The 144,179-nt window shown below is 36.2% G+C and overlaps 1 pseudogene; it reads left to right on the plus strand.

Annotated features, from left to right (window-relative positions):
- The first annotated feature begins 20,981 nt into the window (after positions 1-20,981).
- LOC127538548 (RWD domain-containing protein 4-like) lies at positions 20,982-100,564 on the plus strand (annotated as a pseudogene).
- Positions 100,565-144,179: the final 43,615 nt, after the last annotated feature.

A 144,179-nucleotide genomic window follows, 5' to 3' on the forward strand; every position in this document is an offset into this window, starting at 1 on the left:
TAGGGTTTACAGATTACGACCTTGCCTTAAACTCAAATCACTCTGACTCTCACTGTTGACTAACAATAGGTCCCAGGTTTATGTGTATATGTATGTGTGTTTGTATGTATGTATGTGTGTGTGTGTGTGTGTGTGTGTATATATATATATACTGCTGCGGCCATTGGGGTTAAGTGACTTGCCCAGGGTCACACAGCTAGGAAATATTTTTCAAGTAGATAAAAGAGGCTATTTTTTGTTTATCTCTTACCTAGGCTTAATTATTGAATGAGTATTTCCTATCCAGGACCATCTCTATATCTGACCACTGTACCCATATGGTTCTGGAGGAGAAAGTGAACAAAATAAATACAAGGCCATGGCAGGGATGACTACTAGCTAGGAAATCAGAAAGGCTTCGTGTAGAAAATGATACCTGATTTAGCAAGAGTAGATGTTGAAAACTGTGCATATTTTGAAAATAAAAAACTATTGTTAATTTTTTTAAAAGAAAAGAAAATGGTACCTGGCTGAGTTTTGAAGGAAAGTAGGAATTCTAAAAGGCAGAGGAGAAGAAGTGAATAATGGGCATCAAGTTCAGTAGGGTATGGACACAGGAGTGAGAATGTCACAGAGAAAATGACATACAACAGGAGTTAGGTATTATTCTTAGTTTTTAACCATCTCTACCAGATAAATTGTTAAATATGACCCATTGGGTCCCTTTGTCTCTCATTCTCCCACGCTTAGCCTTGTCTTCTCCACGTCACCCAGACTTTCTTATCTTCCCTACAGTGGCACAAACACTGATGATTAATAGCTATTGATGGATTGACCCAGCAAAGGTCAGTGAACCTGTCCTGAAAACCCACCTGGTCTAATCTTCTGTGACCATCCTAACTTCAAAATGTTATGTATAGTCCCAGAGAAACCTGATTTACATCACTAAGTCAAAAGTCATCAAGCAAGATGACGGAGCTGTCATGTGAAAGACAAATTAGATTAGTTCATCTGGCCCCAGATGACAGAAGCAGGAGCAATGCCTAGAAATGGCAAAGAAGTAAATGTAGGTTTTTATATCAGAGGAGAAATGTTACCGAAAAGAGAGTTTTCCAAAAGTAGAATGAGTGACCTGGATAAGGGGTGAATATCCCCTCATTATAGATCTTCAAGTAGAGGCTGAATAATTAATTATCAAGTATGTTACAGTGGGGATTTCTATCAGGTAAGGATTGAACTAGATTGTAGCGGATGCCCCTTTCAATTCTAAATTCTGTAATTCTGCTAAAAGAACATATCGACAGTGGGAAAAGCAATCAATTGTATATTGGAGAACAGACTTCCAAGAAAGAGAAAACTTGGCCCCCGTCTTAGGAAAAGGGAGAGGGAATAATATGCCAGGGATTGTTTTAAACACTTTGTATGTGTCATCTCATTTGGTCTTCTAGAGGGAATCTTCTCCTTGAAGGAGTCTCTAGCCTAATTGTTTCTGCCAAAAATGGCATATGAGAAAAGCCAGACTAAATCTCTAGCTAGTCAAAGATGACCCCTTTTTAGATTTTAATAGATCATTTTGCATCTTGAAAAGAATATACAACATATATTTCTAAAAATAGCACTTTTAATTTTATTTTAAATTTAATTTAATTTATTTTAAATTTTTAAAATTTTCAATTGATTTAATTTTAAATTTATTTGATTTATTTTAAATTTATCTGAAAATTAAATTTACTTTTAAAAGGTTTAAATACCTTCTGCTTAAAATAACTCTCTGAAGCAGGTAGGACACACATTGTTGTCTCCATTTTATAGATGAGAAAGTAGCAAAACTATGAACATCAGCAAGGTTAAACAGAACTTGAATCCTTGGTTGGGAGATGATCACCTGAGGTTAGTAGTCTAGGCTGAGTAGAACAAGGTTAGCTGTAGAATCAGGGGGACTTCTTCGTCTCATTTTAGATACTAAATGTTTTCCAGGTTGCATTAAGTTCTGGGAGCAGTTGGCAATGTATGAAACAAGAGAAAAAAAAGAATTAAGTTATTTTGTACTGGATCTTTCCTTATCTATTTAACCCTGTTAAGCTTTAGCAAGGTGATTTGGGGTACTTCCTTTAATTGTAATCTTCTTCATTTTTTAGCTATCATCAGAAATAGGGTGGCATTCAGGAACTCAGCCATAGACGGACCTTTTGGGGTAGTCCTTTGTGCTTACCAAACTCCAATTCCAACACTGCTCCATGAACAATCAATTAATTATCTATTTAGATTTGGGAGTTTCCAAGATTCCTGGAAAGCAGAATTCCTGGAATGCTCCTAACCCATTGGAGAACAATAAAAAGACATCCATCTACCAACACCTCCCTTTCACTTCAGAACTCTCTGTGGGGTTTTAACTTTTTTGTCTCACGAATCCCTTTGGCATCTGATAATACTTTTCTCAGAATAATGTTGGTTGCCTAATTAGAAGAAATGCTAAATTTCTTCTAATTTTCTATAAGAGAAAAATAAAGATAAAAGTTTTTTTTTCATCCAAGTTCACATTTTGTGTTGTTCAATTGTTCAATCATGTCTGATTCTTTGTGACCCCATGGACCATAGGACACCAGGCCCTTCTGTCCTCTACTATTTCCCAAAGTCTATCTATACTCATGTTCATTTCTTCTGTGACACTATTCATCTCAAACTCTGCCATCTCCTTTTCTTTTTGCCTTCCATCATCATCAGGATCTTTTCCAATGAGCTCCATATTTTCATTATGTGGCCAAAGCTTCTTAGGAATTCTATAGGCAACAGTGAGGAGATGCACAGATAGAAAACAGAACATTGTTTATGGAGTGTAGATAGCAGAACAGTGAGACAGGAATGTGTTTAAGCTTGATCTTCAGTATTTGACCTTCTGATGAATAGCCTGAATCAATTTTTTAAAGTGTTGATTAATTTGATCTCCTTGCTGTCCAAGAGAACTGAAACTCTTCTCTAGCACCACAATTCAAAAGCATTGATTTTGCACCATTTAGTTTTCCTTATAGTTATATTGTATCTAGAAGGTCCTTCTCACCTTTGCCTTTTGCCTGTATCCTAGCTATACAATGCTGCTGAAAAAAAAACATAGCTTTGATTATATGGAACTTTATTGACAAGGTGATATCTCTGCAACTCCACATACCTCTTATTAAGAATCCCTTCCCTAGAGACAGCTAAGGGCACAGTGGCTGGAGACCTGGCTTTGGAATCAGGAGGACCTGAATTCAAATATGACCTCAAACATTTACTAGCTGTGTGATACTGATAAAATCACTTAATCCTAATTACTTCCAAAAAAGAGAATCCCTTCTCTATGACCACCTAATAAAACTCTAATTTCTCTGAATGCAATATGTTTAAAAGTCTGTCATTGAAACAAATAGTTTTTCAAATATCTGGTGCTAATAGAGGCAAGGATAATTAACAACCACCTGTTTAAACCATACTTTCAATGTCTCTTTGTCCAACAGACATTCTTTTATTTTTTTTAAATCTAACTTGAAAATATGTAGTCTAAGCGACCAATTCAAATTTTTCTCCCCTGTATCTTTTATTTTCTAAATGATATACAGGAATTAATAGGAAAATGATCAAAATAGCAAATAACAGAGGAAGAAAGAAGAAAAACCAGATGGCTAGAATTTGTTGCTCAGTTATTTCAGTCACATCTTACTCTTCATGACCCCATTTGGCAAAGATACTGAAATACTTTGTCATCGAAAGAGCTGATTATGCAAATTTTCATCACTTAATATCACAGACTCTCAGATTTTAATGCCTTTAGAGTAAAATAGAAAAATTCTATTTGGCATGTGAAACTCTGTGTGATATTGCTCCGATCTTCTCTTCCAGTCTCATGTCATATTATTCCCCCAATGCATAAGTTATTCCTGTCTCACTCTCCTGCTATCTGTTCTCCTAAACAACATTCTGCTTTCTATCTGTGTATCTAGAAGGTCCACCCTTCTCACCTCTGCTTGCAGAATTCCTGGCTCCTGCAAAACTCTGCTCAAGCAACACCTCCCATCTGAGGGCTTCCCTGACTTCTTCATTGGTACTGTTCTCTCCCTTTCAAAGTTATTTTCTAAAACTGTCTCTACTTTGTATTTACTAACTCATAACTCTTTTGTGTCATTCTAATAGAATGAGGGCAGGAGTAGTTTCATTTTCAGATTTCCATCCTCAGGGCTCAATACCTGACTCAAATAGTGGCCATTTCATTCTGTGTAAATTGAATTGAATTCAGATATCCCAGAGACTAGAAATGTCAGGGTAACCTTGGAATCAACTCATTTAGAAAACGTTTCCTTAAACAAAGGAACAGGAGCCAGGCTCTCTAAATTCTCTGTCCAACTCAAAAATCTTTTGACAACGACTTTGGCTAAACCACTATCCCTTCTTCTTCCTCTCAGAAGAGCTGGTATTAGACTTTTCAATATTCATCTTGTGAGCATTCAACAAACACACATTAATCATTGGATAGTCAATGAGTATTTGTAAACTCCTCTCTGCAAAGGAAGACTGTTTTCAGAACAATAAGGCAGGTAGGATTTCAGAAAATACAACGTTGCCAGTGAGGGCAATGGAAGACAGTGTGAGGAGGGCTTATTCTTTGAAGCCCCAGAAAGCAAGGAAAGTGAATGGGAATTACAAGCTCTGGCTTGAGATCTATGAGATCTATGTCTAGCCAGCAACAGAACTCCTCATCCCTCCCCAGTCAGAGATTCTGAGCCCCTGTGTCAGAACCCAACTTCGAATGCAAGTTATATCCTGCATTAAGAGATACCATCTACATTTTCCAGTGTGTTAATAACTTGACCTCTCTAAGAGGTCCTGCTATGTGTACTGAAGCTGTCTGTTAACTCCCTCGTAGACTGCTGGGCTTGGTATTTAATCTTCAGCAGGAATTTAAGAAGGTCAACGTCCCCTTCTGTGAGGAATGCCATACAAGTAATAAAACAAGACAAGCAAGTTCACCCCTCAAGGAGATGGGAGCTGAAGTGCGCTGTTGACAAGAGACCTTTAGACTATAGCTTTTGAGGGGTAGGGGTAGAGGGGGATGGGAATGGAAGGGTGTTAGTTTAAGGAGAGAGATTCATAAGTCAAGGGGAAAAAGAAAAACATGATATGTAGAGTTATAAGCTACTGGACCATTTGGTTTCTATTAGTTGTACAAGCAAAGGAGTTTTTTATGGGCACCCTGGGCATGAGAGGCAATAAAAATGTAGTGGAGCAAATATGTGCAGGACATTAAAGCTAGAACTTATCAGTGTGTGGATAAAATAAATCCAAATATTTGCATGTCCTAGGCCCTCCAAAGCCCGAAGGTTCCCACGCTTAGAGGGAGCATATCACACCGTGCTGCCTCTCTCGTTTCAAAGTAAAAAGCACCACAAACCAAACACTGGCCTTGCCATTCCATGTCATCTTTTGATTTGGTCCCAGATGCTTCTGTAATTGTTTATTCAGCCTCGTCATCCCTGATAGTGTCAGAGCAGCAAAGAGACCGATCATGTTTTTATTTCGAATCCAGGCCAAAGGCTGTGAAGGTGACAGTTGGCTTGATGGAGCTATGCCTTACCCCAGATCTCAGACTATAAAGAAATCCTCTTTTTTTTCCATTCTCAAAAGTCAAAATTCAAGAGGAATTTCTAAAGCAGTCGATAGTCAATGAATATTTATCGAACACCTACTATGTGCTAGGCACTATGCTAGAATAGTCAATAAAGCATATATTGAATATCTCCTCTGTCCTGGGCATCGTGCTAAAATTGAGCTTAGACATCTATTGAACACCTACTATGTGCTATGCACTGTGTGAAGCTCTGGGAATACACATACAGAAAAAAAGGAAAAAGAAATACAATTTTCCCCCCCTTCCCCCAAGGAGCTTACAATCTATTTGAGGAAATCAAGATATAATGGGGATCTAAAAGGAGAGTGGGAAAAAGGCAGAAGGTATCCAGTGTAGGGATTGTTAGGAAAGTCAGAAAAGTTTCAGAATAATACAGGTGAGAAATAAGATGTTCTAAGCTGAGCCTCCACCTTAAATGGAGATTTTGGAACTCATGGAGCAGCTTCCAACCAGAGAGACAGAGGGTAGTGACTCATTATCACCCCTTGGAGTATCAAGATTGGTGGGGAACTTGCAGCCTTCTTACTTAGGAAAACTCATATGGACTGATGCAGAAAGAAGAGAGCAGAACAATATATACTACGTATAGACAAATTGCATTCAGATACATCAGAATTTTGATTAATATAATGACCAGTCTTAGATATAGAAAGCTGATGCTGACACAAAATTCCCTTCTCTCAGTAGGTAATGCATGACAGGTGTAGAATGCTACATAAATTGTCAGTAAGTATCTGGGTATGCTTGTTACTTTAACTTTGTTACAAAAAAGAAGTGTGTGTGTGTGTGTGTGTGTGTGTGTGTGTGTGTGTGCAGGCTTTCATGCCCTTCTAAAATAGGGAGGATATTAAGAAGTAACAATGATTTTTAAAAGATATTAAGAAATAAAAATGATTTTAAAAAGATATCAATAAAACATTTTAATTGATTTTCCTCCCCAGTGAATAAATAAGCATTAATTAAGTATCTATTTTTGCTAAGCATTGTACTAAACACCAAGGATAGGAAAAAAAAAAAAAAAAGGCAGACAGCCCCTGCGATCCAGGAACTTACAATTTAATGGAGGAGACAACATGAAACAAAAGCTATAAAATCTTGTTTTTTTTGTTTTTGTTTTTGTTTTTTTTTTTTTTTAAGGGGGAAAAAAATCAACAGAGAGAAAACTAGAATTAAGAGGAACTGAGAAAGAATGACCAGGGTCCTGTGGATAGAGGAGATTTTACCAAGTGCCCTGACCTCAGAGGAGACTGTCCACCTTATTTATTTTGAATGAAGTCCAACTCCGAAGTCAAATACATTTCTCTAGCTACCTAAATAGGATCAAAGGTTTTGAGCTGGAAGGGACCTTTAAAACCATTTAGTGCAACCCTGCTCATTTTACAGATGATGAAACAGGAGCCCAAAGATTTGGAATCAATTACCACTGGTCACAGAGTTAATCTGAGTTCAGTGGCTGAACTCAGAACTTCCTGTTTCCAAGTCCAGCATGCTCTATTGTGGCACTAAATGCAATAAGAATGTTGAAACCATATACATAGATCTAAGAACCTTGTCTTATTCACTTTTACCTACATAACACCTTAGGGATGTCCCAAAGCTACAACAGAGAAACCCCCATTAATGTCTCCCAACAGTCTGTCTCATAACAACAGTTCATATTCACTTCTCCCATTCTATCTAGTCTCTTAAAATCTCATTTGGGTTTTATACTAACGCCATCTGGTTGTTTGTGCTAGCCCATGCTCCTTTGGGCAGGGGCCATCTTGCTGCCATCAGTTCTTCTAGGCAATCAACATTTCCTGAAAGCCCACTGAGGATGGGGGCCCTCACTGTACTAAGAGCTGGCATGAAAAACCAATGGCATGACTCCCGCTCCGGAGGAGATCACCAACATAACAGACCATGGCTCCTCTCTCCTGGATGGCGCCTCAGACATGTAGTACATATGGTCTGGCTCTTTTTTATTACAAATAAAAAAGGTAGGGGAAAGGATGGAGTGCTCCCGGATTTATATTCATTCTCTATCTATATGTTGCCACATAGAAGCATGGGGGAAAAATGAGAGTTTGCAATTTCCTCCTTTGGCTCATGCACTCGCTATTTTCTTCTACAGGATACAGCCAGCTGCTGAAAGATTTTCATGACAGGCAAGGCGCTTCCAAGGAATAGTTCCCATCCAATTTCCCAGCAAGCCGACATTTCAAAGACTGTGAGCATGCACATGTCTCCTTTCTCTCCTTTTCTATCTTTCTCTTTTAATCTCTTTCTTTCTGAATTATGTCATATGGGTTTTGTGCCAAAACCCCCAAATATTTCAACTGTCCTGTGTTTAACAAGAATTGAATCCTAATGTGAAAAATAATCTAACCAACAGGTAAAGGAATCCCATGCTTCTCCACAGTTTAGCAAAATAGCCAAAAACCAGGAAATTAAACCCAATTCATTTTTTTTCTTATCTAGAAACCAGGAAGGAAAGAAGGCATTCCCTTCGTGTTTTCTTAACCCTTTTAAATGAATTTTGTTATCCTATTTCTGGAAGGAGAGGCCATACTGTGAGTAACATGGGATCCAAATGAAGGAGGGCCCTAACTATACAGCTTGTTGAAGGCTTACTCATGAAGTACGTGTGAAAAAGTCAACTTTGTTTTTAGGGGCTCAGCCAACTACAGATCTGGCTAACTGAATTCTGGCAGACTAGCTGAGATAAGAGCCAACTGGGTGCACAGTGGATAGAGCACTTGACCTGGAGTCAGGAATAACGAAGTTCATATTCAATCTAGAACACTTACTGAGCTATGCAACCGTGAACAAGTTACTTCTTCCTGTTTGCCTTAGTTTTCTCATCTGTAAAATAAACTAAAGAAGGAAATGGCAAACCACTTCCACGTCTTTACCGAGAAAACTCCAAATGGGGTCATGAAGAGTTGGACACAATCGAAAAACAACTAAACAACAAGAAAGCCGAAACTAGAGAAAGGGGGTGATACAAAACAATAAGAAACTTTCAGGCATCTGAACATGAACATTTTCATATATTGATAACTGACACTTGAGAGGTTTGACGGCTTGGGGACGGAGAAAGAGATATCCATCTAAGTAATGGGACTAGTTTAGGTATACAATAATAGATGGTAATATTAGAAACTGATCAGAATGAATTTGGATCAGATGATTTCTAATGTCCTTTCTAGGAGAGGAGAAGGGAGGGGAGGAAAGAGGAAGAGATAAGCAAAAAAAGAAACAGCATTAGCTTCTATTAACCTCTAATCTATCAAAGAGAAAATGACATTTCTTTTTTTTTTCTTGTTTTGTATTTAAGTTCAAAATGAATTAAATACTTACAAAAAAGAAAAAGAAAAGAACATTTCTCTAAGTTAGCTAGCTTTTCTTAAATTAAATGGCAAGTCTGACTTCAGAGCTGCAGGGATCCATCCTCCTGTTTCCATAGTATCCAGCATCATCACACTAAACCTCCAGACAGGATTGTTGTAATGTCCAATCTCAAATATCATACACCTAGGGCAGTATATATAATACCCTGCCTTAATAAAAACTCTCTAACATTTCATCCCCATGATACTTGTCTCAAGTGGAGAGAGGCTGCCCTTACTATTTTTTTTTCAGATATGGAAAATGAAACAAGGCAGCACCACAGATAAATGAAAAAACTGAGACCTGATGTAATTTGGCCATAGTCATACACCTGATAGAAAACAGAGCTGGGACTAGATCCCGGGTGAGAGACTGGTGTTCTCTTTCATTATAGTTGCTTCCCCAGTGATAATCCCAACAACAAAGAAAGAAATCCCAACAATCAACCCTTCCATGAAAAACTGCATCAATCTCCCTCTGCCAAATGTAAAAGACATTCTTCATTTTGGCAAATTTCCCTGGCAAAAGTCCCTATAGATGAACAACTCTGATCAAGAGAGAATAACTACCATGATCCCAGCACCCCAAGTCTGAAAGCTTCACCAGGCTTCCCCCACAGAATGTCCCTTCACAACACCTTGCTCCTATTCCTTAAAAGGAAGACATATATATATAAATGGAGCTGTTTGGATTCATTAACAAGGATGAGAGGATTAGGAGGCCCAAGGAATGGAAGTGATCCTTTTAAAACTTTGACCTTTCACCTCTGAGGTTGGCACTTAATTGCTGCTCAGACAAATGTGACTAAACTCATTCTAATCTGACAACTGATGTGGGTCAGAAGTTAACTGTGTTCAGATTAAAAAAAAAAAAAAAGACAAATTTCTCAAGAGCTTCAAGGACATGGCAGAGGTAAATTACCACAATAGAGAATTTTGGAAGTATAAGCCAGACTGCACACACTCAGCATATAAGCCATGAAAATAAATATAACAAGATCCATATATGAACAGACACACAGAAATACATCAGTATTCCAGCACGTAGCACAGCACCTGGCATAGAGTGGGTGCTTAATAATCATTCATTGATCAAGATACTGAATAAAAATGACACTGAAGAGTGCAATATGAATTTAGTGTATCCACTAGGAGCATAGGATTTATCTAAAGGAACCAACAGAGCCATTTCTCTAAACCCCTTCATTTTTACAGATGAAGAAACTGAGGCCTCCAAAAGTCATGATAGTATCTATACAGTGCTTTAAGGTTTGTAAAATGTTTTAGATAAGTTTTTGATTCTCACAAAGTCATTTTGAGGCTGGTACTATTATTTTTATTTTATATATGTTGTTTTTATTTTATAGATGAGGTTAAATGATCACACAGCTAGTAAGTTTCTGAAGAAGGATTGGCTCTTCATATGGCACCTAATTGCTTCAAGATGAAATACTTTGAAAGAAGAAAAAAAGATAAAATGCTTTGCCAAATGTCATAGAGCCAGTAAGTAGCAGAATCAGTAAAAGAAAAGAAAAACAAAGAGAAGAGAACAAAGGAACAAAGAGAGAAAGAGAGAAGAAAGAGAGAAAGAAAGAAAAGAGAGAGGGAAAAAGAAAGAAAGAAAGAAAGATGGAGAAAGGAAGAGAGAGAAAAAGAGAGAGAGAGAGAGAAAAGAAGGAAGGAAGGAAGGAAGGGAAAGAGGGAGAGAGGGCTAAAGAAGAGATGAGTACGTGCTGTGTTTCATGCTGTGAAGCAGCTTTTAGTAATTTTGACAAAGTAATATGAATTATAGACCTCCAGAGAGAACTTAAATTTCTCCCACCCAATGGTAGTGCACTCAACCAACTGATCTCTTTCCCCAGCAAGTTCTTATCAGCAGACTGCTCTTTATTTATAAAGCTCTTAAATTTATGGAGTCCTTTTCTAAAGAGTCATCTATTTTTCTCTTCCTTATTTTTACCACACCCACCAAGCTGAGACCTTCCTCTGTTTTTTTTTTTACAGGAATAACAAAACCTAGACAACTTGCTGCTCAGACAAAAACCAAATGGCCAAGCATGATTTTTTCCTAGTCTTTTATCATTTTCATTTGGGTCACATTTCTTCAGAGATCCATTGATGGTACTAAGAGTTTGCTTTGTACAACAAGAAGAAATAATTTCCTTTATAAATTTTATTTGATATTTTAATGTTAATTATTTGATAATTAACTCAAACAGTCCCATGACAATAGCTAGAGAGCAGGTCTCAGAGTCAAGAAGACCTGGATACTGCAGTGGCCTCTGGCATCCACTGGAACATGACCCTAAATAAATCATTTTATCTCTTAAAGTTCCTTGGCACCTCTCTTACACTGCAAATTGCAAAACAATTACATGGAGTAGATCATTATCTCCCCATACTAATGAAATCATAGATTAATATTCAAAAATAAGGCATTGACATTGTAGAGAAATAAAAAATAAATCATGAACCTTTGTTATTACATTTTTTCTACTTTAGAATCTTAAAGATAGCTTCAAACATGTTTAGGCCTGCCAAAATTTTTTATTAATTACTAATTTCACTAACTTTTGAAATAGTCCTAGTGTTGTAAGAAAAAAATTCATAGTAATTGCCTTTTTAATTGTTCCATTATATATACACAGTAGCCCTTTCCCTCACCTATTCTAATATTATTTCTTCCCTTAATCCCATCTTTTCTAATCTCTTTTGGTAATTTGTTCTCTCATACTTTTCTCATTTTTCTAACTTTCATTTTTTACCGACTCCTTTCCTACTTTCCTTACTATTTACTGACTCCTTTCCTACTTTCCATGAATATTACTAGATCTTCATCCTTCAAAAGCCTTCTTTGCCATCCCCTTAAGCCATCATCCTGTGACAAAACTCCTTGGGAAAGTGCTTAGGTTTATTGCCTTCATTTTCTCATCTTTATCACACCCCCAATCCCTGCTGCTCCAAATTATTTTCAGCCCTTTATAGACTATTTCCCTACCCAATCACTCAATTGAAATTACTTTCTTCAAGATTGACTCCTTTAATATTATTGTTTTGTAAGAAATGACCAACAGGATGATTTCAGAAAGGCCTGGAGAGACTTACATGAATTGATGCTCATAAAATGAGCAGGACCAGGAAATCATTATATACTTCAACAACAATACTATATGATGATCAATTCTGATGGACATGGCCCTCTTCAACAACCAAATCAGCTCCAATAGAGCTGTAATAGATTAAACCAGTTACACCCAGTGAAAGAACTCTGGGAGATGACTATAAACCACTACATAGAATTCCCAATCCCTGTATTTTTGTCTGCCTGCATTTTTGATTTCCTTCACAGGCTAATTGCACACTATTTCAAAGTCTGATTCTTTTTGTAAAGCAAACTAACTGTTTAGACATGTATACTAATATTGTATTTAATTTATACTTTAACATATTTAATATGTATTGGTCAACCTGCCATCTTGGGGAAGGGGTGGGGGGAAGGAGGGGAGAAATTGGAACAAAAGATTTGGCAATTGTCAATGCTGTAAAATTACCCATGCATATAACTTGTAAATAAAAAGCTATAATGATTTAAAAAAATATTGACTCCTTTGCAGCATTGGTCACTAATGAATGGCCTCTTCTCTGGCATACTATCTGCTCTGAGGTTTTTATGATTCTGATCTATACTGGTTCTCTTCTTATATGGCTGGTTACACCTTCTTCTTAAACTTACCTAATTATCATCTATGTCCTGCCTTTACTTTGTATTTGCTTGAGTACAAGTCAGGACTCTATCCTAGGCCTTCTCTCAGGGACATCATCAACTCCCATGAGTTCAATTATCACCTTTAATCAGGTAACTCCCAAATTTATACATTCAAATTTCATCTTTCTCATGAGTTCCATATCTACATTTCCAAATACCTGCTAGGTATCTCTATCTCAGGGTGCTATAGACACCTCAAACTCAATGTATCTAAAATAGAACCCATTATCTTTATCCAAAATAACACCCTTTGTTTTAACTTCCCTATTTCAGCCAAAGGCACTACCATCCCTCCAATCACAGTTTTTTCTCTTTCTATCCCTCCTCTTTATATCTAATCAGTTGCCAAGTTTTATGGATTCTGCCTCTACAACATCTCTAATATTCAAACTCTTCTCTCCACTCACAAATCACCAGCCTAGATTAGGTCTTCATCACTTTTCCTGTGGACCATTACAATAGCCTTCAAAATGGTCTATTTGCATACAATTTCTCCCCATCTCACCCATCCTTCACATAGCTGACAAACTGATATTCCTAGAGCACAGTTCTATGTTCCTCTTCTGTACAAAAAGCTTCAATTATTCCCATTGCTTCTAGGATAAAATTCAAATCTTCTCTTTGAAATTAAAGTAATTTATAGCCTCATTCTGACCAAAGGCACATTATTCACTCCATTATAGTCCAGCCAAAGTTGCCTAGTTGCTATTGCTTATAGAGGAAACTATATATATAATATATATATATGTATATATATAACACACATATATATATTTGGTTATGTTTTATGTAAGATTTATAGGAATAAATTGAATTCTCCATTGTTAGTTTTATTGTTTATTTCTTTCTTATAATTTATTTGGTTTTTCCTTAGACTGCTTATAAGTTATATGATTGGGTATATATGTACTGAGTATTGCAATCAATTCATCTATGTTTCAGCAAAATGTAGTTCCTTCTTTATCTGTTTTAATTAAGTCAAATTTTGTTGTTTCCTTTCTGAAATCACAATTGCTATCCCTTATTTTTTGTGCCCATCTAAGACATAATAGATTTTGCTTCCAACTCCTTATTTTAACTCTGTATGAATCTTTGTTTCAAATGTATTTCTTATAAAGCAACATATTATTGGATTTTTGCTTCCTAAACCATTTTACCACGTCTTTTGTTTTATGGGTGAATTCATCCCATTTACTTTCAGAGTTATTTTTATTATATTTGTATGCCCACCATTTGGCATAGTACCTACCACATAAGTGGTAGTGCTTATCTAGCCTTATCTAACACAGGTCACTTTTCTGTAATTTATAGATCTAGAGAATTGAATACTATCCATACTTCCTCCTAAGTATAAGTAATAATCATGAAATCTATGGATTGATTTTTTATTTCCTTCCATTCTATTTTTTTTATATATATTTCTTTTCTATGCTCCTCTGTTTCTATTTATTTCAATTTATTGCTTTTTTTCTTTCCCCTTTTAACCTTTTCATTATTATGCCATTTCTAAATTTAAGTTTTGGTTTATGTATGCCTAATCTCTACCAGAGCTTACCCTTCTATCTACTTCCTGTTCTTATTTGCATCATTGTTAAGTTGAATGTTTTTCTACACCAAACCCTGTGTTTGTGTATTTTCTGTCCCCCTTTGACCAATTTAGAGAAAAGTGAAATTCAGGTGACACCTGTTCATCCCCTTTCATTCCCCTCATATTTTCTCTCATTTTCCCTTTATGCATCTTCTTTCTCTCTTTTGTTTTTTCTTATAATATCCTTAAAATATAACAAAATATTTATATATCTTTGTCTCTATGATTCCTCACTATATCAAGATTCTAAAAGAACCCTTTTAACATCTATGCTCTCCATTAAAATGGCCACTTTCTTCCCCCAGGATTTCTCTTAGCTGAGATCTGAAGTCTTTCACTTTCTTCACTAAGGGGATCTGGATTATATTTATTGTTTGTCTAAGGGATGAGTTGTTTAATAATAAAATCATTTAATGGTCTCTTGGAGTGTAATCATATTCTTAGTCCATAAATCCTTTAATAATCTTTCTAAGACAATTCTCTGAAACATCATCATGACTTTCCTAGAAGCAGGCTTCCTGGATTTTCCACATGAAGAAGTTATATCAGGTGATTAAACTGATAGAGTCTGTGCATGTGCCAGGCCCTGCTTACATATAATTAAGAATTAGGTGACTATAGAAATCACATTCCCTCTGAGTCTCAGTTTCCTCATCTGTGATATGAGGATGAGAATTCTTACACTTCATATAACTTATAGGATTGTTGTGAGGAAAGTTTAAAGCTTTACCTTTATAAATAAATTGCTGACATGTTCAATTTTTAAATTTAGTTAAGTATTTGGCCCATACTCTGGTTCTCATTAAACTAAGTATATTCTGCTTTGACCTGGAACAAACAATTCTTATGATTAACACTGTTTTCATCACTTTTAAACAACCCTAAGTGGGAAACAAAAACACTCAATAATAAGAGCATCAATGAACAACTTTATCAACAATTAAAATTCACATGAGGGTTTGGAATGAGGAATAGATGGGGTAAGAAGTAGAATAATTCTTGAAAAACATCAAAGTAATGAAAGTGGATGATATAACAAATAATTCATAGATTTCATGATTATTACTTACACTTAGGAGGAAGTGTGGATAGTATTCAATTCTCTAGATCTATAAATTACAGAAAAGTGACCTGTGTTAGATAAGGCTAGATAAGCACTACCATTTATGTGGCAGGTACTGTGCCAAATGGTGGGCATACAAATATAAGTAGAAAAAGAATGACAGTCCCTGCCCTCAAGAAGAAAACACATCAAAGGAACATATCAAAAAGGGAGATGGGGAAAGGAAAGCATTCATAAAGAGATAGGATGTTGAACTCTTGAAAACCAGAAGTATAACTTGGAGGAGACTGAAGTTTGGCCATTCCTTTCTCCAGAATGCAGGTTTTGAAAGGAATTCAAGAAAGGGATAATGGTGCTGGCATGGTGGGTGAATGTTTCATGACAAGAAGGTCCTTGTTACTAAGGGAAGTTCTAGCATAAATCTGTAGCAAAAATATGGTATTAAAGTCCTAAAAGCTGAAAATATAACTAGGAAAAGAAAGAAGGCTGGCTAGCCTTCTCTCCAAAATGGAGGCCCCAAGAAGAACTCATTGATTAGAGAAGAGATCCTGCATAGGCAATGGCTATTCCTGTATCAGGACAGGAAATTTCCGCACTGGGAGTTCCTCACACTAATAAAATTATCTCTCTCTCTGTGTGTGTATGTATGTGTGTGTGTGTGTGTGTGTGTGCCAAAAGCATTTTAAAAATTAGAATTAGAAAAGCCAGTCACTAATTAATGCTTCTAGGGAGTGTTTCTTTCAGCTTGCTGTTATTGTATGTTTGTTTGTTTTCAGAAGAAACCTTTATTCAGTACAGTGAGCCAAATGTTAAACATAGCCTAGAATAACATATCACCATTTTTCTCAACAGAAGGCTCCGGTGTCTAAACATGGAATTATGTCCAATAACAGGAAATAAAAAGAAGAAAAAATTTTATTCAAAAGTTCAATCTCTACACAAATGGAAAATAAAAAGCTGGTTTTGCATTTTAATGTTCAAAGCTTTCCTTTTTCAATCCCTTCATTCTTTGAAACTCCATTCACTACGAAAGTCCAGGCACATGAAAAGTTTTTCTCTCCTACACATCTATGATATTTTGGAGATAAGCTATATCTGATAAAACCAAAATTAATTAATGAGAACCTTAATTTGATAGCATTACCTTCAAAGGAGACTAGGTTTTGAAAAAATAATTGCTTTCATATTTGCACCCCATTCTGATATCTCAAGGGATATCCAACTTTGAGACATAAAGGGCCAAAGTTAATACTGACATTTTAGCATTCTGTGGTGGATTGCATGCTGCCATCAAAGTGGAGGACAAAACTATGAGGCAGAATTCTGAACACTACATATGTAGACTTTTCCTCTACCACTTAGTGACAACCACAGAAGATATTTGAGCTATGACTAGTTCCCCTCTGGACAGCCTGAACTTTTCCAAGGGAAATACATTCTGAGCCTGGATCTTTGATGACATCACAAATAACATGACAAATCCCTGGAAGGTCCTTCTAAGAACTCTTGTGCCCTGAAACAATTGTCCAGGAGTCTGCCATAATAAAAAGAACCCATCATATTAGGGATGGACAATGTGACTCTATCCTTGTTGAAGAACCTTGAGATAATAACACATGTTATTATTATGTTAAATATCTTAGATATCATAGGATATTGAACACAGCAAGCAATCTTAGCTAGGATCTAGTCCAACTCTCTTATTTTACAAATGAAGAAATAAAATCCCAAAGATGTAAAGGGATTGACCCAAGACCATATCAAAAATCGTATATACAGAGGAAAAATTTGAACCCAATTTTTTTTTCTTGTAAAACTCAGTGTTATAGCCACAATACCATAGAAGCTGTTGACCTGGGTATTTGTGATAGGGGAAGAGAGGACCTTAATCCCTATCTTCCACTTATTCAAAAGCATCACTCAACTGGCAATTAGCACATGCTACCTTGTCATGGAGCTTGTTAAATATCTGATCCAAAACCAAGTGTATCATAAGCACCTTGAAGACAATGAGCCCATTATATAGTTCCTTCCATTCCAATCACCTACCACAGGACCATTGTGGCATAGTTAGTTGAAGGTTTTTATTAGAACTATAAGACAATGATTGTGTTGGTGTTGGTTATTATGTTTATTCTGAATGTTTATCACAGGAGTGGGAACTGAACATGATAAGAATGAGGAGGGATAAGGTAGACACTACATTTGGAGGACTTGGCTGTTCTGGGTATACATCATCAACAAATATATAATTTTCTTTTGGGCACCCAGCAGAAATGGGATGATGGCTCCTTGTTGGCTATCTGGATGATTTTATCCTTTCATATTTTAGTATGCAAGTAAAAGCATTGATAACCAAGGTTTTTTCTTTCTCTGTCCTTTTAATTCACCTGCAAAACAGGGAGAAGGGGAAGGGGAAACATTAGAATCCAAATGTTAGATCTGAGGAGCAATCACTATCTTAAATGATCCATCAGAGATAGTTGGAAACAGTGAACTTTCAGTATATATACCACTTGGAATGAATGAACTTGGGGCAGTTAGATGATGTAGTGGATAGAGCACTAGCCTTTGAATCAAGCAGAGCTGAGCTCAAATCGGCCTCAGATAATTGGCACTTACTAGGTGTATGATTCTGGGCAAGTCACTTAATTCCAATTGCTTTGCACAAAAATAAATAAATAAAAATGAGTGAACTTGACTCTGTCTACTTAGGATAGAATAAAAGTACAAATCTATATATTCTGGGTATAGATCACTAATGGACATATAATTTTCTTATGAGATCCCAGTGGAAAGTAGAGAATAAATGGAATGATGGCTCCTTATTGACTCCCAAATAACTGGAATCCATCCTTGGGGAAGAGGAATCAAACCTGCTATACAAATTTTGGAAGGACACCTAAACAGCCTTTTAGTCTCAGAGCAGAAGCTTAAGTTCCAACTAATTTTTTGGGGGAAAACAAAGAATCATGCTCCAGGTGGCTCTTCCCTAATGAAGGACTGTGCATCTTTACCTCCTTCCTGGCCATACTGACTGGATCTATTGTTCTTAACAACTTTAGAGATATACCTGGAAGTAAAAATGTGACAGTGGGGGAGAAGGGAGAAGAAAGGTTGTAGGAAAGTAGTCCTGCCATAAGGTTTAATTCTTGGAAGGGATTCAAAGAAATCATCTAATTCAACCCTTTACCTTCATCATCTTATCGATGATAAGAATTAACATCTAGTCCCAACCACCTCCCCTACTCTACACATGAGGAAAGCAAATCTCAAAGAAGAAAACTGTTTTGCTACAAAGTCACCTGACTATTTAGTGATAGCAAAAATTATTACATATCTTTTAACCTCTCATAAAAATCCCAAAGTTACTGAACAGTTGAATGTTTTGTCCTGGGGATGCTATTTTTCACAGACATAGTTGACTCAAGGATATAAATAAACATTGTTTGGACTTTGTGTAGGACTGAGACAAAGGAGCCCATCATCTCTTTCTCCAGAAAAACCAAACTAGTTGCCATAACCCAAACATCCCTGTACTTTACTACCTCAGTACCTTTGCTCATGCTGTTCCTTGCACAAGTAATGTCTTTCCTTTCCTGTACAAATCTTACTCACTTTTCAAGACCTTTTCAAATGCTATTTTCCCTTAAGAAGCCTACTCTGATCCCCTTAGCCCAAATCTGCTATTAACCCCCATCCTAATGGACACAGGTAAAGCCACCCAGAAAGCCAGATTTCCAGAATTACCCCACAAAGAACCCTTCCCTTGTACTCTTATTTATCCATCCAGGAGTCCTCAAACTTTTTAAATAGGGGGCCAGTTCACTGTCCCTCAGACTGTTGGAGGACCAGACTATAGTAAAAACAGAAACTTTGTTTTGTGGGCCTTTAAATAAAGAAACTTCATAGCCCTGGGTGAGGGGGATAAACATCCTCAGCTGCTGCATCTGGCCCGCGGGGGCCAGAGTTTGAGGACCCCTGGCAGAAGCAGAACTGGAAAGCAGTTGCAGAATGGCCCACCTGGGCCCATCTTCAAAATGGAAGTCTGGAGAATAACTCACCTGTAGGAAAGGGGAATCTGATGCAAGAGTTTCTGTGAAAGTAAAAGTCTTGATTCTTTTACTTTCCCCAAATCCATCCTACATGTACACACCGCTCCCCCATCATATTTCGCCCTTTCACAAGGATTTCTTAATTGATTTCTTCATCTGGGTTTGGGGTCTATGACTGTGAAGTTTATAAGGAGTAGGCTGCCAAGGCCAATTGAACTTCCCTCCCCAACAATGTTCTATTTCCCATCCGACCAAAATTGGCCTGGAACGGATTTACAGAAGATTTGTTGGTGAAATGGATTCTTGTACTCAAAGTTAACCTAGGTCAGGTTTCCCAGGAGGTGCTTTTACCTGGGTTTATTCCGCACTCGATGGAGGTAAATGGCTTCCAACTTCCTCTTATTTGCTAGCTTGAAAGACCTTTCTGATCAGCGGCTCCCAATTAGGCTCCAACACAGCTTGAAAGAGGGCTGCCTTGTAACTCTGGCTTCCTGCTGCCTGACCAACCTGACAGCTCCTGACAGTTTGAACTTTGTCTTTCCTAATTTTGTCTTTCCATTTGGGAACCGCATGGGAGAATGATATTCCTTACTCAAACAACCTCATTACAGAGGGCTCTTTTTGCTATAACAACTACAAAGCCGGAAACCGGAGCCTGGGATACGGTCACCAGCCAGCATTGCCTAATGGGAGATGCTTCCCAGGCCCCCAATGCAGGCTGGCCAAGAGCCTGGAAGTCCAGGAGCTTGTCCCGCCATTGCAGGCTGGAGCCTCTTCCCCAGGCAGCCCCAGCCTTCTTCTCGGTGCCCTCCCCTAGCTGAAAAGTGGCCGGCTCTGGAAGCCTGACATAAATCGGACTCTCCAAGGGGCTGCTCCTTCCTTCCTGTGCGCAGCCGGAGGCTTGACATAAGTGCTGAGAAAATTTCCGAACACGCTCCTGGGCTCTTGGCGCTTTGTCCCTCTAGGGTGCGAGTGCCTCCGGGCACAATGTAGGTGGGCCTGACCACAAAAGGAAGCTCAAGTTCAGTGTCCTTCTATGAAAACAACAAAAGGAAGAAGCAAGGAAGAGACCAGTTCCAAGTGGTCCAGATGTGTGTAATCAAATCAACAGAGAGGGGATGGATAGAAGGAAGGGGGAGAGGAAGGAGGAAGGCGCTGGCGATTTTCCCTTTGTCTCCATGGTCAGTGGTTCATCTCCTTGCTGGATGCTCTGAAACTTGCCTCCTCTTCCTCAGTCCAGTTTCTCCAGAGACCGCTCCCAAAGGCCAAAGGGTGTTTTGCTTGAAAAATCAATCATATTTTCCTCAAGGCTTTTCCACGAGTCTGAACAACCTAACCTCAGATTCACCTTCAGGAATGAGAACTTGGCTCCCATACAAGTTGAAGAGCAAGCTCTCTAGAGAAGCCTCTGGAGGGCTCTGTGTAGGCTCATTTATGATGCTTTTAAACAACCATCCCTCTTCTTCAAGGTGCCTTGAGGGGCCACCCACACCCTTGGCCATGAATCTTTTGCATATGTGTCCTAAACCTCCCAACAACAAAGCCGCCCACTGGTTAGATGCGGATTGTGAGGCTTTGGAAGATCTAGAGAAAAAAAAAATTAGGGAAAGTTTAGGCTCAAACTCAAAGTTTGATGCTCGTATAGCATATAACATGTAAAAGGATGCCCAATTTCCAGGGTAGGTCTTTAAGAATTGACCACCCTTGGTTGAAGGTATTCCAAGGGTTCCTATCCACTCACAACACAATAAACAACTCCCCATTAATGTGTTCATCATTAATAATCAACCAGAAAATATAAGTAATTCAATGCAAAAGCATTTAATAAAATGGAATAGTAAAAAAAAAAATTAACAATAAGATATTTGCTCCATAAAACCAGGGCATACTACCCGACAAATAGATACACTATCTCTGGGAAGAGGGGGGTTGTGAAGGGAACATGCATGGAGATAGATAAGTAGAAAAATGGATGGTCAGGGCCTATGCAGGGAGGAACATACAGAGGAAACATTTGACCAAGCTTGGCACAAATGTGGAGGAATAGTTCATGCCTCTGACACTGAAGCTATAGAAGTCTTTCAATAATGGCATACAGCTCTGGCTGAGCTGATAATCTGCTGGTTTCCATTGTTCCCACTGACTCCATCAGCCACTTTTCCACTGGTCATGTCTTCCATCCAAGCATGAGCCCATTGGGCACATGGCAATGGAGCCTCTGAGTCCAGCTGAAATTCTTAGGTACAATGCCTGAGAAAAGTGATCTCTTTTTAGTTCAAATACTAGAGGCTTTAGTTAGAAGATCAATGACAATTCTTGGGGAGTGGGAATTGGGGCAGATTTTTTTTTGGCTTTTCTTTTCCTTCCACAAATCCATTTTTCAATAAAAGATTTTTGGTTCCAGATTTAAGCTCTTTCAAACATAGAACAAATTCCTTTCAGTTAAATAAGGTTTAATCTTTTCTTTGGACTAAACTTTCTTTAACATCTGAAGTCTGCATGCATCTTCAATCTCCAAGAACTACCAAAAAGTATTGAGAGTTGAGGTTCCCTAGTTTTCCAACATTCTTTGTAGCTCCTTGAGTAGGAAGGAGTATTGCAGCATAAAAACAAAATTAAAACCTGGTGTCAGAATTATTGTTTCTCCTACTATTCATATTCCTGACCTTTCATATACAGATTGAGCTGACCAAGCCCTAAAAGTTGCAATAACACCTTTACTCTTAGAAAGTAAGTTCCTTCCAAGGTTTTGCAAGAGTCAATGGTGCAGTGAATAAAGCATCAGCCCTGAAGTTAGGAAGACCTGAGTTCAAATCTGTCCTCAGACACTTAACATTTCCTGGCTGTGTGACCCTGGGCAAGTCACTTAACCCCAATTGCCTCGGGGGGGGGGGAGTCTCTGGTGAAAAATTATTCTTGCATATGTTTTGAAAATAAAAGTTTCAATATAAAAGTAAGTTCCTTGAAGATAGGAAATTGTTTTTCCATAGTTTCAGTCCTGTCCTAGTCTTTGTGATACCAGTTGGAGGTTTCTAAGCAAAGATTCTGGAGTGGTTTGCTATTTCTTTGTCCAGCTCATTTTACAGATAAGGAGACTGAGGCAAACAAATCAAATGACTTGACCAGTGTCACATAGTTACTGAATTTATGAAGATGAGTCTTCCTGATTACAAAGCCAATCCACTGTGTCTTCTAGCTGCCTTGGAGATAGGAAAGCATCTTATTATTCTTTTGAAATTTAGCACATACTTTTGTCTTGAAGTTTTCTCTAATCATTTTGGATTTCAGGCCAATCTTGATTTTGTAAATAGAAGATAATAGAGCAAAAGGAGAAAGAATAAATGGGAGAAGACAAAATTAGCAATAGTAATTGTAAAAAAAATTTTTTCGAAGCAAATTTCTCTGAACATTTCCCTGAAATTACTGTTCTCTGGAAAATGATGAGCAGGATGCTTTCAGGGAAAAAAAAACCCAAACCTGGAAAGTCTTTCATGAACAAAGTGAAATATACTGTATACAAAGGAATAGCAATGTTCTGGGATGACCAGCTGTAAATTACTTTGTTATTCTCAGTAGTACAATCATCCACACCTATTCTGAAGGAAAATCCTATTCATATCCAGAAAGGGAAATGATTGAGTCTGAATATAAATTGAAGCATTCTCTATTACTCTTTCTATCTCTCTATTTTTAACTTAATTTTTCTTGAGGGTTTTTATTTTCATTAGAATGGGAAATCTTTGTTTTCTTTCACAACTTGACTTTTATGGAAATGTTTTACATAACTTCACATGTGGTTTCTTAATTGTGGGTGGGAATAAGGGAGATAACCTAGAACTCAAATTTCTTAAAAAATAAATGCAAAGAAATTTATTTTGAATGTAACTGAGAAAAATATTAAATAAATAAAATAAATTAATATATAAAAACGTAAAATTTAAAAAGCAACTAGAAGATAGATGGATGGGTAGATAGACTAATGGACAAATAAATAATTCAATGAACAAAAATAAAGTGTATTTTAAATAATATTTGCAAAAGGAGTAACTTTGTTCAGACAAAATATCCAATTTTGGAATCCAGAGAACAGTCCCTGGTCCCTAAGTTACAAAGTGAAAAACAGAAATCAGACCAGTTTAGACAAGTACTCCAATCTTCAATCATCAACCATGTTTCCAAATCTGGGGTCCAGCACTAATAGTATCTGGACAGAAACTTAGTTCCTAATTATTGTTTTTTCTTTAAAATGTTGAATTAGTCAGGGAGTCACCTCACTCCCAAATGCCAGAAATGAAGACCTTAGTGAATACAAATCACTTATGTTTTTGTTCCTCTTGTAGAGAAGAAATTTAAGATTTGCTCAGTTATATTTCAGGTGAGTATATGTATGCATATGTATATGTATACTCATATGAATATAGTATGTAAATAATTTATGGATATTTATTCTTATGCTTAGGAATAAACTTCTTTCCAAAAAAAAAAAAATAGGTCTTCATGCTGGGAATTGTGATACACCTAATACAAGATTCATTAAATGAACTTTTAGTTCAAAGAATTGAAATATTAGCATTTATGTCAAGCTATAGATTCATTTCAGTTCCCTAGATGATCTTAAAGATGCAGAAGTTAGGGGTTTGAACTTATTCTGAGAGAAATCATAAACCTCCAACCCATAACTGAATTAGGAATCTTATCATCTCTATTGTATAGCAACTAATTCCAGCAAGAGGAAATCCTCATATACTGTAACATATTTAACATATATAGGACTGCTTGCCATCTAGGGAAGGGAGTGGAGGGAGGGAGAAGAAAAATCAGAACAGAAGCGAGTGCAAGGGATAATGTTGTAAAAAAAAATTACCCTGGCATGAATTCTTTCAATAAAAAGTTATTATAAAATAAAATTAAAAAAAAAAAGAGAAATCGTCAGTACCCTTCCCCAAAATACAGTGCCAGGCAGTGTGGAAAAGCATTCCTATCAATTTTATGTATGGACTACACAAACAACTGAAAATAATATGATCAAAAGACAAGTTTCCTCAGATTAAAAATGAATTCCCAAAGCAGGAGATTTCTGATGTGAGAATGGGTACAGACAGAATTCTGTCTTCAATGATAAAATCCATCTACAACCTCCATTTTGAGAACTAATGTCTCGCTTGAGTAGACAAAAGGTTTTGCATCTCATACTATGTTGTATTCTGCCTCCAAGTTAGAAGTCATTGTGAGAGCTGAGAACCATAAATTAGGAATATGGAGGCAAGAACTGCACAGGGAGCCCTCTAAGAAGGAAAAAAATAGTTCAGGATTGACTTTACAAAAGTCAAAAACCAATCACAAGAAACCCTGAACTCCTGAAAGCTGACTCTGAAATCCAAATTTCTCAGATTTAATGTGGTTGCTTAAGTATAATACATTTTGCATATTGCAGCTTAAATCTCCAAGGATATAATATTCTCTTTTTACAGACAATACACAAGTTACCGATTCAATAACAAAATCATGTAAGACAGAAGAGAAATATAAATAGCAAGAGAGCTCTACATAAAATCTTTGGAGTTGATTTCTCTCACCTTCAGCCATAGCCTTCTAACTTCCTAAACAGGATTTCAGCTTCCTAGATTTCTCTTTTATATAGTTATGAGTATTTCCTCCTCAGTAGATCATGGCCCATAAATATCTCCAAACAAAGTGGCAGAGAGGCAAAATTTGGTATGATTGACATCAAACTTCCAAACAGTTAATGATCCCAAAGTGGAATAGACCATTTAAGCAAATTCTATCCTTCCTCCATCAGTGGTCTTCAGAAAAAAAATCTGGGTAACTATTGGTGGTAATCTGTGGTTGAGGGAGATGATCACACGATTACAGGTTGTCAAGAAGAATTTAAATGGGGTCATGAAGAGTCACACAGCACTCAGTGTTGAAATGACATAACAAACAATAGATGATACTAGGTGATTTCTGAGGACCCTTCCCACCTAAATATTCCTGAGATGCTGGGGCACTTGCTTGTTTATCATTCCCAAAGTTTCCAGATAAGAGTTCATCAATCCATATAGATATTACACCATGGCAATAAAATCTTGAGCTAATTTTTAAACCAGTGAATCTGCATAGTAATCATATTTTGCCAAGTGCTTTTATTTATATTATTACATTTAACCTTCAGCTAATCTTGTAAGGTAGGTATCAATAACAGACTTCTTCAATGAAGAAATTAATATAATAAAAATGGTAAAAAATACATATTTGTTGATTTGACTCAATTATTTGACATTAATCTAGATTAATGATTTCCCCAAAGCATAGATCTGATCATGTCACATACTCCATCTACCCCTCAAACACCAGTGCCTTCCTATTTCTTTTAGTATCAAACATAAAATCCTCTTTTTGATGTTCAAAACCCTTCATTATCTACCCTTCTTCTACCTTTCCATTCTTCTTACACATTACTCCCCATCATGTACTCTTTAATCGAATGACACCGGCCTCCTGGCTGTTCCACAAACAATATATTCCATCTTCCAACCTGGCTAACTAAATGCCTTCCTTCTCTTAATTAAAAAAAAAGTTTTCCATATATAGCTTGTTTGCACATATTTATTTGCTTCATCTCACTTTACTTGTTTGCTTTTGCCTTTATTCATTTATACATATGTTTGCCTCTTTCCCCTTATTTATTTTCTTCCTCCTACTCTTACTTGTTTGTTCATATTTGTTTGCTTCTCCCTCCCCTTATTTGTTGACATATATTTGTTTGCTTTTCCTCCCTTTACTTGTTTGCTTCCTCCTTTATTCATTTGGGCATATTTGCTTTCCTTCCTTTATTTTCCCCCTCACCTTATTTGTTTGCAATATTTATTTGCCTTTCCTCCCTTAACTTGTTTGTTTCCCCCTTCTTCATTTGTACATATTTGTTTGCTTTTCCCTCCCCTTAGTTATTTGCTTCCTTCATCCTTATTTGTTTGTACATATTTGTTTTCTTTTCCCCTTCTTATTTGATGGTGAGCTTCCTGAGGGAAAGAAGTCTTTCTCTTCCTTGGATCCCTACTACTTAGTACAATTTCTGGCTCAAAATAGGGGCTTAATAAATATTTATTGACTCTGACTAAATTGACAGGTTTAAAACATGAGGCCCTCTCTTATCCCACCATCGGCCAAGGGGTCTTTAATCTTCTTATTCTTGAAACTAACTTGTGTATTTGTGTCTGTCTTATATTGTCTAAGTAGAAATTAAGTTCCCTAAATAGGAACTATGTTTACTAGCATGTGATGTAGCAACCAGAATGCAATTTGTCTAAAATGAATAGTTGTTATATTATTTGCAGAGTAAATTATTGGCAGACCCTGTGCTAGGAATCAGGTCTCCTGATTGCCAATTCATTACATTTCCACTATGCCATACAAAATATTTTACAGTTGAATATTCTATGAGAGAACATAACAAGAGTTAAAACTTATTTCATAAGAACACTTCCTAAAATAGCTACTTTGGGGATTGGCAAAACTGACCCAGATTAGGGTTTCTTCCAGATCTCTAGATCTTTTTCTTTCATGTTCTGGCCTTTGGAATTTTTAAAAAATATTTCCTCCCCACTCCTCCCCCCTGCTTCTTTATTTTAAACCAGCAAGTAAGCTTTCCAAGGGAAATTCAATTAATTTTTTTTTTCCTAAAAGGAGGCCTGAATGAAGTATATGATATAGAGTATCTTTTATTAAGTAATTCTTACCAACACAATTTGGATTTCTAGGAGAAATGAGATTTTGAATTTAGTCAAGGGACAAGAAGTCAAAATGTAGATGCTATTCCAATGATCTCCAGTTTGGTTCCTATATTCCTATATTACAAATGAATTTCCTATTTTTAGCCACAAGTTTTCATAGATTTATAGATTGTTAGAGCTGGAAGAGATCCTAGAACTTTAATCCAATTTCCTCATTTTACAGATGAGGAAACTGAGTCCTGGAGACATGTGAATTGCTTACATAAGGCAAACAGCTACTATTCTTCAAAACTGAAACTCAAGTCCCAACTTTTGGCTTCTTAACAAAGTATTCTTTTCACTGAAATCTGCAATGGAATAAAGGCCACAAAAGGGTCCCAAGAGAGAAGCCCATCAAGGTCATCCTTGTAAATTAGTTCAATCATCTTTCAGTCAATGACCATTATCACCAATTATACAAATTCAATGAAAATATGGTAAACACCAACTCTCCTCCAAATACTGTTCTAAGTTTTGGGTATATAAAGACAAAATCTGCCCTCTAGATACGTATATTCTACTATGGGGACAATAATAAAGATAAATCCAAAGTAGGGAGTGAAATTAATTAAATCAATCATTCAATAAACATTTATTAAGCCCTTACTATATTTCAGGTAATAAACAGTCTCTGCTCTCAAGGATGTTTCAGGGTCACAGACCAAAAATGAAGATAATAAATAACTAGATGTATTCATCAGTATGTTCATTGGGCAGGGAAGAGATAGATCCAAACCAGGTAGATCCTCTTAATTTGCACGTCTGTTCAGAGAACATTTTTATACCACTTCTCTTTTGGAAGCCAACCAAACATTAGCAAAAAAATGTAGGGGGAAGGGAAGCATTCTTCTCCAATTCTCTCCTCCAGGGCCTCTCATCAGGATTGTTTCTCATGGCAACATTTACATCACCATTCTGTTATCAGAAATTCAGAAGGTTAGAAGTCACTTTAAGTGTGGAAGGAAGGGAATAAAATGGATCAATTCCAGAAGATAATACTTGGCTTTGTGCCTTGAATGGAATAAGATTCAGGAGGAAAGCTTGGGTGGTAGACAGGTTTAAAACATGAGTCCAGTTTTTCCTGGGAATATAAACTATTCTCATTGAGTAAATGAACACATTCAGATAACAAAGACAGCAGTCAATGCTTTATATAGTATTTGTTACTGATCTGTGGTCTAGTGTCCTCAGAGAATGTGTTTATTTCCCAGACTATTAGATTTATACCAAAGGATAATATGAATTTCTGGGGCATCTGTCTAAAGGAAATGAAAGGATAGGAAATTGAAGCACTTTCTAACAGAACATTTCATAGAATCACAGAAACAGAGTTGGAAGAGACTCCAAAGATCATATAGTGTAACTCATATCTAGAAGAGAAATACCTTCTACAGCATCTCTCCTCCCCTTTGACGCAGAGCTTCCATATCAAAACTCTCAGTAAATGGAAAAACTCACTATTTATGCCACAACCCAGTGCACTTCTAGACAACTCAGATTTTAACATTATCTTTCTGTTGAGCGGATATTTGTTTCTGTAATTTGCATCCAGGGAGCCTAGTTTTGCCTTCAGAAGCCAAATAATAGTAGCCCCTCTTCCTTGGGTTAAGCTCTCAGATATTCAAATATTTCAGATATTCAGCTATAATATACTCAGCTACCCTCCTGAAGTTTTCTTCTTCTTAGACTAAACATATCCAGTTTCCTTAATTAATCTTTATATGTTATATCTTTAACTGTCCTTATTCTGGTCTCTTTGGCTCCAGGTGCCCATGCCCTTCATTAAGTGTGGTTCCAGAGGCAATGAGACATCATCTGGAACTTGTAGTTGAGCTGCCATTTCATGACAAACCAGCATCTTTCATGCTGCTAAGGATTGATCTATCCCATAACTCCATATTTATCATTTGTACCCTCTGGCAGCTAGATGGTTCAGTGGATAGAGTGCCAGACCTGGAATCAAGAATATTTATCTTCATGAATTCTAATCTGGCCCCAGATTCTTTCTAGCTGTGACTCTGGGCAAGTCACTTAACTTTTTTTTTGCCTCAGTTTCCTTATCTGTAAATGACCTGGAGAAGTAAAATGGCCAACCACTCCAGTATCTTTGCCCAGAAAACCACAAATGTGGTCACAAATTGGACAGATAGAATTGAAGTGACTAGTTAGACTAGCCAAAACCTGATCCTCTCTTCACACATCCTAAGGCTGCCTACCATGAAAACCAGCTGGGGCTCTTGCCTAGCAGAGATTGCATCTGGGCTTGGCCAGGTGAGACTGGAGAGTCCATCACTTATTTGAGTTTCAGTTCCCTCATTTGAAAATATGGGAATAATTATACTGTCTTACTGTAGAAAATGAGAAAAACCTGTCAGAACTAATTTGTTAATTTCTCATGCTTACAATGTACGTTTAAATCATTCTCAAAGACTTTCCAAAGATGAGAAACCATACACAAAGATTAGTAGCATCTTTTTGATTATTTTTTTCCCTTAGGAGGAATTGGGGCCAGGGGAATGCAAAGGTAATAACAGTACCATCTATAATGTCTCCTATTCTTTTGGAAGCTTCTTCAATTTGAGATTCTATACTAGATCTTACTTTTTAATTATTTCCTCCTGCTTCTCCCCCTGTCCTTTGAACACTCCTTCTCCATCTTCTTTGTTTAATCATCCATATTACATCCTCTAAATGTGGGTGTTCCCCAAAACTGTCCTGGGCTCTCTTCTCACTCCTTATTCTTTCTAGATGACTTCATCAGTTCCTTGAATAAATTACCATCTCTATGAGGAGGATTTACAGATTATGTATCTCTGTCCTGAGCTTTATTCTTATGCATACAACTGCCCATTGGAGATTTTAAGCTATGTCCTAGAGATATTTCAAACTGAGTGAATTGGGGCAGCTAGATGGCACAATGAACAGAACAGCAGCACAAGTCCTGGAGTCAGAGGACTGAGTTCAAATTTAGCCTCAGAAACTTAACATTTATTGAATGTATGTCACTAAGCAAGTCACTCAACCCCTCCCAATTTCCTCTCAAAATCCCCAAATTGAATAAATCCAAAACAATTTATCTTTTGTCCCAAATTCACCCTTTCCCCAAACTTCCCTATTTCTGTTGAAAGCACCATCCTCATCCCAGTTTCTCTGAAGACACAAATTCAAATCCAGCTTCAGACATATCAGGGGACTAGTCATTTAATTTTTACCTGCCTCAGTTTCTTCACCTGTAAAATGGAGACAATAACAATGAGTACCTTCCACAGTTGAAGGTTGTGAAGAAGAAATGATGTAATATTTGTAAAGCATTTTGCAAACTTAAAAGTGCCATATAAATACTATCATCATCATGATCATCATCATTGTCCACTCTGTATCGTGTATATCCCTATTTATTTACATATAGTCTCCACATTAGAGTGTAAGGTCTTTGTATATAAATGCTATTTTTTGCCTTTCTTTGTATCCTAGTGTTTAGCACAGAACCTGGCATACAATAGGCATTTCATAAATGCTTTACTGATTGATTGGATGATGGTTGACATCTTTACCAGTAGAGGGAGCAACTACAAATCTAATAAAGGACCAACGAAAAAAAATCTGTCTCCCTTCTTGCACAGGGATGTCATAAGAATCAAATGACATAAGGGATGAGCTAAGAACTTGGTGGCTGTAGAATGTCATGCAGATATATTGGTGCCATCTTAAATTTCTAGCATCGTAGGGGTAGAATTGGTGGGAAACGCAGAAATCATTTAGTTCAACAAACTCATGTTATAGATGATGAAATCATCAAGATCAAGTGACTAATGCAAGGTCAGACCAATTGCCAAATCATGAAGATTTCCTAGCTAGAAATCCAGCATCAGCATCCATTCCGTCATCCACTAGTGTGCCATCTGAGCTAGAATTTCTTCCTCAGCCTTCCCCATTTCTTTCTTTTTGGACTTTGCTTCTCTATTCATTCAATTCTTCCCAGCTAAAAACTAGACTTCATTTTTCTCTGCTTTAATAAATATACAAAATTATTTCTGCCAGTGTCCAAAAACATCAATCCCAGAATTTTATTTTTTAATGATCTGCTTTAAGCAAAATATATGTATACCCTTTCCTTTATTTCTCCTATGATACCTCATAAACTCAAACATTTACTCATCTATTAATTTATTGACCAAGATTAAATACATCTCTTTAATTTAGAGTATATTTTAAAATGGATTATAAATTTTCTTTAATCACTTCAAATATGAATCCAGGTATAATCTCCTTGTTGTTCAGTTCTTTAGTCATATTCAACTCTTAATGAACCAGAGCATTCCAGGTCCTTATGTCCTCCACTTTTAGCATGTCAATAATACTCATGGGGTTTTCTTGGCAAAGGTACTGGACTTTTCCTTCTTCTCTATTGGCTTACTTTTGTCAGAACTCTCCACTATGACCTGTTTTGGGTAACTTTGAATGGCATAACTTAGAGTTTCATTGAGCTACATAAGGCACCCCCCCCCAACCATGTCAAGGTGGGATCCAGGAAGGACCAGGTATAATTAAGGAAAGGGAAACTGTATTCTCAAACCACCCTTGGCAAGCCTAAATCAGAGATGTCCAGAGGCTGTAAATCTGGTAACTCAAATGTTTGGAAATATCAGGAATCTCAGGTTTTCAAATGCTTACTTACTTTTCAGAATCTAAGGGTTTAGCCAGAGAGCCCACATTATGGACATTTTCTTCTTCCAAGGTACAAGTGCATAAAGAGTTAACTTTCGATCTAAAAGGGGGGTAGATTCAAGTTCTACCTTTGGCACATACTGGCTATGTGATCCTGAACAAGCTCCTTAATCTCTCGCTGTCCCTAGGCAATTTTATAACTCTAAGCTGAATAGTTAATGAGTCTTTGTACTGGTTCTTCCCTATCCCAATAAAATCACACATTTTTAGAACTTCATCTTCACCAAAACGGTCCTTATATAATGTGTTAAAGATCACTGAGTCTGGAGTCTCTCTCAGATAGCTGTATGATCTTGGGCAAGTCACTTAAATAAAATCTATTTGCCTTAGTTTTTTCCCCTGTAAAATGGGTATGATGCCTACTTTCCAGGATTTCTGTGAAAGTCAAGTGAGATAGCCTAGCACAATGCCTGGGACATAGTAGGCACTTAATAAATACTTATTCTCTTCCCTTCTTTCCTCTACCCCTTATTATTCAGATGGTCTTGCTTGATATATAAGGAATCTGAGATTAAGTGATTTATCCAATATAGTTAGATAGTAGCAGAGCAAGAACTAGAATTCATCTCTTGACTCTTGGGTCTGAGTTTTATTATTATTATTATATTATACTGCCTCCCTGTGGAGGATCCAACAAAGAAAATCAATCAACCTTCTCAGTCTGGGGAGGGGGAAGCTCAAATCCAATTCCTTTTTTTTTTTTTTTTTTTTTTTTTAAATTTCTGCGCTCAGCTCCACAGGTTGCTCAATAGCCTTCTTTCTGTGCATTTTAGAGACCAGGATTTTCTGCAGAGCTCTATCTCTAAATGCATTGAATGTCAAACTTGCAACAGATCAAAAAAAAATGCCAAGCCATGTAAGATAATTTGGCCCAATGAGATTAAAAATGATTCCAGGGCAGCAGCCAACATATGTATGTTATTTAAAAACATCAAAATTCCCAGCTGGAATCTTATAATGCTATGATCTCTCAAAGCCTCAGACAGGCCCGTGATCCTACTGGGAGATGAATGAAAAGAGTCCTTGTTGCCAACAGGCTGAAAAATGCAACATCTGATATGGAGATGACGGATCAATCGACCTTCAACCCAAGTTCAGTCCATTCATGGCCAGGTCCCGTGAGAAGCCCCCTTTTGTGGAAGGAACACCTGCCGAAGGAAGCCTTCCTCCCATGCTGGGAGTGGGTGGGGGAGGACACAAAGGCTTTGGAAAGAATTAACTTTACATGCTATCTCATCACAAGCTTTAGCTTTTTTTGAAAAACTCATAACAAATGCACACAACTCACTAGAGCTTCCTGTGAGTGCCAGACAGTTAATATTAATCACCCTGGAGGCCAATATGATGCCCAGATGGAATAATAGTTTTTCTCAGTACTTGGAAAGAAGGGAAGCTTGGAGGAAAACATAACATTCACTTTAGCGAGAGCAAACACACAGACTGGAAAAAATCAGACCGAACAGCTTTTCAACATCCATATTATACTTACTTTGGCCAAGCCATACAGAATCTATATCATCTTTTTCCTATAAGCTTTCATATTCACAACTCAAGCTGTATTAATATTACTTCCTTGTTCAACTGAGAACCAGTGTGCTTAGAATAGCCACTAATATTATCCCTTTTTAAATTATCCTTGGTTCGTTTATTGTGAAGTAATGATTTATAGTAGAGAAGAGTCCAGAGCAGGGCTTCTTAACATAATTGGTTTCCTTCATAATCCCCTAGATTTTTTTCTTGCATTAGAGAACATTATTCTAAGTAGGGATCCACAGACATCACCGGACTGCCAAAGAGTTCATGTCATAAAACATGTTAAAAACTCCTAGTCTGTTGAGATGGAAAATGCCATCTGCATCCAGAGAGAAAACTATGGAGGTTGAATATGGATTAAAGCATAGTATTTTCACTTTTTTCTGGTTGTTTGATTTTTTTTCTCGTGATTTTTTCCCCTTTTGATCTGATTTTTTTTTTAACATGACAAATACTGAAATATGTTTAGAAGGATTATACATGTTTAACCAATGTGAGATTGCTTACGCTTCTGGGGAGGAAGAAAAAAATTATACTCAAAATCTTACAAAAATGAATATTGAAAACTATCTTTACATGTATTTAGAAATATAAAATACTATTGAGGAAAAAAAAAGATGTCCTGGTCTAGAAAGACTTGAGTTCATATCTTCACTTTGATACTTAATAATAAAATCCATGAGCAAAATATTTATCCTCTGGGTTACAGTTTCCTAATCTAATAAAATTTAAAAAATCTATTAAAAAATCTGGGGATAATATCAGTAATATTTACTGCAAGATCAAGTTGTTTAATCTATATAAAACTCCTTGCCAATTTTAAAGGTTCATATAAATAACAGATACTGTATTTGCTGCCTGTCTGTTTTTTCTGCCCTTCTCCCAACTTGAATCTTAATAGATGAAAACATTCACATGGGACAATGGATAGAATTCAGGATGTAGAGTCAGGATGAATTTATATCCTATCCCAGACACTTGCTGTGTGATCCTGAGCAAGTCACTTAACCCTTTTTTTCTCAGTTTTCTCATATGTAAAATGAGCTGGAGAAGGAAATAGCAATTCACTCCAATAACTTTGCCCCCCCCCAAAAAAAAAAACAACCAAATGCAATTATAGACACAAATGAAATTACTAAACAACAAATAAAATGCATTTATTATATATTTGAATTATATCTTGTAAAACTAACTATGGCCATCTGTATTGCAACTTGTTAAAATATTTTGGTTCCTTATAAAACTAAATTGTGGGGTGAAATTTTCTAACAAAATAAAAAAGGATATAAAGTTTCATTTACCTTAGAATTCTAGAGACAAAAAGAAACTTCAGTTTATCTAATTCAATGTCCTCAATTTTACTTCTTAAGGAAAGACTAACAGAATAATTTGATGTAAGTCTAGGATTAGACTTAGAATCTCAGGATTTTCCTACCACTCTCAGAAGTCAAAAAGGCCTAAGTTCAAATATGCACTCCAACACAACTTGTGTGACCCTGAATCAAGTTCCTTAACTGTAATGAGCCTCAGTGTCCCTCAGGTGAAAAGAAATAACTATATCTATAGAACCTACCTCATAAGGTTGTTATAAAGATCAAATAAGATCATGTAGGCAAACTATCCTTCAAACATTAAAAACTATTAAAGAAAGGCACTTTAGGCTAGTGAATAGAGATATGGTCTTATGTTAGGAAAACCTGCCTGTGATAACCCTACCCAGCACAGTTGTTTCTCTGTGTTGGTGGAGGAGTGCCCTCCCTGGAAGATCCCAGTATCAGTGAAATTACAATGGCAAACCAATGCTTTTCTCCATCATCTCCAGTGTCAAACATTGTACTATAATTTGGCTCAGGATTCTAAAGGGATGACCAAAAGTCAAAAGAACTGCTAACATCCTCTTAATGCTCCAAGAGTCAGGAGAAGCCATATTATAGAAAATGAAACTTTAGAAGAGGAAAATGACAGCTGCTCCTGTGCAGTAAAAGTCCATGAAAAAAATTTTCCAGTCTTACCTCTAGCAAACAAGAGATGACTGTGGATAAAACAGAAATCTGTGGAAACTCAAATCATAATAGATGGTAAAGAAAGTCCTTCATCTAAGGAACCTATCTGATAACTATGAAGTAATCAAGGAAGAAGTAGAAGGAGGTGGTGTGTGATGACCCATCATGAGTCACAGCTGAGCTGATAATATCTGCTGTGGTTCAGTCCTTTCAGGTGTGTCTTGAAGTATTCATCATCTCATTTGGAGTTATCTTGGCAAAAGAACGGAGTGGTCTGTCTTTTCCTTCTCCAGCTCATTTTATAAATAAGAAAACTTAAGCAAACAGAGTTAGGTGATTTGCCCAGGATCACACAGCTAGTAAGGGTCTAAAGCTAGATTTGAACCCAGGAAGATATACAAACCTGATCCCAAACCCAGCACTCTATCCACTGTACCATCTACCTATCCTAACTATACATATAATTTGACTAGAAATAATACAACTAGCCCTATACACCAAAGAGATCAATGGAAAAGGACCCATCTTCACAAAAATAGTCAAAACAGCCTTTTGTTGTAGAAAAGTATTGAAAAAAAGTGGGCACCCATCAATGGGGAATAGTTAGATAAATGATATGGAAATATAATGGAATATTATCGAGCCATAAGAATGCCAAGAAAAGGGAATCTAGGTAGCACAGTGGAGAGGGCTTGATCAGAAGGATATGAGTTCAAATCTAACCTCTTACTAGCTTACATTTATTAGCTATGTGACTCTAGGCAAGTCACTTAATTCCAATTGCTTCACAAAAATAAAGAGGAAGGAAGGAAGGAAGGAAGGAAGGAAGGAAGGAAGGAAGGAAGGAAGGAAGGAAGAAGGAAGGAAGGAAGGAAGGAAGGAAGGAAGGAAGGAAGGAAGGAAGGAAGGAAGGAAGGAAGGAAGGAAGGAAGGGACAAGAGGAGCAATAAAAGAGATGTCAGGGAAGACATGAAATGATGCAGAATGAAATGAATAGAATTAAGAGAACAACAAGATTCAATTATGACAATATTATAAAGAAAAAAATAGCTTTAGAAGATTCAGAAACTTGAAGAATTGCCATGCCATGGCAAACCACAATTTCAAAGAACTGATAATGACAATGTTATCTACCTACAGACTGAGAATAAATGGTCTCAAGGTGCAGGAGGAAACATATTTTCATGCTCAGCTGGACAATGCAGGAATTTGTTGGGCTTGACTCTGTATAATTATTAAAATGATTTTTTTTCCTTTTTTTCAATAGGTTGAGAGAGTAAGTAGCCAATAGAAGAGCACCAGCAATAATGTTGCCAAAATATAAAAGACAGAAAAGAGAACTACTGAAAATATTTTTAAATAATTAGATCAGAAAGAAACACTGACAAATGGGACAGCTTTGAGTTACATAGTGAATTTATTCTATACTTCACTTAAAAGGAAAATCAAACCATACACAATAGAAATTCTCAGTTTCAGATATAATCCTCTGTGTCTTTTATATTTTTACATGGATATGTTGATTTTATTTGATTTTTGTTAAACTAAGAACATTTTTAAAATAAAATTTTTAAATGAACCATCCCATTTTTTGCCAAAAAAAAAAAAAGGGAAATTATCTGCAACTTTTCAGAAAATCCTCTACTAGGAAAAATGAAGAGTTTCTTTATATTTCTATGCATTATTCTCCATGTCCTCCAAAGCCTGACTATCCAACCAAAGTACATAAGAAATAGTATTTAGCTGGTGATGTAGCACAAGCCCATTTCTTGTAGTGGTCTCCATCAGGAAAAGAAATTATATCTTGACAAGAGTTGGCTTTCAAAGATGTATTAAAAGCCACTGACAGTAAAAAAAAAAACCAATCAAAATTGTTGATCTACAACACTTTTTTTAATTTAGCGGAAATGATAACCTACTCTCTCACAGTGAAATTAATTAGGCAGAGAAGTGCTGTGAAAAATGGGGTTGGAGAGCCAAGGGTTCCCAGGAGGGGCTTTTGGGAGGAGTGGGCAGAACATGTAGTCTCCTCTTGGTTTCCTCCGATGAACGTCTTTTATTCTGAACATCTTTACTTCAGAGCTGGCTTTAAGCAAAACTGGGGAACAGGTTGAATTTTTAGTATGGGGAGAAACCACTGACCACCTCTGGCCCCTCATTTTTTTGGTCTGCTGGAACTGGCTCAAATTGGCTCCAGAGAGCCAGTCGATTGTTAAATTTTCAGTGAGAGCATTTAGACCTTGGAAATCAGCAAACACTACAAATCAGGGCTTGAATTATTGTTTTGTTGACTGTCTAGACTTAAGAAAGTGATAGGGGAAATATTAATAATGTAGATTAAAAGTTAGTTTCATACATGTTCACACACTTCTTTAAGAGAGCAGTAATTAAACACTACCTGCACACCAGTCTGTAAAGGGATATAAGTGCTTGGAATCTTAATCATCCCATAATTTATCTTTCCTATGGGCAGCTAATATGCCATAATGCCATAATACACAGAACATGAATCTGGAGTAAGGTCTATATATCTTCCTGAGTTCAAATCTGGCTTTAGACACTTACTAGCTGTGTGATACTGGGCAAGTCACCTAATCCTATTTGCCTCAATTACCTTATCTGTAAAATGAGATGGAGAAGAAGATGGCAAATCACTCCAATTTCTTTGCCAAGAAACATGAAGAGTCAGATATGACTAAACAACAACACTCTTACCTATTAGAAAAAAAGGATGTGAAAAACTCATTGGAACTAAACTGTTATGATCCTAATGACTTTCCTCAATTCTTTTGTTTTTGCTTTAGAGGTTTCCTGTATTTCAGTGTAAAGTAGTGGTTAAAAAACCAGGGAGACCTGGGTTCAAGGCCCAAATTTAACATACACATATTTTGTGATCTAGGGTAAGCCATTTTTACTTTTTTTTAGTATTGTAGACAATTCTCTAAGACTAAGTTTCTTTTTTTAACTAGTTTTTTTTTTATTTTCAAAACATATGCATAGATAATTTTCAACATTCACCACTGCAAAACCTTGTGTTCCAATTTTTTTTTCTCTCTTTCTCCTACCCTCTCCCCTAAATGACAAGCAATCTAATATATGGTAAACATGTGCAATTCTTCTGTATATATTTCCACAATTATCATGCTGCATAAGAAAAATCAGATCAAAAAGGGAAAAAATGAGAAATAAAACAATGCAAGCAAACAACAATAGAAAAAGTGAAAACACTATATTGTGATCATGATCCTCTCTCTGAATGCAAATGGCTCTCTTCATCACAAGACCATTGGAACTAGCCTGAATCACTTTGCTATTGAAAAGAGCCACTTCCATCAGAATTTGATCACTGTATAATCTTGCTGTTGCTTATGTGTTGCCATTCACTTAGTATCGGTTCATGTAAGTCTCTCCAGGCCTCTCTGAAATCATTTTGGTAATCATTTTTGTTCTTATAGACATTCTTCTTATAGAAGAATAATATTCCATTACATTCATATATCTTATTATTATTATCTGAATTATTATATTAACTTATATTAATATTATATTATATTAACTTATCTGAAAATTGTCTGTTCCTATCCTTTGACCTTTTATCAATTGGAGAAGGGCTTGAATTCTTATAAATTTGGATCAATTCTCTGTATATTTTAGAAATGAAGCCTTTATCAGAACCCTTGAATATGACATTTTCCCCAGTTTATTGCTTCCCTTCTAATCTTTTTTACATTGGTTTTATCTTTACAAAAACTTTTTTAACTTGATATAATCAAAATTATCTATTTTATGTTCATTAATGATTTCCAGTTCTTCTTTGGTCACAAATACCTTCTTCCTCCACAGGTCTGAGAGGTAAACTATCCTATGTTCTTCTAATTTGCTTATAATATCACTTATATCTAATCATGAATCCATTTCGACCTTATCTTGGTACACGGTGTTAAGTGTGGGTCAATACCTAGTTTCTTCCATACTAGTTTCCAATTTTCCCAGCAGTTTTTATCAAATAGTGAATTCTTATCCCAAAAGCTGGGGTCTTTGGGTTTGTCAAACACTAGATTACTATAGTCATTGACTATTTTCTAAGACCAAGTTTCAAAGAATAAACCTATTGACACTGGTGAAAGGAAGTTCTCCACATGATAGGTACTTATATTAATGGCATTTCAAGTCTCATCTTCCTCCTTTACCTATAACTTTCTTCACTTTGAAAAGAAAGCTTAAAGAGAAATTGATCAGGTGCATATTGTGAGAAGAGGAGGAAGGAGATATTTTGTAGGAAAGAGTCATTTGCAAAAGTTATCAAACCCTACCTCATGACTGACCACCCATGCAGAAGCCTGGACAAGCTCAAAGGACATCTAAGCTTTAAACTCATTGAGGGTATGCTCTGAATGTAGACAGACTGGTCTAGTTTCATGAAGTTCTCCATCTAAGAGATACCAAACTGTGTTATCAAGGTTGAAGTTAAGGGAGCCATTTTCTCCTCTGTGTCAACTCAGGAGCCACCAAGGAAGAGAAGGGTACCATTTTTTTTAGTGGACCCTCCTTTAAGTAGTCTTCATGACAATGAGGAACTAATAGGGACAAGAATGAAAAAGTTCATCTTTCCCCCTTGCTCATCCTACTGGGAGTGGGTTCCCCAGGGTCAAATGAGGATGAAGTTTCTGCTGACTTATTTTTGATGGGCAGCTTTGAAGTCTCAGTACAGGATGGGGGTAGGAGAGGAAAATCCTAAACCATCATGACTAACTAAGCTGATTACTCTCACCGAGGGAACCATCAGACACAAGACAAACTAAAAAGTTTATGTTCATATTTAACACCTATTACATGTCCAAGCCATGCCAGGCACTCAGGAAGAAAGCCAACTGGCTAAGCAGTCATACAGAACAAACCAGTTGCTTTTAATTGCCAGCAATAAATAGGTATTTTGTCCTCCTTCTCCATCCCAAATAAAAAAAAAATTAAATAAGATTTTCTTCTTTATAGCAGGATGTAGGAGTTCAGGTGGTAGGAGTGGGGGAAGAGTATTTTTTTGGACCATTTTCTCAGAAATAATCTGGGTTTCATCCTGAAGACATAGCCATTCATAATCTCATACACTGTCTTAAAAACATGGTTTCTATTTTCATCTAAAAAGCTTTCAGAAAGTAAGGATTGTGCCTAATTCTCCAAAAATAGATCTAGGTCATTCATTCCCTCAGTGCCAGAACGAAAATACTTCCAGGTTTACATTAAGTGGATTGAAATGGACAGCCTAAGTCAAAGTCTCTATTTCTCTCTTTTTTTGAGTCTATTCTACTGGATTTTATGAGTATGTCTACCTAGGATCTTTAAACCAAAGGGAGTTGCTAGGAACACTGGGATGGAAGTTACAGAATCAGATTTTGGCACAGGGCAAGGAGAAGCTTCTAAATAATTAGAACTATTCCAAAGTGAAGTAGACTGTCTCAAGAGAAAATAGCCTTCCTTTGCTGGGCTTCAGGTAGAATTAGAAGTTTTCTGAGCCTCTTTCTGACTTGGAGACTGAGTTTGTGACTGTTGCTTTTGGTGGGGTGGGGATAGAGAGACATTCTCAGGAAAAGAACGATGATTTGAATGAGGACCCATCTGTAAATTGGACAGAGCTGTCCCAATCTTTGAGTTGGAAACCAGATTCATCATCATTCAGCCAGCTCCTGTCGTAGTTCATACTGGCTTAGGATTTGGACATGAGATTTAATTCAAGCATTTATTGTCTACATGTCTGCCCTCAAGAAAAAGGGGGAAGAATATGTGCATAAGTAAATGCAAAAATATATTAAATTGATATGAAGTAATTTTATAGATTGACGGGGAAACACCAATAATTTGGGAAGTCAAGAAAGGTCTCTCTTAGGAAGAAGCTCCTGAGTCAAGACTGGAGGGTAACTGAGAGTTCCAAGAGGTGAAGGGGAGTATTTCTGATATGGGGCACACAGCTTGTGCACACAGGTGGTGGACAGAATGTTGGATACAGGGAACAGGAAGTATTTAAGGCTTTTAGAAACATTCACCAATCACCCCATTAAATAGATGAGAAAACTGAAGATCAAGGAGACCAAGGGACTTAGCGAAATTCACAAAGCTAGTAAGTGACAATTTACTGGATCCAAATCCATTCAGGGAGAAAATATAGGAACCTGGGTCAGAGGCAAAAATAGGCCAAATAAACTTGAATGTCATAATGTGTCTGAAACCTTTTGTTTTGAATGAGGAAAAAAAATCAGGATCAGCTGAGGATGAAATTAACCGTTCCAAGTATCATCATAACCATGAAATCAATGACCTCAATTCTCCCACACACACACACACACACACACACACACACACACACACACACACACACTTTCCAGCAATTCAGAGACATTCACATAAGCTCTGTCTAAACATTTAAAATCTATAGAAATGGCTTTGAGGATTAGAAGCAGATTGACCCATCTGCAAGCAGACAAGGAAGATTTTTGGAGTGTGACTGCAGGAATATTCATCATGTTTCTCCCCATCTTCCATTCCTCTCTTCCTCCCTTATTTTCCTTTTTTGGCCCCCAAAAATCAATCTGAAATTAAGAGACATAGTAGAAGACATAAGATAGGTCTGAAAAGGATATTATGCTCCGGGGAAATGGAGAATTCTCTAACTAGATAAGTGGAAGCAGCCTTTCTCTAGAGCTGGACACTTTAGAGTACTATCTTGGGATGCTAATTAAACATTTCTGGAAAATCTAATAGGCCCGAATAAAGGGCCAAATGAACAGACACCATAGGAAATCATGGTGCCAACTAGAAAATCAGCTCCACAGACATCAGGTACTTTGTTGACTATGGGTGAAAAGTGATGATTGAAGTGATCTTGCATATGGACATGGAATTAACTCGATATTTGGTTTTTTCTTCCCTCTTCCCTCTGCAGGGTCAAGGGTTTACAGACACAGAACAGAGAAATGGAAACTCATACCTCATCAAACGAATAAGTGAAATCAAGCAGAGCGGTTTGGCAGGGCTAATTGGCCCGCTTAGTCAAAGTTTTCACCAAATACAACTACAGAGGAATGAACATCTTGTGCTCCAGCCAAGGGCTACAGCAGCACCAGCAGAGCCTTAAGACTCATCCCAGCCAATCATGGCCCCTGCAAGGACGTTGGGCCCAAAGGTAGCTCATCAACTAGAAATGGTTAGGAGCTCAAGAGTGTAACCCTTTCAGCACTGGAGATTCAGGAAGGACTTGGCCCCTAAAGACTTTTTTAGCACTGAAAATCCCTACAGCTGACCTCTTCTTTGGTTAACAAGATGAGGGAGGTTACATAGTATAAGATAAGTGTGTCCACATGGACTGCCTAATTCCATGACTGTGGCTCGTGGGTGGTATGGCGAGATGTTCTCTGAGACCTGGCTTGACTCTGGTTAGGACCAAAGCCAAGGGCAGTTTTGTATTTTAGCCGTGGTAGTTCTGGTGGGTGGAGAGCATGCAAGTCCCTGGAGTGTCACAAAATTAGGTTCTCTTTTCTCAAGAACTATATTAGGATAGAATTGTATTTATCTCCCTACCTCCAAATATTTATGGTCTAGGAATATATGTCTGAACTCAAAAGAAAATTTACTTTCTTGTTCATTCTTAAAAGAGTGGAAGATGGGGACTAGTCCCTTATCTTATGTTTGCTCCTTCCTCTATATATATATATATATATATAATGTAAAAGACCATTACAAATAGTGAATAACAAGTAAATCCGTTTATCCAAACAAAAACCAACAAATGGAAATTAAAGGTGGTCCGCAAATATATAGAATATACACGAAAATACGTGTGTGAATAAACTCTTTAGTTAGGAGAAAGATTACAGCTCGGCTTAAACCAAGATTCTGGGCCTGATCTCACCCAAGGTGCTCCATTCTAGCATTCTCTAAGAAGGCAAGCTAGATATGGACATGATGAAGATCCAGCTTCTCCTACATGGCTTCAGTATCTCTCTCCAAATATCTCTACCACTGAATCTCTGGAACCACATATCTCTCTCTGACTAGAGTCTTAGAATTCTCTGAGACCAACCTACTCTTTTAATAACTAAAACTCAAAGAAGCTAATTCCCCCAGAGTCACACTGAAGTCACATTTGAATTCAGGTCCATCCATTGTATCACTTAACTATCTCTAAGACAAAGGGAGCAATGTGTATTAAAGCAATCTATTCCAATCCGATAAACATTTACTAAGCATCCATCATGGGCCTGGTACTGAGCTGTGTTGGGTATATAATTAATAAAAAAAATCAATTCCTAGAGAAATTTATGTTGTAAAGGGAAAGATAAAACATAGGAAAAGGCAGGAAAATGAAGGGGGATGTGTTTTGGAAGTTATCCTTTGGTTTTGAAACCAGCCAGAGCAATAGAAACAAAGTGGAGTGAACTAAGACTGCTTTCTGCCCTCTATAAAGGAAATCATTGAGAGGAGAACAATTAGAGGAGAGAGGAGATTAAGGGTAGTGTCAGAATCAGAAGAGGATGAGATTGAGGAATTCTTAAGGGATTTGAATGCCTAACAGAGAAGAATTGAAACCTAGAGGTAATTGGGAACCACTGGAATTAATCAATCAGGGATGTGAAATGGTCAGATCCAAGCTTTAGGAATTTCAATCTGGTCATTATGTGGCAGATGGATTGGAGAAGGTAGAAACTTAAGGAACTCATTTAGGAGACTATTTAAATCACTCAGATGAAAGATGATGGGTGTCTGAACTGGCTGTATAAGTAACGAGGGGATGGATGTAGGAGGTGTTTTGGATATTTGTCAACTAATTGAATTGTGGGATGACCTAGAGTGAGGAGTCAAGAAAGACACCAAGCTTGTGAACCTGGGTGATTTGTGGGATGATGGTTAATTTGATGAGTCGATGGGATACTCAGTTTGAAAGATCTTATAGGCAATTTGGAGAGAATCTAGGTTACGTTTTACTGAGTGTATAGATATAGTTTGTAGATCTGTGAGTCCCCAGTGTAGGGAAGATAATTGAAGGTAGGCAGACTGATAAAGTCACTAAGAAAGACTATAAAATGAGAAGAGAAGGAAGTCCAGAACAGAGCCTTAGAGCATTCTTATTATTTGGAGGCATATGGATAATGACCAAAAAACCAAAGAAAATTAAAAAGGAACAGTCAGAAAAGTGGAAATAGAATCAAGAGAAATGGGTATCACGAAAACCCAGAAAAGGGAAAGTATTCAAAAGGACAGAGTAGTTCAGTGTTGAATGCTACCAGAAAGCAAAGAAAGACCAAGACTGAGGAAGAGCTATTCAATTTGGCATTAAGAGGACATGGGTAACTTTAGAAAGAGAGATTGGAAGTCAAATGGTTGAGAATTAATTGAAGGGAGAAAGTGGAGATGAGAGTGTAAACAGTTTTTTCCCCTAGAAAATTCACTGTGAAAAGGAAGAGAGATAGAGAAAGATATCTTGAGTGATAGGGTCAAGTGAGGACTTTAGTAAATAGGAGGATATCAAAAATTTATAGAGAGAAGGGGATTCTGCCAGAAGAGACAAAAGAATTTGGGACCAGGTATACAAGTAGAGGTTTTTGCTTTGGTAAAAAAAAAAAAAGACCATCTATCTATTCATCAGAAACTGGATTAAAAGAAGAGAGACTAAAGAATAGTGTCAAAAGATTTTTAAATGTAGAACAAAAAGACCATGGCAAATGGTCTTTAATTTTTAAATAAAATAATTGCTGACAGGTTGGAGGCAGGGAAGTAGAGAGAAGAGAAAGTTTAGAATAGTTGATGTGGAGAATTCAATAGAAAATCAATTAGGGAGAAGTTACTGCAATGAGGACTTGGTTGAACTGAACTAATATAAATTTGTAGTTGATCCAGATTAGCATTTTTTGCATAGTTTCCTTGAGCACCATTTAGCATCAGATAAATAAAAGTTATGGAAGTAAGAGAGTCAGCTAGACATGGGCTGTTAGGAACAGAGGAGCAAAAGGTTCTAGAGTCAAGGCCAGGATAACTTTTTAACTATAGGGTCAAAATTGGGAGGAGAAGACGGTGGAACATGAAGTCATGGACTTTAAGCATAATGGCCAAAAGAAAGATAATTGAAAGACAAAATCAAAAGAAGGGATGGGATGATTGGTTATAAAGATTGGGTAAAGAAATTTGCAGAATCTTAATCATGGAAATGGGAAAATGGAATACTTGTGGGTGAAGGTGAAATAAAGGGTGTGAACATCACTGTAAGGGGCTAAGATGGAGTAAAGGAAATTTTACAAATCATTTAGCCATAGAATCATAGAAACTTAGAGTTAGAAAGAACCTTTAGAGAGTATCTGTCCAAAACCTTCCTTTTATAGCTGAGAAAATGAGTCCCAGAGTGATGAAGTCACTTGCCCGTGGTTACACAGTTAGTTAAATTGCAAAACCTCCATTGGCTTCCAGCTCAGTGATCTTTCCACTACATCATTCCATCATTCGTGGTCAATTGCCAAATGAATGATATCCATAAGTAAGTGTTGGAGGAATTCAGAGGAGAGACAGAGAGAGCACTGTTGGCTGGAAGGATCCAGGGAACTTCACAGAGGTGGAAGAGACTGGGAAAAGAGCAGCATTTCCATAGGTGGGAAGGAAGAAGACCTAAAGAGTGGTACAAGTTGCGGGAGAGAGGTAGGATGGGAATGTGAACAAAAAAGCCCAGGTATAGAAAAATGTGTGGACCTATCCCAGAGGTTGCTTGGTTTGGGCAAAAGTTTCAAGAAGGTGAGCTGTGGGAGAGCAGTCTGGAAAATGGGGGTTCAGATCTCTTGCCATAGGGCTGCCAATCCACTTGAACAATCCCTGACTCCTCTTCTTTTCTTTCTACAAAATATGTATCAACTCCTGATTAATGGATGACTCTCAGCCTTCTGAATGCCTTGATCATTTATTTAAGGGACCAACCAAAAATACATTCAAACAAAATTTTTCCAGTGACCCCAGAATAAACAAAAAAACTGACCCACTTAGGATTTACACCTCTCCAGAAAGAGCAAAAACATTTACTTTTTCCACATCATCTAAATGTTTGGGGTTTCAGTGCCAGACTTAACAGGCTCATGCAGGCGAGTCTGACTCCAGACGGGTTCTATGATGCCTTGGGTTGTGAAACCCAAAGTTGAGAAGCCATCTGTCAACATAAATCATATCAGCTCCGTGCCTCATCAAGGAAATTAGCTCAGAGAAAATGCCAAGTGCATTAAAAAATGAAATGGATGGACATTCCATTCAAATAAGCTATGCTACCCTCTGGTACCCCCCTGGGTCTCTGGAGATGTATATATTCTAGAAATAGGGTTAGAGTCACATAAAATAAGAGTGTTCCCCCTCCTCCCACCCTTAGTTCAAAACTAACAGATGAGGTCTCTATGACTCTCTTTGCAATGCCTGAGGCTAATTCCAACTGATGTCCAGCTTTCCTATGTGGGATGTCGGATATTTGACACTATTTACTAATGATGACAGATTGTTACCAAGGGAACGTCTACACATCTCATGGAGCCTGGAAAGGAGGGTGAGAGAGAGTGGGAGGGGTCAGAACACTATATTACATGAGCTTGTCTCAGCCCACAGAATGTAAAATTATCCCCTTTTGGAGCAGTTGCTTGGGATGGGTCCCTTTAAAGGGGAGAGCAGGAAAGAAGGGAACAGAGGGGTTTTCACTTTGATATTTAGGAGATGTAGGAGTCTTACCTGAAGCTCCCTTAGTACAGGTGCACTAATGGACCAACAGTGAATCTTTAATTCCTAGACCTGAATGTTCCTCTATGTAGAAAGTATTAATGTTCTAATGGACCTAAAATCCCACAATCAAAGATAACCTTAGAATAAGATATGGTTCTGAATGACTCATTGGTGTTTGCAAAGTTGGGGAGTCTTCTGTGTCTTTGGGTATTATATACAAAGGACACTGGATTCTTTTATTTGTCTGGTCATAACGGTGTGAAGAGAATAAAGGGGAACAAAGAATGAAAGTGTGATTAACCAACTGGTTTTCTGTACAGGAATGACTCCAAGAGTGGATTTGAAACGATATTCAAAAATTGTTGAGGTGCTCCAGAGCCTAAGAAGTTTACCTCTTTAAAAATGAGACCTAAGGCTAGCTAGGTGGGGCACTGATTAGAATACTAGTCCTGGAGTCAGGAGGACCTGAATTCAAATCTCAGATACTTACTAGCCGTGTGATCCTGAGCAAGTCACTTAACCTTAATTGCTTCCCCCTCAAAAAAGTGAATCCAGTAGGAAGAAACTAGGAAATCCCATCCTACATGAAAGAGGGGTAAAGAGAGAAAGAAAATAGATTAGGAAAGGGGGAAGAGAACCTATTATTTCAACACTGAGAAATTCCAGGTATGGAACTTGTAGTCATCAAGCATTCCCTCAAGCAATGAGCAATGTAGTGATTTCTCTAAGGTTGTCAACCAGCCAGAAAATATCAGAACTGAGTCTAGATATATCATCCATCTATTCAATATACCAGCTATGGAATATTTATTGTTCATACTTGAAGCCTAAGAAACTGAAAACAAAGAATACTTTTAAGGATTCATATGATGAATTTAAAGGTAAACTTTCAAGACTTTGCTCAGCCTATTCCCTCCACCTAGGATGCTTTCCCTGTTCCTTTCTGCTAACTTCTCAGCCTTTAAAATTCCACTCAAATCTTACCTTTTCCTGGGAGCTTTCCTCCAATTCTAACACATGATGATCTCACTTTCTGAATCCCCATAGTTCTTATTATCTTGTGTCTAAGGAGACACAATAAAATTTATTGAATAAATGAATGAACTGTACCCCTCACTTGTCACTTTTATGCTAATTAAATTGTTAATTCTTTATTTCAACTTTAGTAATTCCAAAAGCATTTAAGTGTTTACTATGTGAATAAGTCAATAATAAGCATTTATTAAACACATGACATGTACCAAGTACCGTGCAAAAAAAGGTAACAGATTTGTCTATGTAGGGCACTTCGTCAAGTACAGGGGAAATATTCAATCTCTGCCCCATGGGACTTACAATCTACTTAGGAGGATCAGACATGTTCAAAGATAATTTTAAAATATCTTTTCATGTGTATTTTTCCATAACTTATTCAAAAATTCCTTGACAGTAAGAGGTCATCTCTTAGAATTTTTTCTATGTCTTACAGTATTTTTGTACCTAGTAAGTCCTTACTAAGTATTTATTGTTTATATGGCTAATACTACTTCAGAATAGTGACTCTCAAAGTATTCTCTGGAGATCCCGGTTGACCCCTATATTGTTTAAAAGATCTACAAGGTCAAAACTAGTTTTCTAATAATATTAAAATACTTTAATTCCTAATATAGTAAATACCTATGGGTATAAAATACATAATAAATGCTGTTTGGGGCCCTCAATTTTTTTTTAAAATATAAGGGGTTTTGATACTATTAAGTTTGAGAATGACTACTCTAAGTTGTTACTAGATACTCTAAAAGTGAGCAACTAAGTGATAGCTAAGGTAGAGGGCCAGGTCTGAAGTCAGAAATATTTCAGTTCAAATGTAGCTTCACTCATATACAAGCTGTGTGATCCTGGGCAGCTCACTTAATGCTGTTTGCCTCAGTTTCCTCATCTGTAAAATGAGCTGGAGAAGGAAATGGCAACCTCTCCAGTATCTTTACCAGGAAAATCCCAAATGGGGTCACAAAGAGTTAAACATAAATGACTGAACAAAAAAACTACAATAGCTCTAGAAGTGGAGAAATACAGAGACAAAAAGCAAAAACATTGTTTGACATGTAACATCTTGCATATACTAGGTACGTATTAAATGTATTGAACTGAATAATCATGTATAGACTTTTACTACTGAAATACTGCAAATTCATCTTCTGCTTTATGTTTTGACTACAATGTTACCTGTTTTGGGTGGCAAGCCCCTCTCTTTATTGTGCTGAGGGTCCAGATGTATGTAGGGATACCCAACTCAAACTTTCCTTTTGGGAAATTTTTTGTGGGCTTATAGATCAATGGGCCAGAATGAAATTAGGTAAGTTCTGCTGAAGGAAGAAATCAGAACCATGAGATAGTGTGAACAATTACTTTAATAATATAGCCAAAACAAGTTTGTTTTTTAAAAGAAAAACTCTGATGGATTATAATGAATAATATCGGTGTTAGCGAATTGATAAGGATATATACCTGTTGTCAGATCCAATGAATAGGTCACCTGGCTTTTGTTCTCCTTTACTGGGCAACTAGGTGGGAAAGTGAATAAAATAAAGGATTTAGAATCAGGAAGCGCTAAATTCAAAATAAGAAGTCTTAGGAACATTATAGCCTGAAACCAGAATTTCAGGATCAAAGAAACAGTATTTCAAGCAGCCAGAAAAACAAAAAAGTCAAGTATGGAGGGAGAATTAAAGGAAGGATAAATTAAGGGAGAGATTAGTCCCAAGCAAAACAAACCCTGAGGATGTCCAAAAGTATTTAAAGTTCTTTTTGATGTAACAAAGTATGGGAATTTGGAAGAGTTTCTATAAATTGAGGAATAGCTGAACAAGTTATGGTATATTAATATTATTAGTGCTTTAGGAAACTATGAAGGTGATGGTTTCAGATAACTCTAAGAAGACTTACATGAACTGATGCAAATAAAATGAACAAAACTAGGGGACAATTAGATAGTGCAGTAGATAGAGTGCCAGCTCTTAAGTCAGGAGGAACTGAGTTAAAATCCAGCCTAAGATACTTAACATTTCCTAGCTGTGTCACCCTGGGCAAGTCACTTAATCCCAATTGCCTCAGCAAAAAAACAAACCAAACCAAAAAAGCTCATGCCAAGGTTAAAATACAGCAATTGTAAAAAAAAATATTGGAAACTCTCATCAGCATAATGACCATGCTTCCAGAGGATTCAGGGTAACCCATGCTACCAGCCTCCTGATAGAAGAAGTGAAGGACTTAGAACACAAAATGAGATGCATAATTTTTTTGGCATATATTTGTAACAAGCGTTTTCTTTTTCCCTTTATTCTCAATGGAAGGAAGGGTAGAAACAAAGAGAGAGAAAGAGGATTTTTGCTGATTGAAAAATTAATATATAATTAAAAATAAAACTATGATTATTTTGAAAATACAAAAAGATTGGTATTGGTAGTGCACGATTATCATTAAGATATTCAAAACTCTCTAAGGATTACCCAGTGACTAATAACTAGGTCCTTGGACAATGGCTAAAATAAGATCTGCGGACTTAGTACTGGTAAAAGCCAATATCACTTTTTAAACAGGCCAACAAAATTGTAGATGGTTGTGACTTAAGCAGCTGGCAAGTCCTTTCCATGTGACTCTCATCCACTTTATGGTGGAGAGAACACTGGCTTTGGAATGAGAGGCAAGGGTTTAACTCCTACCTTTGACCTTTAATTAACCTCCCTGAGTCTTATTTTCCTCACTTTGTAATTTTGCCCAATACATGCCTTTGGGCTGCCATAAACTATGTCTTCCCTAGCAAGTTCTTCAAGAACCATCATCTAGATGGTTCCTGAGGTGCCCATTCCCTCCGAATATTCCCACATTAGCAATGTTCAGATGGAAATCCATCCTTGTTAAGGAAAGCCCAAAGGTCATATCCTATCTATATCTACTTGAAAATGCAAATGAAAACTTCTACCATACACAGATACTCCTTCTGATTTAAAAACTGTGCAAGGACCAACAAATTACATCTGAGACATATTTCAGACGCCAACAGCTTGTACATCGTGAGTTATGTTGTTAATTTACAGCCTCTGGGGTCCTACCACAACAAACAAGATAAATTGACATCAATTTGATATCCTGGAAAATGTGAATTAAAAAGACAGGCAAACAAATTGAAATGATACATAATTATCCCATTCACAGTTCTTGATGTTTGCATTATAGAACAGAGAGTCTATTCTGAAAGTATATTTCTAATTAGATGTGATCAGACCTTATCTGAAGTACTGGGTTCACTCCCAGGAATTGAAATTTAGGAAGAAAGTTGACAAATTGTAACTCATCCAGAAAAGTACACCTAGGATGAAGAAGGACCTGTAGTCTATATCATATAAGAATCAGGAACTGGAAATGTTTAACCTGGAGAAGAGGAAGTTGAGGCAATACATGGTTGAATTTAATCCAATCCAATAGATATTCATTAAGCATCTACTATGTGTAAAAACAGATGTGTTGAGTGCTAGGGATGCAAAAATAAATTAGCTTTACAGACTAAGGATTTTGGATATGAATTATGATCCAGAAAAATAGATTGATCAGTGGTCAGACAGGTAGTAGACGAGAGTAGAGTTACAAAAACCCAGAGAGGAAACAATATCCAAGAAGAAGCGATAATCAATAAGGTCAATTTCTACAGAGAGGTTTAATAAAAAGAAAGAAAATTGAAAAAAGTCATTGGAATTGATCATTAAAAGCTTATTGTTAACTTTGAAGAAAACAGGTTCAAATGAGATTAGAAGCAAGAGGAGTGAAGAATTAGTGGAGAGGAAATGGAAATCAATAAATTATATACTATCTTCAAGTATTTCAAGAACTCTCTGGAAGAGAGATTAGATTTGTGCTCCTTGTCCCCAGAGAGCAGAACTAAGAACAATACTTGGAAATTATAGTTTTGGGGTCAGCATAAAGAAAACATTCCTAACACCAAGAACTCAAGTGACATCCACAGTCTTGGAAGGCAGAGAGGAGTGTAGTGAATAAAGTGCTGCATCTGAAGTTAGGAAGCAGATTAAAATATTGGCTCAGATATTTTGTGTGTTACCCTAAGAAGATTTCCATTTAGCTTCTCTCAGTCTCAGTTTCTTTATTTGTGAATTGGGGATAATAATAGCAACCATCTCCCAGAGTTGCTGTGGGAATCTTAGATCTCTAGTCTAATCCTTCATTTTACAGAAGATACCAGGATCCAGCCATGTTAAGATACCTGGCTAAGCTTATAATAGTGTCAAATGAGGGATTTGAATTCAAGACCTCCAACTCCAGAGCCAGTTCTCTCTACTATATCACAAGTGTATTTGGAGAATGTCTAAGGTTTGCAAACCTTATTATCTAAATGTCAATTATTAGAAGGTTCCCCATCACTGGAGCTATTTAAGCAGAGATTGGAAGACCACTCGTGAAGAGTGTTATAGAGAGAATTCCCCTTGTTCAGTACACATTCTAACATGAGGTTTCTGAGTTTCCTTCTAACTCTGAAAAGCTGCAGTTTCATGTAAGGAAGGTCAGAGTAGAGCATGACAAGGGCACAACACTAGGAGGCTGACTAGCTGTGTGACTGTGAGCAAAACAGTTCACTTTTCTAAGTATCAAATTTCTCCTTTAGAAATGCAGGATCTGCTTCACAGGTTAATTGTACACTATTTCTTTTTGTACAGAAAAATAACTTAGGACATGTATGCTTATATTGTATTTAATTTATACTTTAAATACTTAACATATATTAGTCAACCTGCCATCGGGAGGAGGGGATGGGGCGAAGGAGGGGAAAAATTGGAACAAAAGGTTTGGCAATTGTTGATGCTGTAAAATTACCCATGCATATAAATTGTAAACAAAAAAGCTATAATAAAAAAAAAAAGAAATGCAGGATCTGGACCAGATTATCTCCTAAATCTCTCTCAGCCTCAGAAATCTGTAATTCTAATAATTACATAAGATCGAAGGCATAATCTTTTGTTGAACAGATGGGTAGAAAGACGGATGGATGGTGCTAGAGGGAGGGAGCAGGGATCTTTTCAAAGTTATAATCTCTGGTCTTGAAGAATTTGAATATGGAGCATCTATTCTTCAAAATATTTTCAGATTTCTTACTTTCAAAAAAATGTTAACTCTTGTCTCCTATACCTTTAAGGTACATGTGACCAATCTGCATGGTAATTAGACACTAAGGGAAGTTCTCCTTGTCTACAGAAGAAGTATCAGTAATTGGTATTTATCTACGACAAAAGGGGAATTCTCACCTAAGTTCTGTGACCCTGTTTACCTTTCCAGATTGCCCTCCACAAGAATGGCTGAACAACTGGCCCATCTATTATAGGTCATAATGTGGGATCTATAGAGTTTCTTGTCTTCTTCTGTAATACAAAAATAATGCAAAAAATATAGATAGAAATGAGGCATTTTCACTCAAAGTGAAATTAACTGATGTCTAGTGATACAATCTTCAAAAGTAGATGAATAGACCATTTACACAAAGCCAAATCTAAAGTAGCAAAGCATGAATAAGAGCAGTAGGCAAGACATCTGCCTGTCACCGCCATTTACTTAGATCCTTGGCAATCCAATTGGTTCAACTAGTTAGTACAGTGGATAGAGCTCTGAGTCTGAAGTCAGAGAGACGAGCTCAAATGTGACCTCAGACATTATAAAGTCATTTAACGATGCCTCATTTTCCTTATCTGTAAAATGAGGTAGAGAGGTAAATAATAAATTACTCCAATATTTTGTCAAAAAATCCCAACGTGACCTACGTATGCAAAAATGTTTGTGGCAGCCCTCTTTGTAGTGGCCAGAAACTGGAAACTGAGTGCTCATCAGTTGGAGAATGGCTGCATAAGTTATGGTATATAAATGTTATGGAATATTATTGTTCTGCAAGAAATGATCAGGAGGATGATTTTAGAGAGGCCTGAAGAGGCTTAAATGAATTGATGCTGAATGAAATGAGCAGAACCAGGAGATCATTGCACACAGGAACAAGAAGATTACATGATGATCAATTCTGATGGACAAAGTTCTTTTCAACAATGAGATGATTCAGGCCAGTTCTAATGGTCTTGTGATAAAGAGAGCCATCTACACCCAGAGAGGGGACTGTGAGAACTGAGTATGGATCACAACATAGAATTTTCACTCTTTTTGTTGTTGTTTGCTTGCATTTTATTTTCTTTCTCATTTTTTCCCTTTTTGACTTGATTTTTTTGTGTATCAAGATAATTGTATCAATATGTATACATATATTGAATTTAACACATATATTTTAACATGTTTAACATATATTGGATTATTTGCCATCTAGAGGAGGGGCTGGGGGGAAAAGGAGAAGAATTGGAACACAAGGTTTTGCAAGGGTTAATGTTGAAAAACTATCCATGCATATGTTTTGGAAATAAAAATCATTAATAAAAATAACTAAAGAAAATAAAAAAGAAAACCCCAATGGGCTCATAAAGAGTTGAACCCAATTGAAATGATTGAAAAGCAAAAATCAATTAAACATGTAAAATGTTGGAGAAAGAAGGGGAGTGACTGGATGCGTTCCAACGATCCTGATAACCCACATATTCTCTGCCTTCCTCTACCATAAAATGAGTAGGATACAGTGTAATGAGTTTTGTAGCTCCACCAGGCTAGGATCACTAGATAATAGATTATTCCCATCCTTTAAAAAAGGAGAGAAAGACAGACTTTATTCATAACAGATAGAATAGAAAGCGTATTTTCAAGAACACCTGTACAGACTTTATCATCTGTCAACACTTAGCAATGCTATACTGCCTTCTCTGCTTCCACTGCTCAGCCTCCTCCTACTTATCCATCCTTCCAGCCCCAGCTCAAGCATTAGACTCAGTCCCCATGAGTTCCTCTCCAACTCTAGCCCACAATGATGAGCTCTTCCTGGACTTCTTTTCTTACACACAGGAACTTAATAAGTGTTTGTGGAATAAACTGAAGAATGAAAGCAAAGTAATGACTGCATTTTCAAGCAGCGACTGTCAATGTTTACATGCCTTCATTTCCATGGAAAGGTGAAGCCTCCTGGTCACTCATCCAGAAGTCCACTAGATGGTGACAAAGAACAATGCAAAACCCTGTTTTCTGCATCGTGTGACTCATTACCTGATGCTATTGTTTTAAGTCTTTAACAGCAGGGTTCCATTTATGAGATTAATTTATAAAATCATAGAATTCAGAGCTAGAAGAGACGTTAGAGATTTTATAATCCAACCCCTTGGTTTTACATATAAGAGACTCGGTGACAGAGGGAAGACCAGAGCTGATTTCCTGCTGATTTCCAAGTGATGACATCTGTCTGTCCCATGATATCTCTCCCTTAAACTTAATTCATGACATCCATCTACACAAGGGCATGGGCTAATCGAGAAGCTCAGTTTTAATAATGACCTTAAAACTGTTTGGTAGTATGATGATTTCTAAATTTTTTAAAATCCCACAATAATAGCTTAACTAAAGTCAGGAAGACTCATCTACCTGAGTTCAAATCTAGCCTCAAAAACTTTCTAGCTATATGACCCTGAGCAAATCACTTAACTCTACTTACCTCAATTTCATCATCTGTAAAATGAGATGGAGAAGGAAATGGCAAGCCATTCTAATATCTGCCCAAAAAAACCCAAATGGGGTCACAAAGAGTCAAACTAAACAACAATTACCATATAGTGAAATTTTTTATTGCTCGGTACTCTGTAGAGAGACGGCCAGTGATATAGAGAGCCAGATAGAATTAACTCCGAGTCCAGCACTTAATTGGCAGGAGATGTTCTATTTGTCCTTGAGGATGGCAGCTCACTTTTAGTAGCTTTCTAATATTGACATTTTCTCACATGAAGGGTGCCTAGCTTCAAAAAGGAGAATATAGAAAAATGACAGTTAATGGATGAAATGTTTTAGTGAATCAGTACTTTTGTTCAAATGGTTAGAGATAAGTTGGCATAATAGGGAATTGGCTTTAAAATCAAGAAGATCTGGTCCTAAGAGTTATTTCTGACAGTGGCTATGTGATCCTGGACGAATTTCTTCTTAATTTTTTTTATTAAATCACTTAATTTCTTAGTGCAGCAGAAGACTCTCAGAGATAAAGTAGGTCTGTGATGGTCACACTGGTAGAGAAATCCCCCAATTTGAATTCCCAATGCCAATGAAAGCCTAGCTTTTTCCCTTTCTGATTTCCCTTCTTGGTAAATGGTAGTGAATAGTAACAACTGTGACAAAGCTATCCTGGTCTCCACCAGAGCTGGAACTAGGATGGCACAACTGGAGCTTTGTCCCCAGAGTGCTAAAATTTAGAAGTTACTAACAGCACTTTTAAATTTAGATTTGGAAGGGAACTCTAGTTTTGGAGGCAATCTAGCACAACCTGTACCTGAATAAGAACCCCTTTTATGAAAAATCTATGAAATTGTCACCCAGCTTCTGCTTGAAGACATCCAGTGATGGAGAACCAAGGCAACCCATTCCTTATGTATAGCCATCATTATCAGGAAGTTTGTTTTCTTGCTAATTTCCTTATATGAAAAATAAATTTTCCACTTTGCAAATTGTACTCATTATTTCTGGTTCTTTCCTTTGGGACCAAATGGAACATTGCCCCTGCCTCTTTCACTTGACAAGCCTTCAAATATTTAAAGATAGTCTTCCTTGCTCTAGGATGGCATTATTATCAGTGTAGAAATAACTAAACATAGCATAAAAATAACAAAAATAATTATTTTAAATTGAAAGCTACCAGATGGAGATTTTTTTTGGCCTGCTTGCTAGACCCCAGGTGAGATCACCTCCTATAACAGCAATAGTCATTCCCCTTCCTCATTGAATTAACCTTAAAATGATTTGAAGGTCCTGGTTCCAGGTGTGTATTTTGTAAAACCTACCCTAGACATTAAATGCAATGTCTTGCCTGCCATGAATTCACTTGTGACTTTTACATGTCTTTTTAATCACTCTGGGATTTATTTACTTATAAAAAGAACAGGACTAGGAGATACCGAAAGTCCTTTCCAGCGCTCAAAATTCCTGTTATTCTAGTCCCCAACTTCATCTTTCCATCAGCCTGAAAAGGAAAGAAGCAGGCAGGTAAGTTTCTTAGAACCCTCTTTGAAATGGAAGCCAACCTCACCAAACCTTGGGCTGCCAAATGAATTCTTTTCATGCAATGCAAAGGTATCCTATTTAAAATGGCTCACAGACAGCACACAATTAGGGGTGGAAATGACATTTTCTTTCTTCTACACATGAATTAATGGCACCAGAGCCCAGAATCTAGCGGGTTATCCCAAGGTCAAGTCATCAGCATCAGCCGTGTAGATGTTTCCATCCTGGAATGCTGGGTAATGCGGTCCTGACACTGCCCCGTCCCAAACACATGGTCAATTCTTGGCATTCCAAATCATGTATTAAAGTGAAGCCAATTATAATAGAGAATTTGTATGCATACGAAGACATTCTTATTTTGCCAAGAATTGCTCAGGCATGAAAGAATATTAAATAAACAGTCTAAATCTGTATTGGAATAAGTCTCGCAAATTGCAGGAAATGTGTTCAAATGACTTCCATTAAGTTTCAGGGTAAATTTAGTAGGAATTCTCTAATAGGTGTATGCATAGAGATTTTTATAAGATATAGGAGCATGTTACAGACTCTAGCAAATTGCTCATATTTATATAGCACTTTTATTATATATTATATTGCATATATACTATATAGATAACATATATGTATTATATAGCATATCTTTTACAACAATCTTGTAAGGTCAGCAGTGCAAATATTGAGCTCACCATCTTACAGACTAGGAAACAAAAGGACTTACCAGAGACCAGAGGATTACCTGAGAGAGGCAGGAGTCAAGCCCAAATCCTGTGCTCTCTCCACTCAGGTAGGCCGATTGTCAAGTTCCTCTTCTCTTATCTTGCTTGCTGAACCAATGCTCCATTCCCAAATAGAAGAGAAATACTGGGTCCCATCCTTGCCAGGGTATTGACATTTCAATGCTCCAGAATAGATAAGATAGTCCTAGTGTCTTAGGAGCTGTAAAAGGGATTGATTGTCCACAGAATGACCATAGTCAGTTGACAATCTGCTTTTTGAAATACAATCACTATTTTTTACCCAATTTTCTACCTGTTATTTTTCTTAGATTCTGTTGTCTCCAGACCCAATTTTGTTATAGAGATAGCAAGAGCACTAAATCTGTATTCAGGAAGTTCTAAGTTCAAATCCAGCCTCATTCACTTGCTAGCTATGCAGTCCTAGCAAATCTGTCTATCTCAGTTTCCTCATCTGTAAAATGGGGACAACCATAGCACCTATCTCCAGGGCTTGTTGTAAGGATCAAATGAGATATTTGTGGTGTGCTTCACAATGTTAATTGTTATTGCTATTATTCATCTGATTCAGCTTTCACAAATCTTACATAGAGCTGGAATAGACCCTAGAGGTCGAGCCAATCCCCTTATTTTACTGTTGAGGAACTATGTCTCAAATCAGTTAAGTGATTTATGCTAGGTCAGATATTTGGTAAAGGTTGGAGGTAATAATTCTTCCTATCTCCAAATGCAACACTTTATCTACTATGTCCTGATTGCTTTGATTTGGTGCATTCTGTCTCTGAAATCCAAGGATCTGGGTTCAAATCCCATCTCTGATACTATCTATGTCACCAAGCCTAAGTCACTTTACTGAGTCTCATTTTCCTAATCTGTAAAATAAAGGGATTAGATGAGAGTTTGCCTTTAGATCTCATTCCTGCCAGCCCCTTGGATCTAGTACCAAATTTCTAGCTTCCCCTAGTATCTCTCACCTGGGGGCTCCCATATTCACAGCCTCTCAATGGGTGGGGGAAGGATAAAGAATTGGAGTGGATTTGCTTTATCCACCCAGCTAAGATGCTGGTGCCCTCTGCTGATCACTGAGAATCCTGCAGCTGCTAACATGATTTTAAACACCTAATAGAGCTTTCCTACCACACTAAACCATGACAGAGAAGTATTCACCCAATTAGTGTGTACTGTTTTGCATTTTACCTACTTTTATTTTCAGTCTCAATGCCTTTTAACTACAGGATTAATTGAGGACAAACCCTCTGCATCCGGAGTTACAATGAAATGGTTGAATTGACTGGTAACAAATTTTGCTATATATCATCTGATCATTGGAAAAGGAGGTTAAGAAGTCACATTTTTGATTACCCACAAGCTTTATGTAGTGATTCCAAAAACTTTGGCCTTACACCCATGAACCATCCCCATTACATATGTCTCATGTGCCTGGAAAAAGACTTTTTACCAAGAGTGATTTCTCTGGGTGATCTTTTCCTTTAATTATTGCCAAGGTCAAACTATATGGTTTTTTGCTCAAATCCTGGGCAAAAATAGCATCATTTCTCAATTATTCCAAAATGGATTATTCAGTGCATGGATTTATTTAGGTCCCCAGCTTCTCTTTCCCTTGTCCTTGGCCACTTTTTAGCAGGGAGATGGAAAGAGTTAAAACTTAGGCATAATTCTTCAAAACTCTGAGACAAAAGCTTTGGGTCTGGTGTCAAAGGACACTGGTTCAAATGTCAGCTATACAACTTACTACCTTCCCTGGGGATTGACCAAGATGACCTCTAAATCTACAATCATTATCAGCAGCTCAAGTACAAAGAAATGGTAGGATGGTCTCAATGATTGACTTTCCATAATGATGTTGACTTTAATATGTATTTCCGTTTTCTCACCTCTGGCTATCCCCATCCTTGCTAAAATGAAGTCTTGGCTGTCAGAAGAGGAATTTCCTTTCTCTGTGCCCCGACCAGGGCTGGTTTCTTTCTTTTTTTGACTTTTTTTGCCACAGTATGTGGTCAATGACGAACGTCTGGCTCCTCTCCTATTCAATTTGTTCAGAAACCCGGCCATTTTAATTAACTGATGTCTGTTCCAGAAACCCGCATCAAATTCCTTGTGATCTTTCATGGGGATGCAGAAACCATTGGGCAGTGGGGACAGGAAATGGGCCCTGCCCCCGCCACCTCCTGCTGATTGCCCTGAGTTGGGGCCAGAAACACCCCATAAACTCTTGGGCAGCCATTTATTAGAAATAATGTCAGTGAACTTGAAGTTGCCATGGTACAATGGCTGGCCTCCAGCTGCTCAAAGAGTACTAAGGAGGAGGGATATTGCTTTCCCATCTCACATTGGTTCAATGTTACTTTGACCCCCTACCTAGCAAAGCCAAGTCAATATAATAGAACAAACAGAAATGTGTTACCAGCTGTTTGTTTGTTGTTGCTATTGTTTTTAAGTTTTTCAGACAAGATTTCTATTCAACACATCTAAATCCAATTCAGCTAAACTGATCCAGGCAGATAACTTGAGTTTAAAGTTCTTTAATTGCTTTGCCATATACATTCCCATCTGAATGAGAGAGGAGCAGAAGGAAAGGTTTCATCACTGAGGTTTAAAAATCCTTAGTTACAGAAACCAAACACACAGCCACAAACTTGGCTACCAAGTTTGTGTTCACCGGAAAAATAGCTGATATGTCTGGAATGATGGGGGTGTGGAGAGGAGAATGACAGAAACACAAAAAGAGAATGAAGGATCACTCTGATTTTTTAAAATTAATTTTTATAAAAGATTCGATTGTCTTTTATTTCTAAAGAGATACACTCATGAAAATCTGGCTGGGAAAAAAGAAAAATTGGTGGAGATATTCATGTTGGAACACATTTTAAAGAACTCGTGGCCTTCTGAATCCTCTGGGTTCCATGCAAAAATGAATGAATGAATATTACTTAGATATGAACAATGAATGAAGGAATTTTATCTAGATGTAAGTGAATGAATGAATAAAAATGACTGAATGTTACCCTTGATTTGAAAAAAAGAATGAATACAAGCTATTTGTGAATGAATTAATAAAAAATGAATGAATGAATACTACCTAGACATGAAAGACTAAATAAATATAAACTGAATGACTAAGACATTTATTTAAAGCTCTTACTTATATATAAAGCATATAAACTTCAGTTCCCTCTTTAAAGTGAATGAGAACTCTATTCAATGGAACTGAGACAATGAGAACAAAAGTAGTTTCCTGCTTCTATCTTCATTTCACAGGATCCTGATGCTTTCATGCTTAAACAAGTACAATAATAGCAGCAATATTGAAATCTACCTTCTGGTTATCCATGGGGTTGTCTGGGGCAGCTAGGTGGTACAATGGGTAGAGCACCAGATCTGGAGGGAGAAAGACCAGAGTACAAATTTGAACTAATACATTTCCTTGCTGTGTGACCCTACAAGAGTCATTTAACCCTATTTACCTCAGTTTCCTCTTATGTAAAATGAGTGTGATAATAATAGCACCTGACTATTGTTAGGGTTATCATGAGAATCAAATGAGGGAATATATGTAAAGTACTTAGCAACAGTGCCTAATACACATTAGGTGCTATATAAGTATTAACTACTAATATTATTATTATTAATAGATATTGAATTAGGAAGCAAAAGTAGTAGGTGCCAATTACAGATCTACTATAAACTAGCTGGGTGACTTTGGACAAATCCGTGGGCCCAGTTCTGTCATTTGTAAAAGATGGGAGTTATATACTCAACAATCCATTATAGAATGCAAATGCTCTTGTATTTTGGAATGTTGAATCTAAAAACATAGGATCATATGATTTATAACCAAAATGGACCTTTTAAGTCATCTAAACCACTGATGTTAAACTCAAATATGATGGATCTCTGCTGACCCGATGTTGCCTTAGAAAACCACAAATTAACATTATCTGTGTTGTATTATATTTTTTATCTTGTTAAATATTTACCAATTATATTTTAAGGCAGCAACATGGCTTAATGCATAAAATATCAGGTCTGGAGTCAGAAATACTAACCTCCTAACTGAGTGACCTGGGAAAATCACTTAAAACTGTTTACCTCGGTTTCCTCATTTGCAAAATTAGCTGGAAAAGAAAGGGGCAAACTGGGGCAGCTAGGTGGCACAGTGGATAGAGCACCAGCCCTGAAGTCAAGAAGACTTGAGTTCAAGTTTGACCTCAGGCATTTAACACTTCCTAGCTGTGTGACCCTGGGCAAGTCACTTAATCCCAATTACCTCAGCAAGAAAGAAAGAAAGAAAGAAAGAAAGAAAGAAAGAAAGAAAGAAAGAAAGAAAGAAAGAAAGAAAAAGAAAGAAAGAAAGAAAAAAGAAGGAAAGAAGGAAGAAAAAGAAAGAAAAAGCAAACCACCTTAGTATCTTTGCCAAGGAAAGAAAGAGAAAAAGAAAGAGAGAGAGAAAGAAAGAAAGAAAGAAAAAGAAAGAGAGGAAGAGAAAGAAAGAGGAAGAGAAAGAAAGAAAGAAAGAAAGAAAGAAAGAAAGAAAGAAAAAGAAAGAAAGAAAGAAAGAAAGAAAGAAAGAAAGAAAAGAAAGAAAGGAAGGAAGAAAGGAAGAAAGAAAGAAAAAGAAAGAAAGAAAGAAAGAAAGAAAGAAAGAAAGAAAGAAAGAAAGAAAGAAAGAAAGAAAGAAAGAAAGAAAGAAAGAAAGAAAGAAAGAAAGAAAGAAAGAAAGAAAGAAAGAAAAAGCAAACCACCTTAGTATCTTTGCCAAGAAAATCCCCAAATGGGGCTAGGGAGATAGAACACCAGTCCTAAAATCAGGAGGATTTGAGTTTAAATTTGGCCTCAGATATTTACTAACTGTGTGGCCCTTGGCAAGTTGCTTAACTCCATTTACCTCCAAAAAAAAAAAAAAAAAAGAAAGAAAGAAAAGTAGAGTCATGAAGAGTCAGATAAGACTGACCAATAAGAAAAATTATATTTTAATATGGTTCAATTAACACCCCTAGGAGTTCTGTAAGCTACTTGGGATTGGAAGGCTCAACTTTGACACCTAATTTCCAGAGGAGAAAACTAAAACCCAGATTGACTGGGTTCCTCCTCAGATAATTCAGAGCAGACAGATATATAAAGCCAAATGTTCTAACTCCTCATCTAAATCTCTTCCTCCTCCTTAATCCAACTGCTCACCTGTCAGTCACACGAGAAAAAAGCAGCTGAAATGAATGATATTGAAAAATAACAATAATATTTAAATGTCAATTGATATAGTCTGAATTTCCCAGGGAATACCAATAGCAAGCAGATCAATCAGCCTAAAAGACAAAGGGCAAGAATGAAATGATCCCCTTTGAGTAAAAAGTCTTCAGTGGGGATCTGAAAGCAAAGTTACAAAGAACACTCCAGGAACCATTTGTCTATATACAACTAGATTAGAAAAACTCTTCTTGATTTACCCAACTACCTCTGAAAACAGTATGATTTTCATCAGCTCAAACTTCTAGGAGGATTTATTATCCCTCTTAGGGATCTCTTCCACCAACCCATATTTGGAAGTATCAAAATGCTGTGGCAATCATATTTTTCAAGCTGAAAAAGGGGGCACATGGTAAGACAAAAAGAACTGTTTTTTAAAAATAATTCTCTGTCAAAGTACAGGTGCTTTTCTTGAAATTTAGACAATCCTATAAAATCTGGGACATGTATTCTTTAAAACAAAGCAAAAATTAAATATTCATGTAGTCTAGCAATGCAATTTAAACAAAAATAAAGCATCTGCTGTGTTCAGCACATTGTACAAGGTTTCATATAGATAGAAAAGGGTTTAGATAAGTTTAGATGTGACATGGTAGGGACTCTTATAGAAGTTACAGCATAATTAGGAGGCATGTGCCCATAGAATCCTAGACTGGGGACTGCAAAGTGCAATTTAAATCCCAAAATCCAACCTCAATGACATTAAGAGATTTGCCTGAGTCTACACAGGGAAAGCTAGCTGAACTGGATTTGATCACAGGACTCTTACCCTCAAATTTAACATCTGTATCCCTGCATCATCACATTGCTTCCCTCACAAAATAGCACATAATAAATGCATAAATTTCCTCTTCCTTCTTTAATAAATGCAACTGTTTCCTCATCTATCAAATGAGGGATCTGGCTAAATGCCTTTAAAGGTTCCCTCAGGACATCAGTGTATGAAGCAACAGCAAGATTATACAATGATCCATTCTGATGGACATGGCTCTTCTCAACAATGAGACAATTCAGGCCAATTCCATTGATGTTGTGATGATGAGAGTCATCTACACCCAAAGAGAGGACTGTGGGGACTGAGTGTGGATCACAAACTCCCCACAAACTGTGGGGAGAGGATGGGAAGAAGGGGAAGGGAAATTGGAACACAAGGTTTTACAAGGGTCAATGATGAAAAATTATCCTTGCATATGTTTTGAAAATAAAAGGCTTCAAAAAAAGGGTAAAAATAAAATAATGTTGAATTTATTAAAAACGAATAAATAAAAATAAAAGTTCTCTTCCTACTTTAAAAATTATTATCCTATGTTGCTAAATGAGGTCCAAATCAGGTTTTTCAAAAGTCACTGTGCACAGATTATTCTGAACCATGGCACCTCCAGACATAAAGAACAGCACAAGATACATAGACTCCCCAGTGTAGATATAAAAGGGACTTCAGACCACATAGTCCAAACTCTTCATTATACAAAAGAGGAAAGTGAGACCAGGGAGCCCAAAGTCATTTAAATAAATAGAGGAACATATCAGATAAGTATATAAAGAAATAAAACTAGTCATTACTTTTTATATTTCCAAGTTTAAAAAAATATGAAGAATGTATTAAGGGCAGTTAGAGATATGAGTTTACTGATTTGGGAACTCCTGGGTAAGGGAAGAAACATTCACTTAATTCAAGGTATCACTTTCTCTGAAACTTTATCATTTATAATTCCTTACAGAATTGAGATACTAAGGATTTCATCTGAATATAGCAATCCTTCCACATCATGACTTTTGCTATCATGGTTTTGATATATCATGGGTTAGCATAAGAAATTAAATCAGAATTTTGGGGGAGTTTTGCAAAAGCCTCAGACAACACAAGAAGGCCAGCCAATGACACAGAAAAATGCACTCAGAATGCATAAAATATATGTATGTGTTATATATTAAAAGAAAAAAAATATGTTGAGGTTATGTGTTATGTAACCTCAACATATTTTTTTTCTTTTAATATCATAATAATTCAGACTTCTTCCTTTTGAAGGAAGGGTCAAAAAACTTTACACAGATCCTCCATATCACCTGGCTGCCATAACCCTAACTCTTGCCATGTGGAAGGGAGCCTGGCTAGGTCTTCCTAGATCTGAAGCTGGCTCTCTAATCACTACATCTCACTGCCTCTCAGAAGAATAAGGAAATAACAAGTTACTTCTGTGCCTCCCTAATGAATCATGTTTTGGTTTAAAAATCTGTAACACCTGAAGTTACAGTTGTTTCCACTAGAAGGCAGACACATGTCAGTAAAATGAAACATTGACATTTTCCACTTAATCTGTGAAAACGGGCCAAAAAGTCAGTTAAAACAACAACCCATGAAATAATGTATTTTTAGGCCACCCCAGAGGAGCAGGGTTAACACAACTACCTGTTTAGGGAAATCCCATGTACAGAATTTTTAAATTATTACTAAAAAAAGTACTGTATTTACATTTTTCAGCATTTCTTTCAAGTTTATGACTAGTGGGCTTATTAAGTGACATGTATGCCTCCCTTTTTGCAACAGATGCATTCTTGAAGAGTTATACATAAAATGTATTTCTGGAAACAAAATCCTGTTTTCCTACTGACTTTGAAAGATGTATTGCTGACATTGATGACTGAGTGGCTGCAAAGCATCATGCGAAAAGTATTGGACTTTAAATCAATAGACCTGAGTTTGAAACCTATCCCTTACAACTTGTGTGACCTTGGGTTAATTCTTTGATTTTGTTTGGCCTCAGTTTGCAAAATAGGGATATAGTCATTTTTCATTTATCATTATTCATTGGTTCTAGAAAAAATTGACCCCAAGATTAAGGGAAATATATTTGGGATGGCACTGGTGATTTCACAAACTCTACAAATCCAATGCATGTGAAATGTTTCCTCACCAAAGTTTGATACAGACCTAAATGATTCTCCCCCTTCCACTCTTGATGATCACCAACCTTTTTGCTTTGTTTTTTGAAATAAATCCCAGAAACTAAAAGCCAGAAGTCTGAGACCATTTAGTCTAGCTTGCACCTAGTCAATAAGCAAATCTACAAGATTTCCACCAGATTGTCTGTTCCAAGACCTCAAGTGAGAGAAGCCCACTCTCTCCTGAAGCAGCTCATTCTACTTTAAGATTGCTCTTGTTATCTGGAAGGTTTTTCCTTCCATTAAGTTGAAATCAGTTTTCTCTCATTGATCCTACTTTTACCTTCCAGGAACAAAGCAAAGTAAATCTAGCCCCTTTTCTATCTAAGAGCTCATTAAAGACCATCAATTACCACACTTTCTCTTCTTCAGTCTCAACATGTCCACTTCCTTTATAGGATAGTATATATCCAGTTCCTTTCGTTATCCTTTGTCCCTCTTCCTCAGGCCATGCTTTAGCCTGTCTGACATTTCTAAGATGTAGAACACAAATTGGGCTCCAGATATAGCATAACCAGGGCATGATAAAATAGAACTATTAAGTCTCTCACTGTGGCACTATCAATAACTATTCTTTGGGGTGAGTAATTGAATCAATTTCAAAAGTTGGCCACCTTTATTATAAATCTAACCCAAATCTCTCCTTGTTCACAAAGATAGCATGAGAGACTTTGTCAAATGTTTTACTGAAATTTAATAATGTCTATATAATTCCTCTATCAGTTTATTCCCTTTTTAAAAAAATAAAAAAGAAGGAAATGAAATTAGTTTGGTATGACTTGATTTAAATGAAGCCATGCTTAACTTTTAATTATCATTATTTCCTTCTCTAATTTCTCCCATTCCTTTCCCTTACACATGTGTTCTAAAATCTTTCCAGGAATTCACTGTCTTCCTTTTAAATAAAAAGGAGGGGGAACAATATTCAATCTTCTCCAGGTCTATGTTATCTTCTCTGTCACCTTTCCCATTTCAAAGGTCTTCCAAAGATCACCGATAGTAGCTGAATAATAAGGATCCTACTGACTGATTTTTTCATTCTTTTAGGATAAGTTCATTCATGCCTGATGATTTGAATTGAAAGCAACTAGGTTATGTCTGACCATCTCACTAAACTTGGGTTTCTATTCCTTTCTCAGTCCCTGGTATGATCCTCCTTGAAAAAGAAAATAAGCAAAATAAAAGTTGAGAGATTCAGCCATCTCAATTGACCACTATCAACTTACCAATTATCCCAAGGACCTGATATATCCCTTTTTTGTCCTCTCTTTAAGAAGAAAACAAAACAAGTGTATATGTATATGTTTATAGATATCTGTATGTGCCACATGTATTTGGCTTTATTACCCAGAATTTGTGCATTTGTATGAAGGCATGTGTGACCTAGGGATAGACATTTTTCTCAATAGCTATTCTCTTGTTGGTCATTTCCTGTGAATTACTGGGCTCCTCTTTTATTATTCTTCCTGCTACATATTCTCATACTTAGTTTAGCCTTCTTTAGGGTGAGAGAGAAGGAAGGTTAAAAAAAAATGCACAAGAAAAGGGAAAAGAACCTACATGTACAAAAATGCTTGTAGCAGCTGTTTTTCTGGTGGCAAAGAATTGAAAAATGAGTGGGTATCCATCAATTGAGGAATGGATAAATGTTATAGTATATTAAAGTAATGGGATATTATTGTTCTATAAAAATGATGAACAGGCTGATTTTAGAAAAGTCTAGAAAGATTTACATGAACTGATACTGACAACAAAATTAGGTGATAATCATCTATGATATACTTGGCTCTTCTTAGTATTTCAGTGATCCAAAGAATTCCAATAAACTTTGGATGGAAAATGACATCCACACCCAGAGAGAAAACTGTGGGGATTGAATGCAAATCAAAGCATACTATTTTCACCTTTTTTTCCTTCTGTTATTTTTTTCTCTTGTGGTTTTTCCCTTTTGTTCTGATTTTTCTCTGCCAACATGACTCATATGGAAATATGTAAAAAATAAATGTACATATATAACCTAATAATATATATATGTATATATAATATATACACATATATATGTGTGTGTATACACATGTGCATTGCACCTAATGTATCTATCTATATCTGTACCTATCTACATATCTATATGTCTATATATATATATATCTACATATATATCTATCTAAATCTAAATCTATATCTCTATAACTACATATGTGTACATATATACATATACATATCTATATATAAAGTACACAGCAGAGAATAAAAGAAAACCAATAAGGAAGCAAAGGAAAGCAGGAAAGCCAGGCAGCTTTGTAAACAATTTGTAGTATTTATTATATAAGTTGTCTTCAAATGGTAATTTGTTATTTTATATTGAATCCTCTCATGTTCAGCTACTTACATAGCAATTTTTTTCTTTGTATTTAAGTTTAAGATAAAAAAAGTATTAAGAAAAAAGAAGAAAATGAAAGAAAAATAATTTTCTTGTCTTTAATATTCTTTCAGTTTTTCCTTCTCCTGGGCTTTAAGACTAGTGACATGGTTGTTCTTAAACAATTCCTCATCCAGGCAGTTTGGAGGATGGGGCACTGGAGTTGTTGGGACAATCTGAGTCCAAATCAAGCTTTTCACACTAACTAGCTCTATGAGCCAAGGAAAGTCACTTAGTCTCCATTAACTAGCCACATGTATTTGGCTTCATTACCCAGAATTTGTGCATTTGTATGAAGGCATGTGTGACCTAGGGATAGACATTTTTCTCAATACCTATTCTCTTGTTGGTCATTTCCTGTGAATTACTGGGCTCCTCTTTTATTATTCTTCCTCCTATATATTCTCAGTAGTAGCAGACTTCTCCGATCTTCATAATCAGTTTTCTCCTTCTCTCCCTTTTCATTATGAAGCAGTATTGAGAGATTTTGAAGATTCCAGGCAGACATGTTGTTTTTTTTTATCAGCCCATTTTGGTACATTGCATCCCTAGCCAAGATCCCACCATTCTTATATTTTAGACCCCCCAAATCCAGATCTCATTTTAAATATCCTCTTCTTAACTAGCAGTTCACTCTACAAATTTGCCTCTCTCCTGAGTCAATTACTGTTACTCAGCAAACGTGAGGAAAACACCTCTGCTCAACCTCTACCCCTTCCCCCCACTAAGGTTTTCAGGGGAGTTTTGGGCAGGATTTCATCATACCCAACAGGGCCTTCTAGTTCCCTTTTAGTGGTATCATTTATCCTCACATGAATTACCAGAAGTGAGCAGTACTTCTCAGGTTTGACTGTCCTCAGGGGACTATTAAGTCCCAGATGTATGTCCTAAAAAGACATCAATTCTCTCTATTATTTATATCAGATAGCCAAACAGCTCCCTCTCAATAGGGAATCACCAAGGTCAAGGTTTCTCACTGCATCCAGGGTCATCTCCAATCATCCTGATCTATATCTGGCCATTGGACCTAGATGGCTCCAGAGGAGAGACTGAAGCTGATGACTTTGCACAGTCCTCTTTCACTTAAATCCACTTCACTTGCACATCATAGCATCATCTTCCTGATGTCACAGTCTTCTTCAAGAATGAAAGACAAACAACAACCCACAACTACTGATTTTCCCTTTTTTTATAATCTTTCACAAGATTGCATTTATGGATCACACAACTTTCTTCTGACACAGGAAGTTGCTTCCTCTAGAGATGGTCTAGTTCTATAAGGAAGAAGGGAAAGGGAGATGGGGGGAGGGGAGAAAAAGATGGAGAAAATGAGAGAGGGAAAGAAGTAGAAGGACAAAGAGGAAGTGAAGGAGGAGGAGAAATAAAAGTAGGAGGGAAAAGAGGAGGAGGAGGAGGAAGAGGAAGAGGTAGAGGAAGAAGAGGAGTAGGAAGAGGAGAAAGAGGAGGGGAAGAGAAGGAGGAAGAGGAAGAGGTGGAGGAAGAGGAGGAGGAAGAGGAGGAGGAGAAAGAAGAGGAGATTCTAATAACTTTGCTTCAAATGTACAGTGGTGCTTTTTCTCCATCTCTGTATCACCTTCCTTCTTCAACCTTCTGATATTAATAAGAAATCTACCCTTTCTTTTTGCATCCTTTTTCTTCTTTACATCCTCTTTGAAATGCTTCTTCAATTCTTTCAAGGAATGTTTCATTTTTCTTGATCTTATGAAACAATCATAATTCCTACTATGACTCTTCAGACCAAAACTCCCTTTCTTGGCCACTATATACATACATACATATATATATATATATATATATATATATATATATATGTGTGTGTGTGTGTGTGTGTGTGTGTGTGTGTGTGTGTATATACATATATATGTGTATATATATATATATATATATATATATATATATATATAGTGTCCTCTATTAGAATGTAAGTTCCTTGAGGGCAAACATTCCCTTTATATTTTTGTAGGCCTAGAGCCTAGAATATAGTATGCACTATAAAAAATCTTTTAGAGATCTTAAAGGAAGTAAAAGGACCCTTATGTGCAAAAATGTTTGTGGCAGCCCTTTTTGTAGTGGCAAGAAACTGGAAACTGAGTGGATGCCCATCAGTTGGAGAATGGCTGAATAAGTTATGGTATATGAATGTTATGGAATATTATTGTTATATAAGAAATGATCAGCAGGATGAATTCAGAAAGGCCTGGAGAGACTTACATGAACTGATGCTGAGTGAAATGAGCAGAACCAGGAGATCATTATACACAACAACATCAATATTATTCGATGATCAATTCTGATGAATGTGACTCTTTCCAACAATGAAATAGGATTGTTACTAGTTCCAATAATCTTGTGCTGAAGAGAGCCATCTACATCTAGAGAGAGGACTGTAGGAACTGAGTCTGGATCACAATATAACATTCTCACTCTTTTTGTTGTTGTTCGCTTGCATTTTGTTTCCTTATTCATTTACTTTCTTTTGTTGATCTGATTTCTCTTGTGCAACAAGAGAATTGTATAAATATGTTTATACAAATTGGACGTAACATATATTTTAGCATGTATAACATATATTGAATTGCTTGCCATCTGGGTGGGGTAGAAGGAAGGAGTAGAAAATATAAAACAGATGGCTAAGCAAGGATCAATGTTGTCAAATTATTCGTGCATATGTTTTGAAAATAAAAAAGCTTTATTTAAAAAAATTTTAATGTATCCATTCTTTCTTTCTTCATAATTACTCGGATAATAGAAATATGCTTCTTGCATTCTCCTTCAAAGAAAACTAACTTGAATTATTGCATCTCTCTGTGTATATATGACATTATACTGACAGAAATATAAATGTGGTTTCTTTCTTCAGGTCATACTAAAATTTTCCTCATGTATATTTACTTGAAGCAAATCCCATAGTCCTTTGTCTTTTTTACAGCAGCTTTCTTGGTTAACTCTTGGGACCGACTATAGCTAGTTGACTATGGATGAGAGTACCCAACACAAATATAGTGACATTGACCTACTTTATTTCATCTTGTTGCTGCTCTCTAGAATCCTCCATTTCCCAGGGCATAAGCTTCTTTGAAAAACTCTTGAGATTCACCCAAAATGCAGTATTCTCTCAAGACACTATTGCCTTCATGTAAGTGAAGAATGAGACACTGAGTAGCAAAAGTGAGCTTCACTTCTTGGACAGAATTACATTTTTGCTACTTCATTGATAATGAGTGCTACTTTCTGACAGCTGTTCCTCCTCCATAGAAAAACAACAACAAAGATTTTTGCTTCCACACCATCCCAGAAACACCATAAATTTCCCCTACCCTTGGGGATTTCATTCTTGCTTGGTTGGTTATAGTTCTTCATTCTCAAAAAGGACCAAAATAACATCACTATGTTATAGAGTTGAATGACAGTGCATCCTATTGTGGCTGATCAGACTGATACGAGCTCAGAATGCTCTCTCCCAGGTCGGACACAAATAAGGACATCTTCACGTCCCTATGAACAATTGGGAGGGATTCTCTAATGTTGTTTATCTCATGTTTCTTCTGAGTTCAATTCTGCTTTGCTCACAGAGCACAGCTCCTTCTCTGATGAAAGCACATCATGCTGGGCCACCATCATTAGTGATGATGCTCCCACATGACAAATACTGATGAGGTCAAAGAAAAATTTTCTGAAGCCCTTGAAGACTCTTATCATCTTTGTACCAAAATAGGACAAGTTTATAATTGTGGGTGACTTTAATAATAAAGTAGAATCAGACTACCAGACATGGCAGGGAGCCCTTGGGAGGAATGGAGTTAGAAGCAACAGCAACAGTATCATTTACTGTGATATCATTTACTATTGAAGACTTGTGCATCAAAAATCCTTCATGAATGCACCTTTCCAGCAAACAGTGGCATTTAATTCTTAGTTGACTTACTTCTCAAATGTAGGAACATTCCATGTAGGAATATAACCTATGGACAGCAAGCTTCTTAATGTCAAGGACTGTTTGTTTTTCATATTTATATTCTTGGCAACTAACACAGACCCAGCTGTAACACCTGGCATGGAAGAAGCCCTTAGTAAACTTTTGCCGAATTTGATTACATGAGAGATCGGAGGATATACTATAAAGTGCAGCTTGGGGGCAATTAGATGGCAAAGTGGATAGAGTACTAGCCTTCAGGTTAAAGGACCCAAGTTCAAATCCAGCCTCAGACACTTAACACTTAGTCACTGAACCTCAATTGCCTCACAAAAAGAAGAAAGAAAAAAGAATGAAAAAAAAAAAAAGAGTTCAGGGCTTAGACCCAATAGGTATACCTATTGGATGATTATGTTCATTTAACCTTTCTAACCCTCAGTTTCTTCATCTATAAAACAAGGTTAATAATATACTTATATAGCATTCATTATTTAAGCATACAACATCATCATTATGTGGTTAGTGTGGAAACAGAGGAGAGACTATCATGGAATAGGGGAACTACCCAAAAAGTCATAGATGTCAGCATTTAGATTTGTTTTCAGAATGGTCTTGCCAGGAGAACCACAGAAAAAGGGAAATGGTGATTGTATCTATCATATATCAGGCCCCCATGAGGGCAGTAGCATAAACTCTGCTCCCCTACAAGACTCTGAAGGACAGGCCAGTTCCGATGATCTTGTGATGAAGAGAGCCATCTGCACCCAGAGAGAATACTGTGGGAACTGACTGTGAATCACAACATAGTATTTTTACTTTATTGTTGTTATTTGCTTGCATTTTCTTAACTTTCTCGTTTCTTTTTCCTTTTTGATCAGATTTTTCTTGTGCACAAGATAATTGGGAAATATGTATAGAAGAATTGCACATGCTTAACATATATTGGATTATTTGCCATCTAGGAGAGGGGGGGTGAGGAGAAAGGAAGGAAAAAACTAAAACACAAGCTTTTGCAAGGGTGAATGCTGAAAATTATCTATACGTATATTTTGAAAATGAAAAGTTTTAATAATAAAAAAACTTTTAAAATAATTTTTAAAAAATTCTGAGGGAAGTGAGCCCTTCAGTCAATATTAGTACTCAGAGAGCAATTTCTTCTTTGAACAGATATTCAAACACACCAGCCAACTGCATCTTGCAGTCACACTCTGAATTGACCCTTTTTGAAGTAAACCAAGACTCCATCTGCAACCGATAGAATCTGGCAAACATAACAGCTAAATTTTGGATGACCAACTTCTTGATCCTTCTCATTAATTTCTTGCTGGAGGTTTGTCCACATAAAAACTCATTAATATGCAGCTGCAGGGTAAAGTATGTTCCCAACAGTCAAAAATGTTCATTAAAGAGAGAGAAAATATTATCCTTTACATTGAAGCATGTCACAGAAATAGCCCTCAAGTCTTTTCTAACCTCTAGTCTTCAGGTAGAAGGTTCCTTACAAAATCCCCAAAAGAAATGTCCACCATTTTTTTCAAAGTCTCCATTTCCATTGTCTCTTCCTCTTTATGGTCATATATATTTTTTAATACCCACATCTCTTCCATAATCTCTTTTTGGCTGATGCAATTGAGGTTAAATGACTTAAGCCCATTTTTATGGATGCCTCACTTGGCCAATATTAGTAGCTTCATAAGAGCTAAGAGAAGGTCTCAGTGATCTCATAGATTTCAGCTATTATCATCAAAATATTATCAAGACCCTGAGCCTGTAGGTTCCATCCTTGGTCCATGTACAAGAAATGAAGAAGAGAAGATGTCTTCTCTAGAATTCTAAACAATATTTTGGCAATCCAATAGTCTGCAAAAATTTCTAAATCACTGCCAGATGTTGTGATTTGATATCTTAAGGGTAATGCAAGTGAATTCACTTACTTCTTTAAATCTTACTTCTTCTGAAAAGCCCAAATTCCATAAGCTATTCATCCTATGGCTTTATAGAAAACTCATTTATACAGAGTTCACAATCTCAAGCCCAAGTGACAGAATAAAAGGTTTTTAAATCATGTAGCCAGCAATGACTCTAGTCAAAATAGTGAAAGTCTGACTGTGACAATCACTACAGCTCTGTCTGACTGTGACTTTAATATGAGTTCAGAAAGTCTATCACAGGTCAGGCACAAATAGTTCATATGGACATTTGGGATGGAGATGGCTCTAAATTTGCACATCTCATGTTTCTTTTGAGCTACTGCAATTCTGCTTCATTCATAGAGGATAGTACCTTTTTTTGATGAGGGCACACAGTGCTAGGCAGTCCTATGCCAATGTCTCCTATATCTCACAATCCATTCCAAAGTCCTCCAGAGAAACCTTGAGAGTGTCTTTGTATCACTTCTGACCTCAGTGTGAATTCTTGCCTTGTATGAGTTCTTTACAAAATCATCCTTTAGTTGGACATCCCAACATGAAGAACCAATCCATTAGAGTTGCACTCTCTGCAGTAGAGTTGGAATGCTTGGCAATTTAGTTTTTTTGTTTTTGGTTTTGGTTTTTTTGGCTGATGCAATTGAGGTTAAGTGACTTGCCCAGGATTATACAGCCAGGAAGTGTTAAGTGTCTGAGATCAGATTTGAACTCAGGTCCTCCTGACTTCAGGGCTGGTAATCTAGCCACTATGCCAGTGAGCTGCGCCAGCAATTTAGTTTTAGAGAGCACTTCAGTGTCTGCTATTTTATCCTGCCACTTCAGAATCTTCCTAAGAAAATTCAAATGGAAGCAATTCAGTTTCTTGGTATGGTGTTGGTTCACTGGATCACATACAACAATGAGATCAACACAATGGCCCTATAAACCTTCAGTTTGGTAGTCAGTCTAATATCTCTTTTCTTTCATACTTTTCTTTGGAGTCTCCCAAATCCTAAGCTAGTTCTAGCAATGCATATACCAATCTCATCACCTATGTGTACATTTCTAGAAATTATACTGTCAAAGTAAGTGAACTCATCCATATATATTTTAAGAAAAGACCCCAAGTTTAGCCTTAGTTACAGATATTAGTCAAGGGCAACTAGACTAAAGGAGTCTAGTCCCACCTTTTTGCTGCTGTGAACTCAAGATTTAGAAGGAATGTTTGCTAGTGCTCTTCCCCCAATATTCCTCCAATGATGGACTTGGTTCAACCAACTCATATCGTGTAAAATTTTTGGGAGGAAGAACTTTTCTCTAACAATCCTTTCCAATTCACAAGGGATAGAATGAATGAAAGTTTGGAAAATTCTAGCTTACGATTTCCATTCCCATAGAGTCAGAAACGAGAGGTTTCCTTAGAAGGTGATGCTTTGTCCTCACCTATTCCATGTTTCAGCAAGAATATTCTTGTCAGTGATTTTCAGTTATGAAAAGAGGTATCTCTAGAAAAAAGGCAGTTTGCTGTTGACAAAGCCTTTAGAGTGATTTATTCCATCTTAAAGATTTTTCCTGCTGCATAATGATAATTCCCCTATTGCTACAGTGATCATAATTTTCAAACTATAAATGGGAACACACAACTTGGAAAAGAATATTCTTTGTGTAAATCTTCCTGTTTTCCCCCCTTTCAAATCTAGACTCTCCTGTAAAATCTGCAAGAGGTGGATACCTTGCCTAATGCACCACTCACTGAGACTTAATTTCATCCCAGTAACAATCCCTAGCAATAGTTTTTCTTTCCTATCACTTCATTCTTCCACATTGGAAAAGGGAAGGGAGCCAAGAAAATCTGTAAAACACAGTCATCAAGTAAGAAAATGGACAGGAAAATACTTTTCAAAGATAATTATAAATATGTATACATACATTGGATTTAACATATATTTTAACATATTTAATATATATTGGACTACCTGCCATCTAGGGGAGAGGGGAAAGGAGGGGACGATTTGGAACAGAAGGCTTTGCAAGGATCAATGTTGAAAAATTACTCATTCATATGTTTTGTAAATAAAAAGCTTTAATAAAATAAAAAAGAAAATACTTTGCAATCAGAAAACACTCCCTAAATATAAGTTAAAGTTGGTCTTATAGTTATTATCATCATAATTGCTTTTCCCAATCAAATTTGTGCTGTTTCATTAAGAAGAAAGTGGGAAAATCCCGGTAGAATGTAAGCTTCTTGAGAGTAAGGATCATTTCTCTTCTTGTCTTTGTTTTCTGAGAGGTAGCTTGGTGTAGGGAATAGAGAATAGGCTTCAAGCGTCAAAAAGTTCTGGGTTCAAGTCCTGACTCAGATGGGCTGTATGACCTGGACAAGTCACTTGCCCAATAAGTCACTCTGTGTCTCAGGCAATTCTCTAAGACTGTTGGCTACAGAAAAGATATCATTTTATCCTCTGGGAATTCCCAATTCCATAGATCTAGTCCTCATTTTTCCCTTTGTAGCCCCAATGCTTTGTGCTTAGTAAAGACTGATTAGATGGGTTGAATAGTGTTTTGATTCCAGAGGCAAAAGTTGACCATGTGTAAATTATGTCACTTGAGTACTTTGAGCTTGCCAGCTAATGGAAGGTGTGAATTGTTGTTCCTATGTTCATTTTCTTTAATCCCTGGAACAGGAAAACAAAAGAGCAACATCTAACACAGTGTCTTGCTCAAAGTTAATGATTAATAAATGTGCTTCTTGAATTAATTTGAGCTGTGATCTTGGAATACAGAGAGCCTGAATGAAGTTGCAGTTCTGACATATATCATTTGCGCATACGATCCTGGGCAAATCACTCAACTTCTCTGTGTTTCAGTGTCTTCCTCAGGAAGATGAAGGATAAAGTGGAATACTTGCACTATTTACTTCAGCATGTTTTTAGTAAGGACCATAGTTTGTATACCTTAAAGTTCTACATGATTGCAATTTGTTATTCAGCCATCCCCATTCCCCCTCCACTGACAGCAGAGGCATCTTGTTTTGAACTTCCAGGAGACTTGAATATATGCCTAGTATCATATCATTTTGACATATGCATCCCTAGGAACTTTCCCTCTTAAAAAATAAAGACAAAATGGTTGTTTCCATATTGATGTTATACTCATCCAAATTGACATCCAAGTAAACACTATTTGTTCAAACTCATTGGCAGCCATGCTTGGATGCTGATGAATAAGCAAAGGGAACAGTAAGTTTTTGAGAGTAGAGAAAATTCACTGGCTACAATAAGTTCTGACTACTGGCTGGCCAAGATTTGGGGTAGTTGACATGGGCAAAGAAGCCAAATCTCATTGCCAGCTTCAAAAAAAAGTCACCATGTCTGAGAGCATATAATAAATAAGTCCTCAAATAGATTCAGAAGAAAGTAAGGGACTTTTGTTTTTGTATTCCTGGTGCCTGGCACATAAGAAATATAAAAGCTTGAAGAGATGTAATGGAACTTGGGGGAATTGAATGGGATGGGATGAGAAAGAATGGGATTGAGTAGAATGGAATGAGAGAAAGGAAAAGGAATAGGATGGACTAGAATGGAATGGAATTGGATTGGATGGGATAGAATTGAATAGAATGAAGTGAGATAGAATGGGCTAGAATAAAATGGAATGAAATAGGATAGGTTGGGGCAGAATAAAATGGAATAGAGTAGTACTAAATGAGATAGCATGGAAGGATAGGAAATATAATGGAGCTTCATAGAACTACACACAAATAGCGCCTTGGGAGTATATTCATCTAACCTAAAGTTTTGCTTTGGGAGGTAATGGATTTCCTCTCTCTGTAGATTTTCAACATAAGACTATGGGGTATGCTATGAATGGTATTCTTGTTCAAATACTGAAGGGCCTCTAAGGTCCCTTACAACACTGAGATTCAATGATTTAATAAAGTGCCTTCAGGAAGTAAATGGCCCATGGCCCAGCTACAGTGATCCTAAAGGAAAACTGGTAGGCTTGAAATGTAAAGTCAATCAAGCCTAGACAGAACTTAGAGTCCCCTCATGGAGTGACTCAGTATATCTCAGCTAAGTATAGAAATGCCTCCAGTAGATAAGTAGTATAGGAACAGGAGATAGAGGTGGAGTGGAGAAGGGAAAGAGGGCTACACTAGTTAGTGGGAGCATAAGACCTAAAAAGACATATGTAGTCACATCACTTTGGGATAACTTTGTTTTAAATTTTTTGGTAAGGAAAAAAAAAAGCCTTCCAGACTCATGCAGATTATGTAACAGTCAACAGTTGACCTGACTTTGTAAAAACTGCAGAACTACTGTGAATGATAAGATGAGTCCAAAAACTACTCATTCCCCAAACTTCTAAAGAGCCAGATAACCTGAAAAAAATAATATATTTGGCTCCAGGATCCAATTTCTTATCCTGATGATCTTTTTCATTGTTGTTGTTTTTTCATAAAGGACTGAGAATAGAAACAAGACCATCTGAATTCACACCTTTTTTTTTTTTTTTTTCATGGCTCCTTCTCAAATGCTAGAAAACTAAAGTAGCCTTTTTCTTTTGCTACAGGGAAGACGAGAAGGAGAAGGAGAAGAAGAGGAAGAGGAGGAGGAGGAGGATGTCACATTTATACAGCTCTTTAAGGTTGGGATAGAACAGAAAGGAATGGAGTAGAATAGTACTTTATAAACATCATTTCATTCAATCCTAACAATAATCCTTTGAATTAGTTATTAAAGATATTGTCTCCAAAGCTGATTGTGGTTAACTGTCTTATCCAACATCATAGAGAGATGTGTGTGTGTGTGTGTGTGTGTGTGTGTGTGTGTGTGTGTGTAAGGTCAAGAATATAGCCTACCCTTACCATCTATGTCTCTGATTAGCTTATTTTAGGATATTTTTTTTTCTATTTTTTCCCCAAATCAGCACAATATAGGATATTATTCAGTATTCTAGACTTTTACAATGAGAAACATGGGCCAACCAGAGACAAAGCTAAGACATCTCCCCACCTCATCCCATCATAACTCTTAGGAATGTATTCTGATCAATCTCTATGCTTATGTTAGGTGTAAATATTCAGATATTCATGAAGCTTTCTGCCTGAAAATGAGGAGCATATCCAATGTGGTATTTTTTTGTGGAAGATTTACAGAAGAATTAGGACAAGAATTGGAAGAGGCTGGAAAGTAGGTCAAGAGTTGAGTTGCGAGGTGAATAAAATGAGCGATCTATAACAAAAGATATTCATTCTGCAAAGTGTATTCTGCAAGAAACTAGTTTTCAAACCAAATTTTAAAAAAAATTTAACAATATAAACAAATTAAACACTTAAGAAGGCGTGGATTTTTCATATTTTTTTTATCAGTGTTAAAGATCTGGGAGGCCTCTCTTATTTGTTGAGTGGGGAATTTTTTATTCTTCTAAGAATAATGAGTTGAAAACCCCAATGAGTTCCTTCTTTACATAAAGGAGGATGTTTTGGGGCCATAACTGCTCCTTCGAGGTTCACATTACTGTTACTATTCACATTCCTATATCCTTTGTATCATGTCCAACATTGTTTCCATCTCAGGGTAGCAGATGACTCATTGTGGGGTTTGATTTCAGCTTACTGATCTCAGAAGAGTGAAAATTTCCCCTTACATTTATCTGAAAGTTGGTATAACAAATAGAAAAAGGTAGAGACTAGGGGAACACATGCACTTATTGACCACTGTGGTGAAGTTGTAACCAAACCACCACTAAACAGCTGTCAAACAATGAGCTGCAAACCACAGAAATGTTACTAGGAAACCACGAAATGTAAACAGAGACAAGGGAATCTTAATGGTGATAAAGTTACATAACTTTAATAAGTATTAGGAAAAGTTGGTGGTCAGGACCAAAATCATTTTTACATTACACATAACTGATTTTTTAATCCATTTTTCTTTTGGCAAAAACAACACATCTTCCCAAACCACCCAACAACAAAAATTTGTAATAGAAGTCCAAGAAGCAGCCATGAATGATGAGGCAAGGAAGGACCCCCAAATTGGGGCTTTTGACTGGACATATTGTTCATTCATTTATGCACTCTCCCACCTGGGGAGAAGCTAGCCAAACGATTCCTAGATTTGCTGCCTTAAACTGAAAAAGGACTTTAGATAATACTTATACCAGTTCCCTCATTTTATAGGTGACAAAAATGATCATCCAGGATGAATAAATGTTTTGTCCAAGGTCATAGGGAGTAAGTAACAGAACTAAGATTTAAACCTGGTTCTTCTAATAGGTTCTTAGGAGTGTGTGTGTGTGTGTGTGTGTGTGTGTGTGTGTGTGTGTGTGTGTGAGATGAAGCCTTTGGCTGTATGATGAAGCTTGTGGATCCCATCTTAGAGTGTTTTTAGGTATACAGTGGATACAGTGGGGGACTTTGAGTAAGAAAGACATGAGTTCAAAGGAGCCTCAGACACTACTAGTTTGGCCCTGAGCAAATAATTTCACCTCTGTCAACTTTAGTTTCCTTCCTTATAAAATGGAAATAAAAGTAGCACCTTTCTCCCAGAGTTGTGAGAATAAAATGAGATGATATTTTTAAAGTCCTTCACAAACCTTAAAGCACTACATAAATGCTATTATGCTTATTATTGTCATTATTAAATGCAGAAAATGTATAGTATTAGGAAAGAATCCAGAAGCTAGCATAAATAAATATGTATTTTTTCCCCTTTCCAGTTTCAAGATAGACTGAAATTTATCCACAAATCCCGGGTTAAGAACCCTTGCATCCAACTTCTAATCTTTCTATTATATATATTATATATTATATAACCTCTCTGATACAAATAGATATGCTTTGGGTTTAAATTTACTTATTTAAAAAAGATTAAGATTAGAGGGCACATAAGAAAGAGATGGGGGTGGTGATAGGAGTAGAAAGAAAATAAAACACATAGATATCTGTCTTACCCTACATGAAAGTAGGAGGAGAAAGAGATAAGGGGGGAGGGCTGATAGAAGGGAGGCTTAATTGGAAAAGCAATGGTTATAAGTAAAATATTTTTGAAGATGATTAGGGTAAATGAGAGAGTAAGACACATGGGGGCAAATAGAATGGAAGGAAATACACTGTTAGTAATTGTACATGTGAAAAAAAAAATTTAGCCAGTTTCTCTGATAAAGGTGTCATTTCTCAAATATATAAAAAACTGAGTCAAATTTATAAGACTACAGGTCACTCCCCAACTAATAAAGGATATGAAGAGACAGTTTTTAGAAGAAGAAATTAAGGCTATCTATATTCATATGAAACCGTGTTCTAAATCACTATTGATTAGAAAATACAATTTAAAACTATTCTGAGGTACCATCTTACACCTATCAGATGATCTAATATGTCATAAAATGATTATGACAAATGTTGGAAGGAATGTGGAAAAACTGAGCCACAAATGCATTGTTGGTCACATTGTGAACTAATCCAACCATTCCAAAGAGCAATTTGGAATTGTGCTTAATGGACTATAAAAAAATCAAACAAACATGCATATCCTTTGGTCCAGCAATATCAACACTAGCTCTGTATCCTAGAGAGACCAAAAACAAAAAAGGAAAAAGACGGGTATGTACAAGAATATTTATAACGGCTATTTTTGTGGTGACAAAAAATTGGAAATTGAGAAGATGCCCATCAATTGGGGAATGGCTGAAAAACACACTGTGTTATATGATTATGAAGAAATACTATTATGCTATAAGAAATGATGAATAGAATGTTCTCAAAAACTCAGAAAGACTTATGTGAATTGATGCAAAATAAAATAAAGAATAGGAGAATATTTTACACAGTAACATCAATTAATGATCAACTGTGAATGACTTAGCTATTTTCAATAACACAATAATCCAAGACAATTCCAAAGTATTTACAATTAAAAAAAATGTTATCCACTTCCAAAGAAAGAATTAATGGAGTCTTAATGGAGATTTTTATTTTATTTTACTTTTTAAATTTTTGAATGCAGATTTTAAAAAAAAAACTATTTTTCTTATTGGTTTTTTGTTTGTGTTTTCTTTTGCAATGTGACTAATATGGAGTATGCTTTGTATAAGTGCATATGTATAATCTACATTAAATTCCTTGCCTTTTTAATGAGGATAATGGGAATAGAGAGAAATTTGGAACTCAAAAACATTTTTAAAAGAATGTTTAAAATTATTTTACATATAATTAGGAAAAAAATTTGAGTAAAAAAACTATCTTTATAGGAAAAAATGGTACTGATCACTATGAGTAAGTAGACTTCCATTCTTTTTCCTTAAAAAAAAAAATGGAGGATTTCATATGTGCAAAAATGTTTGTGGTAGCCCTTTTTGTAGTGGCTAGAAACTGGAAATTGAATGGATACCCATTAATTGAAGAATGTCTGGATAAATTATGGTATATGAATGTTATGGAATATTATTGTTCTATAAGAAACAACCAGCAGGATGGATACAGAGAGAGTTGGAGAGACTTACATGAACTGAGGCTGAGCGAAATGAGCAGAACCAGGAGATTATTATACACTTCAACAACAGTACAATATGATGATCAATCTAATGGACGGGGCTCTCTTCAAAAATGAGATGAACCAAATCAGTTCCAATTGTTCAGTAGTGAAGAGAACCAGTTACACCCAGCAAAAGAACTCTGGGAAATGAGTGTAGACCACAACATAGCATTTCCACTTCTGTTTTTGTCAACTTGCGTTTTTGTTTTCCTTCTCAGGTTATTTTTACCTTATTTCTAAATCCTATTTTTCTAATACACTAAGATAACTGTATAAATATGTATACATATATTGCATTTAACATATATTTAACATATTTAACATGTATTGAACTACCTGACATCTAGGGGAGGGGATGGGGGGAAGGAGCGGAAAAGTTGCAACAGAAGGTTTTTCAAGAGTCAATGCTGAAAAATTACCCATGCATATATCTTGTAAATAAAAAGCTAAAATTAAAAAAAAATGGAGTGTTTGAACTAAATAATCTCCAGTCTCTTTCAGCTCTAAGGCTTGTGACAGTTGTCATAGCAAATGATAGAATTTTCAAGCTGGATGCCACACCAGAAATGATTCTAGTTCTATCAATGGTAAGATGAGAAAACTAGGATCAAGAGTGGCCAAGCCATTTGGCTAAGTGGCACAGTGTATAGAATTCTAGGCTGGAAGTCAAGAAGTACTCAACTTCCTGAGTTCAAAACTGGCTTCAGACATTTAGTAGTTGTGTGACCTGAGGCAAGTAATCCTGTTTGTTCCAGTTTCCTCATCTGCAAAATGAGCTGAAGAAGGAAATGGCAAACCACTTGAGTATCTCTGCCAAGAAAGTCTCAAATGAGGTCACAGAGAGTTGGACATGACTGAAACAACTGAACAACAACAGGGTAATCAAGGTTATATTAGGACTCAAACCTGGACTTTAAAGCACTCCATTAACACTCACTGGTCAACTCCTCTGGCGAACCAAATTAGAATTCTCAAGAACTCTTAACTCAGTCCATGCCTACCAGTGTCAAATCACCTCCTCCTCAAGCATAGTGCATGACTAGTGTTTCTTGAATTGTATTTGATATTTGGTCCATTCTATGTATCTGCCTCTTTCCCTAAAAACAAAGTTCACAGAATTTTAGAACTGTTGTTTAGAACTTAGAATTGTTCAATTTCAATTCAATTCGATTTCAAAAGTTCTTTGACCTCATTTGGAGTTTTCTTAGCAAAGATATTAAAGTGATTTGCCAGTTCCTTCTTCAGTTTATTTAACAGTTGAGGAAACCGAGACAAACTGGGTGAAGGGATTTGCTCAGGGTCACAGAAGCTAGTAAGATTTGGATTCAGGTAGATGAGTCTTCCTTACTCAAGTCCAGCACTAACCACTGTACCATCTATCTACCTAGAAGAGATCTTAGATGTCCCTTAATATAACCCCACCATATTATAGATGAAGGAACCAAAGATAAGATGGGCTAAATGGCTTATCTAAGATAAACAGGTAGCAAGTACCAGAGCCCTATTCTTAACCTATTTCTTCTCATGCAACTCCATCCCTCTCCCCCATGTACTATGCCATCCCTATTGCTGCTAAAACAGAGCTTTTACACAGGGAGAAAAGGAGAGAATGCAAGAAGAAAGGTTACTAGGAAGTTGAAAAGATTGCTTCCTTTGCTAACATACAGTCTGCTCCTCGCTGCTAAGACCCAGATACTCAAAATCATCAGCTTGTATTCCTGATGCTCTGAGACCTTGCCATGACCCTGGAGGGTTTTGAAAGAAATTCTCCCCTGGGCTTATGTCCACTGCACAAATAAAGTCTCCACCACTCTGTTCCCTATCATGACCTGATTATGATTCAATGATGTTTTTCCTCATCAAATGGAAGGAAGTTTCTGGCTCTGGGGATCCTCATGGGATACACACCCTGCCCATGGCAGAGGGCAAAGTTTGCTTAAAGTTTAGTACCATTGCTTAATAAAATATGATTCCAACTTTTTTGCTTGTTCTAACTACTAAAAATTGTGATGCATAGAAATACCCAATTTTTTTTTTTGGAAATAATGCGTGCAATACTTCAGTATTAGTCTGGTCTAGACTTCAAGATACAAAAGCATATTCAAACTTGCCCTTACAGAAGTCAGAACAATGGGCTTCCACCTTCCTTCCCGTGTCAAGTCTCAGTCTTGCTCTCATTCTGAGCAATGAAGCCACATACAAGACTGAAACCCAGGAAGGGGGCTCCAGTCTTATTTATAGAGTGACAAAGAGGAGTGAGGATGATTTTGTACTAGATGGAGAAAAGAAAGCTGGAGGCTTTAACAAATGCACAGATCTAGAGCACGCAGATCCCTAAGCACTTTAAATATTACAGCTGTAAGTCAATGGCTAGAGGTTAATCGAATTCCTTTAGTGTTACAGGGTATACTTCCAGACTTAAGAGACATTTTGGTTGCCTTTCTTTCTAGCTCCCAGTTTTTTTTTTTTTTCCTAACCAGCCTTCCATAGCCTCTTAAATTTGAAAACATACTTTAAAAAAACTTCTTGCCTATTGTATTGCTAGTATAAAGTAGCGATGAAGTCTAAAAACTTTTAGGGAAGAGAAATCCTAAGAACTTTAACCCAGAAGATTAAAAAAAAAAAAAAAAAAAGCCATTGTAGTCAGTGTAGATGTGCCCCTGAAGAATCTCCTGCATTCTTTGTTCTTTCTGCTCATGTCATTTCCCAGGCATAGCCAATTTTGGAATCCACCCCATCTCTTCATAATCCAGCTCCATATTTGCTGAATACACTCATAAAATGTTGGGACTAAAAGAGATTTTAGTGATCATTTCACTCAGGATGTTCTTAACTTGGGCTCCATCAACTTGGGTTTTTAAAAATATTTTTAAAACTCTTTCAATAGAATTAATTTCCTTTGTATGTAAATGTCATGGCATGAATTTAAATACATCACTCTGAAAAGGGGTCAGAAACTTTACCAGACTGCCAATGGAGCCATGATATATACAAAAAAGTTAAGAACCCTAGAATTTCTTCATTTTACGGATTGGGAAACTAAAACTCAGAAAAAAGAAATGACTGTTTCAATGTCATACAATCAATTAGATCTATTGATTTTCAGGGCTAGACTCTTCTCCTTAGAGTGCATCTCTTCTTCTCCACAAAACCTTTGCAGTCCAAAGAGAATTTTTCAACTATCTAAAGTACCTATTGCCTTTATTTTAGTGATTGTACCACTCGGATATATTTAATACTGGCTTGTTTAATATATATAATATATGTGTAATACCTTAAATATAATAAATAATTCTATTTACCATCTATTTAATTCTGGTATTATTATTTTTTTTTGCATTGTTTCATTTCTGTCTTTATATACTTAGTATCTAGCATAAGGCCCAGGACATTGGATAAGCACCTACCAGAGTGATTGGAACAAAATAAAGGCTAATGAAATGTTTGTTGATTGATTAGAGCATCACAATTTTAGAGCTAGAAGAGACCTTAAAAATTATCTGGTCCTATTCCCTCATAGATTATATAACTTACCCACAGTCACACAGCTTAGGAAGCATTACCACTAAAATTAGAATCTGATTCTAGAGTGTGATTCTAAGGCCAGATAATTTCAATTATGCCTTTCTACTTCTTATATTACCTTATTTAATTGAATTATATATAGTAAGTGTTCTACTAAATATTAATTAATGCAAATTATTTAATTCATTTATTAATATAAATATTGTAATAAGTATTTATTGATGAGGTTGTTTTAAAAAAAAACATTTTTCTAAGGAAATAAAGCTAGGAGGGGAGAGATAAATGGTATAATGAGGAGCATGGGAAGTCTGGATTTATGGAGAGACTTGGATTTGAATCTTACCTTTAACAACTGATCATATATAAGCTTCTAGGAGAGCTACTTTGTTTTTTCTGTGGCTCTATTTTCTCATCTATAAAATGGACATAATAATATTTGCATTACTTTTTAAATCTTAAAGAGGTAGATAAACTTGATTTTAATTTTTAAATGTAAATGTAGTTACCCATTATGTTTTAGTCAAGTATAGGTAAACAAAAATAAGCAAGTACAATAAAATCAGAAATTTGTGATTGTCTTGTTCAGGTCCAGGTAAGTGATCTTGGATCCCTTCCAACTGTGAGGTACGCTGTGAAGTTCGTTAGCTCCCTAGAGGCCTCAGAATCAGCCAGAGTCAGGATAAGCAAAAGTCCTTGGTCTTTAGGGGGAGAAGTGAAAGAGATCGACAAAACTGCCAGGAGTTTTGCCAAGGATCCTTCCTTGATTCTAGAGTTCAGAATCTCCACGAATCTCCCCACTTTTCTCCTTCTCCTCCTGAGGCCAAGTGAAGTTCTCTCACCTCTCACTCCATCCTCTAATCCTTCCCTACAATTCTCTTAACCCCAAGAACTGAGCTAGCATTAACTATGAGAAGAGAAACTTTAAACATGCTAATAGAGTTATTGTCCAATAGGTAATTAGCCTTAAGTGATTGGTTGTCTGATTCAAGTGCACCTATTCAGTGTTTCAGCCCTTTACAGTACTCTGATTCTGAAATCTCATACAAACATAGACCATTATAAGATGCTCCTTTGTTCCATCAGTGAGAAAGGGATTCATGGCATCCAAGTTAGGAAGAAAAATAACTTTTCTAGGATCCTTCCTAAGATTATCCACTATGATCTTAATTACATTTTGTGGGTACTCTCAGGTCTTCCCCATCCCCTCTTAGCTTATCTTCAAATAGTAATGAGGGCCAGAGGCATTAATTTCTCCTAGTTTCCTTTTAAAAGATGTTATTGTGTGGGAAATGATGCAGAGTGAGATGAACAAAACCAGAGAAACAATACACATGAAGACAAAAACAATATAATTGGAAAGAACAGCAACAACAACAAAACCTGAATGTTGTTTCTAAGCTTGCAAAAAAGGAAGAAAAGAGAAGTGCTCCCCAACCCCAGTTTCCTATCATTGCTTTTTTGGGAAGCCATGTGGTGTAATGGAGGGAAAATTGGGCTTAAAGATAGGAGGAGCTAGGTTTAAGTCCTGCCAAGGCAACATACTGCTTGTCACGTAGTGTCTCCATTTTCTAGGCAGCTAAGTTGCAGAGAAGAGTTGGTTTCATTGTAGAGTTGGTTTCCTCAGCCGGAAGAGTGTGTGTGTGTGTGTGTGTGTGTGTGTACAGGGTTCAACCTTTGCTCTTCTTTGAATGGTAGGGAGCTATGATCTATTGGAAGACATGGGAGCCACCTGACAGTGGCTGCTGGAGATCCAACCCAGGCCTGCAGAATGGATCTATCAGATCTGACTAATGTGTTAGTTATTCTGAACTGCTTCCTCTTCCTCTTTTCTTCCCTCTTTCTTTCTCTCCTTCCTCCTTCCATCTTTCCTCCATCCTCCCTTCCTTCCTCCCTCCCTCTCTTTCTCTCTCTCTTTTTTCTTTCTTTTCTTTCCTTCCTTCCTTCTTTCCTTCCTACCTTCCTTTCTTCCTTCCTTCCTTCCTTCCTTCCTTCCTTCCTTCCTTCCTTCCTTCTTTCCTTCCTTTCCTTCTTTCTTTCCTTTTAACAAGGAATACCTAATTGGTTAAAGGATGAATATATCTGAAAACAAAGGTAATAAAAAATGAGAACAATAAAAATTTTAAAACATAATATCAATTTTAAGCAAATTCTATATTTATGAACTCAGTAGCTCAAGCTGATTCCTGGAGTCTAAATGTTAAGGAAAAATTAAGTGGACTTATTACAGAACAAGCGTAGGGCTGCATTTATATGTGAAATTAAACAGAGTGAAGACTAGTGTGAGACTAGAAGACAGCCACATGGAGACAGAGGAAGATAAGGAAGCAGGAAGGGAACAAGCATTTATTAAGTACCTACTATGTGACAGGCATTGTGCCAAATGATTTTACAAATATTTCACTAGATCCTCACAATATCCCTGAGAATTAGTCCCATTTTATAACTGAGGACCTCTGGTAGACAGTGATTACATGTTTTACTAAGACCACACAGCTAGAAAATATCTGAGAGGATTTTAATAAGGCCTTCCAGATTTGAGACCTAAAAACCTATTAACTAATGCCTCCTAACTGGAATAGGAATAGAAGAAATTGAGAGGTATGTTTTAATTTTCATTTCTATGAATGCACATTTTTAAATTTCAGAAGACTTTTTTTTTACTTAAGGCATAGATATTTGTTTTGAAAAAAAAAATCACATGTTTCAGTAAGGGCTCAACATTTCTATTGGACAGTGAGTGTCACAATGTGTAGAGTGCTCTACCTGGAGTCAGGACAACTCGTCTTCCTGAATTCAGATCCAGTCTTAAACTTTGACTAACTGTGATTCTGGACACACCACTTAACTCTGTTTGCCTCAGTTTCTTCATCTGTAAAATGAGCCAGAGAAGGAAATGGCAAAGCAGTATCTTTGCCAAGAAAATCACAAATGGAATCATAAAAAGTGGGACATGATTGAAAATGACTAAACAATCTCAGCAAGCAGAGAGCATCATTTTCAAACCTTGCCTAGGATGTCCAAATGCATCTGCAGTATCTTCCAACTCCTTCTCTTCTTCTTCCTCCTCCTCCTCCTCCTCCTCTTCATCATCCTCATCATCATCACCACTGCTGAAATTTACATAACAATTTAAAATTCACAAAGAATTTTATGTATATTATCTCCTCTGGCTCACAACAATCCTATTAGATGGATCCCATAGACAGTACTATTATCATTTTACAAATGAGGAAACATCATTGATATCAGCCAATCCCAAGTATTCCTGATTCCAAATGCAATTCTGTATCTACTACATCTGTTTTCTATCCTATCCTAGCCCTGATTCTGAGATATCTCAGGAACAACTTTTCAAGTAAAATTGGGATTGTAGTATAAGGAATCTACCATATCCCTGTCTCTACAAGATCGCCACTGTAGAAGTCAGTGGCTCCTTCAGATACTCATTTCCAAAATAGTTTGCTTTCTTCCATATATGAAAATGATCATATAAATCCACCACTGGTAAACAGAGAGTGTGCTTAGAATCGTTTTCCCTAGGTGGTAGTGGTGATGATTACTACTGAGTTATCCCCACTCTTCTTCCCAACTACCACATGGTGAATTAATCTATTACAACAACAGAGTGAAATTCTAGTGATCTGATTCACCATATTTATTTCCAGGTTTCTTAGATCTTGCTTATTTCATTAGGCCTTGAAACTGGCTGTACCCCCTTCTTATTACCTGCTCCAGCTCCAGTCTTTACAACTAGAACTTACCCTTTCTTTCCCCCTCTTCCTCAGAAAAGTATAATAGATGTCAAGGGTTTTTAAAATACCCTGCCCTGTCAACAACAAGCATTATTAAGTCAATAAGCATTTATTAAGAACTTACTATATAAATCAGACATTCTGCTCAATACAGGAAGCACAAATACAAATTTAAAAAAGAGTAAAGACAGTCTTTTCCCTCAAGGCACTTACATTCTAGCAAGTGAAAAAATGCACAATTTGCCCTGGGATATAGTTCCCTTTCTGTCTCTCTTCTTCCTTCATAAATTCCTCTTCTAGACAAAGCTCCAGTTATAAAGAAAAATGAGAAATAATGTCTAAAATGCACCTTAAGCAAACCTTAAGGCATCATATAAATACTAATAGTTTTTACTTGGGAAGTCATTTTCTCACTAAGCAACCCAAAGGGACTTTAAAAACCATTTGTCGCAAGCTCAAAGATTTAGAGCTAGAAAAGACTCAGTAGAAGCCACTGAGCCTAAGCCCTGCATTTTACAGATAAGGAAACTGAGGGACAGACAGATTAGTGACTTGATAGGATTGCAGAGGTAGTAATTATCTAGAATGGATTTGAAGTCAGATTAGTTGGCTATAGATCCATCCCCCTGAACTTTGTACCCTGCCTTTATCTTAGGGCTAACCTAAATCAGAACTTTCATCCTTTATGTAGAAAGTCAATGGCTTGTTTTTGCTTTAAAAATCAGTACCCCAGGAAATTCCATTATTTCAATTGCCTCCTGTGTCTTATGTTTAAAAAAAAAAAGTCTTCTCACAAATGCAAATTTACATATGTAAATTTGGACTTTGTTTTGTTTAAATAAATGAAATCACTTGTTTTGTTTTTTTATCTACCCAGGGAACTCCCAGTGGTAACTTTTAGTCTTAGATCTTGATTCACTGGCAGCTTAGGGGATTTCCCATCATCCTTCAGCAGACATTTGTCATTACCTCCACAACATCTTTCATCTCTATCCTCTTCTCTTCCTCTACATGATCACTCTGTAGTTTTGGGCCCAGCCATTGGACTGTTGCAATAGCTTCTTTATAGGTCTGTCTGCCTCAGATCTTTCCTCAGTCCAAATTGTTGTTGTTCTTACCGATCCTTTCTTCTCAAAGAAATACCAAAGTGATTTTCCTAAAGACAGAAGTGTGATGATAGCATTCTCCTACTCTATATGTCTAGTAGCTCCCTATAACCTGCGTGTTCAAACATAAATACATGTGTGTAGTTTTTAAAGCTCTTTACAATCTGACCTCCATCTACTATATTTGGAAGAAAAATAGAATTGTTCCATTTGGCAGAGCCAAGAGTTGTAAGGAGATAAATTTAGACTTTATGTCAGGAAAATCTTTGAACAATTAGAGGGGCCCCAAAGTGGGATGGGGTACCTGGAGATATTACCTGACTTTAGAGGTCTTCCAGTAGAGGCTGAATAACCACTGTCAAGTCCATCAGAGTGAACATTCCTTTCCAGTAAAGGTTGGACTAGATAACTACTTTAATCCCTCAAAATCCATGATTCTATAAGAAATTTCTCACCTTATTATGTTATTGCTCTCTTTTAAGCACTCTCAAATTGAACTCACTGTTGCTCACAAAGGAAATTTCATTTCCCCTCTCTTTATCTTTCCATTGGTCACCTTCCATGATTAGAATGGACTCTGTTCAGCTCCTTCTTTTGAAATCCATTCCCCCCCCCTCCCCCGCCAAGTTTTAGTTTTTATATCTATACAGATACTTTTTTTTTTCCTTTTGGCCTCATGGACTCCATTGTCACTCTAGTTTTAAAGCCCTTTTCAAAAAAAAAGTTTTTAAAAAGCATTGCACACACACATGCATGCACACACATACAATTATAAAGGAAGTTAGTCATTCACAATATTTTGTAAAATTCAGTCAAATTGAAATCTTTAGCTTTTTCTGATTTTCCCAGTTGCTAGTGTCCTTCCCTACAAATCACCTTTATTTAGTTTATTTCTATTTTATGTTCTCTTTTTATATTTTTATATTCTACTCCCTCGCAGAGAATATAATCTCTGAACTCCAGGAGAGCAGGGATTGCTTCACCTTTGCCTCAGTATCCCCAGAATACCACATAGTAGGTACTCAATCAATTTATTGATTTATTGGCTATCTACTTTCAGGCTGGCTCCTCTATTCACAACATCTGAACTTGTCATTGAATAAGTTCAATAAGCAAAGATATAAGGATTCTTCATTTCATTTGAAGCAAAAACTTTTCCATGAAGAAATTTTTATAGAGAATTGTTGGTAGACATTTAGATCAAATGTAATCTCATTATTCTTAAATGCTTCCGATTTCTTTTTGCAAGAACGTGACCATGTTTTAAATGTTTTGGGGGAGGAAATGGGGAGGAAGGGGGCAATCTATTCTCTGTCCTGCTTTACTAGGGGCTTTTTGCCTATATAATTCTTCAAGAACAATGCTTCCAGTATCTTGGAGGCTGTCCAGTATCTAGTGCTGACTCAGAGGGTCCAGAGGGATAACCAACAGCCTCATAGGCACATTGCCACCTACTTGTGTTCAGGGCAAATAGCAAATATAATTTTAAAAGTATGTTCACAACTGTGATGAAAAGTGCATTTGACTCAGCGTATTATCTGCATGGAGGGCATCCTGGGTTGCCAAAAGATTGCAAATGATATCTTTTAAAAGCTAACAAGCTATAACTAACTGAAAACAAAATGCTGCCTACACACAGTTTTTGTGACCATGTTGTTGGAGAATGGAGGTATGGATAAGATGAAGCTTGAAATTAAGAAACTAAGAAATATGGCGGAATAGTCTATATGCATTACCAATGAAGTAGAAGATGATAGTGGCAGCCAGGACACAAGAAGTCCTCACTGAATCCCTTGCTTTATTTTTTTTGTCTCTCATGTCCCCATCGCCTAGCAGAGTCCAGCTTATAACAGATACTTAATAAATATATGTTGAATGAAATTTTCTATGCTTCTGACAGTTTTCATTTTAAAACAAATTTTATTTTGGAAAAAAGGGAAACCTACATGGGTGTTTTCTAATTTTTTTCTCAGCATGAAAACATATACCTGTGGTTTTTTTTTCCCTTCTTCACTATGCAGTTGTAGATACAATTGATTAGACTTCATAATAACTTCCTGGCTTTTTTTTTTTTCTGTTAATACAGCTTCTCAGAAAAGATAAATAAGCTTCTTTTTGACTTGTTTTTATATAATCCCCACCTAAACAGTCACATGAATGTATTGAGAAAAACCTGTAAGTAAACTAAAGTGTGCCAAATAATTCAAATTATCTTTCCCAGAGGTTGGAATAAAGATGCCAGAAATTAATTTTCAAAATCAAGAGAAAAACCTTGACTACAGATTAACTGGAAGTGAGACTTAATCTTCTGAAAACAAAGATAAGAGTTTCTGGGAAATTTGTTCCTTGCAGTGTGTACATAGAAATTGCTTCCGAATCAACAAAGCTGAAATTGGTTGTGTTAAGTTTTAACCATGGCTAAGCCTGAAATTGGACTTCAGTTCTCCAGCAAAAAGTTCTCTATGGAATATTTGAATTGGGTTACAAGGTTATTTCTTTGTTTAAAGCAGCTAGGTGCCATAAGGAATAGTGCATTGTGGCTGGAATCAGGAAAAACTGAGTTCAAGATGTGACCTTAGACACTTTTTAGCTATGTAATCATGGGTCTGTTTGCCTCAGTTTCCACAAGGGATAGTAATAGCATGTATCTTCCAATGTTGTTGTAAGGATAAAATGAAATAACATTTGTGAAGAGCTTAGCACACTGCCTGGCATTATATAAATGCTAATTATTGTTATTATTTCTTGGAGCCTATTTTTGAGTTAGTAAATGACTTAACCAATGATTTCCATAGGGAAAATGCTTCAGTAAAGTTTTTAAGCTATTCAATTAAAAGACATAGACCACTTGGAAAAGGTCAATAAAAGAATCACAAAGACGTTAGTGGGTTAGTGAAACCTATTTAGATAAGAGAAGGCTTCAGTAAAATATACTTTAATAATGATCTGTACCAAAGCTATGACAAGGGCAGGGTGATTAGGGTTTCCTCTTAGATTACATATTTAAGGAGCATAGGATTTAAAGGGCAACCATAGTAACCACAATTCTTCAGTGGCATAGAAGCAACAAAACTTTAATAACAGCCGGCATTTATTTAGCATTTACTATGTTCCAGGTACTGTGCTATACCCTCTTTTAAAAAGTTATTATTTATTATTTTTAAATTTTTAATATTTTTATTCTTTTTATAGTTATATTCATATATTTATTTTTATATATTTATATCATATATATTCTTTTTAAATTTTGAGATCCAAATCCTTTTCCTCCCTCTCACTTTTCCTCTGTCTACTAAGAAAGCAAGAAATAAACATTAATTATACATGTGAAATCATGTATATTTTCATACAGACATATTTTTAAAAAAAGAAAAAGAAAATAATTGAGAAAATCATGCTTCAATTTGCACTCAGAGTTTATCAGTTTTCTCTCCCTGGAGGTGGATAGTATTTTTTTTTCTCATCATGAGTCCTTTGGATTATTGTTTTGATGAGAATAGCCTAGTCTCCCATAGGTTATCATCATTACAACATTGTTGCTACTATGGACAATGATCTCCCAGTTTTGTTTTGTTTTTTCACTTTGCATCAGTTCATAGAGGTCTTGCCATGTTGTTTCTAAAACCATCCTTCTAGTCATTCCCACAGCACAATAGTACTCTATCACAATCTTCTGCCACAACTAGTAGTTTTTGAACATATAGGTCCTTTGGGATACTGACCTTCTAGTAGTATTGCTGAATCAAGAGTGTTACAGCCCTTCAGGAATTAATCCCAAAGGATTCTCCAGCATAGTTGGATCAGTTCACTACTCCACCAACAATTCCTTTGTGTCATCCAGCATTTGTCATTTTTGTTAAACATGAAGTGGTATCTCAAAGTTCTTTTAGTATGTAAATAATCTATAATGATTTAGAGCCTTTGCATGCTATGCCTTTTAGAAATATTATCTTCTTTAAAGCTCATAACAACCTGGAAAGTAAATGCTATTATTTCCCTTATTTGACAGATAAGGAAATTGAGGCAAATAGTGTTAAGTGACTTGCCTGGAACCTTACACAGCTATTAAGTGTCTGAGGCTGGATTTGAAGTTGGGTCTTGCAGGTTCAAGCTCTTTCCACTTTGCCACCTAGCGGCCTAGCACTAACATTGTTTAGCACCTGACAGACAACAATAATTCATTAATATTCAAAGTTTTTAGACAGAAGTCTAAAATGATTTTCACTTCACCTTTCTTCTCTACCGTTTTATTCTGTATGGCTCACTGCTTAGCAGTGACTTTACAAAGGGGTTGCTTATGGCTTCCTACTCCCTCTGCTCAACTGAGAGCAAGTTTTTTGCTACTTCACCTCCACCCCACCTTCACTCCAACATCAGCCTGGATTGTAGAATTCCTAATTACATCTCTAGTCTTTAAGTCTTAGAACCAAGAAGCCATAGGTTCAAATCCCACCACCACCACCACCCATTGGTATATCAAAGCATATCAGAGATTGGCCAGTTAGTAAAGATCTATAGATCAATACCTGTTTTGGGACCACTGGAGCTAAAAATTATTTTTACATTTTAAAATAAAATTTGATATTAAAAATGTTTTAATCTATTGTTGGCCTGAGGATCAAAAAACCAGGCAGTTGAAAGGATTTGACTCTGAGGATATAGTAGGCTAATCCCTGTTGTAATAGGTTCTCTAAAACTAAATTTCAGGGAAGTTCTTAGTCTGCAAAGGGAATCTGTGAATTTCCTATATCAATATAATCACAAGTCCATCCATTCCCTATTCCATATCTTTAAGGGAAGAAGTTGCTCACAGAAAATATCTTTATTAGCACTGAAGAAAGAAAAAGAAGAAACTGATTTAACCTGTATTATGATATTATTTTTCTTTTCCAAAAGTCAGATGCCATGTCTGTCCATGGTGGCCCCATTCTCCAGAGTCTCTTGGACTAGAGTCATAGAATATTATTGCCGGAAGTGATCTCCTAGAGGGAAAACTGACACCAAGAAAGACTAAGTGATCTTAGGGGAAACTAGAACTCAAGCCTTTGTACTTTCCACCATACCACCATTTATCTTTGATGCCATTTTCCAGTTTGAACCTTCTCAATTAGTCCCCCATTGATTCTGTCTTCATTTGCTTTCCCACTATCACAATTCTGGTCATTATTTATGCAGATTACTACAAAAGTTTCCAAATAATATCCCCAGTTTTGTGTCACTATAGTCCATCCTTCTCACTGATGCAGAATTATTTTTTTCCTCCAAATACTTTTTCTGCCATGGCAGCCTTCCTGGCCAATTCATAGAATCAAAGATAAAGAACTGGTAAGAATCTAACCCACCTTTTTTTCACAAATGAAGGCTCCAAGAGTCCTCAAAGTCACCTTTGGGAAATGGCTAAGTCAGATTCTAACTCAGATGTTTCCACTCTGCAACCTCTGTCTCTTGTGCAAATGAATTCAACAAGCATTTATTTATTCTTTAATTATTGTTTATTCTATTCAAGGCATCATGCTTGTTGTGGTTGTAGTCAGGAAATACCCTTCTGGTGCTTCTGATCTGGTTGGCAAGGTTTTATGTTTTAATAGATTATCTTGAGGGTCCCTTCCAGTTCTCAATCCACAGTACAGAGGGACTGGAAATACAGGGACAAAAATGAAATAGTTCCTATCCTCAAGGAACTTACCAGAGGAGACAATGGGTACCATGTTAAGTTTATACAGAAAATAGGTACCAAAAAACACAACATAGTTTTGGAAGCTAAGTTAGAGGAGATAGATAAGGTAGAGATAAGGACAAGGAATGGTTCTTGAGCTGAGTCTTGAAGGAAATAGGGTGCAGGTGAGGAAAGAGTTCATTCTAGAGCAAAGACACAAAACTGTGAGAAGGGTTTTACACAATTCACAAAGCTATTGGGGAAGTGCTTTACAAACCATACAGTATAAGCTATTGTGATAAGATTCATGCTTTTCCCCATGTGGGAAGTGTAATGTTTTTGTCCATATCAAGAGCAGATCTTTATAAAAAATGAATATTAAAAATTATTTTTGCATGTAATTGAGGAAAAAAAAAATATTAAAGTGCAAGACAGAGCTGAGATTTACTCTAAATATAGAATTCCCAACATGGGAGCAATCAGTAGATAAATTCTAATGAGTTGACTGAGGTACATCAAGTATAAGAGCCTTTTCCTAGTAAATATCAGAGGCAGGATATGAATTCAAGTCTTCTTGGGCTTACTAATGCCCACTACAGCAGGGCTTCTTAAACTTTTTTCCACTATGACTTTTTAAAATGAGTTTATATGGGCACATAAAATAGGTATAAAAATCATACATTTACTGGTTATAAATCACAAAGAAATTTATTTTAAACAATTCTTTGGTATACATCTAATTTTACCATTTATTAAAGATGAAAGTAAATTTGCATACTAATGAGATATTTATTTTAAACAGTTCTTTGGTATACATCTAATTTTACCATTTATTAAAAATGAAAGAAAATTTGCATACTAATAAGATAGATGTGCTTATGTATTTTTATATAAAGAATTAAATTTTGGTGAAATATTTGAGATTACAGGGCCTAGAGCCTTCAGAAAGCTTTTAATGTTGCCTAGTTTTTCATGACCCCTACATTCAGTTATGTGACATGGGGTCACTACCCACAATTTAAGAAACTTTACACTATATCACTGTCTCTATTAAGCAACTAAAACAAATTTTAGTAGATGGGAGATATCCTACATCCTGTCAGAACAGACAGGATATGTTTCTAAGATCAAAAAAGCAGGGCAATTCTTGTTACTGGAAAGATGTAGCTATTGCCAACAGGGCACCAGGCTCTCTTCCCAGCCAAGGGAAGTTCTTCATAAAAATCATTCCATTCTTGACTCCATGTCTAGTCATCCTACACTGGTCCCTATCAGTAGATAAAGTGGCTGTGCTCACAGCAAAGAGAAATTTAAAGCCAGGTGAACCATCTTTGTGGCTTGAGAGCACATAGCCAATGACTTAGTTCTAGCCATGAAAAAGGGGAGTCTCAATTCTTTTGATGGTAACTATAAAAACAAAGGGTTTTCCATGTCTTCTCAATATACATGGTAAATAGAGGGGGAAGTTCAGACTACAGTTTATACCTTTCTATATGGAACGAAGTTATAGATGGATGGAAAATAGCTCACATTTTTATAATTCACTGAAATCATGGTTCTTCAAATCATAGCCTTAAAATTGGAAGGGACATTAGGAGTCTTCTAAATTTCTGTGGCTCTCTATTGCCTCTAGGTTGAAATACAGAATTTTCTGTTTGTCATTTAAACCTCTTCATGTTCTACTTCCTACTAACTTTATACACTGACTTTACACAATTTCTCCTCATACATTCTTCATTGCAACCTAACTGAACTGATTCTTGTGCCAAATATAAGGACATTCTATTTCCCACATGGATTTATTTACATAGATCATTCCCCCATACCTGGACTTCTTTCCAGAATCTACTTTTGAGAATCTACTTTTCTTCAAGGCTCAACTCAAAGACCATCTCCTACAAAAAGCTTTTCATGAGATTCTCTTTCCCCCTCACCTAGTTATTAGTGATTCTATCCACTCTGAAAATTACTTATAAAAATTATTTATATATGGACCTGAAGAACTGAATGTGGGAGTTGTGAAAAATTTGGCAGCATAAAAAGTTTTTGAATGCCTTATGTCCTGAAGTATCAAATATGCCACCAAAATTTAATTTTTATGTAAAAATAAACAAGCACATCCATCTCATTAGTATGCAAATTTTCTTTCATCTTTAATAAATGGTAAAATTATTTTACTCTAAAAATATTTATATATTCTGTATACATTTACCTGAATGTGCTGAACATGTTTTCCACCAGTAATATATAATAACTCTGAAGACAGAAACCATTTTATTTGGTCTTTGTAACCCCAGGGCTTAGAAATGTGTTTGATGCATTTCATATATGTACAATTGAAGTTTTTTCCATATTTCCCTGTATTTTTTATATTTATCATTGTTATGGTACCATCATTATTATACCGTTATATTACATCAATATACCATAATTTATTCAGCAGTTTTCTAATTATCATATGTATAGAATCACAGATTCTCAGCTGAAAAGAACTTCAGAGGCCCTCCTGTCCAATCTATATATGACCCATCAAGGGATCATCTTGTCTTTCCCTAAAGAGGGGGAACCCACTACTTCCAGGAACAACACATTCCATCTTTTTAATATATCTAACTGGTAGAAAGTTTTTTCTTTACATTGCCTCAGTTTACAACTCTTTACAACTTTCCCTCCTTACTCCTAATTCCGAACTCTGAATTCAAGCAAAATAAGTTTCGTTCTTCTTCCCTTTGGTAACTCTCAAAGCACTTGAAGACTGTGATCAGCTTGCCCAATCAATATGCTATTACAGACTACACTTTGCCTCCTTGTCCCTGGAGCTAGGGCTGGAATCCTTGCTCTATTTTTAAAGGTGATGAAAAATTTCAAGAACTAAGTCCAGTTTCATGTGATATGGAAAAGGTGCAAAAAGACGATCCCAACACCTTCTTGATAGAAGTTTCTTGAACCAAAACACACCCACAAACAATTGCAATCATATTTGTAATTTTTTTCAACAATATCATATCATCAGTGGTAAAGTAAAATATTCTGGCTAAATTATAGGAAGAAGTTGAAATTAATTTTGCAACTGCTCTTTCATATACATTGTTTGAAAATGTGAAGGAGAATAAAGAACAATTCAAGGAGAATCATCACCCTGTTAATCCTAGCACATCAATAAACAATATTGTTTCAGTTGAAACTTCTAAGATGACTCCATCAGGTAAGAAAAATAAATAAATAAATAAATAAATAAATATATAAAAGCAACTTTTCCAAAACCCAGAAATGGAAGCTGGCAGACAAGATGGCTCACAAAAGTGAACTCAATAAGGCTGAACGTAGGTCAATGTGATTAAGCATTTAAGCAAAACTGACTCTCAGAATGATAAATAATGAAAGAAACTTGATACTAGAAAACACTAAGTTTTAATATAGCAAAATCAAGTTAACATGTTTATTTCAGTACTCCTTTTTTCTACTAAAGTGATGTTTTGCAAAATACAAGTTTTTTTTGTTTTTTTTTTTTTGCGTGTTTCCTAAGTAATTAGATCACAAGTTCAAGCAGACGTTTGTTGGTATTTCATTATTCTTACAAATTTGCTTTAAAGGAAAGTAAAACATTTCATAAGCAATGTCTAGTGTCCTTTCAGGAATCTGTTAAGCTTTATAAATGATCAAATACCATGAAGAGTAAATATATGTAAATATATGCAGTGCTAATATTTAGGCTTGTTCTAGAGTATGATTTTTTAAGAGAATATAAAGTCAATTAGAATAAAGTTGCTTATCAAGCATAATCTTAAAAACATAGGAAAGTTTTAAAGTACACAGAAGATAGTTCAGAAAGGAGCCCAGAAAAGCAGGACAGCTTTGAAATCAATGTGTGAAATCTTTTATATATATTTTTAAAAGCAAGAGATATGGAAAAACGATTCACAAGTTCATATAGAATCTTTTTTTCTATTCTGCTCTACAAATAGAAATATTCATTTTTTACTGCTTAAATTCAGATCAAAAATTATATTTAAATATAGAATAATTATAAATGAATGTAATTAAAGTAGCTTTGGCAACAAATGCATTCCTAATGGTAATTATACTCATTCATATTATGATAATTTTTCTGTTCTTCATCATTGCTCTTAATATTACTTTATGACCTTGATAGAGTAACGATAAAGGTTTAGATTTATTTTTTTGCATTTTCAAATCACTAATGGAAGATTCTTGACATAATTGTATCCATCATTTTATTCAGAGAATTTTTTTTTATAACTAATATTCATTGCCATAGAAATCTAAAGAAATCACGTGTCATTCTGGAAAGAAGGAAAATGTTAAGAAATCTCAAGAAGATTCTTCTTTCATAATCTAAGGAACTCAAGAAATTTAAAAGAGGAAATGGAAGAGATGCTTGTAGAACTAGGAGGGCTCCTCAGAGTCAGAGGAAATTTCAACATCTAGGCCTTGCCCCAAGTAGAGAGGACAGAGGATTGTCAGGGTCAGGACCTAAGATGTAACAACAACTCCCCAGAAACTAAAAACTAAAATTTTTTTTTAAAAGGGAGAGACCCAAAGTTAGGAAATGACAGAGTGAAGCCATAATTTACTTAGAACTAGAAGGAGTCATAAATGCTATAGATGAGAGGAAAACAAAACTAGAATTCTGTCACAATGGTCACGTAGGTCATGTAATCATTGTGTCAGAGGTGAGGATGCAAGATCCAGGTTGTCCCTCTGCTCTCCAGCCTCCATCCAGGAGCCTGGGGGAAAACTCTTAATCAGATAGTTGCATATTCTAGCACTAGTTCTAACAATTCACACAAACTAGCCATGAAATGCACCTTCTTGTTGTTTGCCCTGTGGTTCTCAAAGAGGACCATAACATCAGGGAGGTGAGGTCCCAACATGCAAGAGAATTGGATTTGTGAGAGAAAATAGCTCAAAGTCACCCAAGGGTCATCTAGGTCCAGTGGCAAGAGAAAGGTCAGGACAACTAGAGAGGGCCCTGATGCACTGGGGGATCTTGTCCTTTTTAAGCTAAGTCTTAGTTTGAGGCAATACTCAATGGGTGATTAAGGATAGGTAAGAACTGAGGCAAAAAATGAATTTTTTTACCTAGTCAAAAAAAAAATCCAATCTGGGAGGTGAAAGACCTTCAGGGTTTCTGGCCAAAATAGAAACAATTGTTATTTAAATTCACTCTGAATGAATCAGATCCAAATAAAGATCAATTTGGGCTTGTTCTAGGAGCAATTGTTAGCCAGTCAATGAGAGCCAGAATGATTTGGTCTTTAAGAAAGAAATCTAGCAGGTAAACCCAATTGAGACTTATTAAAGATCTTAGATTCAAAAGGTCACTATTTCCCACTGCATCCAGGGCCATCTCTAGTCATCCTGATCTATATCTTGCCATTGGACTGAGATCATTTTGGAGGAAAAAGTGAGACTGATGACTTTGCACAGCCCAACTTTACTTAAATCCAACTCACTTGAATGTAACCTAATGAAGTAAGGAATGGCTCTCCTGGTCTGATTAATCTCTGATTGTGCACTTAGGAGAGCTGTCATAAAGGAAACAATGTTATCTTTGCTTTCTCTGTATTATAATAGACTTGAGACCTTTTTAACAACTAACTTCTTCATACATCATAAGGTGCCATCTTTTTCATAAGACTTTCCAGACAGGAGGAATCTTTCCTTCCTTCATTCTCTTAAAGAACTTTGTTTTCCCCTCTTCTACTCATTTTTTGCATTCAATTTTGTATTATAGTTATTGTGTATCTTTTTTATCTCTCCTGCTAAACTGATTTCCCAGAAAGCAGGAATAACATTTTGCTGAATTGTATATCCCTAAGAAACTAGCACACTGAACTGTAAGTAATTAGTTAATGTTTGTGGTAATGAACATAATTGAATTGCAATGAAATGAAATGAAATTTGGCTCTAATGAATGGCACTAGGGAAAGGGAAAGTAATGATCAGAAAAGACCAAAGTCCCTGTCTAGAAGACCATTTCAACTTTTCCTATGCAGCCTCTAGCCTGGAAAGTCATAGCCTTTTTCCCAGCCTAGACTTTTGGTTAATGGTCTCAGTTATTGTTTGCACTGGGGACCTTGGCCATAAGTGGACAAATTACTAAGAACCAGAAGATATTTTACAATTACCATATAACCAATTTATGTTTGATGTGGAACCAAGTAAGGTTAGATAGCTTAAATTGTCTCTTAAGATTGTTGAATTTTCAATGGGAGCATTTACTCTCTGTGAAATCAGCAAATGCTACAGGTCAGGGCTTAACTTATTATTTTGTTGATTGTCTGGACTTAAGAAAGTAAAGGAGAAATATTAAGATTATAGATTAAATATTAAAGTATTAAGATTAAACTTAATAGTGTGTCCTGTGTATATCTTTTTTTGGATAAAAGATTATTAAACATTTACCAGCACATCCCTAAATATGTATAACACTCTGAGGCTTTCTTATGTTCTCATTTTGTTTGAAACCCTAAGACACTTGTGATGTAATGTTATATATTTATGTGTGGAGCCAAGGATAAGCAATTGGAATTACCTGAAAATGTCCTAAAAGGAGCTTGGGAAAACAGGGGTGGTGTCTGTCATGGCAGGAGTCCTTTAACCCCTGACATCTAGGTGGCCAGCAGTTCCCATGCCAAAAAGCACATATGTATAATCATTTCCCTTCTCTAGTCACTGAAAAACTGCCTTCCAGTAGTGAATGGCTCCAACCCTTCCATCATGGAGGTCATTTTGAGGGTACTTTTCTGGTCTCAAAATGAAATAAACCTGGGGTACAAATAATCTTTAATATATTGGTAATAAATTACATAAGCTCTCTTTTTAATTGAATTGTCATCTCCCCCCTCTCCCCTCACACACAGTGTTCATTGGGAAAACAATCAAAATCTCCTCTCCACATTAGATTTTGGTTTCTTCTCTCTTGATCCGTCCCATGCATTCATCAACAGTGTAATGGTAAGTGGTCTTCTAGATTCTTTAACAGTCCAAATAGCATGGAAATGAAAGTCAGTAGTTACGGAAAGAAAACTTCCAAGAATAGGGAATAAAGGACAAGAAACATTTCTTTCTCTCACATTCTGTGCTAAATCATATGGAAAAGGAAGAAAAGAAGAGCATGTTAACAGATTAACAGTCATCTATCTGGGCAAGGTAACCTTATCTGCCTCAGTTTCCTCCTCCATAAAATGATCTAGAGAGGAATTAGCAAAGCACTCTATTATCTTTGCCAAGAAAATCCCAAAAGGAGGTACAAAGAGTCAGAAAGGATTTAAGACCAACAAAGTGAATGAATAAACATAAAGGAATGCATTAAAACAGCAGTTCTTAAACTTTTGTCTCAGGACCCCTTTACATTTAAAAAAATTATTGAAGACCCCCCCCCAAGAGTTTTTGCTTATGTGAGTTAATCATATGAGTTATGTGAGTAAATACTTACCATACTGGAAATTCAAATGTGTAAGTATTATTACAAAAATAGTTTTGATTTTATGGCCTCCCTGAAAGGGTCTAGGGGATTCTAAGAGGCACCTGGATCACACTTAGAAAACTCCAGAAATAGAAATAGCTAATAGTAGAACGGCATTGTAACATAGACTTTACACAATAACTTTTTATATACTTAAAGGAAATAGCAAATTGTACATAATAGATTTACAGGTTCATGTGCAATCACATTATTATTATTATTATTATTATTATTATTATTATACTATATTATAGAAATGCTTGTAGTATTCATAAATTTAAAAATAACAACAACAATACAGAGATAGAGAAGTTTGGAATACAACAGTCCCAGCCAGGGAAAAGGGAAATCTCCTTTATCTGCCCCTCATGCTAGAGGGAAACCCAAGGGGGCACAAGCTTGGGGGCAGAGATCTGATCATGCCTTGGTATTATAGAGAAGGAGGAAGACTTGCCACTGTCATATATATTTCCTAAATCAAAGACTTGGAAATGGGGTCTGGTTACCAAATTACTAATTATATAGTTACATAGCTCCGGTTTCTAAGATGAGGAAGGGCATGACAGGGAGCATGAATGTGCTGCTAAATATTTAACTACAAGCTTCCCCCCAAAAGAAAAAATAAAAATTAATATAGGATGCATTTTAGATTAATCTCTATTATTCTTATTTTCTCCATTACTGAATCTAAACAATAAGTCAGATAATAAATCATGATCTGTAATATTTGTCAATTTCTACATTATAAATCAGATAAGCCCAAAATACAGCACAAAAAAAAGAGCAGAAAAAATGAAATAAGCAAGTTTTATTCAGGGAAAATGCTCACACAGCACAAGAGCAATCAAGGAGATTGGACATGTGTGGCAGACATTGGAGTCTTGGAGGGACTTAGTGGGGTAGTGACCCAGATCAAGTCTGGGTCAAGCAGGACCAAATATTAGGAGCAGGGAGCGGCGAGGCAGCTCAGACCTGGGGAGGGGTCAAGGTTCAGTACTGGTCTGACTCATGTCGGGGGAATCAAGGGGAAATAAGCTAGCTGATATTCAAACTCCCTCAGTGTGAAAAGGAACTTTGGACATTTACTTCTGCTGGCGGCACAGTGGCTTGAGTACCAGCCCTGCAGTCAGAGGTCCCTGAATTCAACTCCAATCTCAAGACACTAGCTCTGTGATCTTGGACAAGAAACTTCCTATTTTGCCTCAGTTTCCTCATCTGTAAAATGAGCTGGAGAAGCAAATGGAAAATCACTCTAGTATCTCGGCCAAGAAAACCCCAAATGGGGTCAGAAAGAGTCAAATACAATTGAAGCAGCTGAACAACAATAATAAGTGATTAATGACTTGAAGTTTAGCTGGAAAGAAATCCCTACTGAGATGCTGCCCTTCATGATGCAAGTTATACAGTTCTCTGTCTCTGGCCTGAGTCTGCTCAATAACTTTAAGAATCAATCAGTAAACTTTTATCAAGCAACTACTATATACCAGACACTGTGCTGAATAGTAGGGATCCAAAAAGATAGTCCTTGTCCTCAAGGAGCTTACAACCTAACGGGACAAACAAATATATACAAATATATATAAGCAGAATAAATAGGAAATAATTAATTAACAAAGGGAAAATATTAGAATTAAGAGGGCTTGGGGAAGGCTCCCAGGAAAACATGAAATTTTAATTGGAACTTAAAGGAAACTAGGGATGACTTGAAGGCAGAGATGGAATGTCTATCAACTTTTCAAATGACTCACAGCCCAAAAGATTTTACTAACATATTGTTTTACAGAACTGGGCAAGTATCTCTCTCCTATAAGCCTTTACCCAAAAGTTTATTCTAATGTATAAAATCTTGCTCACATAAGTCCTGTTCAAAACCTATTTGTGGCTCCTCATTTCTGACTGAATAAAATTAAGGACGTTAAGTACCTGGGTGCTGGAATTATTGTTGTTGCAGCTTTTTGCCTTTATATTCACAGACTATGGCAAGGAAATTAATGAAAGGATGCCAAATGTTAGGGTGACCTTATTCAAAACTACAAATAGGGGCTTCATAGTATAACAGGGTCTTCTAATCATTGCATAGAGAAAACCCCCAAAATGGTGAAAAAGAATTCAGTTGCTTGACTACAGGTTTCATTCTGAGACAGAACCAAAAGATCCCAAAGTATGAGGGAATGAAACTGTGAGTTGTATAAGAGGAGGTTGCCTCTGAAACCTGCAGCCTGTTATTTGAGTTCTGCTTTCAACCAGGAGCTTTTATTGAGCCCTAGAAAACAATGAGAAAAGGAAGTTGCCACAGCATCATGAGCCAGAAAAATTGATGTAAAATAGCTGACAACGCCTCATGAAACCGAAAAGTCCCTTGAATCCTGGGAAAACCACCATTTATTTGGAATTCTTACAGAATCAAGGCTTTATGTGATTTTCATTATTATTACAAACTAAACAAATATTTCAATATATAATTCAATAATAATAATAATGTGCATTAATAATTAATAATAAATGTGCCTACTTCACACCAAACATAATGGTAAGTACTGATGATACTGATGATAGAAGCAAAAGACAGTTTCTGCCCTGAAGGATTTCATAATATAATGGAGAAATACAGAGAAATGAGGTCAAAAGGGCTAGCGAGTGGTAGTATCTGTCCAGATAGAAAATGACAGGATGGTCACCCGGGGTGCCCCTCTTTAAATGAAAAATCTGGGAGGAACTCACTACAATTCATTTTCTACCCCTCTCTAATCAAGAGGGAGAGCCCCAGGGGCAAAGGACACTTGCAGATGTGAACATTTCAGAGTTGATGTGATCTTGTAGGATGAGGAGATTCTAGAGAGGACTGATAAAGACCAGGGTGATTCATTAGAGTGGGAAATGAGCAGAGAACAAGAAAGAAATGATTGCATAAAAAATACTATGAATTGTTCTATTTAGTTAGTTTTTAAAAGAAATATATATATATATATATATATATATATATACACATATATATGTATTCTTATATCTTGGCAAAATATGTGTGTATATAATATATATATAATGTATTATTATATGATGTGTTACATGTAAATATAAATAAATAGCTATATATTTGCATGTTTTCATCTATACTTTTTGTTTATTTTCTGTGAATTAATAAAAAGGTTTTATTGAGGCTAAATTTATATATATATCGATCATCATGTAGTAACTCATCACTGTCTCCTCCAAACGTTATTGTTCAATTGTTTTCAGTCATGTCCAACTCTTTGTGACCCTATTTGGGGTCTACTTGTTTCCTGGCAAAGATACTGACCTGGTTTGCCATTTTTTTCCCCTCTAACTCATTTTACAGATGAGGAAACTGAGGCAAACAACGTCATACAACTAATAAGTGTGGTGTCCTTTCTCATAATAAATATGTATAGATTTTGCCCTACTTTTCATGTCCATTCAATTCATTGATTGATAATAAATTAACAATAAGCTTTTATTTAATACCTGCTATTTGCCAGGAACTATGCTAAGAGTTGAGAATACAATGAATGAAAGTAAGGAATCCTTACTCTCAAGGACCCAAGGCAGTTGATTCACCACCACATTAATAACATAAATTATTTATAATAATTTAATATATTATATTATAATACATATAATAAGTAAATAAAAATAAAACAACCATATAGTTATGAGGAAGACAGTAAATTGCTAACCTCTAGAAATGTATGGCCACCTTTAACTGCAAGGACCCTAAGGAATCCCTCAACAACCAACACATAAAGACAAAAATGAGGTCATTCTTGCCAAGAAGTGTGTATTTTATCAGATGAGATAGCATGTAGGAATATAAATATAAATATACATGACACAGATGCAAAATAAATACCAGGTAATTTTGTCAGTTGAAGGCACTCAAAGTTGTCAGGGTCTGAATGAAAGTCTGTACAACAGAATCAGTGACATCATAAGCAAAATTGAGTGTATCCCAGCAGGGAAAGAAATGGGCAGCAAAGCAGATCTATAAAGTGTTGCCATACAAATGATTGTATGCTCCAGGATACAATAGGTGCTAACTGTATATGACACGTTTGATTCTATTAGTGAATGGAGAAATGAGGAAGAATAGAGAATAAAAACATCAGAGAGCCAAGATGGGAAATAAAAACTAACCTCAAAAGAAACAAAAGATCAGGCTTGAAAGGAAAACAACACACAATTTCTGGCTGGGAATAGCACTAGGCTTAGGATATACACAACTTGATCCCCAAGTCAGAGATGGATGGGAGTCTGCTACTTTCCTTCTTTGCTGGGGGTCAGTGATTACATGATACATATGGCATGAATCTACAAAGCAGGTCAGTAACAAGGGTGGAAAACTTTTATTTGAGAAAATAAATACATCCAGACTTCTGACTTCCCACCCAGGCTATCCAAATACACAGCAGATTAAGTCTTCACAAATTTGGATGTGATTTCTAAGCAGTCTATATACTGCAAGGGTATACACAGATGGATCCCATCACTTCTGATGGATATTTGCTTTTTTCAAAATTAACAAAGAAGAGAGAGAGTCTTTCTAACATTTTTCCTAGAAACTTCCAAAAGTTTAATCTTTTCACCACTAACACAATTTTGGGAATCTTCAGGATCAAACTCATCAAAGTAAAATGTAGAATGTTGAGTTCAGGAAATTAACAGTCAGCCACTGGGGCTTGAATGTAGATATGTGAAAGGGGATAATGTGAAAGAAAATCTGGAAAGTCAGACTGAAGATGGAGAGTAAAGGGTTTCAGATGTGGCTAAGGAATTTTTATTTTGCTCTGGGCACAGTAGGATATACAGAACTGGGGATCAAGTTCTGTATATCCTAAGACTAAGCAGTCACTGAATATTGATCAGGAGGAGGAGGAGGAGGAAGAGGAGGAGGAGGAGGAGGAGGAGGAATAGAATTGGAGAAATAGAATTTATATGGCACTTGACATATACTATCTTATTTGATTCTCATAATACACCTGTGAAGTAACAATAATAATAATAGTAATAATAATAATGCCTAATGTTTATACAATACCTACTCTGTACATTATTCTAAGTACTTTTATAAATATATTTTCATATGATCTTTACAACTTTGAGAGGTAGATGATATTATTACTACCATGTTCAGATGAGAAAACTGAGGCAGAGTTTAAGTGACTTGCCTAGGGTCACATAGCTGGGAAAAGTCTGAGTGAAGATTTGAACTCAGATTTGTTCTAACTACAAGTTTCTACGGCAACACCAAGTTAATAGGGTCAGAGCTTGAGACTGTTTTGGCACTCTTGCCATATGACTAGCCCGCCTCCTTTTCTCAATATACATTTCCTGGATGGCATAATTGAAAACCCAAGGTGGAGCACTTGAACCCAAGTACATTATAATTATGATAGGAGAATTCATTTGAAAATTTTCTTTCAGTAAAGACAAATGAGAACTCTCTGAGGAATCACCAAATTAGAGCTGGGAATTACTTCCCTAAACTGTATAAACCCCCGAGACTTAATTTTTTCCAGTTGTAATGCCCTTCCCATGGCTTCTAAGGATTGGGAATCCCCTAATTACTTGAGAGGACTCCTAGATAGGACAGAGACTCAAAGTACTGACTTCCTCATAATGTAACCTCTTTCTTCCTGTTCCTTTAAAAGACATCATTTAAGAGCCATGGGCTACTTCCTCTATGAGCCTCAGCTGCTCTCAGTGTTTTGGGTCTCCACCCCTAAATTTCCATACCTCTAACCTATTACTCCCTCTTTATCTCCTAGTGTTCTCATTGGTCCTCAGATTTCCACATTTTACTCCCTCCTTTTCTTTTTCTGTAGTTCTCTATAGCTGTCCAGAATTCAAGGCCATTCATTTTTTCCCTAATTTTAAGAGCAACTTGAGTAATTTCCCCTCTCTGACTGTTCTGTGAAAATAATAATTGATCATTGGTTATGATTATCAATATGGCTATCCTATTTGGGTAAGCAGGTTGGATGTTCAGATACTTTTTTTAACAAGACATTTTGAGGTATATATGCAAATTCCCAGAACGCTATGTGCAAGTAAAGGGAGAGATGGGGAGAAAAAAACAAACAACTTAAAAAATGAATGAGGAGGTTCATACCATGTGGGAGAAAGATAGATTAAAAAGAATTCTTTGAAGGTAAATCTCATAAAAACAGTCTGTTTTAGAATTATCCTTCTTGTAGCCTTTAGAAATTCTGTGATTTAAGGAGAAGCTGGGTGGTGCTGTATCAGGCTTAGAATCAAGAAGACTCATTTCCCTGAGTTCAAATCTGACCTCAGGCATGTATTAGCTATGTGATTCTAGAAGAGCAACTTCACCCTGACTATCTCAGTTTTCTCACCTGTAAAATGAACTAGAGAAGGAAATGGCAAAGTAATCAAGTATCTCTGCCAAGAAAACCCTAAATGGGGGTCAAAAAAAGTTAGATATGACTGAACAAAACAAACTTAAGAGATCTTTTCTCTTTAATTGTCTTCAGGACCAAATAAATTCACTAAAGCTGACTTATAAGTGTTATCAGAAAAATTAGTAAAGTCTTTTGAAAGGACAGTCAAAAGTTCGGTATAATCCTCCCAATAATCTTGAAGAAACTAGGAAACAAAACAAGCAAAGGAGTGAGGATATATTTAAAAGATAATGGAAATTGGGGCAGTTAGAAAATATTTCTGAGAAAGGGCTATGGCTTCAAATGGAAGGACTGAGTGCTTCAAGGTTCCTGTTCTTTTTGTAGCCTGTAGAAGCAAGGGGGAATAAACTACCATCTGCAGCAATCCCAATGTCTCACTCCTACATGTTTTATAAAGAAGAAAAGACTTAAAAGTCAGAGATATTATGTTTTTATTATGTGAATATTGATTTGTTGATTCAGTTTAATCATAAAAACAAAGGCACAAAAATACAGTGCTCCCAGAAATTAGATAGTAAATGAATCTTGCTTCAAAATACACATAAATGTCAGATATGTAATTAGATATGTTCTCTGTACTAAGTTGCTTTCATGATTGTTTTTGCTCAACTGTTTTAATTTGCTACAAAATAGGTTTTGATTTAGGGGATGGGAATGAGGACAGAGAAGCTAAAGAATACATCCAGAATTCACCATAATATAAAAACAAAAATGACTTATTAAAAATGTAAAATAGAGTAAATTAATTAAATGCAACTTCTAAGCCTACTGCATGAAATGGGGCTTTCAACCTGTCTTCCAAAGAAGCTTATTAAGGAACCATGGGATATTTGCAGGTGGTGTTTGGTTTCGGGAGCTTATGTAAAATTACCAGGGTGCTATTTCTGAGTATTTGAAAGGACATAATTTCTTTCAGAGGGGATTAATCAAGGAAATTCCCAGATCAGTGTGAGAAGTTTTCAGGGTAGTGAACTTTTGTAAGAGAGTTTGTATCTTCAGCATATGGCTATGAACTTTGGCACCTCCAGGAAACTGTTTCACTGATAAGAGCTGCTCCTTAAATTGAATTGGTTTGCTCCCATTGTCATGGGTCAAACTGCTTTGAAAGAAGATACCCCTTATCCATAAAGTATCCTTAGCACAGAGCTGTTTCTTATCCCAGTACCCTCACCATACTGTGTTAAGGACTGCCTTGGAACAAAAATACCCTGCAAACTGCATGTCTCTATAGGAAAACTCCTAGACACTCAAGACTGATCATTTTACCCTATTTCAGTATAAGATATGGTAGCAGTTTAGGCAGTGGTAGAATGTCAAGAGTTACTGTAGGGTTCAAAGTAGAGATAGATGTGGAGCAGAGCGACCCATGTGGCTTAACAAAAAGTTAGGAACTCCTCCCTAACAAAGAAGTTCTTGGAAAATGTCATCCCTGAACTCCAGCCTTATAGTTAGAGAAGAGGGGATTTTATAAGTAGGGCTAGCTTTGGAGAATAACTCTAATTTGTGAATTTATAATCTTGGCCTTCCATTGAGAGAAGGGGAATTTCCTTAACGATATATTTCTTGAAGAAAGAAAAGGGTAATGAATGTGGTTCCTAGTGTTAGGGACTAAAGTCCCTAACAAACAGAAAGGAACTAAAATCATTCTATAAAGAATTTAGAGCTTGCCTTCTGCTATTAACACAAGTTATTTGGGCATTTTGAGTCCAATGAGACTGTGCTATTTAGCAACCTCAAGTCTATTTCCTTTCTGGATAAGTTGAAGAGAGAAATGCTAAATGGCTGTATCCATTATCAAAATTTGTGCGATATTCTCTATGTAGCAGCACCAAGTTAGGCTCTTTTATGAGAGGAATCCAAACTATAGCATGACATAAGTCTAGAGAACTTTGAGATTGTAAAACTAGGAATCCTTAGGAAGATCATTCAATTAATCAATCTACTACGTGCTAGGTGCTGTCCACCACCACATCCCTCCTGAACAGGGTATCTTTCTTTTTACAATCTGGAACTACATTAGCATTCTTCGGTTGAAAAAGTAAAAATTGTTCCTCTTTTTAAGGAACTTAGCTTCTAATAGAGAAGACAGCAAGCATATAAGTAGATGCAGTCACAATTAGAATTTAACAAAAGAAAACTGAGACAGACCTCTGAGCAAGATAACATTTATTAGTAGGGATATGCTATTTGTCAATAAATAGGTCAATGGATTGCCTTCATTTATACCACAAATCCCAAGCAAGAGGAAAGTTCCCCTTATATAGGTTTTTGGGGAGTATAGAGCAACATATACAACCTAGTAGTAAATACAAGGTTGATTTAATTTAATTTAATTTCCCCCAGTTACTTGTAAAAACAACATTGTTTGGTTATACATGTACATTTGTTATTTTTTTATATATTCCCTTATGAATCATATTGGGAAAGAAAAATAAGAACAAAAGGAAAAATTCACAGAAGAAAAAAAAACAAAATGAACATAGTATGTTCATACATTCAGTCTCCATAGTTCTTTTTCTGAATGTAGATGGCTTTGTCCATCCAAAGTTTATTGATATTGCCTTGGAACATTGAATCACTGAGGAAAAACAAAGTTTGTCATAATTGAATATCACACAATCTTGCTATTGATGTATACAATGCTTGCCTGATTCTGCTTGTTTTGCTCAGTTCATGTAAATTTTTCCAGGCCTTTCTAAAATCAGCTTGTTCATCATTTTTTACAGAATAATAATATTCCATTATTTTCATATACCACAACTTACTCAGCCATTCCCCTATTGATGGAGAATCCATTCCTTTTCCAATTCTTTACTACCACAAAAAGAGCTGCTACAAATATTTTTGCCCATGTGGGTCCTTTCCCCTCCTTTATAATTTCTTTGGGATACAGAAACACTAGAGATGCTGCTGCATCAAAGGATATGTACAGTTTAAAGCCCTATGAACATAGTTCCAAACTGCTCTCCAGAATAGTTGAAGTAAGGTAATCTTAGCAGAATGAATACTAGCATCTGAGGAAATTAGGAAATATTCCTTTGGAAGATGGAGCTTGATGTGAATTGATCCAACCATTCTGGAAAGCAAAATGTCCAAAGAGATATAAAACTGTGCATACTCTTTGATCTAGCAATACCACTGCTAAGCCTATACTCCAAAAATAACCAAAAAGAGGAAAGGAACTATTTATACAAAAATATTTATAGCATCTTTTTTTGTGGTGGCTAAGAATCGAAAATTGAGGGATGTCCATCGATTAAGGAATGGCTGAACAAGCTGTGGTATATGATTGTAATAGAACATTTTTGTCTTGTAAGGATGACAAAACAATAACAAAAAAGAAAAAATAATAATCAAGATGATTTCAGAAAAATCTAGAAAGACTTGTGAACTGATACAAAGTGAAATGAATAGAACCAGAAGGATATTATACACAGTAACAGCAATATTGTTTGAGGAATTATGAAAGATTTAGCTATTCTCAGCAGTACAATGATACAAGACAATTCGAAAAGATTAATGATAAAGTATACTATCTGTTTTCAGAGAAAAAATTGACATTATCTAAATATAGACTTAAGAATGCTATTTTTCATTTTCTTTAATTTTTTAATTCAAATCTTCTTGTACAAAATGGCTAATGTGGAAATGTTTTACATGATTGCACATGTATAACCTATATCTGATTGTTTATCTTCTCAGGGAGGGGGATAGAAAAGGTAATAAGGGAGAGATAGAAATTGAAATTCAAAACTTTTTTAAAAAATTGTTTTAAAAAAAAATTTAAACATGTACTTGGGGACAAAATAAAATATATGGTACTTGAGCTAAGTCTTAGAAGAAGCCAAGGATTCTAAACAGAAGAAGTAAGGAGAGGTAGTATTTCAGGCCTGGGAGAATAGCCAAAGCAAAGACATAGAATTAAGCCTTGGAAGGTTGTGTGTAAAAAATAAAATTTTACTATAGAATTGGTGGAGGACCTGGACATTATCCAGGATGAAAAAGCATAAATAAATTGTGATCTGCATTTGTGGTAGCTGCCCTCACATTAATGAGATCTCGGATCCAGTTAAGTATTATTGGTTAATAATGTATATTATGTGTATATGTACGTAGCATCAACATTTTATTAACTGATGAAGGCATACTAAGGTTTTTTGAGTAAGACATAACTTGGGGTTACTGAAAATTTGGTTGCAGACCACTTTAATAAAGTGAATAACACAATAAAGTGAGCCATAGGAATTGTTTGGTTTCCCAATACATATATAAAAATTATGTTTGCATAACTGTTGATAGTATAAAATATTTGGGAGTCTATCTGCCAAGGCAAAGTTAGGAACTATATGAACACAACTACAAATCCATTGGAAAAATATCAAGCACTCATGAATAGGTTGAATGTAATAAAAATTACAATATTACATGAATTAATCTACTTATTTAGTGCCATAACAATCAAACTCCCAAGAAATTATTTTGCAGACCTAGGAAAAATAATAACAAAGTTCACTGGGAAGAAAAAAAGGTCAAGAATTTCAAGGAAATTAATTTTAAAAATGCCAACAAAGGTGGCCTAGATGTGCCAGACCTAAAACTATATTATAAAGCAACATTCATCAAAACTATTTGGTACTGGCTAAGAAATAAAGTAGCCAATCAATGGAATAGGTTAGGATCAGAGGACAAAATAATCAATAACTAAAGTATTCTAGTGTTTGACAAACTCAAAGACCCCAGCTTTTGGGATAAGAACTCACTATTTGACAAAAACTGCTAGAAAAATTAGAAACTAGTATGGAAGAAACTATGTATTGACCCACACCTAATACCATATATCAAGATAAGGTTGAATTAAAAATAAAAAGTGATGTTGTAAGTAAATTAGAAGAACATAGGATAGTTTTCTTCGCAGATCTGTGGAGAAAAGAAGTGGAACTCATAATTGAGCACCAAATAGATACTTTGATTATATTAAGTTTAAAAGTTTTTGAACACACAAAACCAATGCAGACAAGATTAGAAGGGAAGCAATAAATTGGGAAAACATTTTTACATTTAAGGGTTCTGATAAAGGCCTCATTTATAAAATATATAGAGAATTGACTCAGATTTATAAGAATCCAAGCCATTCTCCAATTGATAAATGGTCAAAGGATATGAACAGACAATTTTCAGATGAAGAAATTAAAAACTTTTCTAATCATATGAAAAGATGTTCTAAATCACTATTGACCAGAGAAATGGAAATTAAGACAACTTTGAGACACCACTACATACATCTGTAATTGGCTAAGATGACAGGAAAGATGAATGTTGGAGGGAATGTGGGAAAACTGGGGTGCTAATACATTGTTGGTGGAGTTGTGAATAGATCTAGCCATTCTGGAGAGCAATTTGGAACTATGCTCAAAAAGTTATCAAACTGTGTATACCTGTAGATCCAGCAGTGTTTCTACTGGGCTTATATCCCAAAGAGCTCTTAAAGGAGGTAAAGGGACCCACATGTGCAAAAACATTTGTAGCAGCCCTTTTTGTAATGGCAAGAAACTGGAAACTGAGTGGATGCCCAACAATTGGAAAATGACTGAATAAATTATGGTATATGAATGTTATTGAATATTATTGTTCTATAAAAAATGATCAGCAGGATGATTTTAGAAAGGCCTACGGAGACTTACATGAACTGATACTAAGTGAAATGAGCAGAACCAGGAGATATATACAACAACAAGATTATATGATGATCAACTCTGATGGACTTGGCTCTTTTCAACAATGAGATGATTGAGGCCAGTTCCAATGATCTTGTGATGAAGAGAGCCATCTGCATGCAAAGGGAGGACTGTGGCCACTGAGTGTGGATCACAACATAACATTCTCTTTTTTTGTTGTTGTTGTTTGCTTGCATTTTGTTTTCTTACTCATTTTCTTTCCTTTTTGATCTGATTTTTCTTGTGTAACAAGAGAATTATATAAATATGTTTACACATATTGGATTTAACATATATTTTAACATGTATAACATATATTGGATTGCTTGCCATCTAGGGGAGGGGGTAAAGGAAAGGAAGGGAAAATCTGAAATACAAGGCTGTCAATGATGAAAATCATCTATGCATACGTTTTGAAAATAAAAAGCTTTAAAAAAATTATATTTACATTATATTATAGTCCATTAAGTATGAAATAAAATATGTTTCTAAAAATATATATACGTACCTTAATTTTAAAATACCTTATTGCTAAAAAAAAAAAAGAAAGAAAGAAAGAAAAAGAAAAAGAAATGCTGACTATCCCCTGGGCCTTCAAGTGAGTCATAATTTTGTTTTATTTTTTGCTAGTTGAGGGTCTTGCCTTGATGTTGATGGCTGCTGACTGATCAGGATGGTAGCTGCTGAGGGCTGAGGTGACTTTGGCACTTTCTTAAAATAAGACAACAATGAAATTTTCCTCATTGATTGACTCTTCTTTTTATTTGAATGCTTAGAGGCCATTGTAGACTTATTATTTGGCCTAATTTCAGTATTGTTATGTCTCAGGTAATAGGGAGACTGAAGGAGAGGGGAAAGAATAGGGAAATGGCTAGTTGGTGAAACATTCAGAACATATATAAGATTTATCAATTAAATTTACCCCAAAACGATTGTAATAACATCAAAGATCACTGATCACAGATCATCATAAGAGATAGAATAATGAAAATATGAAATATTGAGAAATTTGCCAAGTTTGACAGAAGTACAAATTTTTAATTTGCAAAAACTATAGTATCTGTGAAGTGTAAAAAAGCAAAATGCAATAAAATGAGGTATGCCTGTAGGTGTGTATGTGTGTGTATTTATATACATATATAATCTGTCTGTATCTTTCTATATGTATATATCTCTGTGTGTGTGCATGTGTGTGTATAGACTGACCTCAAAAAAGTATAAAAACTCTAGGAATAGAGCATTAAACTATGACTTCAAAAGAGCCAGGTTTTATTCTTGGATCAACTACTTATAGGCTCTAGGGAAATAGATCACTTAATTTGTTCATGTCTCAGACTTCTGACTTAGAAACAAAGATACTGGTTAGTCAACTACTTCACACGGATCTTAGAAGCATTAAGATGTGTGTGTCTGGGTCTTTAAATTCCTTGGAGGACAAGCAGCTATTGTGTATGATGACATAGTAAATGGATATAATTACTGGTCTTATGGGTGGCAAATCTCTGTGTCCTTTGGATATATTGTTTATTTCTTCTTTGACCATTGACAAAAAAAGGGTGATATGGTTTCTTATACTTCTAACTTTCCCATACTCTAGCTAAGGGTATATTGTTTACTTAGCTATTTGGATGGTGAAGTCCAAGTCTGTTTAGGTTTGTCCCAATAAAGTTGGCAAATACTGAAAAGGGAGGCTGTGTGAAATAGCTATCTTCAGAATTACAACTGTGAAAAAGATTTGTGTCTGGAAAGAAATATCTTTTAGAAAACCAAGAAAGGGCTGTTTTGAACTGGAGCACACAGATTTGGACCAAAACATGACTTGGTTATTCACCTCAGTTCTAAAAGACTATTAAAAGTAGTGCCCTCTGGTGCCTTCCAGAAATCTAAATCCATTTTCAGATGGGCATGAGGTACTAGGCTAGTCTGGAGTCCCTATAGATTGCCATTCCCAATTCCACTTGAGTGAGAATGAATCTTCTAAATTAATCTGGTGTCCTTGCATAAGTATAAAGTTAAACAAGTCTTAACCTTGTTCCAGTCTAGTGATATCTTTTGAATTAAACTAGATCTGGCTGGACCCTGGACTTCAAGTCAGGTAAGCCAAGATTTGTTATTTAGGAAAATACCCATTAGATATATCACAGAATGGCAGAACCTCAAAGTTAGAAAGGTTAACCAAAAGTTCCCTCAGCAATGTTCCTTATCTGTTTTATACTCTCTAGCCTTGAACTGAAGACTTCCAGTGAGATGAGCAATGTTTTCCACCTTTGAAGAACTAATTATTAGGAAATTTATTCCTTATGTTGAAATGTGCCTCTCAAGTATTTTTTACTCATTGCTTCTAGCTCTGTTTTCCAGGGCCAAAGTGTGATCTTTCTTCCCCATAATAGTCTTTCAAGTAAAGACTATTGGACTTTTTGGACTAAGCACCTCCAGTTCCTTTAACTGGTCTTTATCTACTGGAATATTCAAAATATGTTTCAGTTTGCCCATGCCTTTTCTAAATTGAATCAAAGATGTTACTCTGGGGATGATTTGTTTAGAGGAAAGTACCAGCACTATCATTGCCATCCTTGCAGTCCCATAGTATCCTTCTGTTGACACGACATATAATTGTTTTGGCATTTTTGTTTGTCACATCATACTACTGATTTCTATTGCACTTGTTATCCACTGATATTCCCAAGGACTTTGCCACATGATTTCAGGAAAACACATATGGGTATAACTGTTATTCAAACAACGTCTACAGCATTTTAAGGTCCCACAATGATAGAAGGTTCCCGGGCTACTTGATAAGGCAGTCACTGGTGGGAGAGAGGAAAGAGAGAGAGCAGAGAGTAAAAAAATATTTTTTTCAAATAGTTATTTGAGGGCCCCTATATTAAATTTACATCTCAATATGGTACAACTTTTTCCAAAGCACTTGATCATATTTTTACAGATAATTCAAGAATAATTGTAACTTGAAATGTCAAGGACCTCTACCAGTCATTCACTGTTCAATCTTTTGTTCAGATAGTCCTTAGTTTTCAAAAATTGACGAGTGAATTTCACATTTTTAAAAATCCTAACATGTTGCAAGGCCTTCAAATTTCAGCCCAATGAAGGATAATATATCCAATTTGCTATGTGTGGAAAAGAGACTAAAGGCAGACTACATGTCTTAACCCTATTCTGATCCAGTAACACCTTTTTTATTAGTACTGATGGCCTGGTCTCTGGAGATAGGCTAAGGTTTATCACTTATTATAGTGAAAAGGGTAATGAACTTAGAAGGAAGACTAAATCAGATCTGAGTTTCAATCCTAAGTCTGCCCCATCACTACTTATTTGACTTTAGGTAAATCATTAAGCACACCGGGTCTTACTTATCTCTCCTGTGAAATGAGATTAGACTAAAGTCCTAGCTCTCTATATGTGATGCTACGAAGACTGGCTAAAAGGTATTTATTTTATCTCAGTACTTCATGAAACCATCTAAGAAACTATGGGGCTGGGATGGAGAAAAGGGAACAATGGATAAGAGTACTATGTGCATAGGAATGAAATCATGGATGTTTACAACTTCAAGTAAATGTCAATGAATCACAAACACATGGATATTGATAATTCATATAGACTTTTAAATCATTTTTTCTTAGTGTCTAAAATGTTACCTGATAGAAACATCTGTGGTCAAATAAGGACCATGTTGGCCAAAGGGAGTGGATGTGTCAATTGACTATGTTTGAATGTGCCTGAATCCCAACAGCACAGTCTGGATATAAAACAGTATTGTAAACAATAGGAATTGGGAAGTACTAAAAAATCTCCAAGTCCCTCAATTCTTTCCCCAATAGTTTCTTGGAAATTCCCACCATATTTATATATGCTACTCTAGAAATAGCTTAGGCACCGTTAGAGACAGAAGTTGGATGGGGCAATCAGGGCTCATTTCCTCACGTTGGAATATTTGAGCAAGGATGGTAAAATTAAAGGGCCACTGATAATTGTCCTTTCTGAGGTAAAAGGGGTGGGGGGATTAGTGGAAGAAGGGAAGAAGCTAGTTTCCTTTGGATGAGCAGCTTGATTTACAGCTCCATCTTAGACCCATTTCCTAAAAAGAGCTCAAGAGAAATTAAGTCATGGCTAGAAGGACCCAATTTGCTGCCCTGTCCAGGAGTGGAGAGGTCTGTATCCCTGATGAGTTTCCTTGGGACTTTCAGGTGGCTCTGGAGATCACTTTTCATATTATTCCACAGATGCTACAATTGGGGTAGGGAAAATTACTTTACCTTGATGAGCCTGCAGATAGGAAACCCCTTAGTGACTACCTCTCAGGGGAATCTATTCAGTTGGAGAGGAAGAGGAAAACAATTCAGTTGGCCAAAGTTAAAGAAGGAAAATAGCTCTGTTGGAAGGCTATGACTTCCCTAGAATATTCTGCTTCCCCAATGTGGGGAGGGAGAAAACAAATTCCTTGCCTCCCCAAAAAAAGTGCAAAAAAAAAGAGGCAAAGTTAAGAAAAACAAGTCCCCATATAGGCCATGTTCAAAAATTCATGTCTTACTCTCCATATCTAGATGTTCCCTTCTCTGCCAGGAAATGGGCAGCGTATTAATGAGTCCTTTGGAATCATGGTGGATCATTGTGTTAACTAGAATTCTTGAATCTTCCAAAAACTGTTCATCTGTATTATGATGTTACAGCAGAAATTATTCTCCTGGTTCTACTCACTTCATTGTGTCTCAATCTGAATCTCAAAATGAGATTCAGATGATACCCTCTTTCCTCATCCCATTTTCATTTTTATAGACTTCTAGGTGAGACCTTCATTTCCTCACATTTTCTTCCTTTTCCCCTTTCTTTTCCTTTCTACTTTTAAATTCATCACAACAGGATCAAAGTATAGGTATTCTCACCTTTTTTGTTGTTATTGTTGGTTTGCATGTTTGTTTTTTCTCTTTCTCATGTTTTTTTCCCCTTTGACCTGATTTTTCTTACATAGCATGATGAATATGGAAATATGTTTAGAAGAACTGCACATGATTAACTTATATTGGATTCCTTGCTGTCTAAGAGAGGGGGCGGGGGAGAAAGAGGGAGAAAAATTTGGAAGACAAGGTTTTACTTAGATGAATGTTGAAAACTATCGTTCCGTGTATAGAAAAATGAAATACTATAAATCATTTTATAAAAGATCATCACAACAATAAATCTCTTCCTGACCTTTCATCTTATTTGACTTCTTCCAAGACTCTTGCTGATTTTACAATTCTCTTGGAGATACTTGTATCACCTTCTCCTCCACCTTCCCATTAAAGGATAAGAATGCAAACAAACACTCATCCCTGTAGCTTCTTTTCTGATTGGTCACTTGTGTTTAAATTTTTATGTTCATCTTTTCTCCTGTGTTTGTATTTCAAAATTTCTGTTCAGTGCTGGTCTTTTCATCAAGTGCTTATTGTTGTTGTTCAGTCATTTGTCAGTCATGTCTAACTCTGCAACCTCATTTGGGGTTTTCTTGGCAAAGATAATAGTTTTCCTTTTCCTTCTCTAGCTCATTTTATAGTTGAAGAGGGTAGGATCTCAGCAGTATTATACTCAAATTTTCTGGACAAATTACTCTTGGTTGTAAACCAATTTTATTTTTATTTTTCAGAATCTCGTATTCCATTCTCCATTAATCTTGCATGACACTGACCATGGCTACTCATTATTTGAACTCTTTATTTCTAGCTGTTTAACAGTACTTTTCATTTTGACTTAGAAATTAAAGGGATTCCCCATGTATCCCTAAGAAAATTGTAGTCAGCAAGGGTCTTAGAAGGAGTCAAATAAGATGGAAGGTCAGGGAGAAAGTTTTTGTTGTGATGATCTTTTTTAATGATTTATAACATTTAATATTTTCAAATACAGACAAAGATAGATGCGGGTTAAAACATTCCTGGGAATTTAAATTTGGTGTTGTTAATAATGGCCTATTGCAAGGCCCTAGCTGATTGAAGTGACATTATGTTTGACCACTGATTGACCCACCTAACTATTGCAAGTTCTTACATAGCCAATAAATGTCTTGACCACTTACATCTAAGGTTAGAATTATGAAGCTAACAAATTATCACTTTAACAAACTTGATCCAGTCCAAGTATATGAGGTTGGCAAAATGTTATAATCACAGTGCCCTTATGGTTGATATCAGAAGTCAAAGTCCAGCCCATCCACTAATTTATTGCCCCTTAGGTCACCTTCCCACTAAGTCCTGTGAATCTGCCTAGCAACCAGTCAGATATAAAGGCAGAGACCCAGAATACCCATCCCATAGTGTGCCCAAGCAATTATTCTTCATGTGTCTACATGGGACTACATGGGACTACAGAGCTAGGGAGCTATATACTTGCATGCCTATGAGTAATAAATGGCTGGACTCATGATTCTGTGAGTGTGTTTTTCTTAATGCCTCCTTAACCATGATTTCTTCAGAAGAGATTTCTTTCAAAAGGTAATAGACAGGATCCTTTCTATTTTAACTTTGATTTGGGGTTCTGAGAAATCCAAGCAATTTTCTTTCATGATTTCTTGAATTATTATGTGCAGGGCTTTTGTCTTTTTTAACAATGGCTTTCAAGGGGTGCAATGATTCTTAAATTATGTCTTTGGTCTTTTTTCCAGGTCATGCTGTTTTTTTGTTTGTTTGTTTTTTTAATGAGCTACCTTACATTTTCTTCTACTTTTTCAAACTTTTTACTTAAAAAATACATACACATATACATATATACATATATACTTAACTGTTTTATGGCATCATTAATTTCTATTTGGTCCATTCTAATTTTCAGGGATTTGTTACTTGGATAAGATTTATGCATCTTATGTAAACTCTTACATTCTCTTTCCAAATCTTTCCTTAATAGCTCATTTTTTTTTTATAATTCTTTCCTCTGTATTCTGATGGAAGTGGATCTCTTTGATAAAGAGAGCAAATTCAGTTTCAATTGATCAAGAATGGACAGAAGCAGCTATACCCAAAGAAAGAACACTGGGAAATGAATATAAACTGCTTGCATGTTTGTTTTTCTTCCTGGGTTATTTATATCTTCTGAATCCAATTCTCCCTGTGCAACAAGAGAACTGTTCGGTTCTGCACACATATATTGTATCTAGGATATACTGTAAACTATTCAACATGTAAAGGACTGCTTGCCATCTGGGGGAGGGGGTGGAGGGAGGGAGGGGAAAAATCGGAACAGAAGTGAGTGCAAGGAATAATGCTGTAAAAAATTACCCTGGCATGGATTCTGTCAATAAAAAGTTATTAAAAAATAAATAAATTAATTTAAAAATATATAATTCTTTCCTCTATTACTCTGATTTCATTTCTAATATTATTGAAAACTCATCATTATAATTGATCTTGTAAGCAAGCTGTTGTTCTATAATTATATGTTTTATGTTTTGCTTGTAAATATTTCAGAATTATTATCTTCTGAATTTGAATATTAGGTATTCTTAGCCTCATAATAGCTCTTAAGCTTTTCTTCTAGCCATATGCTCTTTAATAGTATCAAACTCAAAAAGAAATGGATTCCTGTAGTCTACATGTTGACTTGGATCTATGTTGCTTTGCCTTTTTTTTTTTTTTTTTTTTGTTAAGCATTTCCAATTAGAGTTTAATCTTATTCTGGAGCTTTGGAGTCAACTTATAGTCACAGGTTTGACATTTTTGCTCTGGACAACCCCGTATTGCTGGCCTTAGTTCTTGAGACTGAGTCTATTATTTCAGCTTCTCTGGAAAAAACTTTGAGCTATTGTCCTGGGAGAAAAACTGCATATACAATCTTCTCTAGATAGTCCTGTGCTTGGGATTCCAGGCACTGAAACTGTATTCCTGCTGACAAAGGAAAGAAGATGACTCTGAGATCAGCTCTGAGATTTAGATTTGTTCATCTAGATTGGAACCCAGGATGCACAGTCCATAATTTTGGCACATTCCTATTACACTGTTCTTGTTCTGGACACTTACCAAATTGTGATCTCAGGCTAGAAATCTGGCCCGCTGTAGTTTCCCCGTTCAATTTCCCAATCACTACTTAGTCCAATATTGCTCTTTGTTGTTGAAAGAATTGTGTGGGAAGACAGGTTCTGCCATTTTGACCAGTCACTACTGGCATATAATATTTTTTAGTTTGTCAGAAAGGAGATAATGTGGTTCAATAAAAAGAGCACCTAAGTAGAATCAAAAGATCTGAATATGGTACCTAGCTCTGACATTCACTGGCTATGTGATCCTGAGCAAATTAACTTTTAAACACTATATAAATGTACTTTCATAAGCTCTTACCTAGAATAGTCAAGTTTCATTTGGAAGGAGCAAAAGATAGAGTTTAAGAACATGAAGGACTCTAGTGAAATAGAGGACATGATGGCTAGACTACTAAGCTTAGAATCCAAAAGACTCATCTTCATGAATTCAAGTCCGGCCTCAGATTCTTACTTAACCTTGTTTGCCTTTGTTTTCTAATCTGTAAAATGATCTGGAGAAGGAAATGGCAAACCACTTCACTATGCTTACCAAGAAAACCCCAAACAAGGTCACAAAGACATGACTGAAATGACTGAATAACAAGTAATATAGATGGCTCTCAGCAACCAGAAGGTAGCAATGAAAGCAGAGAGGTTCTAAAGGCACCAAAAGGGGAAATGAAAAGCCATCTTTCTTAAAATGGACCCTGCCTCTAGATTTAAGAGTTTGAAAGGAATGAGAATCTCACCAATGATTAGTATGTTTTAAAAGCCAAGCATCCAAGGTCTAAGATTAGGTAGGGAAAGCAATTTTGAGTATATAAAACATTGGCCTTTAAATGTAATGATGTTATTGATCCAATATTAATGTGCCATATACAAAGTATATGTATTGTTTTCTCCAGCAATAATGATAGACTGGTGGGAGTTCCTTTCCTTGTGACCAATGGCATCCAAATATTTATTTGATTCTGGCCAGACTTAGGAAATGGAACAAAACTAACTGGCGCACAGAAATTAAGCCTGGGTAACTGTACACTTGTACTCAAGTTTGTGAGTGTTTGTAAATGTAAATAAGTATAGCCATATAGCTAGACCTCGGATATCATTCACTTGTACATTCAATTTGATTATTATCTGTAAACATAGATGTGGCTAGAAAGAGCAGTGCAGCCTTTCTACACTGTGTACACATGAATACTTCCTGGGTTTTTAAGCCCAGTTGCTATTTGCAGACCATATCTCTGTTTGGAAGTTCTAAACCGAGAAGCTAAGTACAAATAAATAGAGCCAATATGGGCAGATTTCAAAAAGGAAATTGCTCAGCCAAAGATACTGGGGGAACTATTCAATTCCAAATATGTCCTGGATATATAAGATAGTAAAAGTTCCACGTGCCATCTAAGTCATTCAGGTGAGAGATCCTACTCATAGAACAATCTGAGCAAAACAAATAAGTTCTCCATCTTCAACACTGGACTACATACACCCTTAGCCATCAAAAATGTTAAATTAAGACTTAACCATCTTAATGAGATGATCCAAACCAGTTCTAGTTGTTCAGTAATGAAGAGAACCAGCTACGCCCAGAAAGAGAACTATGGGAAATGAGTGTGGAGCCACAACATAGCATTTCCATTCTTTCTGTTATTAAATTGCTTGAATTTTTGTTTTCCTTCTCAGGTTTTTTTTAACCTTCTTCCTAAATCCAATATTTCTTGAGCAGCAAGATAACTGTATAAATATGTACACATATATTGTATTTAAGATATATTTTAACATATTTAACATGTATTGGACTACCTGCCATCTAGGGAAGGGGGAGGAAGGAAGGGAAAAGTTAGAACAGAAGGTTTTGCAAGAGTCAGTGTTGAAAAACTATCCATGCATATGTTTTGTAAATAAAAAGCTATAATTAAAAAAAAAAAGACTTAATTGTCTTGTAGTCTACCATGTAAATTAGTGCAGGCTAACTGGTCTAAACTAAGAGATCAGCCAATAGACAACAAAGCATGTTAATAAACCTACTAGAAATTAGTTTAGTAAGGAATTCTCTAATATCTTTCCCCAGAGAGCAATTTTAAAAAGTTCTACTTTTATATTCTCCTTCAATTAGGACGAGTAGGACAGGGTACTACATCATATCATGGGGATAGACCTCTTTAGATCTCTTCTTAGTCCATGGCATACAACTTAGATCTTGCATATATTTAGAACAGAGGTTCAAATAAATGCTTTCTCTCTTGGCACCTCTAAAATTGCCTCAATCTTGTTGCAGAGAAAGTCCTGCTGAAGTTTCAAGGTAAAGAAAGCCAAGTTACATTTTAAGAGTGTGTCACTAGATGGCGACATTTGTTATTAAGTCACTTGAAATATCAGAAACCTGGTCAATGAAGCTCTTGCAAGGAACTTGGAATTAGAAAGAAAAAACAACTCCTCTCTCTATCTCACCAAGAATCTCTTTGTAAAGGGGAACATAATTAAGGGGAATTCACTACCTCCTAAGGCATCCCATTCCACTCTTGTATGGCTTAAGTTGTTAGAAAGCATTTGTTATCAAATATATTGTTCTATTTATTACGTTGTATCATGTATCATATAATATAGCATAATGTGTTGTTTTGTGTCATGTCATGTTATGTTGTATTGTTTTGATACATTGTATTATATTTTAAAATATGGGTATTCACATATACGTACATGTGCACATATGTATTGCATATATACATGCACGGTAACTTTCATCCCTTGCTTCTACCCTCTAGGGGTAGATCTAATAGAGTAGATCTATATCACATAACATTCCTTCCAATGCTTAAAGAGAGCTACCTATTATGTCCCTCCCACCACTATTCCCAAGATATTTTCAGTATAAATATCCCTAATTCCAGTACGAAATAGCACAATTTCAAGACCTTTCATCACCATTGTCATCCTCTACCAACATTCTGCAACTTATCAATGTTCCTCATAAAAAGTGGCCCCCAGAACGAAACACAGTGTTCCAGATGTTGTCTAAGGAGGGCAGAGTACAATTAGACCAGCTCCTTCTGGATCCAGGCAACTCAATCTCTGTTAAAGTAGCCTATCAGCACAATAACTTTTATTGGCTGCCATATTGTATATGCCATTTGCAATCCACTAAAACTTTCAGGGCTTTTTTTATACAACTCTGTTTCCTCAACACTCTCTCTCTCTCTCTCTCTCTCTCTCTCTCTCTCTCTCTCTCTCTCTCTCTCTCTCTCTTTCTCTCTCTCTCTCCCCGCTCCTTTCTTTCTTTCTTTCTTTCTTTCTTTCTTTCTTTCTTTCTTTTTTCTTTCTTTCTTTCTTCTTTCTTTCTTTCTTTCTTTCTTTCTTTCTTTCTTTCTTTCTTTCTTTCTTTCTTTCTGTTAAACTGTTTAAAGTTAAAGGATTAAGTGACTTCCCCAAAGTCACATAGCAAGTAAATGTCTGAAGCCAGATTTGAACTCAGGTCTTTCTGACTCCAGGGCCAATGTCATCTACTGTATGTTCTGATCTTTCGGGATTGTTTTTGGATACTGACTGACAGCCTATGAATTTTCTGTGGTCATTCACAAAGGAAAACAGTATGGCATAGTGAAAGAGCAAGGTATTTGCAGTTAAAGAATCTAAATGAATATTACAATCCTGCAGGTTACACCTTGGAGCAATCACTTACCTCTCTAGACCTGACTTTTTGAATTTAGATATTGACAGAGTTAAACTACAGGTTCTTAATCTGGAAACATGAACTAGTTTATAGATGAGAGAGAATGAGAGAGAAAGGAATAGAGGAATGATAGATAGATAGATAGATAGATAGATAGATAGATAGATAGATAGATAGATGAATGTATGGATGAATGGATAGATAGATAAGAAGATAGAGGGATAGAAAATTGATAGAGTAGTTCAATATAATTGACTTCCTTTATAATCCTATGTATTTTGTTTATTCACTTAAAAACATTATTCTGAGAAGGGTTCAGACTTTTCAGATTGCCAATAAGGTCTATGACACAAAAATCTCTGAGGTCAAATCCCTGAGGTCTTTTCATCTCTGAAGTTTTGATATTATGCCTTTATATTAACATTAATAAAAAATGGTGACTAGCCTAGGACCAAACACAGATCACTGTGCTAAATTGCAAGATACCTCCTTTTTCTCCCAAACTGAAATGGAAACATTAGAACTGACTCTCTAGGACTAGCTAGTCCTAGTTCCCCCAGTTCTGAATTCACTGAACTAAATCATCATCGAGTCCTCATCTCTCCATCTCATCTGCAAGAATAACATGACACTTGTGTTGTTGTTCAGTAGTTTCAGATTCTTCATGACCTCATTTGGGGTTTTCTTGGCAAAGACACTGGAGTGGTTTGCCATTTCCTTCTCCAGCTCCTTTTACAGATGAGGAAGCCTAGGGAAACAGGGTTAAGTGATTTAGCCCTGATCCAACACTCTACCCACTGTGTTAACTAAGTACTCTTGAGACTTTTATAAATGCTTTCTTAAAATCTAGCTAAAACCAAATCTACAAAATTCCCCTGTTTTACCCATATAAGTAACCTTTAACATTCTTTTGCTTCCTCTTTCTTATCTCTGACATCCAAACTAACAAAATATCCCCAAACCTTTCTGGTGCAGTATTTTCCTGGGGTTTCAGTAACTCACAGTAAATACCTTCCTCCCCACCCCCACCTCACCCCCAAGGCCAACCTATAATCAGCCTCATTTAATCCCTATTAGCCAGCAGTAATATGATCTCCACACATTGCAGTGCCCTCAGCTTTCTCACTATCAAGGCATGTCCTAGCAGCAGCTTCCACTGAGCCATGATTACTGAATTTCCACCCAGAGAGCACTTTCCTACATTTCGATGAATTGAGAACAGAAGGATATGTGCACACAAATACCCCCAAAAGGCAGAGTGATTGAATTTGGGAGAACCTTTGACATTTTAAGTTTTCAATGCCTAAGTGGCAATGGTACTAAGAGGTAGACTAGGTTTCAATTATTTCATAACAGGATTTTCCCCTCCTCCCGCTGGACCTTTGTACTTGACTCATGATGGACAGGCAACATGAGATACCCTGTTGGTTTCAGCTTGAAAGTTTTCAAATGAATAACATTGTTCTTATGAACTGCATTATCCCCCTGCTGTTGCTCATCAAGCTTGAATTCATTCATGTACTTTGGGTAATGACATCAGTGCTAATGATGACACACTTTCCAAACAGTTCTACTATTCAAACTAGCTGCTACTTTTCACATCTCGCATAGTAATCAAAGTAGTAACAGTAATTATGCACAATATAATATATATCTTAGATATAACAGCATTTATATAATAATAAAATAATATATTGTATAAATGTTATGTTATGTAATATAATAATATATCATTATGTAATAAAATATCAATCAATAAACATTTATCAAGTACCTACTATATGTCAGACACTGATTAATACTAGGGATACAAAAAAGAGGAAAAGGATAATAAAAATCCTCATATAATAAATAGCATTATATAGAATTTTAAGGTTTACAAACTGCTTTTTCAATCTTTTATCCTCCCAACCTTATAAAATAGGTGCTACATATTGGATTTAACAAATATTTTAACATGTATAACATATATTGGATTGCTTGCCATCTAAGGGAGAGGGTAGGAGGAAGGAGGGGAAAATCTGAAACCAGGCTAAACAAGGGTCAATATTGAAAAATTATCCATGCATATGTTTTAATAATAAAAAGCTTCTAAAAAACCAAACTTTAAAGCACCAAACAAAATAAAATAAAATAGGTGCTATTTGACAAAGGAACAAATTAAAGTGCATAGAGGTCAAATGATTTGCCCAAACTAGTAAGTTTCTGAGGCCCTATTTGAACTTGGGTCTTTCTGCCTTCAGGAGGCCCAATGTTCTATCTACTATGCTCCTTAGCTGCCTCAAACATATTTTTAGATGGAATATGAAAAATACTGAATACAACTTATTTAAGAACTTTGCAAAGAATGGTATTTAAAAAATGATGATAAGAAGAAGCCAGGCAGTATAGTGGACACAATGCTAGGGTAGAGACTTGAATTCAAATCTAGCCTCTGATACTTTTTTTTTTATTAAAATTTTTATTTACAAAACATATACATGGGTAATTTTTCAACACTGACCCCTGCAAAACCTTGTGTTCCAAATTTTCCCCTCCTTCCCCCCAACCCTTCTCCTAGATGGCAGGTAGTCCAATACATGTTAAATATGTTGAAATATATGTTAGATCCAATATATGAATACATATTTATACAGTTATCTTGTTGCACAAGAAAAATCAGATCAAGAAGGAAGAAAAAGAAAAACTGAGAAAGAAAACAAAATGCAAGCAAACAACAACAGAGAGAGTGAAAATGCTATGTTGTGTTCCATACTCTGTTCCCACAATTCTCTCTCAGGGTATAGATGGCTCTCTTCATCACTGAACAACTGGAACTGGTTTGAATCATCTCATTATAGAAGAGAGTCATGTCCACTCTGATACTTTCTAACTACGTGACCTTGGGTAACCTAGGAGCACAAAATCTCAAATCTAGACTAATTCTATGTAGAATATAGAAAAGGGACCAATATCCAGAGTCATTCAGCCCAAGCCACTCCTCTAAAATGAGTCATTAATTAGGGGGAAGGGGCTGTGAGGCAGATGACTCTCCTGGAGCAGCTCATCTTGGACCCATTTCAGTCTACTTTTAGATAGTTCAAATTGTTGAAAACTCTCCTCTCTTCTTCTCTCCTCTCCTCTTCTCTCCCTTCCCTTCTCTCCCCTCCTTTCTCTCCTCTCCTCTTCTCTCCCCTCCTTTCTCTCCTCTCCTCTTCTCTCCCCTCCCTTCTCTCCTCTCCTGTCCTCTTTTCTCCTCTTTTTTCTTCTCCTCTCTTTTCCTCTCTTCTCTTTCCCTCTCCTCTCTTTTCCTCTTCTCTCTTTTTCTCTCCTCTTTTCTCCTCTACATTCCTTTCCTCTATTCTCCATTCCTTTCCTCTCTTCTCCTTTCCTCTCCTCTCCTCTCATCCCTTCCCCTCTCCTCATTTCTCCTTTCCTTTCCTTTCCTTTCCTTTCCTTTCCTTTCCTTTCCTTTTCCTTTCCTTTCCTTTTCTTTCCTTTCCTTTCCTTTCCTTTCCTTTCCTTTCCTTTCCTTTCCTTTCCTTTCCTTTCCTTTCCTTTCCTTTCCTTTCCTTTCCTTTTCCTTTCCTTTCCTTTTTCCTTTTCTTTCCTTTCCTTTCCTTTTCCTTTCCTTTTCCTTTCCTTTTCCTTTCCTTTTCCTTTCCTTTCCTTTCCTTTCCTTTCCTTTCCTTTCCTTTCCTTTCCTTTCCTTTCCTTTCCTTTCCTTTCCTTTCCTTTCCTTTCCTTTCCTTTCCTTTCCTTTTCCTTTCCTTTTCCTTTCCTTTCCTTTCCTTTTCCTTTCCTTTTCCTTTCCTTTCCTTTTCCTTTCCTTTCCTTTTCCTTTTCCTTTCCTTTTCCTTTCCTTTCCTTTCCTTTCCTTTCCTTTCCTTTCCTTTCCTTTCCTTTCCTCTCCTTTCCTTTCCTTTCCTTTCCTTTCCTTTCCTTTCCTTTCCTTTCCTTTCCTTTCCTTTCCTTTCCTTTCCTTTCCTCTCCTGTCCTCTCCTCTCCTCTCCTCTCCTCTCCTCTCCTCTCCTCTCCTCTCCTCTCCTCTCCTCTCCTCTCTTCTCTTTTCCTTTCCTCTCCTTTCCTTTCCCTTCCTTTCGTTCCTTTTAGATGGCTCTCTTTGTAAAATATTTCCTTTATCCAGAGCCAAAAACTATCTTTCTGTACCACCCATGACCAAATTTTGTTTCTGTTCCTTTGGCCAAGGAAAACAAGATTCATCTGTTTTTCACATCTTTCAATTATTCAAAAGTCACTAATCTTCTCTTCTCCAGAGTGAGCATCCCTGCTTGCTTGAACCCATCCTTGCCCAGCATGGTTTTCTGTGTCCTCATCATCCCAAGCACCCTCTTCTAAATGTGTTTCCATTTGTCTGTGTCTTTCCTGAAATCCTGCTGAGTACAACTCTCTGCATGTGATATGAGCAGGATGGAGTTGAGTGGAATCACGGAGCCCAGGCCAGTCTTCTCTTAGTGCAGCTGAAGAGCACACTGGCCTTTTTTGGTTGCTGGGACCCACCATTGAATCATGCTGATTTTTGAGTTCTCTAAACCCCGCAAGTATTTTTTACATGTAAAATAGTCTCATCTTCCCCATTCTCTATTTTTGGTTATTGGTCCTTTGAAACCAGTTTGGCCTTTCCATTTTTCCAGTTAATTTTTATCCTTTTAAATTGGGAATATCATTTTAGACAAGAGATGCTAGCAGGCTGATGAAATCTATGAACCCCTTCTCAGAACAATGTTTTAAGATGTATAAAAATAAAATATAATAGGATTACAAAGGAAACCAATTATGCTAAAAAAGTTATTGAGACTTTTTTGTGGGTCCCAGATTGAGAACCCCCTTTTAAAAAAAGGAATGGGGCTCTTTGGGATCTATTTCTATAACTTGCATTCCCCCAACCCTAGTCAGAAGACTCCCAGTAACTAGAACAGTTACAAATTGTTATTTGTCCTTTTGAGACCACGATATCAAGGAGATGATGCAGTAACATGCAAGTGAATTGGATTTAAGTGAGGGAGGGCTGGGCAAAGTTACCAGACTCATTTTCTCCTCCAGAACCATCTGGGTCCAGTGGGCAGATATAGATCAGCATGACTGAAGATGGCCCTGGATGCAATGGGAGACCTTGACTTTTTTAAGCTAAGGTCTTTAACAAGTCTCAGTTTGACTGGGGCTGCACTCATTCAGTGATTAAGGCAGGGTTGCGATTGAAGCAAAGAAAAATCTAAATAAATAAAGGAATGAATGATAAAATACTGAATGTTTACATATTTGATTAAGACATTAACCAAGGGGAACCACACCATGGCCACAGACAATCTGTCTCTTGATTTTAAATGGCCACAGCAAGCAAACTATTGAGCTGGGGTCTTTTTTGACAAGAATATCTGATCTGATCAGAGGAGGCCCAGTTCAGGAAATGCTCTATTAACCAAACCCCATGTCGCACACAGCCACCCAAGACAGGAAGACAGGAAATCGTGGTGAAGAATGGCTGTTAGGATGGGGTAGCACTGTATCAAAGATGGAGATAGCTTTTGTCAAGCTCTGACCACACACAGCCCCTCAGCCTCAGGCGTCCCCATTGACAGATGCTGGGGAGAGTCCAGTTGTGTGACATGCATTTTCCAGAGCTATATGAAACACAGCAAATAAACACCTCAAGCACAAGAGGTATATGACTCCTACAAAAAGCTTTCCTGGTAAATGTCTGGAAAATGTACCTTCTTTATCAAGTACTTTGTTGTTGCTTCCTATTCACTTAAAATCCATGGGAATGCCAGGGAGAAAGTGTTAAACAGACCACTCCTGAATGCACATGAAGTGTCTCTTCTTCACCACAGTGAAGGGGATGTTGAGACTACTGGGGCCATAGAGATGGGAAGGGCTTTGTTTTCTGATTGTTTTTATTTTTTTATGAGTAGGTTGCCAACCCATTGTTTTTCACAGAGAGGAACAAAGAGGCACATAGCAGGTATTTAAAAGTTGTATGGATGAATGTAAGAAATAGTCTCCATCTCACAGCATTATATCTTTTTCTTGCTCCATCCTCACACGGCTGTCAAAGATGATTTTTTTTTCAGCTTTTCCTCTATTCAACTGCTGTTTCTCCCTGTTGCTCCTGAGATAAAATATTAAATTCCTCTAGCTTTTTAAGCCCTTCACAACCAGCTCCACCCTCTATTTCCAGCCTTTTTAGATATCACTTGGGCTCCTACATGCTATACTCCTATCAAACTGGCTTTCTCTCTGTCGTTGTGAGAGCAGCAGCTTTGGAGCAAGTCTGGTATAGTCTGAGTTATGTCGACCTTCAGGTGGATTGATCTGAGAACCAGCTGTGAGGCTCTTTGGAGCAGAAGCATATAAAAGTCATTTTTAGGATTTGGACAGGTAGCTTCTGCAATAACAATGACTCTGGTAGATAACTGCTTTTAATCTCCAGGCTTTTACTTTCTTAGATTCCTTTTAGCTATCTCAGAAGCTGATTTCAACTGCTAGTATTTTAATATGTTCTATCAAAGATAATTTTTATTTGACCTCTCACTGGAAAAACCCTTCAAAGAATCCCTCCTTCTTTCAAGATGTAGTTCAAGGTGTCTGCACCAAGCTTTTCCTCATCCCACTCCCCACAACTGCTAGTGGCTTTATAGTATTTGTAAATATCTTGTATTTAACTATGTTGTTATTATTTGGATTCATTTTATTTATGTGTTTTTTTCTTTTGATACTTATATATGTACCTGTATTCTCCGTTAAAATGTGAGTCCCTCCTAATTAAGGATTGTTTCATTCTGTGTGCATCCATAGTGCAGGGCACAGAGAAGGCTTAGAAAAAGCTTACATTTTGCTTGATTGATAACAAATATAGAAAGGTCAATTAAGAGTCTATTTTCTTAAATCACTTTATTATCACCTTAAAATGTTTTTTCCTACAAATTTTCTACAAATTTGTTTAGCTAATTCTTATTTCCCAGCCCAGAACAAATTATCACAAATTATAGATTAGTGAAAATTCCTAATTAATGAAGATATTAACATATACTTCCATTTAAAAATTATTTTTAATCACTACTCTCTACCTTTGATTTTCCCCAATCCTGCTATTATTTTCTACAACTTCTCAGCCTTTTTTTCCCCATTTACACTGAAAGGACCCATATATTGGTAATTATTTTATTTGGATTTATTTTGCTATAAACTTTGATCCCTGTTGAGATGGATAATGGTATGACCCTATACAAGTCACTGGATGTATCCAAGCCTCAGTTTACCCAGTAAGATATGGAGGTTGGATCTCTAAGATAATTTTCCTGCTTTAGTTATAAAATTTTATGAGTTTGATCTCATGACACTATTTTCTTGAACTGAATAATAGGGTCAAGAGTCAAATACAAAATGCCTCAATGAAAGACTTGATTCATCCTCTAGAGTTACTTTTTGTTGTTGTTGTTTAAATTTCTCATTATTTAAAATTTTCTAGTCTTTCTTTAAATTTTAAGTTCCAAATTATATCCCTCCCTCTTATTGCTCTTCCTCCACCCACTGAGAAGGCAAGCAATATGATAGCAATTATATATATGAACTCAGGAAAAACATTTCTATATTAGCTATGTTGCCAAATAAATAAATATATAAAACAAAGAAAAATAAACATATAAAAGGAAAGAAATAAAAATAAAGTGAAAAATGTTTTAATCTGTACTCAGCTCTTTAATTCTTTATCTAGAGATACATATCATTTCTCATTTCTGAAATCATCATGGATCACTGTATTGATAAAGTAGCTAAGTCTTTCACAGTTTTATTGTTACAATATTACTGTTACTGTGTATAATATTCTATTAGTTCTATTCACTTCCCTTTGTATTGATGCACATAAGTCTTCCCAGCCTTTTCTAAAACTATCCCCTTCATCATTTCTTATAGCACAACAACACTCCACTACAATCATATAACACAATTTGTTCAGCCATTCTTCAATTGATGGGCATCCCTTCCTTTCCAGTTCTTCATACATTCCCATTGACAAATACTGGAGAGAGCTCAGCTGTGTGACATGTATTTTCCAGAGCTGCTATATAATATTTTTGAACATATATGTGCCTTTCCTTTTTCTTTAATCTCTTTGGCATATAGACATAACAGTGTTATCGCTGGGTCAAAGGGCATACACAGTTTATAGCCTTTTGGTCTAGTTCCAAATTGTTCTCCAAATGGTTCACAATTCTGGAATCATTTTGAAATTATTCTCTCTCTCTCTCTTTCTCTCTCTCTCTCTCTCTCTCTCTCTCTCTCTCTCTCTCTCACACACACACACACACACACACACACACACACGAGCAGTGTGTTACAGTGGATATAACTTCAAAGTTAGAAATATCTGGACTCATATCCTGCTCCAGCACGCAGTTATTTAACTCTGATATATTATTTGTATTTTTATAATAATTTTTTAATTTTTCAGAATACATGCAATATTCACCCCTGCAAAACCTTGTGTTCCAAAATTTTCTCCCTCCCTCCCCAATTTCCTCCCCCAAAACAATAAGTAATCTAATATAGGTTAGACATGTGCAATTCTTCTAAACATATTTTCACATTTTCATGTTACACACGAAAAATCTGATCAAAAGGGGAAAAAATGAGAAAGAAAAAAAATGCAAGCAAACAACAACAAAAAGAGTGGAAATACTATGTTGTGATCCACACTCAGTCCCCACAGTCCTCTCTCTGGGTACAAATAGCTCTCTCCATCACAAGTTTATTGGAACTGACAAATCATTTAACTTCTTGATGCCTCGAGTAACTTTCTAAGACTATAAATTATATATGAGTTATTAAGTTGCAACTGCATCCATGGAGAGAATTTGCACACTAGGACTTCCCCACATCAAAGAAATTATAGAGTTAGATCCTTTCATTCCTGCCTTACTCCCCACCCCCCACCCCATGCCACTAAAAAGCTGTGGTTCCTTATACAACCTACTTGAGCCCTTTCTTACCTTTCACATCTGTCAAATAAAGAACTTGTGAAATAAAAAGAAAACCTTTAAGATCAGTCCCAGATTAACAGTCCAAAGGACTAAGATGAACCCAGGGCTTTAGCAAATTTCCTTCCTTGCTATAAATGTCACCAAAAAGAGTCACCAAGTCAGACTTTTAAGAAACATTTCTTTTTAACTTTAGCTCTTAAATGAACTCATGCCAGAAGAATGTTTCCTTAAGAAAATTCCAGTCTCTGAATTGGGATATTAAATAACAGGCCCTCATCTTAACTGTACCATTCCTATTGACCCAAAATGACCTAGAATCTCAAGTGCATCTGAATTCCACTACCTCCAAATCCAGCTTCAGTAAGAGTCAGAAATAAAGTGTGGGCTTCAATCTGTGACTCACTGTAAATGCAGGGCTCTGCAAGAGGGGAATACCAGCCAGACTTGCCCAATGACCACACGGGGGAGTGAATCACGAAACACTAGAATGCCCTTTGAGAAACTTCATGTTACTTCTTCCCACCCCCAGCCGCACCCTTATCTCAGTCTGCTAGGGGACTTTTTTATCATTGTAGATTGTATTGGTTTTGAAAGGAAAAAAAAAATAGGAAGAAAGAATGAAAGAAATAGAAGGAAGGAAGGAAGGAAGAAAAAAGGAAAGAATGAAAGAAATGAAGGAAGGAAGGAAAGAAGGAAGGAAGGAAGGAAGGAAGGAAGGAAGGAAGGAAGGAAGGAAGGAAGGAAGGAAGGAAGGAAGGAAGGAAATCTGGATAGGATCTTAGAAGCCAGTTTTCAGATGGTTTCATCATATTCAACATGCTTTCTGACCTGCATTTTGTTTTTTAGTAGACAACACAGATGTGGTCAATCTGTTGCCTATGATTATTGGTACTTTTATCATTTTTATAGAAATAAAATGACAATCTACAGAGTCAGTGAGAAGATATATGTATATGGTAAGCTTAAGCCAACTAAAGTTTGTTGTCAGCAAAGATTTATATATTAAATATGGTCCAGAAAGGACGTTTGTTAAAGAATTTAGGAGTGGAAAATGTCAAGGGAAATTATGGTGGGGTGGAAGGCACAGAAGAAAAAGAGAGACTTAACAGATTTCATATTATAGCTTGAGTGAGTGTTTTCCTTGCTCTGGTTTCTTGTCTCAATGGTAGAGTACTTATAAATTGTTGTATTTCTAAGTTTGATGTAATTAGGATTGTGGTTAATAAATAAAGAATTTTTTTTAAAGAGTCACTTTACTTAATTGAGTCTCAGGGCCCTAATCTGTAAAATGAAAATAATAGTTACACTAATTGCCACACAAAATAGTTGTGAGGAAATCTATGTAAATATAAGGTTGTCACTATAATTATAACCTGTTATGGTCCAGAACTCTGAATTGGAACAAAGGATTCTTATAAGGTACTAAGTCAGTGGAATTGATAGAGACAATAGTTAATCTAATTTAGCATGATTGATTTAATCCTACAAGGAGATGTTATGGACCAGAACTTGAAACAAGGTACTAAGTGGAATTGAGGAGACAATGGTTAAATCTAGTTTAGCATTGATTTAATCCTACAACAAATAATGGTTTCCTGGTGATATAATGATTGGTGTATACTCAATGTGGGGCATATAAGCAAAAAAGCTCTCAGGGCTAAAAAGACAAGCACACTGGAAGTTCTGAGAGCTTCATCCAAGATTCAATTGGGGAGAACTAGGAAAGACCAGAGAAGTGGTGGCAGGCTCTCGTCCTTCATTCTCCACTGAAACCAAGATCTGAAGGCCTCCAGATGAGGAGGCCTCACCTCTAGGTGAGCCCCAAGTGAAAGAGACAAGACTTTGAAGGAGACAATAAAGGATTTGGACTTTAACTCCTGGCTGCATTTGGGGTGTTTATGGAACTGAAAGAAAGCTGCCTCCAGAGACCCCAAGAAAACCCCAACAAGGGAAGATTACATATTAAGAGAGAATATTACAATAACCCAGTACAACTAACATTTATTAAGTACCCACTATATGCATGGTACAAGGTGGGAGGTGAGGAGGAGAGGGAACTGTTTTCAAGGAGTTTGTTTACTTAAAAAAAGAGCAAATGTAATCAGAGAAGTATATAAATTTACTTGAGGAGGAGAGAGAAATATATTAATTATGAGAAATGACAATTAAGAAGATAATGAAAGACTTCACATAGGAGAGAAAACATAAGTTGGATTTTAAAGGAATCTAAGGATTCTAAGACCTGGAGAGGAGAAGGGAGTGCATTCAAGACCCAAGGTAGTGTCTCATGTTTGGGGAACAATAAAAAGACCACTTTGGCCAGAGTGTAGAGTTTGTGAAATGTCCAAAAAAGTAGGCTGAAAACATTTTGTGTAGGGGTTTAACTTTGCCAGGCTGTGTAGTTTATATATCACAAAGGCAATTACAAAAATGCTTTTTAAGACCACACTTGAATTATTAATCTTACACTGTGACTGATTTATCTCTCTATGGATCAAACCCATTCCCATACTTTATTTTGTGGTTAAATTTATCTAGTTCTAAGAGGGGGAGGTTGATGTCCCTACTAGCATAGTTTTGCTGTATATTTCCTCTTGTAACTTATTTAGCTTTTCCTGGAAGAATTTGGTTGCCACACTATTTGATACATAGATGTTAATATCGATACTTCATTGTCTAAGGTTTCTTTTAGTAAAATGAAGTTTCTCTGCTTATCTCTTTTAATTAGCTCTATTTTTCCTTATGCTTTGTCTGAGATCATGTTGCTATCCTGTTTTGTTTTTGTTTGTTTATTTTTTACTTTAGCTGAAATATAATAGATTCTGCTCTAGTCTCTTACCTTCACTCTGCATATATCTCTCTGGTGCAAATGTATTTTTAGTAAGCAATACGGTGTCAAATTCTGCTTTTTAATCTACTCTGCTAATAACTTCCATCATATAGGTAAGTTCACCCTATTCACATTCACAGTTCTAATTACTGTTTTATTTCCTGTCATCCTAACCTTCCCTGTTTTCTCTTTCATTTTTCACCCTGCCTTCCCTCAAAAGTGTTTTTTTCTTGGACTTAATTATATTTTTTTCCTTGACCTGGAAGCTCTGAAATTTGACTATGATATTTTTGGGAGTTTTCATTTTAGGATCTCTTTCAAGAAGTGATGAGTAGATTCTTTCGATTTCTATTTTACCCTCTGGTTCTAAGATATCATGACAGTTTTCTTTGGTAATTTCTTAAAATGTAATATCTAAGTTATTTTTTAAACAGGGCTTTCAGATGGTCCCATAATTCTAAAATTACCTCTCCTCCATCTAGTTTCCTGATCAGTTGCTTTTCAATTAGATATTTCACATTTTGTTCTATTTTTTCATTTTTTGGATTTCATTTTTTTTTTAATGTCTCATGAAACATTAGCTCCTATTTATCCAATTCTAATTTTTAAAAATTATTTTCTTCAGTGAGCTTTTCTACCTCTTTTTCCATTTGGCTGATTCTGCTTTTTAAATTCTTCTCTTCAATAGATTTTTGTGATTCTCTTATCAAACTATTGCATCACTCTCATTTCTTTCCCCAACTTTTTACCTCTCTTATGTGATTTTAAAAATAATTTTTGAATTTCTCAAGGAACTTCAGGGGACGGGATTGCAGCTAATTCACATTTTTCTTTGAGGCTTTCTGTGTAGCTACTTTGATTTTATTGCCTTTTTCTAAGTTTGTATCTTGATGTTCCCTAAGGTTACAATCTTACTAATATTACTGATCTTCCCTAGGTTACTAATTACTTCTTCTATGGTCAGGTTCTTTCTGTTTGTTTGTTTGCTCATTTTTTAAACTGACTTTTAATTTTATGTTAGAGTTGGACTCTGTCTTTCAGAGTGAAGGGGATACTGTTCCAAATTTTAGGGATTTTATGCAGATGTTTTTGAAGCTAATTCTAAGGGTGGAGGGGACAGATCCTGTAAATTTTTACTTCTTCCAAGGTGATATAATCTAAGGAGAGATGTGGCCACTGTTCTCCTGGCCTGTGCTCTGGTCTGTGAGCAACTGTAAACATTCTTTTCTGTCCCAGAACTCCCTTGGGATCACACACACAAATGTTCTATTGTTCCTTCTCACCCTGGAACTTCAACCTAGAACCACAAATGGGCAATGCTACAGAGTCCTGAACCTAGTACCAGCAAAAAATCCCCTGTGATCTGACCACTTATTTGACTCCTTATTGTCTATGGTCTGAGGGCTCCAGAAGTCATTGTCTTATGCCCTGAAGACCTACTGCTGACTTGCTAGACCACAGCCTGAGCTGCACTGTGTCCTCTCCTCATCCCATAAGACATATCTTTCCAGCCACGTTCTAAGTTGTCTTGGGCTGGAAAATTGTCTCATCTCAACATTTTATTGGTTTTGCTACTCCAGAATTAATTATTATTTTAAAATTGATTGAAAGAGAATTTGGGAAAGTTTAAGCAATCCCCTGTCTTTTCTCTTCCATCTTGCCTCCACCTCCTTGAACTCTCTACCTGAAGTTCTTAATCTGGAGTCCATGAGCTTTCTTTTATTTTTTTATAATAGCTTTTTATTTTTCAAAATACATGCAAAAATAATTTTTAACATTCACCCTTGCAAAACCATGTGTTCTATATATTTTTTCTCTCTCTCCTCCCCTCTCCACTTCCCTAGATAGCAAATAATCCAATATAGGTTAGACATGTGCAGTTCTTCTAAATATATTTCCACATTTATCATACTGCACGAGAAAAATCAGATCAAAAAGTGAAAAAAGAGAAAAAACCCAACAAGCAAGCAAATAACAACAAAAGATGAAAACACTATGTTGTGACATATATTGATCACTGTATTTTAATGTAATTGGTTTCCTTTGTAATCCTATTTATTTATTGTATGAATTTAAAAGCACTATTCTAATAAGGAATCCAGAAATTTCACCAGACTATAAAAGGGGTCCATAATAAAAAAAAGGGGTCAAGAAGCCTAGTCTGAATCCACTTTTACATTTGAAGCCCACCCTCCCCCCAAAGAGAAGTAATCCACCCAAAGTTTTACAGGCAAAAAAAAAAGTGATTCTATTTTTAAGTATTTCATTACCAAATAACCCTTTTATTCTGAAATACTTTTAAAAAATTGTGACACTTCTAGCTCCCCTGAGGTAAAGAAAGTTTGATTTCTTCTCAGTGGAAGAAGGAAGAGGGTTCCTATTTGGAGCAGCCCATGTCACTCCACAAGAGGAAATGTGGGGTGAGAGGAGGGTTAGAAGGAAGATAGTGTGGGAAAACCTTAAAACCATGAAAGGCCTTGGCCCATGACATGGCAGGGCCTTCAGCCCCTTGCCCTCTGCCTGCTTCTGTGTATCACCAGGATGATGAGTCTCACACTCCTCAGAGAAGGATACCTGAAAATTAAACAGATGCCACTTGATTGTTCAATGAGGCACATGAGAACACAGTTCTGTTGATATCCTTCACCCTGGCCAATGGTTCCTTCTTCCTATCTGAGCAAGAACAGAGAAATCTTTGACCAAAAGTTAGTTCCTCTTGCTGGTGGTTGACCCCACCCCGCCTCCTCCAGGATTCCCTTAAGTTAGTAGAGAGGCAGAGAGCCCCAAAGATTTCTCAAAAGGCTCATTTTCCAGTTGTATTTTGCTATTTAAGAAAACTTTAGCAATAGTTTACAAAAATTCAATTACACTCTCTCCAAGCCATGAAGCTTTACCAAAGGGATAATTACAGATGTGTTACAAAACTACAGCTGGACCACTGCAGGCTCTAGTTAAACATGAAAAAGCAAAGCTCCCATGGCTAAAAACAGAAACCTGTGGCAGCTCCAACTTCCCCCCATTTCACCCCACCCCCCATCGACCAAGAGTACATTTTCCCACAACTTGTTCTGACCCATCCCCCCAAAATGAGGGTGGAGTTATCATTCTGAGCACTCAGCCTTTCCTTAATGAACGTTAGTGATATCTGATGATCTGTGCTTAGGGAAAAAACTGATATGCACTAGCTGATTCAGAATATTTATATGAATATTGATCCTTACTTTTCATAGCTATTGATTGAAATTAAAATCCAATTAAATTACCTATTTTTATTGTTGGCCCAATGAAGTCTCTTGATTTAAATTTAGTGCTCAAGTTGTTCCTTCCACCCCATGACTGAAATTTTCTCTCTATCTTCAACTTTACGTCTTGGAATCTCTGGCACAGCTTATGTACCACCTTTTACACAAGTGTTTTGTTGCTTTGTTTGGTTTTTGTTTTTACCCTTCCCCCCTTTAGTATACTACCCCCACCCAAAAATTACTTCATATTTGTTCCATGTACATATGCATACCCATTTACAATATTGTTTCTTCCCCATAAAATGCAAGGTTCTTGAGAACAGGGATTTTTTTTGGGGGGGAAGGTTTGGTGTAGGTGCAATTTCTACTTTTGACCCTTTACTAAATGAGTGACTCTAGACATATCTAACTCCTCAGCACTCCCAGTCAACCGTCTAAGATTAAAGGATGCCGAATAGTTGACGCTCTACAATTGGTAGATAGCACTTTATTTGAAACCAGAAAAAAATGGCTTCAAATCCCAACTCAGACACCTCGCCTTATCCCGTTTAAAACTTGATTGTACATAGCTGTTTGCATATTTTGTCCCTATTAAACTGTGAGTTCCTTGAGAGCAAAGACT

This window comes from Antechinus flavipes, chromosome 5, assembly GCF_016432865.1.
Source record: "Antechinus flavipes isolate AdamAnt ecotype Samford, QLD, Australia chromosome 5, AdamAnt_v2, whole genome shotgun sequence".
Classification (NCBI taxonomy): domain Eukaryota; kingdom Metazoa; phylum Chordata; class Mammalia; order Dasyuromorphia; family Dasyuridae; genus Antechinus; species Antechinus flavipes.